Raw genomic sequence first — 125982 nt, 5'->3', positions numbered from 1 at the left:
GCTGCTCTAGCATCCGCACATAAACTTAAGCTTTGCTAGATTACTATGAGAGTCTCATTTGAAGAAATGGTTAATGGCAGGATACCGAGTTAGCAGGCCAAATTCCAAAAAACACAGCACATGCTCTGTATGGACACTTTGACCAGGAGGACACTAGAGGCAACAGGGTGTTTTGTTTTTTTACACATTTACTAGCTTTAAAACTATATTACACTTATATAAATTACTGAATATCACCCAGAGGCAAACCATATGGATCTCTGTCGTAATAGTGCATGATGGTGATATAAATAGCTAGGAAACTACTTTGAGTAGAAGGAAAGACGTACGAGGTGATAGTTGGAAGCTAAAGGATGAATTTGAGAACTCTGCAACTGATATAGTTGGGACGGTGACGAAGGAGGTGTGAATTCAGTAATAGGGGATAAACCAATGACGGCCCTCTCTGATCATCCCTCCATGCTCCTCCTAAGGATTCTAGAACCAATGTACTTTTATCAAGGAGGGGGGATGTAAACCCATAGCATGCTACATGTAATTAATAATGATGGCACGTGCTGGCTGGCTGACAATTCAGATGGCGAAGGAAGAAATTATTCTAGGCAGCCTTATGGCCTTATTGACATCTTTAAGATTATTTTGTTTACACACAACACACTAAATTCTAAAAATGTTTTATAGATCAGACTCTTAAATCAGTGTTTACCTATAATTATACAAGACACACCATGTGTTGAATGCTGTAAACCGCTGATACACTCGTACACACCACCTACTTCCTACCATGTGTTTAAGGACCAAACTTCTGGAATAAAAGGGAATCATGACCTGTCACACATGTCATGTGTCCTTAAGGGGTTAAAGCAATGGAACGCTTCTAGTTACAAAGAGGTGCCAAAATATGAGGAACAAAAAAAAAAAAAAAAATTATGTCCTAAAGAGGTACAGCTGGAGGGTGTATATATTGAGTCTAATAAGTAACATTTGTCATTTTGTGATTTGCCGATTCCATGTAGAGATTAATCAGCAGACTCCATTCCAGAGTTTGAGTACTTTATGAAATGTAGGATTTGGGAAGGTCACAGGTCCCCTGTTAGAGGTAAACCAGGTCGCTTTAGGGGAGGAATTTGCTGGAAGGATTTCAAGCTGCACTTTCCATTAAGCGGATTACATAGTTACATATCTGAAAAGAGACTTGCGTCCATCAAGTTCAGCCTTCCTCACATTTGTTTTTGCTGTTGATCCAAAAGAAGGCAAAAAACCCAGTCTGAAGCGCTTCCAATTTTGCAACAAACTTGGAAAAAATTCCTTCTTTCCCCAAAATAGCAGTCAGATGTCTTCTTGGATCAAGCAGCTATTACCCCACTAATTAGAAATTATATCCCTGTATGTTATGTTTTAGCAAGTATTTATCCAATTGCAGTTTAAACATCTGTAATGACTCTGACAGAATCACCTCTTCAGGCAGAGAATTCCATATCCTTATTGCTCTTACTGTAAAAAACAAAACAAAAACCTTTTCTTTGCCTTAGATGGAATCCTTTCTTCCAGCCTAAATGTGTGACCTCGTGTCCTATGTATAGCCCTGTTTATGAATAGATTTCAAGATAAAGGTTTGTACTGGTCCCAAATTTATTTGTATAATGTTATCATATCCCCTCTGAGGTGCTGTTTTTCCATACTAAAGATTTTTAAACTTTATTCGTAACTAAAATGCTCCATTCCTTTTATCACTTTTGTAGCTCGTCTCTGCACTGTTTCTAGGGCCATGATATCCTTCTTTAGAACAGGTGCCCAAAATTGCACAGCATATTCAAGGTGTGGTCTTACCAGCGATTTATAAAGAATTTATGCCCCTAATTATACATGACAAAACCTTACTGGCCTTAGCTACTGCAGATGGACATTGCATATTGCTACCTAATTTGTTGTCTATAACCATTCCCAAATCCTTCTCGTGTGTGGTTATCCCTAATTCACTACCATTTAGGGTGTAAGTTGCTTGTGCATTCTTGACCCCGTAGTGCATAACTTTGCCTTTCTCTACATTAAATTTCATCTGCCATTTTAGTGCCCAGTCCCCCAATCTATCCAAATCCCTCTGCAGCAAGGCAATATCCTGCTCACATTTTATTACTTTACAAAGTTGTGCGTCATCTGCAAACACTGAAACATGTCTTTCAATGCCTATTCAAGATAATTTATAAATATGTTAAATAGAAGCGGTCCCAAAACAGAACCAAGAGGGACACCACTTACCACTTTTGTCCAGCCTGAAAATTTACCATTGAGAACAACTTGTTGTACTCTATCCTTAAGCCAATGTTCTACCCAAGAACAAGAATATTCATCTCTAGACCAATTTCTTTTAGTTTGAAGACTAACCTATTATGAGGAACCATATCAAATCCCTTGGCAAAATCCAAGTAGATCACATCCACTGAAACACCCTGATCTCTACTTCTTCATAGAATGCAATTAGGTTAGTTTGACATGACCTATGTTTCATAAAACCATGCTGATTATTGCTAATAACGTTCTTGCCAATGAATTCCTGAATATATCCCTTAATAGCCCTTCAAATATTTTCCCAGTCAGAGAAGTTAAAGGGAAACTCCAGTGCCAGGAAAACAATCTGTTTTCCTGGCACTGCAGGTCCCCTATCCCTCCCACCTCCCATCCCCCCCAGTAGCTGAAGGGGTCAAAACCCTTTCAGGTCACTTACCTGAGACCTGGCCGATTTCCCTCGGCGTGGTTTCTAGTCGCCGCCGCTCCTCCCAGTGATGCTGTCAGCCGGTGGGCGAGACTGATCCCGTCCGCCAGCTGAGGAAACCTAATGCGCATGCGTAGAGCTCTCCATAGGAAAGCATTTAAAATGCTTTCCTATGGGGAATTGAGCGACGCTGGAGGTCCTCACACAGCGTGAGAACGTCCAGCGACGCTCTAGCACAGGTTTCCTGTGCTAGGGACACGGAAGTGCCCTCTAGTGGCTGTCTAGTAGACAGCCACTAGAGGTGGAGTTAACCCTGCAAGGTAATTATTGCAGTTTATAAAAAAAACTGCAATAATCACACTTGCTAGGTTAAGAGTAGTGGGAGTTGGCACCCAGACCACTCCAATGGGTCTGGGTGACTACAGTGTCCCTTTATGCTCACAGGTCTATATTTTCCAGGCAAGGATTTTGAACCCTTCTTACATAGAGGAACGACATCTGCCTTCCTTCAATCCTTCGGTACAATACCTGAAACAAAAGAATCTTAAAGAAATTAAATACAGAGGTTCACTTATTTCCCCACTTAGCTCCTTAAGTACTCGTGGGTGAATACCGTCAGACCACGGAGCTTTATTTACATAAATTTTTTTTAACTGCTGTAGCATCTTGTCTTGAGTCATCCAATCACAAGTTATCTGCAAGTTTTTTACAGCAATCATTTGCATATCTCTTGTCATAGGACCCTATAATTTATACTGAAGAAAAAGTTATTTAAAATTTCAGCCTTTTTCTGGTCTTCATTAGTTAATAGACTCATCTCTGCTTCCAGTGTACCTACACTTTCATTTTTTGTTTTTTTAGAATTGATGTACTTGAAATTTTTTTTTTGGGGGGGGGGGGGGGGGGGGGGCATTATTGGCTTCCATAGATCTTATCTAGGATCCCTCTGATTTGTCCGATTTAAATGCTGTGTTCTCATTTTTAATCTCTTGTTTTACTTCCCTACTAAGACACATTGGTTTCATTGTGTTTCTTTTATATATTTTACTCAATGGTACATACTGAGAAATGTACCTTTCTAATATTTGTTTGAATAGTTTCCATCAATTCTCTGTTTTTTTTTTTTTTTTTTTACTAAGGAGTTAATGCCAGTTGATATGTTGTAGAGCTGCCCTAATCTTATTGAAACTGGCTTTTAAAAAATTATACGTTTTAGTATACCCCATGTGCTTTTGCTTTTTTGAGTTTATTTCAAACATTACCATATTGTGATCACTATTTCCCAAATGCTCCCCTATTTGAATGTTCTTTTTTTTTTTTTTTTGTAATAAATTTTTATTGAGACATTTTCCTTTTTCACAATAAAAGACAATTATGTTGGGTCTTAAGAGATTCAATTCATGTACAGTGTTACAAACAAATAAGTATTTGAATAAATTATTACACATTATTTGACATTGTACAGAAAGATAGTGTCACAATGATCCCATAGGAACCAGCATAAATAACAAAAATAAAATAAACAAACAAAAAAAAAAAAAAAAAAACCATCACCAAATTTTGGAGCAGATAATTTAGAGCATATAGTCATTTATTTAGATCCATATCTATTTTATATTCTATTTGATTTATCCCTTAGTAAGGCCAACAAATACTTCACAATAAAATACAAATATAATAAACTATTTAGCTAGAAGAGTGTCCAAATAAGCCCTTGTATTTTTTTAACCAATCTTTGTACCATTGTTGCTTCTTCGACATAAAAGTCGAATTGTTGATCAGCTCATATTCCATTGACATTTGGAACATGATCTGATCAATCAATAGTTGCTTGTCAAACGGCTTTGATGATTTCCAATGTCGCGCAATAGTGATTTTAACAGCGACTAGGCAATGAATGGCAAAACAAACATCCTTCTGGGAATTGAAAGTCAGGTTTAAATGTAAGAGGGCCGCAGCGGCATTCTCCTCAATTCTATTTGTCGTCATGGCTGTAAAAATATTAAACGCCCATAACCATAAATATTTAACCGCAGGACAGGTCCACCATATATGTGTATAAGTACCTGGCTGACTTCCACATCTCCAACACGTTGGATCAGTAGAATCATATATTCTGGCCAGTCTGGCTGGAGTATAGTACCATCTATATAAAACTTTAAAATGGCACTCAGACAGGTTAAGGCAGTGTATATATTTATTTACCATAGTTAGAGAGGAGTTCCACTCCTCTACAGAAATCTGCAAATCTAATTCTAGTTCCCACCTTTTAATCAATCTGTGAGGGGATTCTTTAAGCAGCTCCAACATGGATGCTGCCACAGACGAAATCTTTCTAATGGCTTGGCTTCGAAAAATAAATTCCAATTTCTTTGCAAATATATTAGATGATTTAATAACATTTTTGTGGATGAAATTTTTTAAGCGAAGATAAGTAAAGATTTCTCCGCCTGGAATATGACGAGTATCTATAATGCTTTGGAAAGGTACGATCTTATCTCCCTGCATAATGTCTGCAATCCTCAGTTTGTCAACATTATTCCAGTGCTTTAACGAGAAATCTTCTATCAGTATTTCCAATATGTCAAGCGTACATGTTTTCGGTATGGAATTATTTATGCTTAGTTTTTTCTTAATGTTTAGCCATTCTCCCAGCATCTGGGATAATATCAACGAGCTAGTTAGAGGAGAGTTTTTAAGGGAAGTCTTTGTAGTTGTCCACAAAGAATGTTGTAATTTATCCAAATGAGCCACTTTGGATTCTATAATATACCAGGGCTCAGAAACCTGTTTAGGATCCTGGAGAAGATAAATATGCCTGATAATATTCGCTTGGTAACTATATACAATGCTAGGGAAATTTAGACCGCCATTGCTCAACTTTTTAGTTAGGATCTTTTGAGTAATTCTGGGTTTTTTATAGTTCCAGATAAAATTGTTAAAACTAGATTGAATCATTGCCAACCAGGATACAGGGACTTTAAGTGGTATCATGGAGAACAAATATAGCCATTTAGGCAAAATGTATGAGTTTATAATATTGATTTTACCCTGCCATGAAGTTTCTAAATTTCTCCATTTTTTAAGTTTAAGATTCATGTTGCGAATGAAAATCAAAATATTCCTCTCCATTATTACGGCTGGGTTAGCAGTTATAACTAATCCCAAATAGTTTATTTCTGAATCTGTCCATATAAATTTGTAAGTGTTGGCTAAGGTAGTGACTTGTTCACTGCTCATATTCATGTACATTACTGTGGATTTATTAATATTTAATTTGAAATTTGAAATAATGGAATATCTGTCAATTTCAGACATTAAGTATTTCAGAGACGACTCTGGAGCGGAGAGCGTAAGTAACGCATCATCCGCATAGAGAGATATTTTGACATCCAGAGTATCCATTTGAACACCTCTAATTCGTGGATTGTTCCTGATATTAATAGCCAAAGGCTCAATGGACAAAATATACAACAAGGGGGAGAGTGGGCACCCTTGTCGCGTACCATTTTTAAGAGCAAACCACCCTGCAGTAATGTTGGGGCCCACAGTGCGTGCAGAAGGAGCAGAATACAAAGCCATTATGGCATTATGTATCCAACCTGTAAGCCCGAAAGCAGTAAGAACTTCAGCTAAGTAACCCCACCTGACCCTGTCAAATGCTTTTTCAGCATCTAAAGACAGGGCCAGGAGGGGCAACTGATCTCTATTGGCCAAATCTACAATATCTATTATTCTCCTAGTATTACTGGATGCTAACCTACCCGGTACAAACCCAATCTGGTCCGGATGGATCAGGGTCGTAATTATAGACTTGATTCTCTCCGCGATTATAGCCGCGTATAGCTTCATGTCTACATTAATTAACGCTATAGGTCTGTAATTGCTGGGATCGGTACTACTTTTATTTTGTTTTAATATAGGAATGATATTGGCTTGTAGTAGTTCGGTTGGAAAAGACTCGTTTATGGCTATTTGATTGAACATATCCGTTAGAGGTTTAATCAATAGAAACTGCATATGTTTATAATATAAATTTGTAAAGCCATCCGGACCCGGAGTTTTATTTATGGGTAATCTATTTATTTGGAACTGAACTTCGTCCTCCGAAATGGTTTTATTTAAGTTTAATAAATCCTGATACGTAACTTTTGGTATTTGCGTGTCAAGTAAATACTTTTTAATATCATTAACCTTAGGGGACAGTTTTAAATTATACAAATCCTCATAAAATTGGTTAAATCTTTCCCCTATTGAGGAAGGGGTCGAATAAACCTTTTGACCGTCTGTCAGTTGTTCAACTCTATTTTTTGCGTTGAAATTTTGTAATCGTTTGGACAGATTTTTATTAGCTCTATTCCCCGTATAGTAATTATTTAGTTTTAATTTATGAATATTTGTTATGATTTTCTGTTCAACCTTTAGATTTATTTGTTTTTGTAACCCTTTTAACTTTGTGTTTATTTCTGCAGAGGGATTCTGTTTATTAAGTTTCGATAAATTATAAAACTCAATATACAAATCACTTAAGGTCTTTCCAGTATTGATCTTCATAATGTGGGCTAATTTAATTAAATATCCGCGCATAACTGATTTATGTGTACACCAATTGTTTGCTGGAGATGTATCGGAGGAGCTGTTCTCCTGCCAAAAATATTTTAATAATTGGGTTAGTTCCTCCTTGCTCTTTGGATCATTAATAAGAGCATCATTCAGTCTCCAAGTATTTCGGACTGGGGGAGATTTATTTCCGAGCTCCATTAATATAAAACTATGATCTGACCAAATACTGTCTTTAATTTCACTTGTGTTGCATAAAGAAATCGAATTTGCATCCAATAGACAAAAATCAATCCTAGAATATGATCCATGTACACAAGATTGATGAGAGTAATCTTTGTCGGTTGGATGCAATATTCTCCATATATCATGCAGGTTGTATTGTTTGCAGATAGTATGGAGTTTTTTAGCCTGCTTAATAGTTCTTTTATCAGTTAGAGTGCCAAATGTATACAACTTATCCATTTTAGGGTCACTGACACAGTTAAAGTCCCCAGCTATAATTAGATGGCCTGTGTGCACTTTATCAACTTGACTCATTATAGACAAAAATTTAGCCATAGGATCAACATTCGGCAGATACACATTGACTAAAGTATAAACCGTATTATCAATGGCACAGACAATAATTATAAATCTAGCTTCTGTATCCAATTCAATATACTTAATTTCAACATTGAGATTACTATTAAAGATAACTGCAACCCCTCTTTTTTTGTTATTCGTTAATGAAGCATGAACAATGGTGGGAAACTTGTCCCCTCCCCATTTCTGGGTACGATCCTTTAACCAATGAGTTTCTTGTATAAATGCCAGTTGTATATTATGTTCAGCTAACGAGGCATACAATCTTCTCCTCTTTCTATTTGTATTTAAGCCTTGTGCATTTAATGACATAAACTTAATCATATTTTTCATGTGGAGTTTTCAAAAGTATTTGATGTGCTTGGACCCCACGTCTAAAGTCAAAGAATTGGACAGCTACCATCATCAAGAGTTTCTCCAAAATATCATATGCTCCAAAATAAAAACAAAAAAAACAAATCAAATACAAAAATATACCACCCATAATAAAACAGAATTGGATCAAAATTGATCCAATAGCCACAGACAACATATAACGAATATAGAAGAACCTAGTTCCCTAGTTCTTCCCGTTTCCTCCTTGTCCCTCTTTTCTCTCTTGCACTGTGAATTTCAGATGGTACTAGAAATTGACAGAAACTATGTAGTATCACTACACCAAGAGGGGCAACCTCCCAGAGAAGACTGACAACAGCCTCTTAGAGTCTTACGTCCACTATTTCCATTTAAGTCGGGGAAAGCAGGATACCCTTAAACTGGTCCCACCTAACGTATTCTGTGTGTATTAGTGTCAATACAGTTAACCAGACAGGGTCATTATATAAATGCAAAGAGGGGAAAAATTTGATATACCTATCAATTATCTGTATACAAAGAAAGAACTGAGGGTATGATTGGGTCTGGTATGATTTCCAACAACAAGGGCATAGGCCATAGGAGATAAAGTTTACCCGTGCCATTTGTCGGATTCTACTGTGGGGCTAGTTAATTCAGATAAGCCCCCTATGACCAGCGCTTATACCTCCCAATATATATCACCATTAGGTAGTCGTGCCATGATTTCTCAACTGCATATTCTATTCGGTGCTTACCCATCTACCCCCACATCTTAATAGAGTAAAATAGCAATGGGTATAAATTACATGCTTCAAAAAAAAAGTCTTATTTTACCTTAATTCGTGGATCCCCACCAGCATTGACATTTTAAAGAATGGGATTATCATACACATATAGTATCATTGTGCCCGTACAGATTATTTGTGCACATTTATATGAGTGTGCATAGCAGATTTCTATCTAATCTATCCCCGCAAACATCCTTCCATATTTGTTTCCGAATAGTGATAAATTTAAACTTTGACAAATTAACATTCTTTTCCCTTTACCCATTTTCATATTTACACACAGTGTTGTCTTGTGGTAGTAAAACAAAATTCAATGACTATGACAATTGTTTATATTTTAGAATACCGTGTCTAAATATCTATAGGCCCTAGCAGTTTAATTTGCGAATGGCTTATAGAGTTGCTAATGTATATCAACTTGCCTATACCAATATACCGTGACATATTAAGTTTATCTGTGAGTTTACAGTTTCTAATGTGAATCTGCATTAGCAGAGTGATTATTAATCTGCACATACAGAGAAATAATGAAAAGTGAGTAGTGAATCTATATTAAATCAAACATTTAAATCGTACTTTTCTTCTCATCTAGTAAATTGTCTTAAACAAGTAAAATCCCAATCACCTTATCATCCCCCCTGTTTGTAGCTATTGAGTAACCATGGCTAATTGTGATAGCTTTGTAGTCTGATCCCCTATGGGGCCGTCAGCCTAGACGTTCTAATAATAGTGAGTATAGGTAAGTTAACGTATTATCCAATGGTAGTAAAACAGACTACCGTAAGTATATCACTTATAATATATATAGGCTGTTGTATTCGAGGAGTGGGACATTATCCGTATTGTAGTACCATTGAGCAATTGTTTAAGGGAGTTTTTTCTTTTTTTTTTTTTTTCTTTTTTTCTTTTTTTTTTCTCTTTCTTTCTGCTTTCTCCCTGAATAATAATCACTCTCCTAGTTTCTTTTTTTTTTTTTTTTCTTGTTGCCCTTATCCCCTCTCCCCCCCCTTCCCCAGCGTAACACTTCATTTCTCCCCATATGCGTTATATTCTTAACCACTTAATGGTGCTGCTGCATTAATTTCTTGCCCTTAAGCCATTCAACCAAGTCCATATTAGTGTCAAAAGTCTCTCTTTTGTCTTCATATGTCAGCGAAAGTTTCAAGGGGTGTAGCCACCTGTATCTTATATTGTGAGATCTAAGTATTTGGGTTGCAGAACTAAATGTTTTCCTTTTCTGTCTGGTATCATAGGAGAGATCCCGAAACACCTGTACATTTTGATAACAGCCAGAATTGATTTGATTTGTTCGAGCTGACCGCAGAATAGATTCCTTAAATTCATATGAAACAAAACAGGCAATGATGTCCCGTGGAAGATTTTTCTGAATTGATTGGGGTTTAGATAATCTATGGCAACTATCTATTAATTGGTCGTGTGGATCAAACACAATACCCAAAACTTCTACGAAATCCAGCAAGGTTTTTTTTAGATCTTCTTGTGAGTCTTTCTCAGGTATATTCCTGAAACGTAGGTTTTTACGCCGACTGCGATCTTCCAAGTCAGTTATTTTGAGTTCTAATGCCGAAATCTTGATTTGGGCATTCGTAGTTTCTTGCATAAGACTTTTAACTTGAAAATCCATTGCTTTGAATTGATCCTCTATTCTGTGCATATTAGCAGCAAGAGCATTTATTTCTTGTTTAATTTCTGTTTTAATTGCTGCTGCAGTTGTAGCTAATTCGATCTTTATTTCATCCAAGTTCGCTCTGAGGGTAGTTTGTAATATAGTAAGTGTAACTTGATCTGTTTCAACGGATTTTCTGCCTTCAGCCTCGGGAATATCAAGACTAGTGTCTGTATCATTCACTGTCAATTTAGGCTTTTTATTCTGTTGCGGCGAAAAATAAGTGCTCATTGATTTGTCTTGAGAAAGATCTTTTTTATCTTTTCTTGATGAGATCTTAGTGTCATTAGGTTTTCTTGAAGCCATATTGAAGAAAAATAAATCCGGGTTAAGGTTGCACACCAGTAAATATGGTTGCTCTTTAATTATGATTGTATAGACAAACTTAGCGTTGCACTTGAAATTACACAGTGGTATACAATTACCCCGTTTGTATATACGTTGGCACACAAAAATATGTATGTAAAAAATGTATAGAAAAATATGAATATGCCCCTCACACTCAGATATATGAAATAATTTGGCTGACTTTGGTGGGGTTTAGTTGTACACTAATACACTAATAGTGTGCATTCCCATTCAGGATGTATGAGTAGACAAATAGAGAAATAGAGAAAAATATAAATCCTTGGTCAGAGGAGCAGCGTTTGCCACGTGGGAAGCGGCCACCGCAACCTTGTGAGGGCATATAGGGAGAGTGTTTCCTCCGGTAGATTACCTTTATCTTTTAGTTAAAAAAGGGAGCGGATAGTTCTCTGTCAAGGCTGGAGACAGGGGGGAATCAGGCAGAGTTTATTCCCCGTCGGCAAACCGTAATGACTCCTCAAAGCTGCAGCGGGAGCACGGACGGCTCATCTCGGAACGGCCGCATCGGCACCCGCCATCCCTGGTGGCTGCCCCTCCTCCTCCGTCACAACGACGCCGCACGCAAAGCACGTCAGCACGTCATAACGCCCGTTTGAGCTCTGTGATCCCTATTTGAATGTTCTTAAATGTAAAAGTTTCACACCAGCAAAATGGCAAGAAGCGGCGGCCAAGGTGCTTTTAAGTCTTCACATTGTTCTACACATTGGGAGATGATCAGTAAGCTACTAATGTTGTGGTACTTGGCTCGAACCAGATTGTCACATATATATCCAGGCTCATCAGACACTTGATGGCGATGTGGCAAAGATGCGGGCTCCCTGTCTCTTGGTTTTTGGAAATGCCCAGTTCTCAACGGATTCTGGGCAGAGGTCCGAGCACTTATCCTATGTACCAGCTATTTTTCCATAATCGACTTCCCTGAGGAACTTTTACTGGACATCTTTTCTTAGACCTTAACCCCTTAAGGACCAAACTTCTGGAATAAAATGGAATCATGACGTGTCACACATGTCATGTGTCCTTAAGGGGTTAAAGGGACCCAAAAAAGTTATCTTGCGGCACATTCAACACTTTCATGGTTCGTGCATTAGAAATCTACAAACCCTCCCTCAAAGTTAATTCCTGAGTAGATGTAGGAAAGTAATATGATGAAGAATTGACTCTTCGATAAAATTTGGACATAATGAATGATAACCTTCACATGAACCACCCTCCTTCAACTCTTCTTCCTACGTCCAAACCGTTCTAAAGCTCTCCTACGTCTATCCCAGAGACAACTCTGAAGCACATGACTGACACCGTTATTATTGTAACAAACAGAGAGATCAGGGCAGTCGCCTCTTAATAACAACAACCATGCTCCAGCAAACCCTTCACATAACCTAGTATATCTGTTGAGAGGAGGATCACTGTACTTTTATTCGATTTTATTAGACTTTGTTAAGTAGTGTCAACTTCTGAAACATATTTTGTTAAACTGTTCAATATTGTTTGTAAACAATAGATAACGGTCATTGAAAACAAAACACAAAAAAAAATTCCATTAAAATACATTATTAAAGGGACTCTATATTCACCAAGGCAACTTTAGCTTAATGAAGCAGTTTTGGTGTTTAGATCATGCCCTTGCAGTTTCACGGCTCAATTCTCTGCCATTTAGGAGTAAAGCATTCTTTGTTTCTGTTTATGCAGCCCTAAACACACCTCCCGAGCTGTGACTGACACAGCCTGCATTAAAACAAAATGGTTTCATTTTCAATCAGATGTAACTTACTTTAAAAAGTTTGTATCTCCTGCTCTTCTAAATTGAACTTTAAATACATACAAGAGGTTCCTGTGGGGTCTAGCAAGCTATTAACAGAGCAGGAGATAAGACATTCTAAATTAACCCCCTAAGGACCAAACTTCTGGAATAAAAGGGAATCATGACATGTCACACATGTCATGTGTCCTTAAGGGGTTAAACAGAATTTCAAATAAAAAAAGTGCAAACATTAGATGACTTTACAGGAAATGTTTAGCAAGGCTTCTAAGTCACATGTAGGGAGGTGTTACAAGGCCTGCATAAATAGAGTAATTTATCTCCTTAATGGCAGAGAATTGAGCAGTGAGACTGCAAGGGCATGATCTATACACCTCAACTGACTCATTAAGCTAAAGTTGTTTTGGTGACTATAGTGTCCCTTTAAACAAAGCGTAAAAAAATATATATAACGGAGTGCATCATATGCTTAAAAAGAAAAACCTGACCATTTAAACTCTGATAGTCTATCAAATTTGAAATTAATAATTTGGGTAAAGAAGGACAAAGTATTTTGTATTTTTCCACTTTGTTTGATTTTATTATTATTTATTTGCCATTTAGTGATTATACACATTTTCATTATTATATAAAAATCTATTTATTCTCCGTCTACCTGACATCACGGAATAAAGTAATAATCTCATTCTTGGAACATTGTACCTATTATGTATTATGTGCCTATTATGCAGAGCCGCAGCCATCAAGTGAATTAAATAAAACACATACAGACACATTTTAAAGTTTTATTATAATTTCTCTATGAAAAGGTAAGCCTCAAACCCAAATAAAAAACAAACATAGCCCCCCACTTTAGCAATCAGTGCTACCCCCCCCCCCCAAGTCCAAGTATAATCAGATTTCAGATTTCCAAAGGGGATTGTGACCTCCCCTATATCTATAGCAATAAAAGTTAACCTATTTGAGCATTATGAGAAACATAGTCTACCAAGTGCAAATGGTAGCCGTGACTTCTCTATGGAGAGCTGCCCACGAGGTCTTTGCAACACTTGATGACTAATGAGGTGAATATCTATAAAGGTTTAGTGAATAGCAATCTTTGTGTTTGACAGGAGTAAATTCACTAAACCATGAATTGTGTTAAAAAAAACCCCAAAACTAATGAATATCACTGTTTTGTCCAAACTGGGGGGAAAAAGCAGATTTGAGGTTTTTATTAATTTGGTTATTTTGGGCCACAATGGGAAATTTACCTGCCAATGCCCAATAACGGCTGGTTTAGTGAAAAATAATTCTCAAAGATTGTGCAGCCATAAATAATTACACAACTATTAATGATAGAAAGCAATGAACATCCCTCAGTGACAGGATATAGATAAAACGATTGACATGAAATTGACAAAGAATTCTTACAAACCACACAGGCATTACATCACACCCCATCCAGCCAATCCAGGCCCAGTAGGATATATTACATTCTCTGAATTCTTAGCTGCTCCCTTGGATATCTTTATTTTATTGTAATATTGCCTTTTGTTATATTGTTTATTCTGTAATTTGCTTTATTGCTTTATTTGTCTTATTGTCTTCTCAAGGTGTCTTTTTATCGGTTATCCACCAGTGATGCAATGGGTCAAAGTTTCTGCCAATCACTATATTTATAGCTTTGCTGCCGAGGAAGGTAAAGAAGGAGAGATTTTGTAGTAAAATGATGTTACACTCTCATACACGAATGTGGGGAATTCATGGTGATTGAAGGTGTGAGGCACTGCTCCTTTTCAATATATTACATATATATATATTAATTGTTTGTTGATCCTGAGGAAAGCCCTGGACGTGGGCTGAAACACGGATTTTATGGAATAACTCCCAATAAAGATTTCTACTTTATCCTACAAGACCGTGAGTACTAGCCCACTTTTTTCTATTTTTGTATATTTTGGCTGTGGCTATTTTAGCACCCGGCATTGAAGGTTAATAGGGTCAGTCTGAGTGCAAGGACCTTTTTGTCTTTTTATATATATATATATATATATATATATATATATATATACACACATACATACACACATATATATATATTAGAGAATTCCAGTTTACGTGAACTCATTGACTCATGTTGATCGCCCTCCTTTATAGTGATTACAAATCACTAACATGGTGGAGAAGGACTGCTTCTAAATGACTGAGGTTTCTTTAAATCAGCTGATCAGTATAAAAGACCTGGTTCGCTGCCTTGTGTCTGCACATGCATTTAATATATAAATGTAACGTCTCACAGCGGACATGCTGCTGATAATATGTCTCAGTCAATGCTAGTAGTTGTGGTAGGCAGAGCGGTGTTCCAAGCGGTTTGCGGATCCAATAAAAATTCCCTGCGGAACTCTCAATCCCAAACGGCAACTGTAATGGAAGACACAGTTTAACCTTGCGGGCATCTTAGTAAGGCAATACAGGCACAGATGCCAGGCTGGAGGTAAAGTGTCACAAACATGGCAGTAATATAAACAGTATCGACCTTTTGTGTTTCATTGTTTTTAGTCCCCTGAAATATTTTCCAAGTGTACATGGCTCCACCGTGGAGACCTGGGCCAGTGGGAACCATAACACGTACACTTGGTTCTAATGTAACCTTTAGCAGTTTTTCTAGTTGAGCCCAATGTGATATTAAGCTATAGTGAAAGGACTGCAAGGGACGGTAAACACTTATTTCCACATGTTTGCATAAACCAAGACACAATTCGGATTTGAGGCACAACTCTATGAAACTATGAGGCTTCCTTCCTCTTATACGGAGAGCAGAATTACAGCATGCTGAGCAATAACATTTTATCTTAATATTAAACATTACAGGTACACCTTTAAACCAAAGGAGTGGCCAAAAAGTGTTGTAGAAATGTCCCATAATGCTTGGGCAGCCTAACGGCTGGTAACTGATAATAAGAGGCCACCCCCGGTCTAGCTTAATGGTCTAATTGCACAGCCTTGTTGTAAACATTCATATTGATAAGCCATTCACGGTTTAGACAGACCAAAGATCTCTCTCTCTCGCTCTATATATATTTATATAAAATATGCATATTTTAAAATTCTGTAGAAATGTCAGCAATTCATTGCACAGAGGTGCTGCTGCCTTTTGCAACAACAAGCGGTTGAATTATGTTGTATATTAACCCTTTCAGCTCTGCAGCCACCAACGTGTGGCACGGACAGGTATGTTAAACTTTTTAACCCATTTGGGCAGCAGATTAATTCCTTGAAATTATGTGAACAGTGAAAGTGATTAATGTCATATAAAATAGACTATATTTTCCCCAAAGGCACCCATATTCCTAAATAAAAGCCGCAGTATTTTGCACAGTCTGCAAAGCCGTTTTCTTGCTATCGGATGCATAGTCAGGATAAAGGTTTTATTTTTACAGTCACCGCAAATCACATGACAGTAAACGACAGCCACTGTGAAGACAAAAAAAAACATAAAAGCAAATCAGAAAACATCTGGGTTACAAAACCAACAATATATGTCCATTACAGATGAACAATGGATGTCAGAACACTGCGTGCACAATTATATAGTATTACAGTCCTGTTCGTTAATTTAAATGTGATGTGGCAATTACTGTTACATCATTACTCAGATGATATTGCGCATTGTATGCGAGTGCAAAATATGCTGCATACACAGTATTTAATGATAACCTGCTTCTCTCATTCTTGTCTGTTAATGAAATCACGTTGGCTTCCTCTCTGTAAAAATGAATAGCTTGACAGAACAGAACAAGTCAGCACTGAAAGGGTTAATCGTTAAAAACCAAACTTTGGGGAATTAAAGAAACAATCCGGTCACCATTACAACTTCATCTAAATTAAGTAGCTATGGTGCCAGGAGGCCCCTGGTGTACTCATACCCTAATTGGTTTAACCGTTCTCGGGGTATGTACCTTTTTATGAATGGGAAGCTACTGACTGGCTTAGAGCGGCAGCTGACTGATTCAGAAGTTGGATGCAGTTTGGGAGACCTGGATATCGGCTCATCTTTTGGGATCAAACCATTTAATAACAATATAACCCCTTAAGATAAGAGAGTGCCCATGGGCCTCCTGGCACCATAACAACTTTATTTTGATGAAGTTGTTATGGTGACCGGAGTGTCCCTTTAAGTCTGAATGGCCAAATGCAGGCTAAAAAAGCCCAGCGGTAATTAGCAAATTTGGAATTATTTTTGGTTTTTTCATGTTTAATTCAGTAAATTCCATGTTTGGTCAATAACCCAGTCAGTGGATCAAACAGGCCATTATTGGCCACGGCAAGGGCAGAGATTCTTTGTTTTATTGTACTTGCATGGAGGCCAATATTTTATATCCTACAGTTTCCTCTTACATACATACCGATTCCACGGTAAGAGGCACCACGCCATCATTATCTTTGTCCAGTTTTTTGAACAGTTCTGCAGAACAAACAGATGCACGTAAAGAGTTAACTGAATGCTTAAATGGTCATTCTAAGCACCATAACAACTACAGCTGATAGTAGCAGTTATAATGGGAGGAGTCTCTTTGTGGTGCAGTATATCAAGTATTTAGCAAACAATTCGGGAAGCTGGATAAAAGGCTTCTCCTGACACCCAAAGCTTGGCCCCTTCTGCTCCTTTCAAAGTAAAGAAAATTCGATTTTACACGTTAGCGCTCTGATAAAGAAGAAACATTCTACAAGCTCCGTTCGTCAGAGACCGGCTACTTACTGAACATGACTTCCAGGCGGATAAGGCATCTCACAAAGTTATCAAAATCAATGGACATCTCTTCATCAGCGTATCTGGCAACGAGCATCTGGTGAAGCTGAGAATTCAGCGTAAACCCTAAAATAAGGAGGAGAGTACACGATTCTATCAAACACAGAGAAACTGTGTTTTATATTTAAGGTACCCTAAAATTAATCTGAAACCAGTGTTCTTTAAATTCTCCAAAAAAGACAGTGTTTACATTAAAAAGCCTGCAGGGACATACCCTACACACCAGAACAACTACATTATACTGTAGTGGTTCTGGTCATTATAGTGTCTCTTTAAATTTGAAATTCCCTTTGAATTCTCACTTTAGTAAGTAACCCTGTAAGAGTCTTTGTTACATTTGAACGTTCCATCGAAATGCACATAAAGATACAATAACCAGATTTCCAGACGGAATCTGACAATGAATTCTAAAACCCTTCCCACCTGCAGATTCCAGAGCTTTCCTCATCTCATGCGAGCTCATTGTTCCCGATTTGTCCACATCGATGCTGCGGTAAATTCTCTACAACAGGTAAACGACAACGTTGGAAACAACTATATACATTACATGTAAAACAAACGTATTCCTAAAAACTATAGTTTTAAAAATACAGTTTAGGTCCCTGACCCCCCACCCTCCCCCGGTTCACTTTAAAAATAGTATTAATTTTCATTTCTATCTATCCATTTATCGATTCCGTACACGTTTATTATTTGTCTGTATTCATTCTATTGTACAGCATTGCAGAATGTTGGCGCTATATAAAATAATAATAAAAATAATAAAATAATAATAATACTGATACATATTGAAGTAATAAAACAGAAGTAAAGCTATAGTTACAGATTATAAAACAAATATAAAAGAAAAACATAAAAATTCAAATAAAAAAAATAAAACATACCTGATAATTCAGTATTTTTGTCCAGAGGATGTTAAATTCCTTCAGGCCGAGTTTTCCAGACCCATCAGACTGCAGGAAAAGTAATGAATGAAGGAGAAATAACAGCATGGCGGTACGTGATACAGACATCTTTCTAGATCAATATATATGTATCAGCTGACAAGTGCAATATAAAAAACCAACCACTGTCAGTTTCATTTGGTAATGTTTAGGGATTCATCTGTAACAGAGAGTTTACGTGAGTTTACCACCTGGTTAACCGACATATTGTAAAATATTTAAAAATATCTACAATTTGTGATTTTTTCCCCCAGTTTGGCAATTTCAGACTAAACATTGTAATTTTGTCAAGTGACCACAACTCAGTCTGTTGGTGTAATCAGCCATTTGGCGTGGATCTAATGACTTGTTTGTGGGATCTGTGTTTACTAGAGGTTTGGGCAATAATTTTATACAACTAGAGTCTGTAAGATTCCATGTTAATCCTGCAGGGCAGCGTGGTAGGCAACATTGGGAGTCAAGTCAGCTACTTCTTTGCTAACCATCCCAGTTTAATTGTTGAAATATACATTAAAGATTTAAAAAAATGTTTAAAAAAAAATCAAATATAGGGTTGGGGTCTGACTGCCATGCAGGACGGCCATATGGCTCATGAGCTCTTACAAGATTATCAGCTAATATCAAGTTATATTAATCTTCCTTCAACAATTAAAAAAAAAATATATATATATATATATATATAAATAATTGTTGCTCTCATAAATACTGGCAAAAGTGTAAATTTAAAAAAAGCAAAGTCTGTGACAGGGTAGAACAGGAGAAATTCCTATAGGCGGTTTTCCAGCTCAGCATCACAGCAACTACAGCAAGGCACTGCCATGGAGGCGACTACAACTTTAGCATGCAGGACTCACATTAGCCAGAGGAATATTGGAGCAGAATGAACGATTTTACTCTGTTCTAATATGAATGCGCTGAAATCAGTACGTTTATGGTGGATTATATATTAATTTCTTTAGGAGCTGTTATCTGTTAAGTTGAACCCGTTTTAACAGGATCCCTTTACCATCTGGAATAAGGAACATTTTTTTTAATCTGGTCTGGCTAAATGGGACCAGGCAGTAAGAGTGTAGAACTTCAAACTTCAAGACACAATGACGTTTTTCAAAGGATACATCCAGGAGATCAACAATATTCCTGCAGGTCTCAATGCTGAATCCGTCAGTTTTTATATCGCCTCCTGAAATGTAAATATTGCACTTTGACAAAATGCATTTTCTCACACACATTTACATGTTCCTACTGCGGCAAGCCGTGTGTAGCTGTTACTTTATCATTTTCTAAAGGGTAAATTCACCTGATTTTGGCTGCATGTTAAGATAATTAATTCTCCAGGTTTACATTTTATGGTGCACAGTGAATCTCTTGATGTGTCACTTAGGGGGGCAAATTGTGACTAAAATCTAATTGAACAGAGACCCTGCGTAGTCCACTTTATCACCAACTGGCGGGAGACCTGTGAGCCTCTGTTTCTCTCTACACATTGTCATTTATTATACACTATGTTCTTGAATGTCATGACTTACTTTTGAAAATTCAATAAAAATTCTGATATACAAAAAAAATGTGACTAAAATAGGGATCATGTAATCTTCGTGATTATTGTGACCTTAGTTTAACAAGTTCACTTTGCAGGTTATCACAATTCACCATTTCAAAAACTCTTAATTTCCTAGTAAAGTCAAATATAAACTCTGCAAACTCTGCCATGGTAATCCACTAATGTCTGAATGCCCCCAGACTGAATTAGCAAAATAATCTGGTGCCACCCAAACGCACTGGGACATGGATCACAGGTTTTTATCAGTGGTGAGATAGGTAACATTTTGTTCTGTTTTATAAATTGTCATTGAATATTGTCACTCATTCAGCCTTCCTTTAGGTGATGGCATTTAAATGTAGATCTAATGTGGGGTTATCTGCTCTTGTATATATGTTGTTACATTATTACATGACCCCTAATAAACATATTTAAGGTTAATATTTAGGAGAACGGACATACAGACAGGCTGTAATACTAGAATAGACTAGAACGTATACACGCATGCGCAAGTCCAGTGAAAGAAGAAAATTCTGATATTTCCAGCACTTCCTGGAGGTGACTTCTCAAACCTTTTCAATACCAGTAATCAAGACACAGATCTGAGTCCTCCATGCTGCACTGAGAGATTGTTAGTCGCACACAGGGCTGACTGTTACACTATCATTCAGGATGTGATGCTCCAGAGGACCTTGGTACCATTTACATTCTAGAAACCCAAAGTATAGCATAAAGCAGAGATACGCTGAGACTTACGATTTGCCATCACTGTGTTGAGGATTTTGCAAAGTTCGAACACTGAGATCTCTTTATCCTGGGAGAAAAAAAACCCCAATAAATAACATTGCGATATAATGTAATAGAGCGTAACAGAGTAACACAGAACCTTGTGATCTTCCTGGATACATTCTTGCTGGGGCTCGCAGTTCCCACACGGCTTGTGACATGACATTCGGGCTGTACAGGCTAGTAGGCATCACTGGAGGAACCTTTAATGGGTTTATCAGCTATTCACTAAAAGTGGAAACGTGGCGGCTGGGCTTTGTCAAAGCGACAGACATCAGTTACATTTTAACTCTTTATATGCCGCAATCTCTACTTTTGACCTAACCAACAAAAAATGTAAAGTGATGCAGGAATAATAAATGATACAGAGCGTGTGGACTATTGCAGCCAGAACAGGAAGCCGATGATTTAATGGAGCGATAGGAGTATTTTTGTAATTATTATTATTATTTTATTATTTATATAGCGCCATCAGATTCCGTAGCGCTGTACAATGGGCCACCAGCAACCACACCTCAGGGCAAATTCTAAATACGTATTAGTCTACTAATTTTGAACATTTTATAAAGACCTAAAGGACAGAGAAAAAAAAACCAATCAGCTTTAGAAAGCAGGGCGTGCTGCCTGACTGGGGGGCATTTTCCCTTTATATTTGGGGTGTTGTGTGAGGGGAGGCTCCATGTTGTGTGTCTGTGAGGTCGCTCTTTGTTGCTCTCTCATTGTTTTGCCCTCCTGTGTGAATTAGAGTAGTGGCTAGATACCCCAGCTAGGAGCACAGTATGAGGAGGCTATGTTGACAGTGAGGTGCAGCAACCAGAGATACAGACCCCAGGAAAAGGCTCTGGATCAGTCGGGGAAGTATTCTGTTCCATGTGGCTAGACGCATCCATTTTACTCGGTTCTCAGGCAAATGCCTAATTTACATTAAAGTACAATTAACCCTCTATTTTAACTGCATCTAAGGTTCCAGGTGCAGGGATAGGCAACCTTCGGCACTCCAGATGTTCTGGACTACATCTCCCATACATAATACTCTTACAGCCATAATGCTGGCAAAGCATCAAAGGAAGATGTAGTCCACAATATCTGGGATGGGGGCGAAGGTTGCCTATGCCTGTCTAGGGTATTCCTAAATCTAATTACCCCTCATCACAAACAATATTATTAACCCACCAACCCCCACTCTGTCACTAGCTCGGTTATTACCCAAACTCCACAAATTAATTTAAAAAAAATTCATACCAGCCATACTTGATCAAAAACTCTCCTGAATCCTCATCAATACTTTGACCAAATTCAACTCAGATTTTTATAACATGCATAATGTAGACTAAATTCAGGTTGTCATGTCACCGCAGGTACTGGTTTATCAAATAAACTGTTTTTGAAGAAGCGGACTCTTTAGCTGTGCCAGACATGCTCCCAGCATACTGCAGGAATGGACTCAGACGCCGAGCAACCGCTTAATGGCGCACAAGCAAATAATAAATAAATCTCTATATTGTCCATGATAGGGAGCCGTGGGCTATTGCTTTATAGTAAGGGGCCTTCAGATGTGCAAAATTAATGTAATAGAGAAAAGTGTGCTGCCTTTCACTAGCACGAAAAGCCAATCATGTAAAGCGTTTGCATATTTGTGTCGAATTCGGAACGGTCCGAGGCTGAGAGAGGAACAAAGCTGGTGGAGAGGGGAAGGTAGGGATTTGGAGGATAAAAGCCAAACATACAATATGCATGATTCAATTATGTGTGCTTTTATTCTAATGTGTGTAAGTAACAAGGATGCTGCTCTGGGTTTTGGCCTCTGTAGCGTTTGCTGCGCGTAAACGTGATTATAGTACGTATCTAATTACAGTGTGCATCAAAGATTACACGTAATTGAATCAACCCTTATATACAACACACCACATGTCACACATCATACCTCTGGTGACATCTATGAAGATTGAAAATAAATAAAACACAGAATTCAGTTAGTGGGGAATTCTTTGGAATAAAAATGTAACAAAGTCTGTAAATAGACTGCAAATAGAAACAGACATGCATAATAAAATAATCTAAATGAGTCAGCTGTCGTCACTACTGTATCAAAATACTTTGTAAGGGGGGGATGAATTTACTTTCACTGGAGAGAAAGAGAAAAAAATGTTATCTGGTACAAAAAACACACACATGCCAAGATGAGCGATCACACATTGAAAGGGGCACTAAAGTCATCAAAACAACTTTAACTTAATGAAGCAGTTTTGGTGTATAGATCATGCCCCTGCAGTCTCACTGCTCAATTCTCTGCCATTTATTTAGGCGTTAGACATTAGATCTCTCTGCACTGGAAGTGTATAGGGAGACTGTGTAAGTCATAGGTTCTCAACCTGCGTACCCCAGGGGGTACACGGACCACAAGCAGGATGTATGCTGAAAGCTGGCTGGTTACATTTACTCAGGCCTGGTCTCCAACATTGGATTAACTTAAACATCAGTGTCCACGTTTCTTTTAGAATTCAAATCCACAGAAACTGCTTTCTCAAGGCAGGGGTACTTAGGAATGTTTTTAGACCTGCAAGGGGTACTTCTCCATAAAAAAGGTTGGGAAACACTGGTGTAAGTCACATACCGGACAGGAGTTAAATCACTTTGTTTATGCAGCCCTAGCCACATCTAAGTTGTAGAGAATTAAGCAGTGAGACTGCAGGGGAATGATCTGTACACCACTCCATTAAAGGGACTCTATAGTCACCATATAAAAGCAAGAAAGACAGGTCCCCCAGCCTTCCTTCTTGCTTTTATATGAACTTTCATTCATTAAAAAAAAAAAAATCGGTGTTTTTATATTAAAAACTTACCTCCGTTCCAGCGCCGAGCTCCCCGCTAGGCCGCGCCCCCTTTTTCGTCAAAATGACGAAATCGCGGGGCCCAATGGGACGGCTTCGCGCTGGACCAATCGCGTTCTTCATAGAGCGGCATTGAATGCCGCCCTATGAAGAACCTGAGCGCTTTACCGCGCATGTGCGCGGAATGCGCGTTCGCGAGCTGAGCTGTCTGACTGACAGCTCAGCTCGCTTTCTAAAATTATCAATAATAATTTAGGGCCCCCACCCGCCCTGTGCGGCGGGTGGGGGCCCTAAAATTATAAATGGGGGGGGGACCTACTGTCCCCCCCCCGGCCCCCACCCCTGTGCGGCGGGTGGGGGCCCTAAAATTATCAATGAGGGGGGGACCTACTGTCCCCCCCCGGCCCCCACCCCTGTGCGGCGGGTGGGGGCCCTAAAATTATCAATGAGGGGGGGGACCTACTGTCCCCCCCCCGGCCCCCACCCCTGAGCGGCGGGTGGGGGCCCTACAATTATCAATAAGGGGGGGGACCTACTGCCCCCCCCCGGCCCCCACCCCTGAGCGGCGGGTGGGGGCCCTAAAATGATCAGTAAGGGGGGGGGACCTACTGTCCCCCCCCGGCCCCCACCCCTGTGCGGCGGGTGGGGGCCCTAAAATGATCAATAAGGGGGGGGACCTACTGTCCCCCCCCCGGCCCCCACCCCTGAGCGGCGGGTGGGGGCCCTAAAATGATCAATAGGGGGGGGACCTACTGTCCCCCCCCCCGGCCCCCACCCCTGAGCGGCGGGTGGGGGCCCTAAAATGATCAATAAGGGGGGGGACCTACTGTCCCCCCCCGGCCCCCACCCCTGAGCGGCGGGTGGGGGCCCTAAAATTATCAATAAGGGGGGGGGACCTATTGTCCCCCCCCGGCCCCCACCCCTGAGCGGTGGGTGGGGGCCCTAAATACAAAGGGGGGGGGGACCCTAGTTAACCCTCCCCCCCCCCAAAAAAAATATCTCCCTACCTACCCCCCTCACCCTAAAAATAATGAGGGGGGACCATTAACTAAAAACCTGTAAAAAAATGAGATAAAATCAACTTACCATTCGATGTTTTCTTTCTTCTAAAATCTTCTTTCTTCAGCCCCAAAAAAGGCCAAATAAAAATCCATAATAACCGACGCAATTAAAAAAAAAAAAAAAAAAACCCGAGCGCAAAAAAAAATAATCCATCTTCACCCATGGAGGGCTCCGCGCAGACTGAGCTCCGCAGGGCGGGGGAAGGCTTATAAAGCCTTGCCCCGCCCTGCAATTATGCTAAGAACACTCTGATTGGTGGGTTTAAGCCAATCAGAGTGCTCTTTGTCATTTTACAAGCGTGGGAAAGTTCTTTGGAATTTTCCCACGCTTGTAAAATGACACAGAGCACTGTGATTGGATGGATTTCAAGCCATCCAATCACAGTGCTCTGTGTCATTTTACAAGCGTGGGAAAGTTCTTTGGAATTTTCCCACGCTTGTAAAATGACACAGAGCAATGTGATTGGATGGCTTGAAATCCATCCAATCACAGTGCTCTGTGTCATTTTACAAGCGTGGGAAAATTCCAAAGAACTTTCCCACGCTTGTAAAATGACAAAGAGCACTGTGATTGGATGGATTTCAAGCCCCCCCCCCCCCCCCCCCCCTTCAACCACTATTGTGGCCAGACAGCATCCCTGTGGGTTCGGGCTTCAGCTGTCAGCTGAAGCCACGCCCACAGCAGTGCTGACAGGCTGTCAGCACACAAAGCGCGTTCACAGTGCTTTGTGTGCTGATAGCCCGTCTGATGCATTCACCCAGAATGCATCGGACGAGAGGCCTTTTTAGGGCCTCTGAACTCGGAAGTCCCTCTGGTGGCCGTCTGATTGACTGCAACAAGAGGTGTTCCACGCTTCCAATGTAAACACTGCATTTTCTCAGAAAATACAGTGCTTACAAGAAAAAGGCTCCGGGTAGCTGTAGCACTCACCTAAACAACCTCATTAAGCTGAAGTTGTTCAGGTGACTATAGTGTCCCTTTAAGCTAAAGTTGCTTTGGTGACTATAGTGTCCCCTTAACACATGTAATGAAATGAAATACCAGATACAATGGGGTGAATAGACAAGAAATGTACTGGGTTAATGAGATAGGAAGCTTTCATATCTGTTTGCTGAGCTTTGCCATATCTATGAAGGAGGGAAAATACATCATCGAATAACTTATCACTGACACAATAAAGGATAGTGATACTAATTAACATGGATTAATTACAGTGCAATATGATTACTGTTAAAGCACTGGCATAGGAAAATTATCATAAACACAATTACATTTGAGAGACTGTAAGTACTAGCTACAAAGTGTAAGGATAGTGACTGTAGTGACCAAGTGACTAAGTACGGCTTTGATGCAAGGATAGCGAACTTAATGCTGGACAAAGTGACGAGTGATTGGCTGTGATTGGCTACAGTGAACAGAGGGTGATAGAAGTGATAAATCATTGGCCAAAATGCACAACGAACATCCAATTTTTCTGTAAACGCGTTTCTAACTGCTTTTCGTCTTACATTTATATAGTTCTGATGTTTATGGTGATTACCTGATTCACCTGAACTTTGGGCTATTCTATTATTATTTATTTATTTATGCCTGCCATCTATAAAGTGCCAACATATTCGGCTTATTATATACTACTCTAGGTTGTATTATGGTTTTCTATAACTAACAGGACTAATAAATGGGATTTGGGTTTCTAATAAAGATTGTCTTGTTTGTTTTTGTTTTATCGGTTCAAAATTGGCAATTATTGGAGTCACAAATAGTACATATAAAGTTAGCCAAACAGATGATGCCTTATTACCGTACACAACACTTTTTGATAAAAAAAACAGACCATAAAAAACTATAACATCAGGATGTGTTATTATTTTTTATTATTTGGTGTGCCTTATATTATTTAATATGTTGTATTGTATAGAGTATAGACTATGCCCTGAGGGAAACAGGGTAATTACAGTGAGCTCCTTCTGATTCTAGCTTGTATATACCTTCATTGTGTGCCCTTCATTACTTTGATTGGTAATACTGTAGACCCCATGCAGCCCTATGTGCATGTCCTGGACAGTGGAAGGAATGAGTGAATGTGCAGTAAATATTGAATAGCTATTAAAGAAGGACCATTCAGGTATCTCCGCAGACTCACCTCTCCCGCCAGCTGCTGGAACAATCTCTTGAAACCGGGATCGATCTGGTCTTCAGTGATGTCATCCTGACAGGGAACATCATGGAAACGATGAGAATATAACAGAAAAAGGACGTCTGATGATGCAGAATCTGAAAGCTTAGCGGAGCCAGCTAGGTTGGTTTAGGTGTGGCAGTAAACTGGGATTCATTGAAAATTGCCTCAATGTAATGGAGCAACGTTTACGCATGTATACTGTATGCATGCAAGATATGTTAACAAAAAAAAAAGGAAGCTGGGGCACTGATGTTGACAGGGCAAGATTTGACTACAGAATTTAATTAAAAGGGTCACTCCGGGCACCATTACAACTTTAACGCATTTGATAGGTTTTGGCCGAATGAATATGCTATATTCTTTGAATGCTCAAATTTTTATAGTTTTGCATAAAATAAATTAATGTTTTGCAGAATGCTGCACCATAAGCCTGCCTCCTTAGCCACGCCCCCTCACTCCATCAAAAAGACTTCCTTATCCAATGTACGTACACAGCTCAGCCACTGACAGTACTGAATGATCTGAACAACAAAACAATCTGCGTTAGAAGGAGACGACACCCAGAGAGTTATATAGTGAGGATATCACTACCTGATTGTAGTTTATCTGTCTGTCTGCAGCCAGGTTGTGAATTAAAAACAGCACACTCAGTGTTGCTGAGACTGTGTGCGTAATTTTGACAAGGACGTGTTTCTGGTATAAAATATATCAGTTTGTTTTTATACTTATTATTTAATCCAAACATGAGAAATTTATTTTAAGCCATGGTGTATTGTCGTTAGCCATTTATGGTTATTTATCACACATAAATAATAATGTTGCAGTTGATTTTCTACATGGCGTACGTCCCTTTAAATACAGGTTTCACAAACAAACAGGTTTCACAAACAAATATACACATTATACAATGTGTATATGATTATATGAAGTCAAAAGTACGGTACCTCTGGGAGGTTTGCCTCAATTTTATCATCTGCCACACTAAAAAAAAAGAAAAAAAAAACAACAGTTAAAAACAATCTAAAGTTGTTATTTAATTTATATATCCATATATATATATATATATATAAAATATTTTACCAGGATGGATACATTGAGATATCTCTAGTTTTCAAGTACGGTATGTCCTGGGTCCACAAAACATTGCATTGTTACAATGGGATACAATATTAAAAAAATACAATATACAAAATATACAAAAATATATACATACACACATATATAAATGTAATACATAACAGGTAATAAATATATTCAACCATGACAGGTGCATTCTGTGCTGAGGTATATTGCCTCAGTTAAAAACAATCTAAAGTTGTTATTTAATTTATATATCCATATATATATATATATATCTATATATATATATATATATATATAGATATATATATATATATATATTTGCATATACCGGTAATTCTAGTTTTTATATTTGTTTTATAATTAAAACTTTTGGTAAGACAACTACCTTCTGGGAAGGTACAAACAAGGCATTTCATTCATGCAAATTGTCAGCCTGTCTGTTTACAAGGGTAGCGAATGTTAATCAATATCCAACCACCCTTAGTGAATCCGTGACATGGATATAATCATACAGTTTATAACTGGACAGGGAACCTCTGTTGTTGCAGCTAGGATTTCTGTATGAGCAAAATGGAAATCATAAATGGCAGCATCAGGATATAACACTGCCAAATCCATTTTCTATGTTTTCTGGACATTGAACATTTTTTGGGCAGTACAAGACAAGTGCTGCCCTGCAGTATGTAATATTGATGCTGCAAAAGGGAGATCCTTTGATACGGGAGGGAAAACAATGAATTAGCAGAGGATTTCTATATAGTGGATCTTAACAGAATGTACTGCTCAATAGCATGAGAAAGAGAAAAAAGGTCCAGGAATACATTGTGGATCAGATAACACGTATTCTAGGTGCTGGAAAGAGCAACACACATTATGCTTAGACAACAAAAAGGAGCTGCTGAGCAAAATGTTACTATTCCCCTGGTTTTAACCGATAAAACAGATAGTTTTGTTACATACATAGTTTCAGCATTCTTCTCTGCAAACACACGGAGGCAAAAGTCTCCCATTTTATGAGGTTCAAAGGTTGATGGGACTAGGACATATTCTCCTGGTGGGAGTTTAAATCGGTTAAGTACTTCACGAAGGTTGATGAAGGTGTCTGATCTTTCTCTGGCCTTATTTCTTAGGAAGAAATCTCTGCTCAGGTGGAGGTCCGTCTTCCCAACCATCTAAAAGGAAAGAAACCGACAGGGGTTCCTCGTGGGCAAGTGTCAGGAGGAACTGTGTGCTTTAACACTGAACAAACAACCACAAATACCCTCACTGAGCTCACTGTTCTATGTTACCCACTACATGCTGTTGTGACTGGAGCTTGTTTGAAGCTCCATATTATGTGAGTGTGAATTTGTACATGAATGTTGTGTGGCTTCACTTACAGAAAAAATACTGAACCATAGGGTCTTTTCTCTTCCCTCCCCCTCTTTTACATGTACTCACGGATAAAGAATTAGAACGCTGGAGGAAGCAATGTCATTTGGTGAATGCTTAAAACGTGGACTGTGTCCTGTGGACTCTTTTATACTTATTACAGTATTCCTTCTAATATTATGCACAACCTGTTTTGTTTGTTGTATTATGGGAGGTATGTGCAAATAGAGTGCCAAAACACAGAAAACCCCAAACCACAGATGTCATGAAGTAATTACTTTTTATCTGTGTTTTTGAAATAAAATTATTGATTAGTAAATTTCAGATATATTCACACACCATTTGTGCTGATCTCACTTTAAAAATATATGGTAAAAATATATGGTAAAGTGTTTTCACAACTTTCAAAAGGGAATCTGCGCACAATTGGTTACATTAATCATTCAAATTAATAATTTATGATTGCTATAGTGATTTTTTTTAAATTTGAATTAGTAATATGACGAATATTACACAGAAGCTCAAAGCTAAAAAAAAGCCTCAGTAAGACAACAAATACATACATGACACCTTTGTGTTGATGTTCCAATAAGATAATAGTCAGTACATAATATAGCAAATATATCACCCCAAAGAGAACTGCTTTTTTTGCAACATTAGTATAAAGATAGTAATAGTGTTCAATGTATGATGGAGTAAGACAATCACAAACAGTACAGCAATAATGTACAAGACTAAGTGATGGTTCCGCTTCAACATTCTATTCTTATATATAATACTTTGCACATTATTCTCTGTTAGATTTATTGATAGAGAATGTTTTTTGTTCTATACATTAAATTGCACAAAATCAACGTACCTGTTGAGGGACCTAAAGACAGGAATGGGAAACAAAGAAAACATTTATTTTAATTCAGGTACATGACCATTTGTTACCTATCATGTATGTCGAATTTACACGCATTAAAAAAATAGAGGGGTTTAAAACTGGCATTCAAGACAAAACACACACAAAAAAAATAAATAAAGTGAGCAAACCTTAAATATCAATTGTCTTAGAATCCCACCTGCAGCGAAGGTACCCAACAAAGAGTGTATATATCCAAAGATACAGACACACTACAAAAGTAACACTTACTTGAAAATTAAAGACATTTATTAACTTGAAGTTGTCTGCTCTATGTTTGTATTTTTGTTTTTAAAATGTTTCAAGGGAACTTCATGTTAATAACCATCTTTACTTTTCAAGTAAGTGTTATATTTGTAGTGTGTCTATATCCTTGATGCACAGTGTCCATACTTATGTTACATTTAAGGTCTAGGGAGAGATATACCGTCAACATTTACTGTTAATTTAAAATTTCACACACACATGATAACTCACCAAAACCACTTGAACAGGAGTATAATGTTTAAGTAAGAACAATATTTGCTGCTGCACAGGTGAGTCGTATTGGGTTAATTGCCAATTCGCAGTATGGCAAATATAAAAGACGTATAGCAATTAATATTCGGGTATACAAGTTATCAAACACTGCATGCAAGCTGATTCAAACAGATATTTAGTCAGTGCCCGAATAGCAGGTGCATTGTTCAAACATTTAAGCTGTCAGGGGAACAGACTGAAATATAAAGAAAGTTTGGATCTATTGCATCCACATGGAGGAAGAGAGGTCAAAATCAAAGACTGAGGGACACGTCATGGGATAGCCACCGACTACCAGAAAACAAGTCAGCATCACGAGGTAAAGTGGAAGATGAGAAGTTTAAAAACCAAAACACAAGGCATTAGAAGCTTGCGTAAGAACACCTGGACCATGTTTCTACATTATTATCATTATTACTGGCATTTATAAAGCGCCAACATTAACTCAGCTGAAAAATGTGATATAGTCATCACCTGCACTACAATCTACATCCAAATGAGTTACTGCCTGGAAAAAGTCAAAATATTGTCCTGTGATAATGTTTCCATATCCCAGGAAGATAATGTCACCATGTAAACCGCACCATCTATTCAAGAGTAGTTTCCTGAATGCAATCATTTTCCGTATTCTTCTCAATTACTGAATCTTTATTGGAAGTCCCGGAGTAACATAGAAGCATAGAATGTGACGGCAGATAAGAACCATTCGGCCCATCTAGTCTGCCCAATAAGTCTGAAGTACATTTCAACCTCATGGGATGACCCTTAGGATTTTTTTGAAGAACCTGCCAGTTATATAAACCTGTCTATAAAAATGTAGTGTGACTGAGGCTAAATATGATTTAATCTGATCGAGATTAACCAGGAAGCAGGTTATAATGTGGATAAAGCTTCCGTTAACTCCATCATTCCTGGAAATGACCTGAAGACTCTACACGTTTCTTGAGCTCACAAAGACAGAACAAAGCAAACAGGCCAATCTCAAAATCCAAAAAGTTTGTTCTGGTCCCAAGTCTGCTAAAAACACAATTACCGAACTGCAAACTCAGCTAAATGCTACCAGAAGTAATAATGTTTCAGCACCGACTGACGGATATTGCATGAAACTAGTATAACTGGAAGATGTGTTGCCAAGGACAATTGCTAAGAGTGCAGAACAAGAAGCAGAGACATGCCTGGGTCAAAGAAACCAGAAAAAGGATGAATGAGTTTCTGGACGTTAAAGGTGAGATGAGTCAAAAGTGGAAATTCATAATTCTATTCAGTATTTGTAAAACAGAGAGAAATTAAATGAATGTTAAAGGTTCTCAACAGCATGACCATGGTGGACCTCAAAGCATTTCATTCCTTTAAGATTCCTTCCCAAACCTGGAATTATGGAGAATAGACACTGGAGAGCAGATTTCAGGCCAAAATAGTGGACTTTGGTCTAGAATTTGCACTTTAGTAAAAAAAAAAAGAACCTTAAAGTTTTATTTGCACAGGATTATTTAAATTATATCAATTATTATCTATATAACGCCAACATATTCCGCAGCACTTTATAATTATTTGACAACAAGTTATTGAAATACAAAATAATATTTTACCAAATATGTTTCCAGTGGGGACTTCGCACATCCTATGAGGTAATTCATGCAAACAATATATTGGTGCTCCATGCTCTGGGGAAACTCCCATAGTACTCCCAAATACAGAGAGAGTCCAGGCACATAGATTCAACAGACTGTTCCCAGGCCGTCTATGTCAGGCAAAACGTTGTCAAGTTGTCCTTATACCAATCAACAGTCTGCAGTATGATGCTATGTGTGAGCCTGGACTCTCTCTGTATACAAAAGATATTGACAGAGACAAAAGGAAAATAAGACTCTGGTCAAACAAGTTTACAGTCTACAAGACGAGCTTACAGTCTACGAGACGAGCTTACAGTCTATGAGAAGAGTTTACAGTCTATGAGAAGAGTTTACAGTCTATGAGACGAGCTTACAGTCTATGAGACAAGTTTACAGTCTATGAGACGAGCTTACAGTCTACGAGAAGAGCTTACAGTCTATGAGAAGAGTTTACAGTCTATGAGACGAGCTTACAGTCTACGAGAAGAGCTTACAGTCTATGAGAAGAGTTTACAGTCTATGAGAAGAGTTTACAGTCTATGAGACGAGCTTACAGTCTAGGAGAAAGGAGTAAAGACACACATGAGAAATAATAGCATAGGGACTGATGGATAAGATGCTTGTGTTAAAATAAGGTAGTAAAAGTACAATATTATATTTTCATTTTTCATCATGTGAACGTACGTCGTAAATAGCGAAGCCGATCGTGTGCATGTCCTCGCCCATTTTTCTTGCCTTCCTGCGGTTCTTCTGGATCAGACCAACAATGAAAGTACAACCTTCTTCATCATCATCTGGATCATCATCTGCCTCTTCCAACTTGATGACATACTGGGGGTTGATCCAGAACGTGTCTGTAGGGAATCACATCACAAATGACACCTTTATGTCACAACTGGTACAAGCACCAACTAGAAAGGATGCTTGTCTGGATCTCGTTATAACAAACAATGTTACTCTTTTAACCAACATTCAAGTAGGGGAGCATTTGGGAAATAGTGATCACAATATGGTAACTGTTGAAATAAACTCAAAAAAGCAAAAGCACGTGGGGTATATTAAAATGTATAATTAAAAAAAAGCCAATTTTAATAAGATTAGGGCAGCTCTACAACATATCGACTTGCCAGTAAAAAAATCACTCCTTAGTGATAAAAACACTGAGGAAAAATGGAAACTATTCAAACAAATATTAGAAAGGTACATTTCACAGTATATACAAATTGGGTAATAAATATAAAAGAAACAAATTAAAACCAATGTGGTTTAGTAGAGAAGTAAAACAAGAGATTAAAAATAAGAAAAGGTCTTTTAAAGCATTTAAATCGGACAAATCAGAGGCATCCTATATAAGATATAAGGAAGCCAATAATACTTGCAAAAAGGCAATTAAAGTGGCTAAACTAGAACATTAGAAATTGATAGCCAAAGAATGCAAAACCAACCCCCAAATTTTTTTCAAGTACATTAATTCTAAAAAAACAAAAAATGAAAGTGTAGGTACACTGAAAACAGAGATGGGGTCTGTTAGTCAATGAAGACCAGGAAAAGGCAGACATTTGAAATAACTTTTTCTTCAGTATATATTAATGAGGATCCTATGGCAAGAGATATGCATATGATTGCTGCAACAAACTTGCAGATAACTTGTGATTGGATAACTCGAGACCAGGTGCAACAGCTATTAAGGAAAATTAATGTAAATAAAGCTCCGGGGCCTGTCGGTATCCACCCACGAGTACTTAAGGAGCTAAGTGGGGAAATAAGTGAACCTCTGTATTTAATTTTTCAAGATTCTTTTGTTTCAGGTATTGTACCGGAGGATTGGAGGAAGGCAGATGTTGTTCCTATATTTAAAAAAAGGGTTCAAAATCCTTGCCTGGAAATTATAGACCTGTGAGCTTAACTTCTGTGACTGGGAAATTATTTGAACGGCTATTAAGGGATAATATTCAAGAATTAATTGGGAAGAACTGTGTTATTAGCAATAATCAGCATGGTTTTATGAAACATACCGTATATACTCGAGTATAAGCCGACCCGAATATAAGCCGAGGCCCCTAATTTTACCCCCCAAAAATGGGAAAACTTATTGACTCGAGTATAAGACTAGGGTGGGAAATGCAGCAGCTACTGGTAATTTTCTAAATAAAATTAGATCCTAAAAAAATTATATTAATTGAAAATTTATTTACAGTGTGTGTATATAATGAATGCAGTGTGTGTATATGAGTGCAGTGTGTGTGTATGAGTGCAGTGTGTGTGTATGAGTGCAGTGTGTATGAATGCAGTGTGTATGAGTGCAGTGTGTATGAGTGCAGTGTGTGTGCATGAATGCAGTGTGTATGTATGAATGCAGTGTGTGTATGAATGCAGTGTGTGTATGAATGCAGTGTGTGTATGAGTGCAGTGTGTATGAGTGCAGTGTGTATGAGTGCAGTGTGTATGAGTGCAGTGTGTGTATGACTGCAGTGTGTGTATGAGTGCAGTGTGTATGAGTGCAGTGTGTGTGTATGAGTGCAGTGTGTGTATGAATGCAGTGTGTATGAATGCAGTGTGTGTATGAATGCAGTGTGTATGAATGCAGTGTGTGTGTATGACTGCAGTGTGTGTGTGTGTGAGTGCAGTGTGTGTATGAATGCAGTGTGTGTATGAGTGCAGTGTGTGTATGAATACAGTGTGTGTGTATGAGTGCAGTGTGTGTGTGTGTGAATGCAGTGTGTATGTGTATGAGTGCAGTGTGTATGTGTGTGATGCAGAGCCTTGGTGGGGGGTGGGAATTTGTAATATATTTTTTTTATTATTATTATTTTATTTTTGATATATTATTTTTTTTTTCATTATTATTATTTTTTTTAATATTATTATTTTATTATTAAAACTTTTTTTCGTCCCCCTCCCTGCTTGATACATGGCAGGGAGGGGGCTCTCCTTCCCTGGTGGTCCAGTGGCATTGGCAGTTCAGTGGGGGGGGGAAGAGGGGGGCTGGCAGGAAGCACTTACCTCTCCTGCAGCTCCTGTCAGCTCCCTTATCCTCCGCGCCAGTCCGTGCAGCTCCTCTGTCAGCTCACAGTGTAAGTCTTGCGAGAGCCGCACTATGACCCTGCGGCTCTCGCGAGACTTACACTGGGAGCTGACCGAGGTGCTGAACGGACCGGCGCGGAGGAGAAGGGAGCTGACAGGAGCGGCAGGAGAGGTAAGCGCTCACTGCTAGCCCCATTGTCTGTATTATGGCAATGTAAATTGCTATAATACAGACACTGACTCGAGTATAAGCCGAGTTGGGGTTTTTCAGCACAAAAAATGTGCTGAAAAACTCGGCTTATACTCGAGTATATACGGTAGGTCATGTCAAACTAACCTAATTGCATTCTACGAAGAAGTAAGTAGAAATATAGATCAGGGTGTTGCAGTGGATGTGATCTACTTGGATTTTGCCAAGGCATTTGATACGGCTCCTCACAATAGGTTAGTCTTCAAACTAAAAGAAATTGGTCTAGATGAATATTCTTGTTCTTGGGTAGAACATTGGCTTAAGGATAGAGTACAACGAGTTGTCATAAATGGTAAATTTTCAAGCTGGACAAAAGTGGTAAGTGGTGTCCCTCAGGGTTCTGTTTTGGGACCGCTTCTATTTAACATATTTATAAATGATCTTGAAATGGGCATTGAAAGCCATGTATCAGTGTTTGCAGATGACACAAAACTTTGTAAAGTAATAAAATGTGAGCAGGATATTGCCTTGCTGCAGAGGGATTTGGATAGATTGGGGGACTGGGCACTAAAATGGCAGATGAAATTTAACGTAGAAAAATGCAAAGTTATGCACTTCGGGGTTAAGAATGCACAAGCAATTTACACCCTAAATGGTAGTGAACTAGGGATAACCACACACAAGAAGGATTTGGGAATTGTTATGGACAACAAATTAGGTAGCAATATGCAATGTCAATCTGCCGTTGCTAAGGCCAGTAAGGTTTTGTCATGTATAAATAGGGGCATAAATTCGAGATGAAAATATAATTTTGGGGGGCGTGGTCTGAACCTGCACCGGAGCGGACGCCATTCCTGCCTGCTCCTAACAAGCCTGAAACGAATCCGCAGACATCCGCAAATAGAACCGACCAAGTGCCTGACCCATACTGAAACCGGCATAAGGGTGACAAACCGCACACATTGATGCCTTTTTTCCAACCCCAGCGATCGGGAAAGGTAAAGCAGAGGCTCAAGGCCTACACCTCGCCGACAGCCGCCGGGCTTGAGTATTTCCTCGACGGAGTATACAGCCGAGGTGAGCCCCCACCCCTTAACGACCCTCTGTCGAACTACAACAATACCCCAACGAACATGGGGAGAAGAACACAGAAGGTACTAACCGGCCACCAGGCGGAACAGACCGACATAGGGGCTCTGCTGCAGAAGCAAGCACAATCAAAGATGGCCGCGGAGGCCCCACAAACTCCGACAACGGCCCGGACAGAGTCCCACACACCTGCTCAAGCAGAGAACGAATGTGAGTACACCCTGACACCAACACAGGCACCACTTGACAATACACTGGCCACTAAACAAGACCTCCATAACTGGGTCCAAGACATTAAGGAGACACTGGCCGCGGACGTGGGCCTGCTTAAAGGGGAAGTACAGAAAGTAACTGAGAGAGTAAGGGTGACTGAGGTGAGCATTATGTCCTTCCACACAGATATGACAGCAGTAAAGGAAGCAATAAAACAATTGCAGTCCAACCAACAGGCTCTCTCCCTACAACTAGCAACACACGAAGACCGAGCTCGCCGCAACCATGTCAAAATCCGCGGAGTACCCTCTGATATAACACCTGAAGAACTATCTCACTATGTGAGACGGCTCCTGGCCACTATCTTGCCGCCACCGACAGCACAGAAGATGCTCCTCGACGGGCTGTACAGACTCCCACCCTCCGCCACAATGCCTAGCACAACCCCCAGGGATGTTATTCTGCGCTGTGCCACCACACAGGACAAAGCCACCATTATGGCGGCAATACGGGACAAAAACCTCTTGGCCTTTGAGAATGCACAGCTGCTTTTCTTTCAAGATCTGACCAGAGCCACACTTCAATGGCGCCGGACACTATCCCACTTTACGAGCTTACTACGCTCCGCGAAGTTGCCATACCGTTGGGGGACGCCTCGATGCCTGCTAATTACCCAAAACGGGACCACACACAGGGTCTCCGCGACCACAGAAATACCTGCAGTGCTCGCTAAATTGGGATTACAAGACAAAAATGACGCAACAGAGACCGCTGCTCAGAGATGGGACCCAAACAACACGGTGCCATTCATCCCGAGAAACAAGGGACCGACAAATCAGGACACTTGCAAAACAGGGACTGAAACAATTCCCACACGTCATACACAGTCCCTGGAATCACGGCGGACTTAAAACTTTCTTTTAAATCTTTCTTTTAGACTGACTGCTGCCCTTCTTCATAATTTTTTCTTTTGTTATCTTTCTTTTTAACATTACTATTGTTGATTCCTTGAATGCTGATACCCAGCTTGACACACGTCTAAATGCTACCTATACGTGACAGCACGCATAGACACACTAACTCACAGTAGACCGCAGACAAGTAGACCAGTAGAAACAGACAAAATAATATTAAATCAAAAAATGGTGATTCAGAGCATAATCAACATGCTCAACACCCAGAGTGTTTAGTCAGTGCCCATGTGAGAAACACAAAAAAAAATTAATGCTAAAAAAACGCCCAACGCGCGTTTCGGTGCCTATGTCATGCACCTTCGTCAGGGACCTCTCACGAGGTCGGAGCGTTGCCGCAGTTGTTCGCTTACCACTAGGACCACTAGAGATGGCTGCATGGTACCCCCTCCAAGTCAAAGGGTTAGAAGGGAGAAGAGATATATATTGTTTTTGCACCTTCGTCAGGGACGAAGGTGCATGACATAGGCACCGAAACGCGCGTTGGGCGTTTTTTTAGCATTTAATTTTTTTTTTTTGTGTTTCTCACATGGGCACTGACTAAACACTCTGGGTGTTGAGCATGTTGATTATGCTCTGAATCACCATTTTTTGATTTAATATTATTTTGTCTGTTTCTCTACTATGTCTATCTAGTTAGCTGAAAAGGGAGAGAGGCTTTATAAAGCTTTTGTCAGTACATTTAGTACTGACCTCTTATTCTATCTTACGCTTCTCCCTCCCTATTTTGCTTTATTTCCTGCTTGCATCACCTCTGTGATACAGTTTGATGACTTTCTGATTTTTTGTTCAACTGTATCTGTACCTGAGAGCGGAGGACCTATACCATTTCATTACGAATTGGGTCTAAAGCCCTATGTTTGAGCAGGCAATGGTTATGTACACATGGCTGGGTAAGCACTAGGGGCAGGGATACGGATATATTCATTGATTAAGCTATATTAAAGGATTTTTTATTTTTGTCCCTCTATCCCATAATAGGCCTGTCTTTTGACTATTTCCCAGATCCATTAGACAGTAGAGATTGTATTGGTTGTATATACCTTATTTCATTTGATTTAGTTATTTATTTATTATTTTTTTCGTAGCACTGTCCTCCCTGCTGGGGTGATCCAGCTTACAGTATCTGTGTATATTTTTTATTTTATTTTTCCAATTCTATACATATATCCAGGCATGCCTAGGGTCTCATTACTTTCTTAAGTTTGAGACCTTCAGCATTTGTTTCTGTTTGTTCTGTATAAAAAAAATGTGCAGCATACCTGGACTATGTCCGCCCCAACATTGTCAATATACCTTGTGTTAAGAAACCAAAATGTAAACTGTACTAATCACTGCACACCCAAAATAAAGAATTTAAAAAAAGAAAAAAAAAAAAAAAAAAGGAAAATATAATTTTGCCTCTTTATAAATCGCTAGTAAGACCACACCTTGAATATGCTGTGCAATTTTGGGCACCTGTTCTAAAGAAAGATATCATGGCACTAGAAAAAGTGCAGAGACGAGCTACAAAATTGATAAAAGGAATGGAGCATTTTAGTTATGAAGAAAGGTTAAAACATGTAAATCTCTTCAGTTTGGAAAAACGGCACCTGAGAGGGGATATGATAACATTATACAAATATATTCGGGGCCAGTACAAACCATTATCTGGAAATCTATTCATAAACAGGGCTATACATAGGACACAAGGTCACACATTTAGGCTTGAAGAAAGGAGATTTCATCTAAGGCAAAGAAAAGTTTTTTTTACAGTAAGAGCAATAAGGATATGGAATTCTTTGCCTGAAGAGGTGGTTTTGTCAGAGTCTATACAGATGTTTAAACTGCAATTGGATAAATACTTGCAAAAACATAACATACAGGGATATAATTTCTAATTAGTGGGGTAATAGCTGCTTGATCCAAGGAAACATCTGACTGTTATTTTGGGGTCAAGAAGGAATTTTTTCCTAGTTTGTTGCAAAATTGGAAGCGCTTCAGACTGGGTTTTTTTGCCTTCTTTTGGATCAAAGCTGTGAACGCTACAAGAGTAGACCGTTCAGGTGCAGGTACTTGGCATCAGATCCTCTTTGGGTGTGTAATTATGAAGGCACTAGATAATAATATCCTGTAGTGGGGCAACTGTAATGCAGTGTCTTTAGGGAGGTTCAGGATAAAGCTCTATTAAAATCTCAAAAAGGTCATGTGAGAAATTGGCCTCTGGAAGCCCCCATAGACAGTAGTTTAAGGCACATATAACATCTGCTTCTATTGATGATGTCACCAAAGTGCAGGGCAGGCAAAGTTTCATAGTGTCTTTGGTGCAAAACATGGGTAAAATTTCATGAAGACTAAGCTGTGTGACGAAGACATCTGACTATGTGTCCTGAGAGGCCAAAGCATCTGGATATTTAAAAATACAACACTTACTTCCCAATTTACTTAATAACTTACTATAGTAAATTAATTTGGGCTGATGTAGGATATTGAATATTTTATTATAATGAGTAAGATTAAGTACTGTGAGATTCGACTTTGCTGTACTTTAAAATATGTGCAATATTCTTTAAAAATATTGTATTCCTATGCTTTTTGTACATAAATTACTAGATTGTACAAAGCTATTAAAATCTATGTTTTATCTTCTAAACTTTTATTTTCTGGAAGCTGAACTGTTTAAAATGTGCAGGGCCAAGTAGATTGTATTTTTATAAGAAAATGACTCCCATACTGTTGCTTACCATATGCAATATGGAAAAGTGCACCAATCTTAATTTTTTGAGTTTGCATTTTGTATGGTGTTTTTTTTTCAGTGTTTGGATTGTTTTGCAAACTAGAATTATTACCTAAAAGTGTAATACACTTCTGTATCTGTTGATACAAAACCCAAAACAATATATACGTTTTGGATAGTAACTCACAGATATATGTACTGACATTGGAGTTTTCATGCAATGATTGTAAAAACTTAAACATGGATTTAACACGTGGGTGTGAAATGGCATAATGGTTAAGGGGTTGAACATATAAACCATGTCTAATATTGAAATTTTGCCACTTAGATCCTCCACTTTTTTTTTTAATATATGAGATGACTTTAAGGGTTAATGATTTCAATGACAAAAAAAAAAAAAAAAAAACTCCCTAATGAAGATGCCTTTCCATAGCCACCAGCCCACAAGAAATATATAAACCTAGTTTTGGGATCTCACCTGGGAAATTTCGGCATCCCCCCGCAGTGGAGCCTCTCCGCCAGGTGCCATCCATCTTTGTCAAACTCCATTTCTTGTATTTATCAGAAGACAGAGTGTCAGGCGTGAGGTTACAGATTTCCAACCGTGAATAGTGCCTTAAGAAGTCATTGAAAGACATCCTAAAGAAGACAGGATAATTGGTCAAAACAGTACCAGTGTATTTATCCAAATAATATACTGGTGCTGCAGGCTCAAGAGATGGCGAGCCCCCTTACTACTTCCGAATGCAGAGAGAGCTCAGGCACACAAAGTCCATCATAATAAAAACAAGCACAACATGAAAACGTTTCATTGAACTGCACACACGCATTTCTTAATTTTTTTCTTTTCAATGTGGGGTTGTGCTTTCAGGTGATTGCTTAACCAGCAAGACTATTTACTTACTGAATCAGGTGAAGGATGTTTTGCACTGATAGTGTGCGTAGCGGTGGTATGTATATGTGTGTGCAATTCAATGAAGTTATGACTTGAAAAAGACTGTCCATATTAACAGAAATGTTCCCATTCTTGCCAATAAAAATGCCTGGACTCACTCTGCATATACAACGCATCTCAGAGACACTATTACAATAACGTTAACCACAAATGGGTGAAGATTTTTACTAGGTTTTTAAGATGTTCCAGCGAATTTAAAAAGAAACTGCTGAAGACAGGACATCAGTGAGATATGATCCCAAAACTGTCTGGCTAAATTTTAATATCATATAAAGATTTATAGATATGTTTGGATGTTAGGGCCAAAGGGAATTATTCTGTGTGTGGGGGGCGAGGGGAAGGGGGAACCCAAATCAGTCTCACCCTCTCTTGCAAGCTGGAGCTGTTGTCAGAAAAGTAACATTAGATTAGGGGTAGGCAACCTTTAGCATTCCAGATGTTGTGGACTTCATCTCCCATAATCCTCAAAAAACATCAGGGAAGATGTAGTCCACAACATCTGGAGTGCCAAAGGTTGCCTACCCCTGTGATTAGATGTCTTAATGAAGCACTGACTGAGATAATGAATATATATGTATGTTCTGCAAGTTAAAGCCCTTGTCAGTGTTTTGGCAGACAATCCCAGCAACCTACATTCCAGTTACGCATGCCAAATCTAACATGTAGTGCTCATTTACATGACAGTCACTGTATTTTACTTTCTTTCATTAAAATATAGACAGACAGCCCTGTGATGTTATTCTTTCGGCATGCACATTAACATCAGGATCCAGGCCCTATGTTCCATTGTATTTAATATGCTTTCCTCACTGCTTCCAGACATTTGTATGTAATCATTGCCATCTGCCATTGTGCCGTCCAGCAGTAGCAACTCGCACTCTGGAGGCTATGGACTATATTTTGCATAATGACCAGCAAGCTCTCAGTCTGGCTGAGAATCATTGGAAATAGAGTCCGCTGTCTGAAGGATAGAATTATCTGGTCTTTTTTTATAGGACAGTTAAATATAATTTATCCGCATTCTGTGCTTCTTATAACCCATTTGGATAAGTTAAGACTTCTATTGTCTACTGAGAAACTGTAATAATTTCTAGACATAACACATTTATTCTACTTACCAAAACTCTCCATCGTCACATCTCTTAATTAGCTTGTCACGCACGTCCGGATCCACAGAGTTCCATTCATTAGAACTGTAAATACAACATGCAGGATTTAATCAAAGCAAACAATATATAACCATATATATAAAATAATATATAAAATATAAAAATAAATATCTTATAAGCACAGCAGCATTCAGGAGAATTTACCATAAAAGAAGAGGATAAGCCGATGGCTATTTTGAAGGCTCACATAGGGAACACAATATTCATAACTTTGCTCCAATTATGGCTTTTATTAAGGTTCTAACTGGTTTCTCTGGATTTACTGTTTATACCCCAAATCCACCCACACACAGGCCTGCTTACAGCATAGTGGTTATTGTTTATATTTATACTGTCTGCATGGAGGTATTCCACTCCCAGTCTTTAAATGTGTATTCTTATAAACCACGTACAAAGTATCAATGAAGTGACTGTCATCATCATGTCCCTCAGATCACTATAAACCACATGTAAACTACCTAAACCTCTGATTATCCATTTACCAGTGACAATAGCAAGAAACTAAATTGGTGAAAAGAGCAGCCCTAGGCCACCAAGTCTACATATGAATTGTAACATGTTGAAAACTTACTAAAAGTGAGGGGGCTGACGATGATGTTCTGGTTCTACCAAACTGATAAGCAACACCAGCACTTCTCAAAGTGGTTTATCGTGAATATATTTGCTGTTAAAAGGGACACTAAAGACACCCACATCACTTCATCTCTATGAAGTGGTTTGGGTGCGGTGACCCTGGCGTTTTAACTCTACAATGTAAAGCATTGCTGTTTGGTAGATATTTACTTACAGTGTCAAATACACTAGTGGCTGTCTTCCATGACAGATAGGACTGTCTTCCTGACAACCACTAGAGGGCGCTTCCACACTCATAACAAAGTTTGATTCAGTTATTTGAGGTTTGACGTCCTCATGCATTGCATCCCTATGAGAAGCATTTGATTGGATGAGCATGGCACATGCCGCACATCTGCTTCTCAGGTGCTGGAAACAAGGTAAATGAAAACCATGTTTAATTAAATTTACAGGGGCCCAATAATCTAAAATCGGGAGGGAAACAATATAGCGTTAGGAATACATGTTTTCACTCCTAACGCTATAGTATTCCTTTAACTGGCAACACTTTCACCAGCACAATCACAGTTCTTCACTATTGTGAGAATTGTCAGAATTCAAATAGTTTCCTTTTAGTACCATGGGACCTTTTTCTGGTGCAAGTGGAATTGCTGAGAACCAATGAGGCATTACAAGAATAACATCGTAGCATTTTATTTTTTACCGTTATTGTTTTTGTAATTAGGAAGCAGTTCCAATATGGCAACCTCCACACTAATAAAATGTCAGATCTTCAATTAGTAAATATAGCTAAATATGTTCACACAGAAATTCTAAATAGTTTAAAAATAAATTATAAAAATAACATTTCAGGTAATAAAGCCACTTTAATTACTTATACTGTGTACTTTTTTATTTCACTATATATGACAAAAGGTACCAGACACAGTTTATAGTGTAAGGGAGAAAGAGTAATTTACTAACTAAACATTGCCCCGTTTTGAACTGAAAATTGAATGTTCTTAAAAGAGGCCAAACCTACCGTTTTAAGAATATCTGGAAAAGCAGGAATTGCTTTTTAATTCACCCAAGATCATGGTTTAGTAATTAAACCGTATTGATTAAAAATGGATATTGCTAAATTTCCATTTCCTAGTCATTTGGTGTTCTTTGCCAATTCTGTGAAATATTCCCCAACTATAGCATTGAGTACTGACTTGTCACTCCAAGCTCCGGTCCATTCTACTTCACCCCAAGGATTTCGAATCCGAATCAGCTTTTCCTGCTGTCCTCTGTAGCTTACCTAGTGGGAAACAAACAAACACAAAATAAAAACAAACATACAGACAAACAAATTACTCCCCAAAGACAATGTAATATTCCAAAAACAGAAAGAAAGATTGTACGAATGTATTCACTAATTCGGGAATTTCTAATTAAAACTAATTATTTTATTTACAGATATGTAGATAAAAGAGAGATGTTTCAGCCTCACAGACGCAAGACACAGGTGGGACTTAAACCTGTACTATGCAAACAATGTACACAGAACATTTCTATCAGACTCATCTAGGGATTGAATCCATATGTATTGGCATCACAAAACCCTGCCAGTCAGACAAAAATATTTCTGGGTCCGAGTTTCATCTGTCGCATTTCCTGTCGCATTTTGTTATTTGCATCATTGTATTTACAGAGATCGCAGGACAGGTAGGTGTTATAAAAACAAAGACTCGCACACAATGAACTAGAAAAGGTGTCAGACAATGAAGAGACAGGTAGTTTAAACTCAGCACTGCTTAGGGCTGTGGAGAAACAGGAGATAATTTGCTTAGGGCGTGTGTTGGTCAAAACACACATTTTTTCATACTCAGTCAATGTAGAAAACTTAAAAGGCTGGATATCTTGCAGCTTCAGGAGCAGAAAAGAATCAGTTACTGTGTACAGATAACATGGATAGAGAATGGACCAAGTGCATTGATTGTACTGGGGCCTCTGCCTGACCCATAGGCAGCCACCTAAGGTCACCTTTATTCAGTATTATACGGAAGTAATGGTAGTTAGGATTTTTGTTGCAATTAGCTATACACTTATTAGACACTGCTGGTTTCAGAAAAAAATCTCTTATTACCTACAGCAGTGCCATACACATTCACAATATATTTCTACATTCCTGCTCTCCTACCCTCCATGAAGGTAATGGTTTTATGTAAACGGTCTATTGACAAAGTGTGTAGTAAAGTAACTGAAAATAAAGACATGATTTTTCGAAAGATGTGTTCTTAAACCCTTAACTCTCCAGGTGCTGGAAGGAGGCCTAGTGCTAAGCATTGTCAGGGGGATTAGAAACTTATAATTTCAGCTTTTAGGACATATCACACCCATGTGCTAACATCAAATTTAAAGGAACACTATAGTCACCTAAATTACTTTAGCTAAATAAAGCCGTTTTAGTGTATAGATCATTCCCCTGCAATTTCACTGCTCAGTTCACTGCCATTTAGGAGTTAAATCACTTTGTTTCTGTTTATGCAGCCCTAGCCACACCTCCCCTGGCTATGATTGACAGAGCCTGCATGAAAAAAAAACTGGTTTCACTTTCAAACAGATGTAATTTACCTTAAATAATTGTATCTCAATCTCTAAATTGAACTTTAATCACATACAGGAGGCTCTTGCAGGGTCTAGCAATCTATTACCATAGCAGGGGATGAGAAAATCTTAATTAAACAGAACTTACAATAAAGAAAGCCTAAATAGGGCTCTCTTTACAGGAAGTGTTTATGGAAGGCTGTGCAAGTCACATGCAGGGAGGTGTGACTAGGGTTCATAAACAAAGGGATTTAACTCCTAAATGGCAGAGGATTGAGCAGTGAGGCTGCAGGGGCATGTTCTATACACTAAAACTGCTTCATTAAGCTAAAGTTGTTCAGGTGACTATAGTGTCCCTTTAAGCTTAGGGGTCACTGCATTTATATATCGAAAGGTTTTTTTTGAGAGTTGCACTCTCAGAATTAAATTTTAATTTTTACAGAACATGCGCATTTAGAAAATAACTTGTGTTTACACAATAATCCAAACAGTAAAAAAACCACAAAAAACACCATGAATAATACAGAGAAAAACATTATTTTGGGTCAATATACCACAGTGTACATGGTGAATAACAGCACGAGAGTCATTATTTTATGAATAATTGACACATTTTACCTTTACACGTAATATAATTTCTGCTTCATCCCCCGAAATAAAACAACAATAGTGCTCTATACTCATGGCTTTCAATAAAAATGAGCAAATGATTATTATTTATTGTATTGTGTTTGTTCCATCTTTTAATTTACACAGAAAATACATAGTAAAAAATATCTAAAAATAATTCACACATTTTAAACCACACCAAATTATGATTTCATAGTGAGTGACATAAATCATAATAAAAAATATTATGATCCTATTCCCTTAGAGCAGTAGAAATTATAATAATAATAGAACATTAAAGGGACACTAAAGTCACCAAAACAACTTTAGCTTAATTAAGCAGTTTTTTTTTTTTAATTCTTTATTTTTCTTGTGCATAGATTGACATTAAACGTGAAGAGTCACAATAGCATCAACAAGCTTGACCATAACATTACAGATTGTGACAGATTAGCTGGTACTTTTTTTTTTTTAACATGAAAATATCAAACGAGTAGGCATCAAATAAACACACATTGTTTAAAAGTAATAAACAAGCAGAGTCAAGTTATGTCAGATAGTGGGATGATAGTTAACACATTTTAGACATATTGAGTAGGCTGACAATAACGCTGTCAAGGAAGAGGTCTCGTAACATGCTACACTATGATTATTAATACTGTAGCTTAATATGAGCACAATTTTATAGATTTTGCAATAGCTTGACTTTCCAGATTAGACTAATAGCAAAACTAAACTAGTGCGACATATATGCGTAAAACAGTCGTACGTTAAACTAAGGAGAGCATATGTTGGTGAACTCTCGTGTGACATGTTCACTATTGTAGTATGTAAAAACTTGGTATAGCATTGCTAGCAGGTGCTATCTCCACAAGTGTTGCGTTAATTTAGCATTTAACCAGGATAAGTAACATTAGTATAATCACATGGTCCACCACTACAGTTTAGTGTGTTGCTAGGTTAGTTGGCTGGGTCATGGTAGCTTACATCAAAATAACAGCATAGATAGACATATTCCATAGGTCTTAACAAGGCTTAGTTATAGCAGGTTATAAGAGGAAGTTAAATAAAAATGCCCCAGCCTTCTAGGAAGGGGAGGGGTGTAATAGAAAAAGGGCCTACGTGAGGTCCCCTGTAAAGCTCCAGTGGGAGTGTCCCCTGTGCGCCAAAGGGCCTTGTGCCAAGCACGCACAGCCGGGTGTTGCGAGACACCCTAATTTAAAATAATAAAATGAACAGAAAAATAATTTTTTAGTAGGAGGCTAAGACTAAAAATACAAGTAGTAGTCCATCCGATCTTGACAGGTAGGAAAGTGAGTCACTTCACTATAGGTGGCCATATGCCGCCCGGTGCAAGGAAACTGTTTCGTTGTGAGCGCTAGTCCCCTGGAAGGTGTACACACCAGACCCCTCTCGGGAGTCATATATGCGCGGTGTTGCACAGGGCCCATAGGCATGTGAAGGGGAGAGCCTTTTACATCTGGGCACCGCGGTCATCCCCGTGACGGTTAACCCCCTTCCGTCCCCCCTTAGGGCGGACTCCAGTCTGTCGGTGGATAGTTCCATAGTGCTGTGGGCACTTGGGGACATGGGCAGTTCAGCAGACCCCCCACCCCCAAAGCAGAATCCGCAGGCCGTCCATCCCCTGCACCTCCCCAGCTTCACCAGAACCACCTTGGAGCTCCGGCCAGATCATGCCTCACCTGGTTCCGGTCACATACTTGGCACCAGCGCGCGCCCCCCTTGCCACCGGTCCGCCGGAGGGTCCGCGCATCCCGGCCCCACAGGGCTCACAGAATCAGGGGCAAAGTCCTCTGGACCACCACCAAATCCAAAGGGTCATGCCGGCTCCGTCTCAACACACCGGTTGCCTGAGAGAGGGCATCCGCAGGTCCGCCTCCGCAAGAGGCCCTGGGTATCCTGACGCAGTCGGCCCCAGGAGAGAGTAGGACTCTGTGCGTCGTTTTGAGGGCACATGTTGTTCCCCTGGATTCTGAGGGATGGGGTAGCGCACCGGGCAGGATCGCTTCTGGTGCTGGGACTCTTGGCCGGGATAACCCCCACCGGTCGGGGGGGAGGTGGGGCCGGGCCTCCCGTCGTCTTGGCTGTCACGAGGCAGGTCTGTATGCCGAGGAGTTTGTTGTTTTGGGCGCGAGTCTGCGCTTCCATGCTTGCAAGGCCGCAAGGGCCAGCCGTGCTTGGGGTGTGCTGTGAGCAGGTCGCAAGCCGGATCTATGCGTTCCTGGGGATTACCCCCTCCTTGCAGTTTATTTTCCAGTGGGGCTGGTGGGCTCTAATTGTGGCAGGTATTTGTTTTAAGGGGCTGCATGCCGGAGCTGGCGAAGATGGCTGCTGCTCAGCTCGGCGGCCCGGCCCCGCCCCCAATTAAGCAGTTTTGGTGTACAAATCATGTCCTTGCAATCTCACTGCTCAATTCTCTGTCATTTAGGAGTTAACCCACTTTGTTTATGAACCCTAGTTAAACCTCCCTGCATGTGACTTGCACAGCCTTCCTAAACACTTCCAGTAAAGAGTCCTCTAAAGTTTATTCTTCCTTTATTGCAAGTTCTGTTTAATTTACATTTTCTTATCCTCTGTTATGTTAATAGCTTGCTAGACCCTGCAAGAACCTCTTGTATGTGATTAAAGTTACATTTACAGAGAAAGAGATACAATTGTTTAAGGCAAATTACATCCAATTGAAAGTGAAAGGGGAGGTGTGGCTAGGGCTGCATAAACAGAAACAAAGTGATTTAACTCCTAAATGGCATTGAATGAGCAGTAAAACCTGAGAAGCATGATCTATACACTAACACTGCTTCATTAAGCTAAAGTTGTTTAGGTGACTATAGTGTTCCTTTAAATATTTACACCAAAAATATTTTTAGCAGAATAATATCATGTATTCCCTTTTGAAAAACGGGCTGTCTTCTGGGTATTTAAAAGAACTAAAAAAACACCCAGACCACTTCATCTCAAAGAAGATGTCTAAGTGGAGTGGTCCTGTGTGCTTAACTCTTCAAGGTAAAACACTCTCATTTTGTAGAAAGGGCAATGTTTACCTTGAAGGGTAAACACACCCCTAGTGGCTGTCATACAGGTCCCCAAAGCTCCTCTATCTCTATGAGGATCACTGGACCATTGCCAATGGAGGCCAAACCTCATTCATGACATCACGGGAGGCAGAGAGGTGTGCAGTGCCGAGGGAGTCTTGTGAGTAAAAAGCTTTATTTTTTAAATTAATTTTATGGCACACAGGGACAGGGATGCTAGAACGTTCCTTTAATTAGAAGGCCACGGACAGGATAGGACTGAGCTGAGATTTGTTTCCCTTTTAGCAGATAAAAATAATAGTTCGTTGTATAGAGACTTGTATAGTGACTAGTCTATTTATAAGGTAAGTATACAATACAGTACTATATAAAAGTTGTTTATGGATGACATCTCCATTAAAGATTATAAAGGGAAGACAGATTGTGGAACCCACATTAAAACATTCAAGTTATACACAGAACGTACACAGCACGTTTTAACAAACTCTTAATGAATGTTAACAAAATAAGCCTGACACCAACCTCTTCAGCTGCAGTCACAGAGTAAGCGTGGCCCTTCACCAGCTTCTGGGACGTGATAGCTTCTGTCTCAGATGCATTTGTGATCTTTAAAATAAGAAGGAATAACTGTTACAGACACTTTCCTGTTTGTCATCTTTCCTATTGAGATTGAAAACAGTGTGATTTGTTATGTTCTGGTGGATTGAAAACATTTAGTTTTATTTATTTTTTATATCTCTATTCTCACACTCCACATGATTTGATAGCTAGTATGCAATATTTGGGGGTCACCAGGTAATAGCAGGGTGCGGGTGGGTTAAAGGGAAACGCTAGATTTCAAAATGTATATGTATTTTAATGTATATAATTAATCATTAAAAACCAAAACTAAACTAAATATGGAGAAATATTTAACCCCTGTAAACTTTTATTACCAACAGTACTGGCCTCTGTCGCTAATGAAGATCCAAGCCCCTAGATCTTGCGCAAAAAAGGCATTGTCCAACCAAATGTTTTTAGGTTGATTATGTTGATAGGTGGTTTTATTGAGATTTAAAAGGATCACTATCCGCACCCAGACCACATAATCTCAATAAAATGGTCTGGGTGTTGTGGTATTGTCAATTTAACCCTGCAATATAAAACACTACAGTTTTGGAGACACAGCAATTGTTTCAGGTGTTAAAAACACCTCTCTAATGGCGGTCTTCCTGACAGTCACTAGAGGCGCTTACACTAAATAACACAGTCAGACTTGGTTATTCAATAAAAGGCTGCGCAAAGAGCATTTGATTGGCGCTGCGTGGCATTCTGCCGCACATGAGCGCTAGCCTTCCAATGCTTTCCAAGGAGACATGGTAGCAACAGTGAGATCAGCGTGCTGTGAGACATAAAGAAAGCAAATCTCTTGCAAGTGTTAGGAGGGGGGCACGAACATCAAAATAGCCAAGAAAATGCTTCGCCCAGGGTGAATATTATAGATGGCCTTGAGCGTATGAATAGAAGGGACTCTGTGTTCTGATTAATAACTTGTCATGGAGACTCCTCTATTTCCCTCAGACTGCTGCTGCACAGGGGGGCATGCAGGCACAGTTCCTATTTACCTACTATGGGGTCAATGGCCCCCCGTCGTGTTTTTGCTTTTTATTTTTTCCACTGGCAGCTTATGGACTAGGTGGGGCAAGTTGTTTATATTATTTCAGTGAACCAAGATGTCAGAAATCTCTACTTGTGCACTTCAGAGGCACGTTGGATAAATGCCCAAATTCCTATTCTTTTTTAAATTTTATAGAAGATACAGAATTACTCTGAATTGATTTAACCCCTTAAGGACACATGGCATGTGTGACATGTCATGTTTCCATTTTATTCCAGAAGTTTGGTCCTTAAGGGGTTAAGGTTCAGTCTCTGTATGAACGCAAATTGAGTTTAATTACTAGTTACCTTTGGATATTATTTATAAGTAGAAACTTAGAATGTGATGGCAGATAAGAACCATTCGGTCCATCTAGTCTGCCCAATTTTCTAAATACTTTCATTAGTCCCTGGCCTTATCTTATAGTTAGGATAGCCTTATGACTATCCCACACATGCTTAAACTCCTTTACCGTCTTAAGCTCTCAGTACCCTCTTAATATTATTTTTAAACTGTTGCCCTTCTAATTTAAAACTATATCCCATTATTGTGGTTGTTAAATATAGTCTCCTGTTAAATATAGTCTCCTATAGTCTCCTCCTTTACTGTGTTGATTCCCTTTATGTATTTAAATGTTTCTATTATATCCCCCCTGTCTCGCCTTTCCTCCAAGCTATACATGTTAAGATCTTTCAACCTTTCCTGGTAAGTTTTATCCTGCAATCCATGAACCAGTTTAGTAGCCCTTCTCTGAACTGTCCAAAAAGATCAATATCCTTCTGGAGATACGGTCTCCAGTACTGTGTACAGTACTCCAAGTGAGGTCTCACTAGTATTCTGTACAATGGCATGAGCACTTCCCTCTTTCTACTGCTAATACCTCTCCCTATACAACCAAGCATTTCCTTACATTGTCTGCCTACCTTTAAGTCATCAGAAATAATCACTCCTAAATCCCTTTCCTCAGGTTGAGGTTAGGACAATATTAAATATTTTATACTCTGCCCTTGGGTTTTTTACGTCCAAGTAGGGAGTAGGGAGGGCAGTATGGATGTTCATTCTAAGCTAATTTAATAATCCTTGTGATTTGGGCAAAACATGTGAATTCTGGCACTCATGTACAAATAATAAACTCTGGTGAATTGATGATGGAATGGCAACATTTAAGAGTCCCAAAGTAAAATTTTATTTGAATTAGCTATTTTCTGAACTTGGGTATTTTTCATTTAAAGGGACACTAGTCACCCACTCCACTTCAGCTCAATGAAGTGGTCTGGGTGCCAGGTCCCTCAGGTTTTAACCCTTCACATGTAAACATAGCAGTTTCAGAGAAACTTCACATGTTTACATAGCAGGATTAATCCAACCTCTAGTGGCTGTCTAACTGACAGCCGTGAGGGGCTTCTGCGACGTTGGATGCAAAATTTGCATCCAACGTGCAGAACGTCCGTAGGAAGGCATTTAGAAAAATGCTTTCTTATGGACTGTTTGAATGCGCGCGCGGCTCTTGCCACGCATGCGCGTTCCACTCCACTCGGGAGCTGACGTCGGTGAGGGAGGAGAGGTAACCAGTGCGGAGGGAGCCCGGCACTGGATTAAGGTAAACTGCTGAAGTGGTTTTAATCCCTTCAGTGCCACGGGAGGGGGACCCTGAGGGTGAGGGTTTCCCAGAGATCCTATAGTAGTGATCCTTTAATTAACTTTTCTGGTTTTGTGTAACCTCACCACAATTCTCTGTTTATGTAGCAAACCTCCTGATATTGCAATATTGTCATAGAACTTGTGCCAAATCCTACAACAGAATTCTACCAATAATGCAGGAAATTACTCACGTCTATAGAGCAGCCCAACAGAGATCCGGTCTTCAAGGCTTTTTGGATGATCTTAAAGAGGTTTGCTGGAGCTTTCTTCAGGTCATACCACTCTGCGAGTCCCCCAGTAAAATCTTCAAAGCCCTCTGTGGTTGCACCTCCTGACAAAGCTTCATACGATCCGTTCAGCCTGAATCATAGATTGACAGTTATTGAATAACTTAAATTTTCTTGTTATATTGTTAGTTTGTTTCATGGAGGTTCAGGAAGAGAAAAACTGCACAAGTTGCAGGTAGGAATTAAACTCTTTTTCAGATATTAGATTATTTTTATGCCTAATGTCCCTGCAAACATTTAAGAGTAACCAAGGAATATAAATATTAAAGGGAATCCATCATAAATGTGACCAATCAACCCTCTGCCCCTTCAAGTCTAAATCACAGGACTATAGGAAATAGACATTATTCTAAATCAGTAAACTTTATTTAGTTCATAAATATCTCTATAATCAAATGTGTAGCAGATTCACTAGCAGGTCTTTGCAGTGAAAATGCTTATTTAATTTGCTTCTTTTATGTGAATCAAAACATTACACAATCAATATTTTGGACCCATCTGGACATTTCTTCAATCACGTAACATTGTTCTGAACCACATTAAAGAAGCTGTATTTTCACAGGAAAGACTTGTGAGTGCATCCATTACTTCTTAAAATGGTTTCTAAGGAGGCAATTAGATTTATTCCAAATGGAAATAATTGGTCTGCTTTGAAATAAGAGTGAGAAAATAGATTGTTAAATTCCCTTTCAGTTTTACTTACTTGGCATAGGCTTTTTCCATAAGTGCACTCCAGAACTCAGTCCCTTCTGCTGAATGAACAAAGACCAGTTCCCCATTTTTGGTCGGCAGTCTGTCATCAATGACCACATCCACCCATTCACCGAACTGCCAGAACTGCAAGACACACAGTGTTCTGGGAATAGATCTTTAAGAAACCTTTACCACGCCAGTTGTTAGGTTGGCTGATCTTAGACTGCAAGAGTTGCCAATGGTAAACAATCATGGTCCTACAGTTTCTATCTATGTACCGGAAACCATTTTTGGACACATTCTGCAATGTAATTCCAAGGGAGTGGGAGTGGAACAGGACAACAGGACTTCTCAACAAATTCTAGAGTAATATCTAATCATCTTCTGCTATTATGTACCACTTTTTTGTGTTTAAAATTCTTATTCCCATGGCTCATCCAAGAAGATTTGGGGTGTACTCACCAAGCCCCAGGCTTTAACTGTTCTGTAAGGCGGCAAAATCGCAGTTACCTTACTAAGCAGGTAGGCCTTACCATTATAATTTTAATCAGTGTCTGATATTGTACTCTAATTACTCAACTACTTCAGTTAAGAAAATCTTACTCTACTGATGTTTCCCAGACAGGTTGCACAAAGTATATAAATGTGGGACTGGAGCACTTTATTCTTTGCTGCATTTGCTTTTATATACTTTCACTTTTAATAGCCTTCCAGCTGAAGTGGTAGAGGTTAACACAGTGAGGGAGTTTAAGCATGCGTGGGATAGGCATAAGGCTATCCTAACTATAAGATAAGGCCAAAAAGTATTTTGAAATATTGGGCAGACTAGATGGGCTGAATGGTTCTTATTTGCCGTCACATTCTATGTTTCTATGTTTATAATAAAGTTAATTGTTATTTATATAGTCCCTATTTTTTTTTCCTGGTCCTGTTCTGCCACATTGTATCCTGCATATCCCAGGTGGGGATTGTATCACCACAGCCGCAACCTCCAGAGCAAGATATTGCTCTGGAAATAGTAAGTAGCATACTCTGCTTTTATATATTCTATATTATATACTATATACTGTGCTATTGGTTCTCCTCCTCTTCCCTACATGGTTGGTGAAAATTGGAAGCCTATCATAACGAATATAAGCATATCCTAAGACGGGGATTGTACTGTCAACGCGCTATACAGCAGAGCTCTTAGCAGCTCTAAAGATTGTGAATTAGTATTTTATTAAGGTTTTAAAACCTTTTAAAAATTGCTTTAACATATTGCACTATTATTGTTTCCTTTTTTTTAGGCTATTACACGACAGAACATTATTGACCTCCGTATATGTATGTATATAGTCTACTAAACCCCTCTTTTTTCATTAATTCTATCTTCTTGGGGCGGTGTACATTCTTTTTTGGCACGTTTTGAAAGTTAAGGAACACTATAGTCACGTAAATTACTTTAGCTAAATAAATCAGTTTTAGTGTATAGATCATTCCCCTGGGAATTTCACTGCTCAATTCACTGTCATTTAGGAGTTAAATCACTTTGTTTCTGTTTATGCAGCCCTAGCCACACCTCCCCTGGCTATGATTGACAGAGCCTGCATGAAAAAAAACTAGTTTCACTTTCAGACAGATGTAATTTACCTTAAATAATTGTATCTCAATCTCTAAATTGAACTTTAATCACATACAGGAGGCTCTTGCAGGGTCTAGCAAGCTATTAACATAGCATGGGATAAGAAAATCTTAATTAAACAGAACTTGCAATAAAGAAAACCTAAATAGGGCTCTCTTTACAGGAAGTGTTTATGGAAGGCTGTGCAAGTCACATGCAGGGAGGTGTGACTAGGGTTCATAAACAAAGGGATTTAACTCCTAAATGGCAGAGGATTGAGCAGTGAGACTGCAGGGGCATGATCTACACACCAAAACTGCTTCATTAAGCTAAAGTTGTTCAGGTGACTATAGTGTCCCTTTAGCAAGGTTTGGGAATACCTGCTGGTTCACTGCTGCCTTTCACTCTGGTTTTAATTCTTTATTTTTGTTGTGCAGGAGAGTACAAAGCGCAATTATACGCCACAACAGCGTACATACAAATTAAAACATAGATAGATTAAACAGTGGCTTGGAAGATTTTGCACAATTTTTTTTAAATATAACTAGCTTGAGGCGTCATGTAAAATCAAAAGGTTTTTAACGTATGATAAAAAACAGTGAGAATTCGCTTGCCGTGTTTTTACACCACATATACATAGTAGATTAAACAAGCTATTTACGACATTTCACAGGTTGGTTTGGTATAACCTACGTGTATAGTCATGAGGCATGCGTCTCTGAACAACTACGCTTGTTCTAAGTGGTGTGCGTTTCCTTATACGTAGATTTAAAACATAGAAAAATCAATCGTGTGTCAGATCGCTTATCATTAAATAATAGCATTCTTGTAAGTGTGCGACATGGCAGATCCAATAAATTTCTAGTAGTATTCGTGGAAACAAGATTAAGTACATTGCAAGGAGCGTAGTTGCTAACCAGCCCTTCTAGGAGTCTGCACAGTTAAATTAAACAGAATAAACACAGTTTCTAACTTGCTTAAATGCGAGCTGGTCTGGGCATAGGCATTCTGAGCATGTCTACGGCTGACTATGATCCCCTGCGCTAGCACACAAGAAAAACTGAGCATAGGTAAAAACTGCCAGCAGTCAGATATGGAGTTCGGTTGAGAAGGTATAGAAAGATAAAACAGGTAATATTGGGCACTTAGCCTTGCAAGAAACCACAGTCCCGGTAGATTCAGCCGATGCCTTGTTGGGGCTGGTTGTGTTCGCTCTGCATCTTTTGTATCAGCTCGTGGTGTCTCCCCTGTGCGAGGGGGCGCTGAGTTCCTGGTGCCTGTGGAGGAGCGTTTGCTGGTGGGGTATATGGTAAGCGGTCAGCATGGGTGAGCTTGCAAAAGGTCAGCACAAAGTCCCGCTGTGAAGGTCTCACTGGTGGCACTTCTCTCCCAATTGTCCATGCTTTCTCTTCTTTGGGCTGTGTGGGGGACCTCCGTCTGTGTGTCCAGCTGGTGTGGTGCTGTGCCATCTCCCGGTCAGTGTTGTGGCCGTCACTGTGGATTCTCGCATGTGGAGCAACGCTCTGCTTGCTGAGAGTTGGTGGAGCCGCTGAAGTGTGAGCAGATCGTGCTCGTCGGTGTGTCACCTTCCGGGGCATGAGGGTGTGAGTGCTGGCCCTCCGTGCAGGCTTGTGGGTTCTGCTTTGTCGAGGGATTGCTGTGGAGGTACGGGGGGGATTCCCACCTATTTGGCGTCGTGTCGCCGGGCGGATCCATGCCGTTACTATTGTTATCGCCCTCTTGAAGGCCTGTCTCCGGGTGTGAAGCTTGGTCCACAGATTGGCACATAGCCGGTAATAGAACTCTCTTGTGCACTTGGGGGGTTTGCTGAGTGTGCGGTCCTTTATAGGCTGTGTTTGTGCCGCCATCTTGTTTGTGCCTGGGCTGCTTCGGCTCGCTTGAGATCTTGTCTCCTGTGCTGGTCGTGGCTTGGGGTTGCTGGTGTGGACCGGGATAACCCCCACCGGTCCAAAGGGGGGGGGGGGAGGCCCAATACTTCGGGTGCTGCAGTGTTAGGTGAGCGGGGAGAGCGGCCGTCTCTTTCCCGCTCTGCATGAGGTAGGCCTCAAGCCTCCGGTCCGGTTTTCCAGTAGGCATTTGAACAGGCGATGTGTCCCCCGGTACCCCTGCCTCCATATATCAAGGTGAGGGTCGGTGGGATTCTGAAATAGGCGATTTTCCCACTGTTTTCTGCCAAAAATTGGGTTCAGGCTCGGGAGCTCACAGAAAGCATGTCTGTTCAGCTTCCCGGTCAGGCCCCGCCCCCCCACTCTGGTTTTATAGTGAGCGCCTATTCTGTGTTTTTTATATAAATGTTCGTACATGTAAAATTCATTCGGATTTAGAGGAAGCAGAAATCTCAGATCTTTGTCAAAGATATATTGACCTGAAAATCCTGAAACGTGGACTCAGTAATGGTACGTTCTCATGCTTTCTGTATATATATGTTGAAAAAATTACCTGGAAATGAAAAATTCCTGCATATTTGTCCTGGAAGCTCTGATCTTTGGGGACCACACGGGATAAAACTTGCTCATTTAAGGTAAGAGATGCGATGGCAGCCAGCAGCCAGCAGTCACCTAGAATCACATGAATGGGGGGGTTCAATCAGTAAGAACCGATATGTCTACGTTCTGAATGAGAATATATTATAACATCCACAAATTAATTCTCCAGTACACATAGCTTTCATTTAAACATATTAACATTCTTTAATTATGTACATCTAATATACAGAATGAGTGTTAAAGAACATAATACGTCATATTTTCTTTTTTCCTATCAGTCCGGCAGGTACAGGAAACGGATGTTCCTGTACGGAGGACCAGAGAGGAGCTCGGCCACGCTACAGGGAAGGGGAGGTGAGGAGAGAGGCAGTGCGGCAGCCGCCTGAGCGCTCTTTATAGAGCACTCAAGCGGCTGCAGCGTTTATAGGGCCGGCTTATAGGAAGCGCCGGCCTGTTTCCAGTCTTCTGGGCCTACTCTCGTTAACAATGATTGTTTAAATAAATCCGCTAATGGTTTTGTCAGTACACCATTAAGTTTGCTTAATAAGCTTGGGTGTATTCCATCAGGCCCCGTCGATTTACTTGTCTTTACTTTTGAATGTTGAAATTGAACCTGTTCCTCTGTAAACTCACATGTAACATATAATGTATTTGTCCTCTTTGCTAACTGAGGTCCCTTTCCTTCATTTTCATCTGGAAATACTGAACAAAAATATTCATTGAGGCAGACAGCTAGATCTTTTTTTTTTTATCCTTATTTTTGATTTTGTCATTTGAGCAAAAGTAAACAGGTAGCAATACGGTACACAACAGTAGTTTAAAGTCAACATCCGTAAGAGGAACAATGATAATAAAGATCACCTATCTGACTTATCGTTCTAACAGTGGTACAAGTGTATGTTCCAACAAGTAGCGATAGTTATTGGCCTGACATGAACACTAGTAAAGTAAAACTGAATCACAGTTTAAACATTTCAGTAGGTAAAGGTGCTTGCAAACATTAATAATAATAGTAACAGATTTTTTTTTATTTTTTTTAAACCATAACATGGGTTCTAATCCATTATGATTAGTGCTTAGTCAGGTGGATTGCACAGTCGTCGGTGTCATTCTAAGTCCCGTCCACCGTCAATGTGCGGAGTGTAGTATGGTAACGTTCCGTGGTCTATACTAGGATGTGGTCAAGGGTCGGGGGGTAGAGAGATAATGTACTGGGTGGGTTAGGAAGGGTTTGACCCTCCCCCTCGGCCCCTCTTTTCACGTGTCCAGTCTGTGAGTGGGTGCCTTACCTCTCCATTTCTGGATTGTCTGCCTAGGGGAGTCAGCAGGTTGGGCTCACGCCGGACCACCAATTTTCCTGGAGATATATGTCATCCATGGGTACCAGGTTAGGGCAAATTGTTCTGAGCGCCCCTGCAGGTCTGCTGTTAGAGACTCCATGGAGTAAATCTCCTCTACTCTAGTCACCCATTGCTGGAGGGTCAGCGCCCCCGGTCGCTTCCAAAGAGTGGGTATTAGGGATTTAGCTGCGTTGAGCAGAGGGAGTGTCAGGGATTTTTTGTATGTTTGTATGTTTTTAGTGTCAGCTAGATCTTTATCCGCTTTTACATACATTCCTTTTTTTTTTGGTTTTAATTAACTAATCCTTGTTTTATGTTTTTCTTCTCATTTATGTATCTAAATAAAAGTTTTGCCCCCCTTTTTTACTGACTGGGTTATTTTCTCTTCTGTGAGTGATTTGGAAGCTCTTACAACATTTAATAAAATGTTGGCATGGAGAGAAGCTTGAATGACTATGGTTTGTAGGAGGGATAATGGGTGAGAGTGATCTAGAGGCAGAAGGGCAAAGTTTAAAAGGACACTATAGGCACCCAAACTTCAGTGCTGAGGGACATCGGCACTAAACTCAGGTAAGTGACAGAAGGGATTTTTAACCCCTTCAGCACCCCGGGGAGGGGGGCACTATACAGAGCTATAGTGTCAGGAAAACAACTTCCTAGCACTATAGACTCATTTTAAAAGAAGGAATCTTCGAAGAATAAATAAGAGAGGGCTTTGACCTAGTCAGAGTTTGAAAATAAGGAGTTTTGTAGAACAAGTGAAGGTAGGAGGATCATGGAGGTGTATTCGAATGAGGAATTGAAGAGTTCCTAAAATGTGCACAAACTCTAATACTATTAATCAATAAAGTTCCATTTTAACTCTTGGTAGCATTCCAATTAAAGTAAACACTGTTAGCCATAAAATGCTGAGAGGAGATTATAATGCCCGGCTATAAAGAAAACTTTACAATACGCAACACTAACAGTAGATCGTTTCCTAAATTCCTGGGATTCAGACAGAATAAAACATGACAGTATGAAAGGAGGTTTGTGCTGGAGGGTGTGGAATAACTGGATGCGTTCCAAGCAACTGGAAAATGCCAAATATTCTGCTGCTACGTATAACCCTCTGTAAAAACATAGTGAAATGCAATATCTAACAGCCTGGGAACAAATGGAAATCAGTCTGTAGAAGTAAAACTGTATCAGTGATTTATAACCCAAATCGGTCGGATGATTGACAGCTAATGTGTGATGTAATTCCAGTAAAATACAAGTTTAGCAGGCTAAGATTGCCACAAGGCATATGTATGTATATGTGTTTGTAGTATCAGTTAGTTAATTACACGTAGCTAAGATACTGTCATCACTGTACTGACCAGGTGCAGGAATGTAAGAACTGGAATTACGCGTCCCTCTCCTTTGTATCAGATGAGCCACGTGGTTAGACCGGATGGATGAGTTTAGACTCTATTTATTAAATAGGTTAAGGGTATGTGTGGGTGTAGTTAATTGTGGGAGGAGCTACAGTGCTATATAAGGAATGTACTCTATGTATTCAGTACTCAGACTTTGCTGTATTTTGGTGACGCTAGTCCCTCTGAGTCCCGATCGGTGATCCAATAAAGAATCTCTTCCTTCCTGAAGAAACCTGTGTCCATCTCTCTGTGCTTGGCTTCCGTCAGTTTCTCCGGTATCATTTGGTGCATTGGCCGGGAAGCTCATCGTTCAACGGTAGCTGAGAGGCAGAGGCGTGAGACGGTCTATCTTTGCCCACGTTCTCTACGGCTGCACCCCTGAACTTCTGCGTGGACCTCCCTTCGTCTCGGCGCCACTGGTCTGTTGTCCAGGAGATCATCGGCCTCTACGTGAGAAGTGCTGGGGTGTCCCCGTCGATGAGTGTGAACTCAGGTTCAGGAACGAGGAGGTAAGACAACTGCTGTTTTAGACGGCAGGACCCACTAGGGGTATACCGATTGTGCGGTAGGCCCAAAGGGGTTTTGAATCTGTGTATCTGCCCCCTCTGTCGGAGGGAAGGAGCGAAGGCGCACCGCTCGATCGAACGCTCTTTAGTCAGACCGTTTGATTTGGTTAGTCAGGCGGGGTCCTGGTGTAAATAGCCCTAGCCGGACACCGGTGTCTTGTCTAGACTAGCGTTCTAGGGTGTATATTACGTTCGCTAGGTCGGAGGGACCGGGAGACTAAGCGGCGCCTGTGTAAATTCGGTTCGCTAGTTCTCATCCTATCTGGGCTAAGTGGGAAGGCGTGTAAATTTGGAACCCACTAGACTTTTGATAGTGCGACTAAGAGGCGCCTGTGTAAATTCGGTTCTCTAGCTCGCTATATATGTGGTGATTGGGCAGTGTGGCTAACCAAAACGGGTGTATATAGTTTTAGGTAGTCCATTCAAGGTACTGGCCAATAGTTTAGTTGGGAATTGTAAATGTGTTAACGATTGTTTTAGTAAAGTGTATATCTTGTTAGATAGCGCGAGCTCAGCCGTCTAGCGAGAGTGTTAATAGTGTGTTGCTGTATTATAGTGCACGGTACCATAACCCTGTATATTTACTGACATTATATAATAAGTACTAATCATTGTCGTCCATTGCATGTTTAACACCATAACCACTAATAATTGTATTGTGACCTTAACTTGTGCTTTGACCTATGCTAACCGTACTGTAACCGCTATTTGTAAAAGACGATGTTACTGGGGTGTGTTATAGACGGGTAATTCGTATATAGAGAATTATAGCGTGGGTGACTGTATAGTTACGCCAAAGGGCATAATATTGATTATATAGTGACTGGTGTAACAGCTGTGTGTGTACGGGAATTCCCTGAGTGTTTATTGTTATTGTGTACGTTTCACTTGGTAACCGTACCACGTGGTGCTGTTGCCAGAGGAAACGGGTGTGACTGTTGAATAGTACGCGTGTATAGTATTCGTTGTCAACGACGTTCCATTGTTAAGTATGGGTGCGTCGCAGTCAACGATTCCGGATCCCTTAGGATGTATGGTTAAGAATTTTAAAAAGGGATTCAAAGTTTGTGATTTTGGGGTAAAGATGTCTCCTGTACGTTTGGTCACTTTGTGTACTAGGGAGTGGCCTACTTTGGTTGCGGCATGGCCGCCACGTGGCAGTTTGGATCTAACTCTGGTACAGCGCTTACACGTGGCTGTATCAGGTAGGCCTGAACTTTACGGCCAGTTTCCTTATATTGACTGTTGGAGACAGGCCGTAAATGACTCGCCAAAATGGCTCCAGACATGCCACGAGGAGCAGTGTCGCCTCATGGTAGCTAGGACTTGTTCGTCCACTAGGACTGGTGTTAGGCCCATTTTGGACACGCCCCCTGAGTCCGAGATCCCTTTGCCGCCCCCTTACTTTCCGTTAAGAAGAAGTGACGCAAACGCAGGAAGTCCTGCACCCCTCCCCTCATTACCCTCATCCACTTCCGCTTCCTCCTCCAGTACAGGATCCACCCCCCCTCGTACTAAATCTCCCCTTCCGGAACCAGAATCCACCCCCATTAGAAACGAATATCCTGATTTGGCGCCACTTCAGACTTCCGGTCAAGCTTCATCTAGCTCGGCTCGAAGTGTTTTATTTACGACCTTTTCCCAAAACCGACCTCCCACATCCCCATACCCTATCTCTCCCCGACCGGAACCCATGACTGACGCCTCTCTACGTAGCCCCATCCAAACCCGACAGTTGACTGGTGCCCAACAATTAAAGCACTATCAGATGCCTCTTCGTCTGAATCCCGGGTCAGCTTATATCGATGCCGCAGGTCAAATGGCACACGCTGACCCAGTCTTCGTATATGTCCCATTTACCACAACCGATCTTTTAAACTGGAAGACCCATAATTCCTCGTATACTGAGAAACCACAAGCTATGACTGATCTGTTCACCTCAATAGTACAGACGCATAATCCGACATGGGCTGATTGCCAGCAGTTACTAATGACTTTATTTAACAATGAGGAAAGGACAAGAATAAATCAAGCAGCCATTAAAGCATTAGAGGATAGAGCCCGTGCTTTGAACCAAGCCAATCCAGCAGCATGGGCCGCGACACACTATCCCAACACCGATCCCGATTGGAACGTAAATGGTGCTGATATGGTTCAACTCAGAGCCTATAGAGACGCTATAATTGCTGGCATGAAAGCCGGAGGAAAGAAAGCCATTAACATGTCGAAGACAGTTGAGGTGATCCAGAAAAGCGATGAAGCGCCCAGTGTCTTTTATGACCGATTATTGGAGGCGTACCGCTTGTACACCCCCTTTAATCCGGAAGACGCAGACAATTCCCGAATGGTGAACTCCGCCTTTGTCAGCCAAGCTTACGGAGATATTAAGCGCAAGCTACAAAAGCTAGAAGGGTTTGCAGGTATGTCAATCACCCAACTAATGGAGGTAGCAAATAAGGTGTATATGAATAGGGAAACAGAAAGCAAGAAAGAGGAGGAGCGCAAGATGCGTAGAAAGGCTGATATGCTAGCGGTAGCAATCGCAGGCGTAGATAAACGGGGCCCAGATAGAGGCAATAATAGATGGAGTAGGGAGCCTTTGAGTAGGGATCAATGCGCGTATTGCAAGGAAGAAGGGCATTGGAGGAACGAATGTCCGCAAAGAGAGCAGTACGAGAGAGACCAACCCAGGGCAGGCTACGGAAACTTTAGAGGTAGAGCGAGAGGTAGAGGAGGCCCCGGAGGGAGTAATGGTTATAGAGGGAGTAATGGGAACAGAGGAAGTGTTAGGGAAGACAGGTATATTCCAGCAGCGCAAAGGTCCCGCGATAGAGAAGGTAGGGACTTTGTAGGATTGGCTGACACTGTCATGGAGGACTATTGATACCGACCGGGCTCCATCCCCCTTGGTCGAGCGGAGCCTATGGTCGATGTATCAATAGGGGGGAAAAGGAGTGCGTTCATGATCGACACTGGTGCTGAACATTCAGTGGTGACTAATCTAGTTGCTCCTCCATCTGGAAGGACTATTACTGTGATAGGAGCAACTGGAAGAAGTGCTGAAAAACCGGTTCTTAAAAGTCGACTCTGTACATTGGGAGGCCACGTAGTAAAACACCAATTCCTTTATATGCCTGAATGTCCAGTCCAATTGCTGGGACGTGATATGCTATCAAAATTACAAGCGCAGATTACGTTCCTACCAAATGGAACAACATCCTTAAAGTTTAATGGACCTTCAGGTATTATGACTTTATCCGTACCAAAGGAAGAAGAGTGGCGACTTTATACAGTGTTGACTAGCCAAAACCCTAGGAGTGATGAGACATTGTTTAACATACCAGGAGTTTGGGCAGAGAACAACCCACCAGGACTGGCCCGCAATATTCCACCAATAAAAATTGAACTGAAACATGGGGTTTATCCAGTGAGCCTAAGACAATATCACATTCCGCAGAAGGCTAAGAAGAACATCCAATCCTATCTGGATAAGTTCATACGGTATGGTATCCTAAAATTCTGTACTTCCCCCTGGAACACCCCATTGCTGCCTGTTCAAAAGCCCGGTACAGATGAGTATCGACCTGTACAGGACTTAAGAGCAGTCAATGATGCGGTTGTTAGCATACATCCAGTTGTACCCAATCCATATAACCTGCTTGCTTTAATTCCGGGCGGGGCTACTTACTTCACAGTCTTAGATCTCAAAGATGCCTTCTTTTGCCTCCGAATTGCCGCAGAAAGCCAATGTATTTTCGCTTTCCAATGGGAGAACGCTGTAACGGGCTCAAAACGCCAAATGACTTGGACAAGACTGCCCCAAGGGTTTAAAAATTCACCTACCCTATTTGGTTCAGCTCTAAGTCAAGATCTACTGGATTTCGAGTCTATCCCAGGAGAATGTGTATTGTTACAATATGTAGATGACTTGTTGATAGCAGCAGTTACAAAAGAAAAATGTCAGCAAGCAACGCACGATCTACTACATATTCTCTGGAAGGCAGGATACAAGGTGTCCAGGAAGAAGGCTCAGTTGTGTTTGCCAACTGTCAAGTATCTGGGATTCCATATCTCTGAAGGTCAAAGGATTATGGGGCCAGAGAGAAAAGAAGCTGTCTGCCAAATACCAATACCCAAGAATAGAAGACAAGTGCGAGAATTCTTGGGGGCAGCAGGCTTCTGTAGGATATGGATTCCCAGCTATGCGATACTGGCAAAACCTCTGTACGCAGCCATCAAAGGTACAGAGCACGACCCCTTCTTATGGACCCAAGAACAGCAAACGGCATTTGAAGATGTGAAGAAGGCTTTGATGAGTGCCCCAGCATTAGGTCTACCTGATCACACACGACCATTCTACTTATACGTACATGAGCAAAGAAGAATGGCTGTGGGAGTATTGACACAGTACTTGGGATCATGGCAAAGACCTGTTGCCTACATGTCTAAGCAACTGGATGCAGTGGCCAGCGGACTTCCACCTTGTCTAAGAGCAGTAGCTGCAGCCGCCCTGCTAGTAGCTGAAGCCGATAAACTCACTCTGGGTCAAGAACTTTATGTACGAGTCCCACATGCAGTACAGACGTTGTTGGATTACAAAGGAAATCATTGGTTTAGTAACAGCCGTATGACCAAGTATCAAGCAATGTTGTGTGAAAACCCAAGAGTGCATTTAGAGACTGTAAACACCTTAAATCCAGCTACCCTTTTGCCGCAACCTACTGAAAGTCAACATGATTGTTTGGAAGTAATGGATGAAGTATTTTCAAGTAGACCAGATCTTCGTGATTTTCCCATCCAGAACCCCGATGTTCAATATTATACCGACGGCAGTAGTTATGTGAAAGAAGGGATCCGCTATGCAGGATATGCAGTGACAACAATAGACAAGGTGATAGAAGCTCGGCCACTGGCGAAAGGAACATCAGCACAAAAGGCAGAATTAATAGCACTAACACGAGCGTTACAATTGGCTGAAGGTTTAAGAGTAAATATCTATACGGACTCTAAGTATGCGTTTTTAACCACTCATGCCCACGGAGCTTTGTATAAAGAAAGAGGACTACTGAATTCAGAAGGCAAAGAAATCAAGTACGCAGCTGAAATCCTACAACTATTGGAAGCAGTGTGGGAGCCGAAAGAAGTCGGTATCATACATTGTCGAGCGCATCTGAGAGGAGATGGTGATGTAACCAAGGGAAATCGGATGGCAGATAGTGCAGCTAAGCGTGCTGCTGAATCAGGAAGACAGGAGTATGTGGGGCATATAGCTGCTCTTATACCAACTCCACTGTCCCAATGGACTCCAGTTTATACAGCTCAAGAAGAGGAGTGGTTAAAGACTGAACCGGGAAAGTATTTGGAGAACAAGTGGTATCAGCTAGAAGATGGAAGAATAGTCATACCAGCATCACTAGCGGTAGAAATTGTCCAAAATTATCACAACGGGACACATTCTGGGAGAGACAGTACTGAAGAATCTCTCAGGAAACATTTCTACATACCAAGATTGTCCAACTTGACTCAGGCCATTGTACGCAGATGTGTAACGTGTGCTAAGAATAATGCAAGACAAGGACCAGTAAAGCCACCAGGAGTCCAGTTTATGGGGGGACTCCCCATGTCCGATCTACAAATAGACTTTACAGTAATGCCTAAATCGGGTGGACATCGTTACCTGTTGGTAATTGTGTGCACCTATTCAGGCTGGGTAGAAGCATGTCCTACTCGTACAGAGAAAGCAGGAGAAGTTGTAAGATTCCTGCTACGAGAAATAATACCCCGATATGGACTACCCTGTTCTATAGGATCGGACAATGGTCCAGCTTTTGTTCATCAGTGCCTACAACAACTGACTCATATGCTTGGTATAAAGTGGAGGCTTCATACTGCATATAGACCCCAGAGTTCTGGTAAGGTAGAGAGAATGAATAGAACTATAAAGAACCAGTTGGCTAAAATGTGTCAGGAAACCCAACTTAAGTGGAACGTTCTCTTACCCATAGCTTTATTGCGAATCCGCAGTACCCCTACCAGAAGGATGGGCCTCTCTCCTTTTGAAATCATGTATGGGCGACCACCTCCCGTACTTGGTAACTTAAGGGGGGACTTGAGTCAGTTGGGAGAAGGAATTACCCGGCAGCAGGTTGTAGAGTTGGGTAAGACTATGGAGGAGGTACAGAAATGGGTACAAGATAGATTACCTGTGAATATTTATCCCCCTGTTCATAGTTATCATCCAGGAGACCAAGTGTGGATTAAAGAGTGGAATAATGTACCGTTAGGGCCCAAGTGGAGAGGTCCTTATGTTGTTCTTTTGTCTACCCCTACAGCGATAAAAGTAGCCGAAGTAACTCCGTGGATACATCACTCCAGGGTTAAACCAGCAGCAGTCGATTCTTGGCAAATTACAGCAGATCCAGAGAATCCCTGCAAGATCCGGTTGAAACGCACTACTCAGTCGGAGTAACGAGGAATTATTGTGGATTACAAATTTTATTGTTACAGGTGTGAGTGAGAAGGCCATAATAAAGCCTGTCCGCTTACCAACACATAGTGTATAAGCCAGGAAAGTCTCGAAGGGACACCTGTGAAGACGAGCAGAACTCCATTCCCTGCAGCCCTCACATCCTGGAAGCTGAGGTTCCATCGCACGGACGAAGACTGAGGATGACGGCGAAAGATGTGCTTTTGATTGTGTTTATTTATATGTGTTTTTATATTCAGGAAGGTAGAGGTACCGACACTCCTAGCTGTGAGGTATGCATTAAGACTACGAGAACAGGTAACCATATTTCCCAAACCCTAATTTGGCATTCACAATACGAATGTAAAGGAGAGGTATCAAGATGTAGATACCTAAATATAGACTATAGTGTGTGCCATTTAGGAGTAGGAGAACCTAAGTGCTTCAGTCCAGAGTATCAACCTCGTACAATTTGGTTGACTCTCAGGAATGGAGATCCTCAGGGGACCCTAATTAATAAGACGGTGTTAGAATCCGTACATTCTTCGGGTGTTCTGCTATTTGATGCATGTAAGGCGATATCAAGTGGTAGAAAGCCGTGGAATGTATGTGGGGATCTTAGATGGGAGAGGACGTATGGGTCTAATGATAAATATATTTGTCCCAGTAGTAAAAATAAATATGTAAGTCCTAGATGCCCAAATAAAGACTATAACTTTTGCCCATATTGGTCTTGTGTGGGGTGGGCGACTTGGGGACAGACAGTAGATAAAGACATGATAGTGACTAAGTTGCCGACTAGCCCTTATTGTAAGTCTATGGAATGCAACCCAGTCCATATACTTATTAATAACCCCGACAAGTTCCTAGATAAGTATGGAAATTTATTTGGGTTTCAGATATACGGGACGGGTTTAGATCCTGGGACATTATTGTTTATAGGAATAGAGACTGATACGGTATCCTCCCAGACTCATCAAGTATACCATTCCTTTTATGAAGAGATGAGTATAGATAATAAGATCCCCCATAACGCTAAAAACCTGTTCATTGACCTAGCTGAGAGTATTGCCGGTAGTCTTAATGTTACCAACTGCTATGTGTGTGGAGGTACTAACATGGGAGACCAATGGCCTTGGGAAGCAAAGGAGGTAATGTCCGGTTCTGAGGCAGTTGACCAACTAATATCTACACAAGCCGATTATCATTTGAGTGTTAGAGGTAAATCTGAGTGGAGATTAAAGACCTCCATCATAGGTTATGTTTGCATAGCAAGGAAAGGAATAATGTATAATACTTCTGTAGGAGAATTAACTTGTCTAGGGCAAAAAGCTTATGATGATGATACTAAAAATACAACTTGGTGGTCGGCTTCAAATGTCTCAGAACCATCTAACCCGTTTGCTAGATATGCCAGTTTAAAGGATGTGTGGTTTGATTTATCCATCACATCTACCTGGAGAGCCCCAGCAAATTTGTACTGGATCTGTGGTAAGAAAGCCTATTCGGAGTTGCCACAGGACTGGGAAGGGGCATGTGTGTTGGGTATGCTCAAACCATCCTTCTTCTTGTTACCGATTGAAACAGGTGAGACTTTAGGTGTTAAAGTGTATGATGTGAATCATAGGAAGAAAAGGGGACCCTTAGAGATAGGCACCTGGGAAGATAATGAATGGCCTCCCCAGCGTATCATAGATTATTATGGGCCAGCCACGTGGGCAGAAGATGGTACCTTTGGTTATAGAACCCCAATTTATATGCTCAACCGTATTATAAGATTACAGGCGGTGGTTGAGATTATTACTAATGAGACCTCACAAGCACTCAATCTTCTAGCGAAGCATAATACCAGGATGAGGACAGCAGTGTACCAAAATAGATTAGCCTTGGATTACCTTTTGGCAGTAGAGGGAGGTGTATGTGGGAAGTTTAACCTGAGCAATTGCTGTCTTCAAATAGATGACGAAGGGCAAGCAATAGCTGAGCTTACTAGCCATATGGTTAAACTAGTGCATGTGCCTACTCAGGTATGGAAAGGGTACAATCCAAGTAGTTGGTTTGGTAGCTGGTATGAGTGGTTTGGAGGGCTTAAGGCAGTGGTAGGTGGAGTCCTACTGATTTTACTGTTGTGTCTACTCCTACCGTGTCTTATACCCTTAGTAGTTAGGTCTGTGCAAAGCCTGATAGGAAGTATAGCAGAGAGGAAGGCTGCTGCACAGATAATGGCGATATATAAGTATAAGGCTCTAGATCAAGGAGAACCAATGCAGGAAGATGAGTGTTAAAAGATTCACATCATAAGATAAGTCTGGTCTGGTTCATGGTAACCTGAGGTATATGCAAACCAAGGTTAAGTGATGCCTCAAGTAATTGTGAAATATCAGAGGCATCAAAGGGGGGAATGTGATGTAATTCCAGTAAAATACAAGTTTAGCAGGCTAAGATTGCCACAAGGCATATGTATGTATATGTGTTTGTAGTATCAGTTAGTTAATTACACGTAGCTAAGATACTGTCATCACTGTACTGACCAGGTGCAGGAATGTAAGAACTGGAATTACGCGTCCCTCTCCTTTGTATCAGATGAGCCACGTGGTTAGACCGGATGGATGAGTTTAGACTCTATTTATTAAATAGGTTAAGGGTATGTGTGGGTGTAGTTAATTGTGGGAGGAGCTACAGTGCTATATAAGGAATGTACTCTATGTATTCAGTACTCAGACTTTGCTGTATTTTGGTGACGCTAGTCCCTCTGAGTCCCGATCGGTGATCCAATAAAGAATCTCTTCCTTCCTGAAGAAACCTGTGTCCATCTCTCTGTGCTTGGCTTCCGTCAGTTTCTCCGGTATCAAATGCTTGAGGTTCTGCTTATTATACGTTATTATATAATGCTTTATGGTGTAAGAACGCAGAGTTGATTTATAATGAAAGCAGAGCAAGCAGTATATACTGGATGATTTTGTTCACTGATAAAGTTATAGCATGTTTTATTTCAGCAAAACATCTTTAAATCATCATTATATACTGGGAAAGTCTGTATGACAGCAACTGTACGGACTACTCTGAGATTTGTACTGCTCAACAATGATTTGCAGATCTCATCTCACTATAACTAGATACGTGGGTTCCCAATACATTATCCACTGTAACCGCACTCTACAACACATTTTGTATATTGAAATTAATGGCTATATATTTCAGCAGTCAGGCACGAGGAGTACACTGAAGATATTCTTTGCAGGCTGCAAAGGCAACTCGAAATACCCGAATCATACAAGTGCTCAGTGTGACAGCACTTATTATGCTATAAAATATATTTTTGTTCTAGATTCTGGTGGGATTTTTTTTAAGCTACATTCCCAAAAATGTCACAAAGTTTATTATAAATAACCATACGCAAGGTCTTATACCTAGTGTATGTGACAAATTGGCATTTCTGGTTTTATGGTTATATTGCAGACTATTTCAGATTGTAGTCCTTACCTAAAACAATAAGGATACCATATAATGTTTACATCTACATTTACATAATGTACGTTTTTTAAGGTATCCCTAACCAACAAACTGGTAGCTGTGATTCCCATCAAATAAAAGTTATAGACTTTTTTTTGTACTTTGGAATAAAGTGGTTAAACAGGATGTTTTCACACAAAACATGTTCCCTTTCAATAGAATATTACAATAGACCCAGGTTGAGGAAATACGTTGACTAAGGATAAAAGTCTATTCTTGAAACTGAGCTGCTTCAGTTTCAGGTAGTAGAACATACCATTGAGGAGGGGAAGGCTGAGTCATACAATATAGTCATATAATATTCTAATATTGGGCGTGGAGGCCCTCATCCCCAGCCCGCAGCCATATTGTGTAATGATTTAGGTCAGGAACATAAAACTGCCCCATTGTATGAACCTGGAGTAGGATTTGCCGGCCAGCTGGAGAAGGGACTCTAACCAAATAGGGGACAAGGGAGTTTTTATTTGTGAACTCACTCATTCAATAAGAGTGTCAATCTTTTGTTTGTAACACATTAACCTCTTTACTTCTCATAATACGTATTCTGGAGCACAATGCATTTAAACCCCAACCCTACATATACATACTTCTCACCGTTTTAACACAATTTAAAAAAAGTTAATTATTATTGTATTGTCTTCAAACGTACACTTTACGTACCATAACTATTTTTAACTGACTGAAGTTTAATGGTGCCAGGAGTTTGTGGGCACCGGGTACCGCATTGCTGATAAGCGGTTTAATCATCCTCGGTCCATGGCAGCCTGGCATCCAATGACATTGGATGGCGGGACTATGCTCCACCTTGGGCTATACCAATTCATACCAGGTAATAGGGTAATAATTGCCTGACAGCAGTCAGGTGACACTCTCAGCCTATTGCTGCCTGCTACCCCAGCTATGGCGTGAAGCAGAGCTATGCTTGGACCATTTTGTCATTGAGTGCGCAGGCTGCCAAGGACCCAGAATCTCTGCTAAACAGTGAATAAACTATTTATGGCCCATGGACTCCAAGCACCATTACCACTTCAATCAGTGGCCCTTTAAGGCTTTCACTGTATTTAACCCCTTAAGGACCAAACTTCTGGAATAAAAGGGAATCATGACATGTCACAAATGTCATGTGTCCTTAAGGGGTTAATAACTCATTCTGTGATTCATTCGACATTTGAAGTTTTTTTCACTGTACATTAAACAAGGATCAACAAAGATAGTTTTGCCGTCATTATTTATGCATACAGAGATAGAGAAGGTGACACTGGGTGTTTTCTGGTGACAACATCTTTAAAAACATGAATTTTGAATTCAAAGTAAATGCCAACTGGTGTGCAGTCTGAGGGATCGAGAGGTGTAGCATGCGGGGTTAAAGAGTTGCGTTGGGGAATATTTGGATGTGCAATATTTTACTTTGGGATTAAGCTCAAATAATATTTATACAATTATTGCTAGCGTTTGAGGCTAGCAATGATTATATAAATAAATAGTTTAAAATCTGTCAATATTAGTATCTGTGTCAACATATAAAAAATACTCAGCACCTCATCTAAAGATTCACATTATCGGCTGCACAGAAACACATGGTAATGGCGGTAATGGTTAAATTAAAAATGCTGACTTAAACATAACATGTTTCATGAATTTATATCGTTAAAATGTTGCCTTTCCATACATTTTGGAAAGATATAAGGATTTGTGAATGTTATAATAACTACAAGCAGCTGCAGGAAGCTCTGCCAATGAGCGTTGATTACCATAAAAAGGATAAATTACTTTCCATAGCGTCCACACTCTCCCTGGCTGCAATCCTTGGATTGAGTAATAGGTATTGCAGTATTGAACAGTGTACACGCATTGCAGGGCTAGCAAGAATGCACAAACCAGGAAGTGATTCAGGAAGATCCTGGATAATACAGGTACTGTACAGCTTGTCAATTTTAACAAAACAAAATACTGCAAAGTAAGAGATGGCCAATACTACCCCCCATCTGCTATAACCTACAATTCTCAATATAATGTGTCAGTCTATAGATTGGCAAAGCATCATGGGAGGTGTAGTGTGCCAACACCCAGCTGTGGGCTACCTTTTGGCCACTTCTGCATTCAGCAGTTTCACAATCAGTCCACAAGCTCTTTGTAGGCAGCAGAGAAGCAGAGGCCAGTTTTCGTTTCTCTAATTTACCCAGATCAGGCAGATTCAATAATATAACTAAAGTTACAGGATTTATTACCAAGGGCAAGCATAAATGGGGAGGGAGGGAGTCTATGCTGCCTGCAGCAATTCTTGCAAATCACATAAGAAGCAGCGAAGAAATGAGACAGCGAAAGGGGACCTGAAGTAAGCAAGTAGCATTGGTTGTTATGGTGCTTGGAGTGTAATATTAATAACTTCAAATATTTCTTCAAACATGATCTCACTATAGAGGCCTACACTTTCATCGCCCTAGCCACCTAAGTAGCCATATTCCCATAATAGGAACACACTGTAAGTAAATGTCTCCTGTTTTTACCTATACAAATAACCACACACCCCTGTCTGCAAATTGGATTTCACTCATACAGAAAGGGTGCACTAAAACCTACTAAACCGGTTTCTTCCTGTCTGTCATATAAAGCTGTATGTATTGCATCAAGCAGAATTTGTTGGGTTTATATAAATAGATATCAAAGAAACTCGCTGTACAGTTTGTTAGGTGCGTACAGAATTTTAGGAAATCCTTCGGCTGAGTAGTGTTTACAGTGTACAAGTAAAACGTAAAAACAGGAAAGCTATTTATTAATTCTAGCTGCAATCAGTTGTCCAGATCTGCAGAACACGTCGGAACCTTGTAAATTAAAGGAATACTTCATTAAATAAATATATAGATTTTTCTCGACAGTTTAGTAGACATACCCCAAAATATGCAGTGATTTGCTTTGCATGTTTTCATTCGGGATTTATGAAACCCTGGCTTGTAATAGCTGAAGATCTAGTATGTTCATCTCCTGTAAACCCGCCCCTTCTTCCCCAGAACAGACTTTCTGTTGCTGTCCAATCACAGCCTTCTTAATCCGCTTTGTCACAGCCCATCGAGAAGTCTGCAATCATTAGGAATCGTGAAACAGACTGCAGGGCAGCACTTTTTCTGTGTTGGCCAAGATACTCAAATTGATGGGCCGATCCTGCAGTCTGCTACCCTTTAGTATATAGAATTCATGTACTGCTGTCAGGAAATCAAGTAATTAATCAGAAATCTTGCAGCATATGAATTCTGCATACTGCAGGGCAACACTTTTCGTGTGTTGTCTATGAATAGGATAAAATATTGTGTATGAGTCCTACATTACAAGATGCTGGGTTTCCTGGCCCCATGCAGACTGTAATGTTCTTTAAGTTTTGTAGCCTTGGGCAAAAGCAAGGTACAAGTCACTTTGTTCTTTTCATATTTGAAGAGTTAATTACAAACAGTGACTTGCAGGGAAATAAATCACCAGGGACTTGCACATATAAAGGAACTCTCAATGTAATTACATTTCTCACTATTTATTAGATATAACCCCATAAAAAGGGTTACATAAAAAAACACGCAGACCTGCTCTGTGTCGCGTAATCGACTGATGCTTATCATTGAGCAACGAGCGCATGTGTTTTGTGACTTTCCAATGCTTCTCAATGAGCTGTAGTACAATTCTTTGAGAAAGGAGGGAGGTGGACACGCTCTAGTCCAGCGGGCCTGATACTTCTGTTAGCTCCATGAAGGAGGAAGAAAACCTACCAGGCTGTCTGAATAGATCGCTGGGGAGGAGTTTCAGTGCTCAATTGTAAGAGAGACAATTTTTTTATTAAAATCTAAACTTTTATAACGCGTTTAAAAAAAATGTGTTTTCCCTTTTTATTTTTAATTTGGGGACTTTGGCCTACAGTTCCATGAATAACCTCGCTCCGGTTATAGTTAGGTTTATTTACTAAACAGAGAACAATGGGAAGGATCGAGTAGGGAACTGCAAATTTGAAATTCACTTTGATTTACTGGAAATTCTGGTTTTAGTGAATAACCAAGTATCAGATTGAAATGGGTCTACAGAACATGTGTTTTAAAAGAAAAGTAAATAGTTCGGGTGTGCGGACAGTGGAATAACAGAATATATGTCTGTCTGTGGTGAAATTGGAAAAAAATGCACAGTTAAAAATCAATATATCCGAGCCGAAAAAAAAAATAGAAACTACCCCTTTAATTCAAATCTGGGAATTTCTTCCTAATTTGCATGTCACCGCATTTCACCGTTTACTGAATAAGCCATTTATGGTGAGTTCTTGCCACATCCCCAGTTTATGTTCTCACAGCCATCCTGATGCTGCCAATGTTTATAGAAAACTATAATTTGCACTTGGGGAAGGGCCTTGTGTACTGGAGATCACACAGTCACTAACGATGCCTAACATTGGCACTGCGAATTTTGTGAAAATTTCCCATGATGCTTTGCAAGCCTCGATTAATAATATAGTTTACAAACATCGACAGTGCCAAGTTCAGCCACAGTGGCCTTGCAGTAAGCAAGAATTCCTGTGGATTGTAGAAGAATGCTCCTCTTGTAAAAAACGTCCGAACAGACGTAACTCAGTCACACGCTCAGAGAATGACTTGGCAAGTAGGTCTGAATAGAATGTTTTCTTATTAAGACATTTTGAGTCAATATTGAACAACAAAATATACAACAAGATTTAATGAAGAACGAACCAGGACATCTCTATGATCTCTATGTTTTTAATTTAAATATTATTGCAGCCGTTGTTAATGCCACATGTTATATCCTGGAATTACACATCTCTTTTATGGCTGGGTATGCCCTTCCTGGCATGCCCTGACCTAGACCACACCCCAACCTGTCCGGGAATGCCGTGACACAGACCCTAACCCCTACCTGTCCTGGCATGCCCTGACACAGACCCCACCCCAACCTGTCCGGGCATGCCGCGACACAGACCCTAACCCCTACCTGTCCTGGCATGCCCTGACAGACCCCACCCCAACCGGTCCATCATGCCCTAACACAGACCTGTCCTGGCAGGTGCTGTCACAGGCCACACCCCCATCCTGTCCTAGCATACCCTGACACAGGCCCCACCCCCATCCTGTCCTGGCATACTCTGACACAGGTCCCACCCCCATCCTGTCCTGGCATACTCTGACACAGGCCCCATCCTGTCCTGGCATACCATGACACAGGCCCCACCCCCATCCTGTCCTGGCATACCCTGACACAGGCCCCACCCCCCATCCTGTCCTGGCATACCCTGACACAGGCCCCACCCCCATCCTGGCATACCCTGACACAGGCCCCACCCCCATCCTGGCATACCCTGACACAGGCCCCACCCCCATCCTGTCCTAGCATACCCTGACACAGGCCCCACCCCCATCCTGTCCTAGCATACCCTGACACAGACCCCACCCCCATCCTGTCCTGGCATACCCTGATACAGACCCTACCCCCACCCTGTCCTGGCATACCCTGACACAGGCCCCACATCCATCCTGTCCTGGCATACCCTGATACAGACCCCACCCCACCCTGTCCTGGCATACCCTGACACAGGCCCCACACCAATCCTGTCCTGGCATACCCTGACACAGGCCCCACCCCCATCCTGTCCTGGCATACCCTGATACAGACCCTACCCCCACCCTGTCCTGGCATACCCTGACACAGGCCCCACATCCATCCTGTCCTGGCATACCCTGACACAGGCCCCACACCCATCCTGTCCTGGCATACTCTGATACAGGCCCCACCCCCATCCTGTCCTGGCATACTCTGATACAGGCCCCACCCCCATCCTGTCCTGGCATACTCTGATACAGACCCCACCCCCACCCTGTCCTGGCACGAGCTTGCTAGTGGTGGCACACATACTCCTCTGATGATCCTAAGTTTAAGGACGTCTGACTGGGTTATTTACTAAACTGAAAGCATCGCTGCCTTAGACATTTTTTCCAGTTCATCTGTTTTGACTTTAATTCAAAATTCACTTTGAATTCACCTTGAAATCTCTCTTTAGTAAATAACCCTATAAATGCTTGTTGTGCTGCATATTGCAGAATTATAGATCATTACAATTTACAGAAAAAATGGGGGGTGGGAGGGTGGTGAGATAGAGCTCCACAACAGAACGCAGCAATGTGGAGCATGCATGAATATATAATAGAACCATGTGTGAATGAATATATAATAGAACAATGTGTGAATGAATATATAATAGAACAATGTGTGAATGAATATATAATAGAACCATGTGTGAATGAATATATAATAGAACCATGTGTGAATGAATATATAATAGAACAATGTGGAGCATGAATGAATATGTAATGGAACAATGTGTGAATGAATATATAATAGAACAATGTGTGAATGAATATATAATGTAACCATGTGTGAATGAATATATAATAGAACAATGTGGAGTATGAATGAATAGATAATAGAACAATGTGGAGTGTGAATGAGTATCACAGAGCTCCACAGCAATAAAACTCACAGTAATCTGCAAAATACAGAGTGTATCAGAAAGCAAGGTAACTCGGTAACAGTAATGGTTTATGGAATAAGAAGACTGACTTGAATGATAGCGTCTGATTGGTGGAGTCACTTCCTGGTTGGGGAACACTCTCTTAGCTGCATCACTTGCGTGCAATCAACTTTAACTGTAATTGTTTTCCTTTTATATTTTGGTTTCATGTTTCAATGCATTATGTATATAACTGCGTCACTTTATACATAATCAGGGCTATTCACTAAAGTAAGAACTGTTGGGAATTCAGAGCGGATTTTAAATTATAGACCAGACCAGCTGTACTGGAAGCAAAGCTGACTTTTTACTTTTTGACTGTTCAGTTTCTCCAATTCAGCCGACGTTTTGTTTTAAAATGTATAACTTCTGTAATGAATGGCACATTGGGCAGAGCGTTATGTGGGAGGTGTGACCCTGCTACTCTGGCAACAATACATAACAGGAAATCACAAAACGAGCTTTCACGTTTCTGGTTGTACTGGCATTTTATTTTATTTTTAGCATCAAATGAGTGATCTGGGCAGAAAGCCATTGACATGTGATTCATAAGGAAATGCTGTGCAGATTTGTCACAAAATTCTACAAACTGAGCAGAGAGTTAGGGGTACACTCCTTGTCACCTCTCCTTCCCAAATTAATACATTCACTTATCTCAGTTTATGCGAAGATGCATACCTGCCTAGTGTCCCTATTTAGGAAGGACAGTCCCTATTTTGGGCCCAAATCCCTCTCTCCCAATGTTCCTCTTTTCTAGGTGCATTCATTTGTTTAGTGAAGTTTTACTGAAATGATTCAATATTTTTGGGGGGAGAAGTAATGTTAATTCATTATTTAACTTCCATATTTCTCTGCCAGGACCTGGCTGAGGGTGATGAGAAGTGCAGTCCCCAAAATCTTCAGTGTTCCTGAGGGAATACACCACGGTAGCAACATGCATTGTTGTACCCCAGTCTATAATGATTCATGCCATTATAAAAACGCTGCTAAATCTAGCTCCATTCCAATGTTAAATATTGTGTCGCTATAATGACGCAATACATTTTAAAGGGAACTGATTTTTTATTATAATAATAAAGTTTAATGTACTATGTAAGAAGCCCTTGGGTCCTTTAATAGGTGCTGTTGAAAAAAGTGGTTGGATTGGCATGACTACAGTATTGTTTACCATATATTGTATAATTGTCAAGTGCTTTACTCAAAAATAAAGTTTTTTTTTAAAAAAAAGGAGATTACTGGGAGTATTACTGCTGTGGAACTCTGTTATACACTCAGACACATTACCGGGAGTATTACTGCTGTGGAACTCTGTTATACACTCAGACACATTACTGGGAGTATTACTGCTGTGGAACTCTGTTATACACTCACACACATTACTGGGAGTATTATTGCTGTGGAACTCTGTTATACACTCACACACATTACCGGGAGTATTATTGCTGTGGAGCTCTGTTATACACTCACACACATTACTGGAATATTATTGCTGTGGAACTCTGTTATACACTCACACACATTACTGGAATATTATTGCTGTGGAACTCTGTTATACACTCACACACATTACTGGAATATTATTGCTGTGGAACTCTGTTATACACTCACACACATTACTGGAATATTATTGCTGTGGAGCTCTGTTATACACTCACACACATTACTGGAATATTATTGCTGTGGAACTCTGTTATACACTCACACACATTACTGGAATATTATTGCTGTGGAACTCTGTTATACACTCACACACATTACTGGAATATTATTGCTGTGGAACTCTGTTATACACTCACACACATTACTGGAATATTATTGCTGTGGAACTCTGTTATACACTCACACACATTACTGGGAGTATTATTGCTGTGGAGCTCTGTTATACACTCACACACATTACTGGGAGTATTATTGCTGTGGAGCTCTGTTACACACTCAGACACATTACTGGGGGTATTATTGCTGTGGAGCTCTGTTATACGCTCAGACACATTACTGGGAGTATTATTGCTGTGGAACTCTGTTATACACTCAAACACACCAACAATATGGAGCTCCTAGAAAAGAGGGACATTAGGATAGAAAAGAGGGACAGAGGGATTTTGTCCCAAACTAGGTACTGACTGTCCATCCTAAGTAGGAACACTTGGGAGGCATATTGAATACAAAGTACATTCAGCGCTAACAGCAGATAATATGTCCTCCTTTACACAAATAAGATGGTTCAATATTAATAAAAAAATTATAGCAAACTTACTGTAATTTGCAAAATTAAAAATAAATATTAGCAAGGGGCGCTGGTTCTGTTGTAATTATGATTAGTGATAAAGAGAAAATTATATTGTTAAACCTTTACAAGCTGTGTAAAGGTGGCTTTGGTCTTCTCTATGAGAATGCGTACGTTATTTAGCAGTTGAAGCAATACATGCATTTTACTTCTATGAACACAGACAGGGTTAAGTAAGAATTCAACGTGAATATCAAATTTAAGACCAGAGTAGTTGATGTGAAAACTTAGCTGACCTAGAGATTTTTTCCACCTCGGCTATTCTAACCTTAAATGTGAAATTCACTTTAAATTCTCAATCTATACTGTTGTGAATTAAAAGTGATTTCAAACATTTAGTTCAAAATTGCCAAAATGAAAACTGGGCTCAATTTATGACATTCTTTGGCTAGCTGGGTGTAGATTTTTGAGAAGTTTGGCAATTTGGGAATACAATTTGAAATTCACTTTGAATTCCCGATAATTCACACCTTAGTAAATAACAGTGACAGAGTTTGCTGCAGGCTTCTCCTTACCCAGGGCTCCTTGGCAGATGTCCGTCCGAGTGGCTCCACCACTGATAAACTGAGGGTTAGAACACAGATCCTGAAAGACAGAAAACTCTATCAGATCTCTGCCATTAAATATGGGAAAAGGGTGAAATCAGGGGAAGTAAAAAGACAGGCCCCCAGCTATTGGAAAACTACAACTCCTACAATGCTTTGCTGCTGTAAGGGTGGCAAAGCATCATGGAAATTGGAGTTTTATGACAGCTGGATTCTAGCTTTTGTGGTCCCCAGTCTACATTGTAGCCAGTGACAGACAATGAGTAACATCCTCAGGAATTCAAATCATGACACACAAAATACGATTTCCTTCTGCTAAGCAACACTGACCACAAGGGTACCCACAACAATGAGAAGACAAACATTCCTGTGACTCATAAAAAAAAAAGAATATATATATATATATATATATATAAGTGTTTTCTAACTGTAGAAGAGGCATCTCTGATAAGCATGTGCTTATGTAAGCTTCCATACTGAGCTACTGTACATTGAAACGACTAAAAGAATTGATTAAATAAAGTGATTAATCAATAACTGTCAATCTTTAATTCTGCCAATTGGGCTGTATTATTTTGGCAAACAATGCATTTGAGTATTTTGGGATTGAAAGAACACGCCAAGCACCATAACTACTACAGCCTGCGGTATTGGTAATTGTGCCAGGAGGACCCTCCTGGGGTAAGTATAAAAAGTTTCCCTTAGTCCCACTGAGCTGAGCGATACCATGCAGAGTCGGCTCATTGGCTGAGAGTGTTGGCTAAGCACTCATTGCCAACAAGTTAAGCCCTGCACCAACTCACACAGCTCCAGCCGCACCAGAGATGGATATTGTCAACTGGTATAGCTGTCAAACTCTTGACGCCAAGAGTCACGCCTGACACCATAACCACTGCAGCAGAAATATGTTAAAGACATATTTATAATTTTGACTGTCATGTCAAATAACAAAACATGATTAGGTTTTAAAGAAATAATCTGTAATACTAAATTTTAATTAACAGAAAACTTTTCAATTATTCAAATATCCACACCCAATTAGCGCTTTACCTTCTAATGACAACTAGGGCACTACAACATAAATATGAAGAGATTTATTTTGCAACAAAGTAGCACATGGGAGATTATTATGAATGCAACAGTTTTCTTATATGTATTCCTGGTTCCCGTCATTTATAGTGTTAGCACCGCCCACTTTGGTTGGTCTCTTCCTGTTCGATGACATAATGTAGCAATTAATAGCAATTAAAGTCAAAGTAATAATAATTCTCTCTTTAATGTAAATCTCTCTAGCTCCAAAGATAACAGCAAAACACGTGACGTGGAGCATGGCTGTAGAATTAAGTAAAACATAAATTCACAACTATATCTACTTGGCATTTATTGACAAAGCATTGTTTATAAAGAAGTAAGCGGGAAACATGTTGTTTTTTGGTTTTGTTTAATGGATAGGTACACCGGGTAGCCCACACACACAGAGACACAATGAATTACTCAGCGTTTATCAGTCCCAGGGGAGAAATCTGCTCTAATCTGAGATAAAATTTCATTTACTTCATTCAATGAGACGCTTGCTTCATTTAATTAATTACAGCAAATACAAATTATCAGATATATATAAAAATAACAACTAGAATGTGTGTTTAAACCAACATACTAACAGGAAAATGTGTATCATAGAGTCTGCATGTATGTGTTCCTATTGACACGTCTGGGTCAGTATGTCGTATGAAGGGACAGATCCTCCATTTCAGACTTTTACCTGACCCCGAAGCTTTCTGCACAACCCAATAGCTTTCATTAGGCTATGTACACAACACTTGCCAAAACTATCCTGGCACAGCCAAGGCATACAATGCTAATTTCTTAAATTTCCATGGTGCTATCCACACAGGTGTTGTAAGGGTGCATGTGTGCCTATGACACAATGGTAGAAATAGTGATTAAATTAACACTCCCACAGAGCTCTGCAGTGGTTATGGTAACAGTAGTGTCCTCAAAATGAAAGCATTCAAATAATTTTAGAATGAATTGACTTCTTACTTGGGGTCTGTTATTTGCCAGGGGGCGAGGGAGTGGGTAGGCAGAAGGCGCTAAAGTGCCAGGAATCCAGCGTTGTATTCCTGGCACTAAAGTATCACTTTAAGACATGCGAGTTACGAAGATTAATCTTCAGAGCTTTTCTAGAAACCTGCCTTGAGGATGGACCTTTTTATAACCAATAAAAACGAGAGAAATCAAGTCATGCTCTCCTATAAATTAAATGCAGAGTGACTGGGTGATTACAATAAAAGCCTTTTTTACAGTTTAATTTACAGTTTTGGTGATCAGAGACCTGATGAACATCCCAAGTCTGTCTCCTACAAAAACGTTGCGTTCAATCAGCTGCATCCTACTAAATACAGATATTTATAGATTTAATAGACTTTATATCTCTGATTAGCTTATTATTAGATAAGTATACGTTGACCAAGTGGACGCAACACCGGGAAAGCCAGACTGGGTTATTCCATAAAGACTACACTGTCAGAAATTCAAAGTGAAAAGAAACCAAAATTTAGGCTGTCGTAGCAGAACTGTAAATGTAACTGACTTGGAGAATTTCCCAAAGTTACTATTGTGGCCTAAAATTCCTAGATTTTACTAGTAACATGACGTAAAGTCATGATTTTATTAAAGACACGGAGGCGAGTATTATGCATATCTCTTTCTTTATTTCCTCAGCAGCAAAGATAGAGGAATATAAATATTATCAAAATGAAAGAAAAAACTGTACAGGCATAACGAGTAGCCAATCACATAACAGAGGAAGTAGCTATATAAGTCCTGTGTCTCCCACAATCCCCCTCTTTCTTGCGCAACCGAAGACCAGGTAAGATAAACGATGTCCCACTTGATCCAAACAGGAAACGGGAAACAAAACGAGAACTTCAAGCTAAAAAAGATAGAAAAATATGGTAATTTCCAAACTCAAACTGTAGACTTACCAGACATAAACGTGAGGGATCTACATGAAACACGATTCTGAAATAGAATATATACATGATTAGAAATCAATACAAAACTGTCAAATCATCTAAGCATGATAAAAACTGCACAGTACAAAAAACATGAACTCAATACAGACCTAATTGCCCACGTACTTGTATTGCATCGAAGCATCTCCAATCCCAAATCCACACCGGGAGGGTGGGAGGGAATAATACTCGCCTCCGTGTCTTTAATAAAATCATGACTTTACGTCATGTTACTAGTAAAATCTAGGAATTTTATTAAAGACACGGAGGCTCCTATTATGCAAGTTTAAAGCTGTGCTATCACCTGAGATGCGACGTGTTCAATTGGTCTGAAATAGAAGTCTCTGAAGGTCGACTCTCGGGACCAGTCCGCTGCGCGCATGATGTCCTCTAGGCGGCAACCGACTGTGGACGCCTTCGAGGCCATAGCACCCCTTACAGAATGAGGCGTAAAGACAGATGTGTCTATACCCGCTAGGGATAAAAGCCAACGAATCCAACGCGCCAGCGTCGGAGTCGATACTGGGCGATGAGGAGCCTTAAACGAAATGAATAGGGGATGGCGTTCAGAGGAGCGCACCGCACGTGTAGCCTCTAGATAGGCCTTCAAACAATCCACCGGGCAGAGCGCCGGACACAACGGGAATCTAGGATATACGAAGGATTTGGACGCCGACTTAGTTCTCCTAGATATGGTGAAAGTAACGCCATCCGGCGTAAACACAAAGGCACCCCAGTCAAGAGCCCTAACATCGGAGACTCTCTTACAAGAGACCAGGCAAAACAGCATAACCATCTTGGAGGATAGTTGTTTAAGAGTCAAGTCCTGGTTAGGGTACCAATCCGACAGAAAACGCAACACAATGTTGACGTCCCAAAATGTCGAAAACCGCAACCTAGGCGGACGGACGAAGCGAATACCCTTGAGAAGACGGCATACAAAAGGATGTTTGCCGATGGGTACACCTTCCAAACCACCATGACCGGCCGATATGGCCGATCGAAAAACATTGATAGTCCTGTACGCCTTGCCTGAGTCGAACAGGGCTGTAAGAAAGAGGGGGATTGTGGGAGACACAGGACTTATATAGCTACTTCCTCTGTTATGTGATTGGCTACTCGTTATGCCTGTACAGTTTTTTCTTTCATTTTGATAATATTTATATTCCTCTATCTTTGCTGCTGAGGAAATAAAGAAAGAGATATGCATAATAGGAGCCTCCGTGTCTTTAATAAAATTTGAAATTCACTAAAATATTGTGAGTGAATAAACCAGATGGTTTGCAGAAGATCATTAAAAAAATCGAATAACATATTTTACGATGCATGAGGCAAGCAATGTCCTTCAGAAGATAACATTTTTAACGCTAGCCAGCTAATGACTTTGTGCAAATCATTTAAGGATTTAAAAAAATAAATCTATACAGCTAATGTATTTCTCCCAGTGCACGTCTGCTGTCTCAGCATTTTCTGAAAAGCTTTTAGATGGATTTTGTTGGGTATTTATATGCTGTGGTTCCAGGCCAGGCGTTTTGCCTTCCGGATGACATCAAACTGATAGTTACCGAAGCCAGTGAGCCAAGGGGTCATGCCGGGCTTCTTTTTCTTTCAAAGGCAGATTTATGACATTCGGCAGAAGCCTGGATGCCGATCCTGCTGCACAATGATTGGCTGAGAGTTTCTGCTGACTGCGCTCAGTCAATCGACGAGCGTCTGTGCATCAAAAGTTACACAAAATTGACATTAGCCAGTCCAGGACTCTAGTTATCTGAGTCTAATGTTATCTGAGCACATTTATAAAACTGTAAACAATACAAAGCAGGGTGACCTATTCACTGACTTGAAGTGGTCATGGTGCCTGTAATCGGTATGTGTAGCATTTCTGCACATCAGAGTTTAACTCCTCTGTGAACCTCCACCTCTGGTAGTGTCATTAGTCGTCATTAGACAAAAGTTCTGAGCTGGCCAGTATGAATTCTATGCAAATTTGGCATCTGACACCAGCACGGGGAGCATGCTGGTACCACACAGTCAATGGCGGCACGTCTTCCCCCTCCCTGCTGCTTATGTCCTCCCTGATATTCTTCCCCCATCAGCGAGGGAGAGAGTGGAGTCAGGCAAGGTAGGTCAGGCTGCAGGGAGAACCTGGCTTTGGAACTGGAACAGAGGTAGGAGGCAGCTTTAGTCTTTATTTATTTACCTCGTTAAGATGGGGGTGGTGACTAAATACAGTATTTTATTTTACTCTGACCAAATACAGTGTTTTCTTAAGAGAAGGAAAAAAAAAACAGTTCAGAAGAAAAATATTCTAAAAGAATGTGCCGTCTGGTGACAAACATGGCCACCAGATGGAACATGTGGACATTGTATACACAAGGGTCCATTTTTAAATGCAGTTATGGGTGGAAAATCCCTATAGCCATGGCCTCTCTTTACAGATAGGTGTCCTTCCCTGGTGGCTTAGTAAAGAGCAAAGCAACGATTTTCTGTAAGGTCTTTCGTCACTTATCTGTCACGGAAAAAAATAACCATGTACCACTTTATAGGAAATTAGATTTTATCTTTACATCATGCTAACCATAAAACAAACATACACAATGTTTATAATGCAAAACATGTAGTGTGTATTTACTTATCTGGCTTTCACTTCTTTGGCAAAGGCATAGCATTAAAAAAAACAAAAACAAATATTAAGCATGAAACCACCCTTCTTAAATTACATGAGTCCCGTAAACCACTGCCCAGTTTGGGTCCAATTATTCACGAAGGTTTACCAGACATATATCACCAACATAGAATAGTGAATACTGGAAAATTGTTGTCTGGTAGTATCTGGCATTCATACACTTGAAGAGATAAATAGTTTATTTATCACAGAGAAATTACAAAGGAACTACCAAAAATCCTTGCATTGGCCCTGGGAATATTACAGTTATTATATAGGCACACAACAGGCCTCTATAGACAAAATGTTTACCTAATCCATACCCACATACCTCGTCTCACCGCGCTTAGCATCACAACCTTCCGACACAATGAAGGATTAAAAGGTAGTATTACTGTTAGGCTTCGCTACTGACATCAGTGAAAGGGATTATTGGAGTATTTGTCTCTTTGTGAGTAATTACATTTAATACTCTAGTATTATATGGAGTTTCGTACAAAAGCACCATACATTCCCCTTTATTGACATCAATAGTTGAGTTGTTGGACAGCACAGTTTCTAGAAGGACTTGTGCGTGCAAGAAGGCTGGGAGGCAACTAATTACGCTACCATAACAACTGCACTTAGCTCCCCTCCCCCAGCACTATATAAAGCACTCTATACGCCTCTGGGAATTATGCCCACACTCCTGGTTCCCAAGACAGACGGCGATTTCTAGCAATAGAATGCTAGAACATATAAGTAGCTATTCGGTAAACGTACAGCTTATAGGCTTATTCACTAAAGTGCGAATTATTGGAATTTTAAAGATTTTAAAGGTTAAAAAGGAGTTGAAATTCTAGACAAAACCTAGTTGAAGTGATATAATAGCTAATTTGGAGGAGGTTTCCAAATTTGGAACTCAATTCAAAGCTTTAAAAAAATTCCACTTTAGGGGATAACCTGAAAATAACTCCAGTACAGCCTGAGATAAACAAATTCACAGCTCACCTGAGGGTTAGTATTAGTTTACTGAACAGCTGTCTTATTCAATTAAACCTACGCCAATATCCTGAACCACTCTGGAAGTTCTCAAGTCATGAAAAAGTGAATATAATTCTGGCTATGCATTCTGCAACTAAATTATTTTTTTTCCCCTTTTCTTTTTTCTATCAGTTGTGACCTTACTAGGGAATAAAAGTATATAATTAAAGTGATGTTTGTATACATGTCCTGTATACAATGTCATTTTTAATGTCATTTGATCCACTTAGTAATTTATTTTGTTAAACCTGAATTGGTGAACAGCCCTTGTGACAAGATTTCATCACATTTTAGAACTTTAAAATCTGCGTGCATGCCCGGTATGAACAGTAATCATGGCACTCCATGAAGACAAACTGCATTTTGACAAATGTCTGGTGCCATATTTTAGGGTTACTCCAACCATCACGACCACTTCTGCCTTTCGAAGTGGTCATTGTGTTGGATTCTGGATGTGCAATGTTTCATTTTGTAACACAGCACATTCAGAGTAATTTGCACTTGTAGCTAGTTGCACTCCCGGCACACGTGACATTGACAGCCCAGAACTCCATTCTAGACTGAATAACGTCAAGTCTGTGCATATTTTACGTCTGTCGTCAGTGCGCACTGCATGCTGGCAACATACATAATGTGATTATCCCCTGCAAGGGGAGTCCTGTGGGTCCCCTCCAGAACCCGTCAATGGCAATGTATTTCCATACTATACATTCCAAGTTCATGTTTTATATGGGGACTTTTAACATGTTTCGGTCCCACCATCTCCAATTATTTCTCTTTTTTTCTCCAAAGATATCCTTCATATGTGTGCTGACAGCTCAATATTGAATGCACTCTTGGCTAGCCAATAGCATTTGCAGCATTCACAGAGGGTTCACAGTGAGCTGTGCATGCACAGGCCCAGTTAGTGGATAAAGTGCTTGTCAGCTTAGAAGCCCCACAAACTCCTTGTAACCAAAACTACAACCTTCGCCGCCAGTTACTAACCAGGACTGTTATTGACCTGCAGTAACCTTTATTTTTCTACCCATTAACTCTACCTGTAATTCAGAGGATTGTAAATACAATCATTTTCTGGCAGGTCCTGTTATTGCAATATGGGGATTCACTAAACACTATTTTGTGGTAGCCAGGAAGAGTCAAGCGGTCCATAAATGGTTTGACAGCTTACTGTAGGACGATGCCAGGGGACTGCTGCCACCATAACCACTACATATCCCGTTTAAAACAGTCTTTACATTTATACAATAACTTTAATAAGGGAAATGACATAATAAAACGTCCAGCATATGGGCAGTGCATGTGTGACACTAAGCTATAATGATTAATAATAATTTCCTTTCAGTTACTACTCACTATCAATCACTTCCTGACAAACCTACACTAAATGATACTGTATGATTTTAAAGGTACTGGGGATTACAAGGTTATAAAATCACCCCTTGCTTTAGTTTTCATTGCACTGGGACCCAGTATAAACTAGTAGCGCTGAGTCTGGCTGCAAAACAAGTTATTTATTTGATAATTAGAGCTACATTCAATCCCAGGACTTTGAGCTGTGGACTATGATTTAATAAACTCCTCGCAGTGTCTGGGCACCCTCCTCAATGTGACTCAGAACCTGCAGGATTGGGTCAGTCTGCACACCGAACTGATCTATTATTATATGAATTATAGAACTATTAGAGCATGGGGAGTTCTCAGCTCGGTCCCTTTAAGGGAATTCCTGTTCCCACTGCTGTTGGCAGTGTCTGAGCACCCTCCTCAATGTGACTCAGAACCTGCAGGATTGGGTCAGTCTGGACACAGTACTGATCTATTATTATTATTATTATTATTATTATATGAATTATAGAACTATTAGAGCATGCATGGCATGGGGAGTTCTCAGCTCGCTCCCTTTAAGGGAAACCCTGTTCCCACTGCTGATGGCAGTGTCAGAGCACCCTCCCCACTCTGACTCACACTTACCGTGGGCCTCTTCCACACCACACCTTGTGCTTTGCTCGAATTTGGTCCCAGTTCGTTAAATCCCAGAGTAGAACCGATAGCAGGGAAGGAGGGATCCTTAAAGAGAGTCCCAGACTGCAAGCATTCATCCCTTAGGGCTTCATAGTCCTGGTTGAGGTATTTCAGAGCCATATCATTGGTGCCATAGCCATCAGCCAGAGCCCGGTCCTTGGCTACCTTAGCCGCTAGTCCAATCATCCCTGCAGACAGTCCGAGCAAGGAGATGGGGGAATAGCTGGATATAATGTATCAGAGGGGACAAGGGGGACCCACAGACTGGATACACTGTATCAGAGGGGACAAGGGGGACCCACAGACTGGATACACTGTATTAGGGGGGAGGGGGGATCCACAAACTGGATACACTGTATCAGAGGGGACCCACAGACTGGATACACTGTATCAGAGGGGACAAGGGGGACCAACAGACTGGATACACTGTATTAGGGGGGACGGGGGATCCACAAACTGGATACACTGTATCAGAGGGGACCCACAGACTGGATACACTGTATCAGAGGGGACAAGGGGGACCCACAGACTAGATACACTGTATTAGGGGGGACGGGGGGATCCACAAACTGGATACACTGTATCAGAGGGGACCCACAGACTGGATACACTGTATCAGAGGGGACAAGGGGGACCCACAGACTGGATACACTGTATTAGGGGTGAGGGGGGATCCACAAACTGGATACACTGTATCAGAGGGGAGGGGGGGATCCACAGGCTGGGTCAGAGGAGGCAGCTTACAAACTGTCCCTGTGCAGACACAAAGCTCACGGTATCCTCAGCTTTCTTGGAGGTAGATATCAGTGAAAAAGGGATGCCCAGGCTCCCTCCTCAGCAGGATCAGGACTGCTACCCAGACTCCAGGTCCGCTGGCAGCTGTGGAGAAAGATAGAATAATATCTGTGCCTGGGTACCTCCTCTGCTAGTACTCAGTAATAGCACTGAGGAAGGAGCTGACTGACACTCACCCTGACTCCTCCTCAAGGCAGACTCATCAGCTGCATAGAGAGACTGCAGGGTGGGTCCTGAGTCCTCCAGCAGTCAGTCCTTCACACCCATCAGAAATAACAAAATATTCTAATGAGACAGCCACAGCCCTCACTGTGTAAGTCTCCTGGCCCTGGGTCTGCTTGATTTCTTGGTATAGCATTGTTGTATAGTTATGTTTTTTTCTTCACACAGATTTATCCATATTAACTCCTTAGGTACCAAGGCTATTATTTTATTCTCATTATATTATTAATGCAGGACAATGACATGTTTGGCATTATTTGCCATGTGTGAGCCCAGCCATAATTGCAATTTTTTTCATAAAGGGTCACCTTAAGCACCCCCACAGCTTTGTATATTTGCGTAGAGCACCCTTAGCCCACTCTCTGAGAGTGACTGAGCCCTGCAGTGACTTGTAAAACTCTCACAGCTATTAGACAGCCTTAGACACTTTTTAACTTGAGCATGCTGTATGCAGACCTCTTTCTTTAGAGAAAAGGAGAACAATCAGGATTAACCATAAGGTGACCCAAGGCAGCCGTCAAGGGCCCAGGTGTTAGATGAGAGCCCCAAAACCATGAATCTGTTTGGCCCCATTAACCATCCCTATGTGTAGAATGATATGAGACCCTAACTGTACCCATTGCAAGGCACTGTGGGATCTTAATCCTTCTCTACCGCTGTCAGTTTGCCAAGCAGTTCCACTTATTCTATAAAATGCTTTTGGTAGGTAAAGTACAACAAGAACAGACCTTAAAGAGCAGAATTAGTCTTTTTAATTAGGTAACTGCAGGCAGATTCATAGTGAATCTGCAATGAGCGTTAAATTTAATTATCCAGTGCAGTCACTCACACGCTAAAGAGCAACTTCAAACTCCGATCTGGATCTTCAATGTTGTATAAAAAAAAAAAAAAAATGGACCTTGCAGCACCCTTATAATGTATGCACGTTCAGGCGAGTGCAGCTATCTTAGTTACATATATATATTTGGGAGTCTAAGCCAACTCCCTAGTTTTGCGCCCCTCTATGTCACAGGTGTCTCATTTCAGGGCCCTATTTAACCTTGACCTGCAGAGAGTCCCAGGTCGAAGCATTTCCCAAGTAAGTGGATTCATCTCATAAGAGCAGGCATTAGCCTTTTAGAGTAGGACCTGCCAAGAATGGGGTACAATGACGTTGTGGCAGGTTCAGTGGTGTATTTAAGATTTGTTCTGCCCTAGGCAGGACGGTGCTCGGGCACCCCGCTCCTTAATTTAAATTTCCCCCAACCCTTCCAGTCAAAGCCGCAGTTTGACAAACGCACACACTCACTGATAGAGGCATACACTCATTGACAGACACACACACACGGATAGACAGACACACACAATTACTCGGACACACACTGACAGACGCACACTCTCATTGACAGACGCACAAACTCACTGACCGACACACACACACTCACTCACAGTCACACACTCACTCACACATTAACTTAGACACACACTTACAGACACACACACACTCATTCACTCACATTTACTCACAGACACACACACACAGACATTTCCACCAACACTCACAAATTATTATTTTCATTTAAATCCACCCAGCCTCCCGGAGTAGGGCTGCTGGTCGGGCAGTCAGGGGGCAGACAGGCCGAGTAAGCGCGAGGGAGCTCTGATTTTCCTGCTCAGCTCCCTCGCGCACCGCTCAGTGATGCTTCATTAAGCGGTGCGGAGGGAGCTGAGCAGGAAGACCTCAGGGGAGTATGCTCCCTCACTGCCCGCCTCGGAGGGGCTCAAAAGTGGCCAGCCGGCCAGCTCTTGAGCCTCCCAGGACACGAGGCAAGCAAGGGATCTGCCTGGGCGTTTTGGGGTTGCTTTTTTTTTGCCGCCCTCTGCAAAGTGCCGCCCAAGGCAGATGCCTTGTTTGCCTCGTGTAAGATGCGTCCCTGGGCAGGTTTATGCAATGTAACTAAACCCCCAGTATTGTTGCCTAGGTGTTTTTTAAATAAAACTATTACATTCTGTGAGCTTTGAAGTTCCTGTTTATTGTGTGAGTGCACTGGATCTTGTATGGAGTGTGTGTGTGTAACTAGCTCCTAGCACAAAAGTGCAAATATCTCTGGATGTTCAGTGTTTCAATCAGAATCACTACACATACACATTCCTTCCTTCATGACCACTTCAAAAAGCAGAAGTGGTCATTAACGTTGAAGTAACCCTTTCAGATGATCAACGAATGTGCCAAATGTCATTGTGAATAGGAGATTTCAACCAGAAATAAAGAGTACACATCTTAGATTTAATGTCAGAGGTTGAGAATTCCAAGTTATGATCCCCCGCCGGCAATCAGTGTTGCTCCTGGTCTGGGGCAGGGCCAGATTAAGAGCCCAGTGGGCCTCGTGCTGACAATTATGAGGGGCCTAATTACAGAATCTTGTCAACCAAAAACACTAAAACAGTCATACCTATCAAGCGTTATGTATCTGGTGGAGATGGTGCCAGAGGGAAACTCATAGGATGCAGCTATAAGAAAACGCAGATTCTCTTAAAATATGCTAATCTCTCTCTAATTAATGCTTTCATCTTTCAGCTCTTTGAAGAGCTGTTCCTGTTAAACTCTCCTTGGAGGAGAGGTCTTCCCCACACAGTCCTGGATGCTGAAGGTTCATACAGGGTGGAAGGAAGAGGTCTTTCCCACATGGTCCTGGAGGACAGAAGCTGATCCAGGTTGGAAGGAAGACGGTGAGATTCCAGTCAAGCTACGGCGGTTGCCAAGTCTGCAGTGGTTGTGGTGCCCATGTCACCCAGTCCACTAGTCTCCCAGTGTCTGTGTCCTCATTGCTCCCAGTGTCCCCATGTCTCAGTGTGTCCTGTGTCACTAGGATACTAGGGGACACTGAGAGACATGGGGACACTGGGAGACATCGAGACACAGGCAATAGGGACACAGCGACATGGGGTTACAGACATTTGGGGACACTAAGGACACTGAGAAACATGGGAACACAAATGTGGCGGAACCAGCCTCGCCACTGGTCATTGGAGAAGACCGATTGCCAGCCTCCTGCCATGTGACTATGGCCCATGGGATGTATTGCCTGCTCTCCTGTACTGCTGAGGTTTGCTACCAACTAGGTGGATTTGGCTATGGAGCTTGTCTAGTGCCCTCTGTTGGTAGCAACAGCAATATGCCCTACCTGAATAGCAAGACTGGTTCATTTGCATATTCGGGTAGATTTGCATATTGCTAATTCTGCAGGCATGTGAGATATTTTCTGTTAATTATTGTCTCCCCCACCTCTTTAAAAATATGCCATTGTGTTATAATAAGTCACTGTATGTTGCCTGCTATTATTTGACTGTTTGTAATTTTATTGAGTTTTCACAGCAATGTTAATGTAATGACCATATGGGCTAGTCCCAAGTAAAATAAAGTTTTAGACAGTCCTTCTTGACCCTCAACACGTAGTCTTGTCTCGGAATTGGAGGGGACAGCTATACTCACTCTGGGGATTGCTATGCTCTGCATACTCCCTTGAGCCTTAATCACTTAGCTCTTTTAAGAGCTGTTCCTGTTAAACTCTCCTTGGAGGAGAGGTCTTCCCCACACAGTCCTGGATGCTGAAGGTTCATACAGGGTGGAAGGAAGAGGTCTTTCCCACATGGTCCTGGAGGACAGAAGCTGTTTCAGGGTGGAAGGAAGATGGTGAGATTCCAGTCAAGCTACCGCGGTTGCGGAGTCTGCAGTGGTTGTGGTGTCTGGTGCGGTGCTCGTGGTCCTCGGCGCAAGCTAGGAAGCGTCCATCAACGGAAGGTACTCGGTCGGAGTACGGGAAGGATCCATTACAACAAACACTGGGAGACTAGAGGACACTGTGAACCAGTGCACTGGGGCTGATAACAACAGCAGTGTCCAGTGAAGCAGGAAATAAATGGGTGGTGTAAAAGGGTGGGCCATTGACACGAATCACGTGACTAGAACTGCCAAAAGGAGCGAAAATGCCCAAAAAGGGGGCATGTCTGCCCAAAGAATTGGAAGGCCAGCCTGGCATCAGTGTCCCTATGTATCACAGTGTCAGTGTCCCCATGTCACCCAGTCCACTAGTCTCCCAGTGTCTGTGTCCTCATTGCTCCCAGTGTCCCCATGTCTCAGTGTGTCCTGTGTCACTAGGATACTAGGGGACACTGGGAGACATGGAGACACAGGCAATAGAGACACAGCGACATGGGGTTACAGACATTTGGGGACACTGAGAAACATGGGAACACAAATGGCCCATGGGATGTATTGCCTGCTCTCCTGTACTGCTGAGGTTTGCTACCAACTAGGTGGATTTGGCTATGGAACTTGTCTAGTGCTCTCTGTTGGTAGCAAAGAAGTGGTCAGGGACGGAACTGAGGTCAGGACAGGCAGCAGACAGGCAGAAACGAAGGTCAAGCAAAAGTTCAAAATCAGGAGTCAGAGGAATAACAGGATACCCAAACAGGAACAACGATCTGACAAAGATCACTAGCCAAGGTGGGGTTTAGTGAGTCAGTCCAAGAGTGCAGGTTCAGGTTACTGGATACCTGGAACAAGCAGATAATACACAGACACATGGAGCCAAGGATAAGGCCACTGGCTGGGATGCAGGAGACTCAGGCTCGAACCCAGTCAGGACCAAACCCACAATAAATGTGGAAGGCACGATGACAGTCGTGACAGTACCCCCTCCTCAAAGCCGCCGTAAGGCGAAAAAGAGGCAAGACTTGCTCACTTTTTCTTAGACTTTCTGGTCTTAGAGTTACCAGCTGGAGCAGGTTCCATAGCAAGCAGTGCCAATTCAAACACCGGCAAAATCTTCTGTACGGACTAGAATCCCATTGGAAGCGTATGTACAGCCAGGAGGTGGATCTCTACCAACAGGGCCATCAGATGTTGCGGTAACTGTCATTTTAGAAGTCGATTGGGAGACATGGGGGCACTGAGAAACTAGGGACACTGGCTGGGAGACATGTGTCCCAATGTGTCTCTCAATGTCCCTATGTCTCACAGTGTCCCATAGTGTTTCAGTGTCCCATAGTGTCTGTGTCCCCATGTTTCCCAGTGTCTCCAAGTGTCTGTGTCCCCAGGTCTCCCAGTGTCCCTTAGTGTCTCAGTGTCCCTTAGTGTCTCCCTGCAGCCTTTCCCCTCACCCCCCACTTCCCTAAGCTGTAGGCTGTCTCTGCAGGCTGGGAGCTGCTGTCTGAACTCTCTGTGCTGTGTAGCTGCTCCCCTGTGGATCAGTGAATAGAGAGAGGCAGGGGGGATATGCTGTAACTTCCTATCCCTGCCTCTCTCCACACACAGTGGCCCCTACCGGCCGGCGCTGGTATTGCAGAGTAATCTCTGTTTATACTGAGAAAAATATCTGCATTTGTATTGCAATATTACTGCAATACTGGCACGGCCAGGCAGCCTCAAATACCATCTGTGCCTGACAGCCTAGACCGTCCCCACTCAGCAAATTAAGCACCGTGGGCCATGTGATTGCTCTGAAAGAGCGGTCACATGGCGCAATAGGTGTCTGTGTGTTTGTCTGCAGGGGGACTGTTTGAACTGACAGACAGTCTCCCTGCTTCTGTTAAATAAAAAAAAAATGTTAGTAAAAATAATAATATATGTGTGTATGTGTGTGTGTATATATATATATATAATATCAATATTATATATATATAATATCAATATTATATATATATAATATCAATATTATATATATATAATATTGTGTATATATATAATATCGACCGTATGGTAGCCCAGGAATGAGAATTACCCCCATGATAGCATACCATTTGCAAAAGAAGATAACCCAAGGTATTGCAAATGGGGTATGTTCAGTCTTTTTTTAGTAGTCAAAGTTAGCGTTCATAATAGCTTTTTGCATTTTTAACACACAAACAAATATAAATGCAAAATTTGGCCAGTGTTTGTACTAAAAAGACTCGACATACCCCATATTAAATACCCTGGATTGTCTACTTTTAAAAAAAATATGTACTTGTGAGGTGTGATTCAGATTTATGACAGATAACAGTGTTACAATGTCAGTATTGATACATTTTTTTTAAAATATATTTTGAAACAGGAATGTCCTACTTGTACTTGTAGCCCTATAACTTGCAAAAAAAAAAAGCTAAGAACATGTTAACATTGGGAATTTCTAAACTTAGGAAAAAATTTAGAAACTATTTAGCATGGGTGTTTTTTGCGGTTCACATTTAAAATGTGATGTCATAACAGTCCCTGTTGGTGTAATGGCCAGGTATCCCAATACTTTTGTCCTTATACTATAGCTACCTATCAATATCTCCCTCCATCCTATTCTTCTTAGCTGAAAGGATCTGCAAACATTACAATGAATTTTGGACAATTCCCACTTTCGTGAATATCCCTGTGTGTAATGCTATTGCATAATCTCATTGTATCTAACACAATTAGCTTCACATGTGTATCGCAACAGTGCACAGAGAGCAGGTAAGGCTACCTATCCTCTGTACGAGGCTGTGACAATAGTCATGTATACAGAGAGGGGGGTATCGATATCGGTTTCCAAGGGAACACATTGATCCTCCGTACGAGGCTGTGACAATAGTCATGTATACAGAGACCGGGCTATCGATATCGGTTCTCAGGGAAAACATTGATCCTCCGTACAAGGGTGTGACAATAGTCATGTATACAGAGACCGGACTACCGATATCTGTTTCCCAGGGAACACATTGATCCTCCGTACAAGGGTGTGACAATAGTAATGTATACAGAGACCGGGCTATCCATATCGGTTCCCCAGGGAACACATTGATCCTCCGTACAAGGGTGTGACAATAGTCATGTATACAGAGACCGGACTACCGATATCTGTTCCCCAGGGAACACATTGATCCTCCGTACGAGGCTGTGACAATAGTCATGTATACAGAGACCAGGCTATCGATATCGGTTCTCAGGAAACACAGTGATTCTCCGTACAAGGGTGTCACAATAGTCATGTATACAGAGACCGGACTACCGATATCTGTTTCCCAGGGAACACATTGATCCTCTGTACAAGGCTGTGACAATAGTCATGTATACAGAGACCGGGCTATACATATCGGTTCCCCAGGGAACACATTGATCCTCCGTACGAGGCTGTGACAATAGTCATGTATACAGAGACCAGGCTATCGATATCGGTTCTCAGGAAACACAGTGATTCTCCGTACAAGGGTGTCACAATAGTCATGTATACAGAGACCGGACTACCGATATCTGTTTCCCAGGAAACACATTGATCCTCCGTACGAGGCTGTGACAATAGTCATGTATACAGAAATCGAACTATCCATATCGGTTCCCCAGGGAACACATTGATCCTCCGTACGAGGACTGTGGCAATTAATGTCTGTCTGATTAATGACAGGGATTTGCAGCACGCTGAGAGCTATTGCTTGTGTGGAAATGTTTTCACAAATGTAAAATTTTGATCTTGTTTCCTGGTCAAATCCTGAGGGTGATGCAAGTTCACCTACCTACCCAATAGAATGCTACCCTTACTCTTAAGACCCCCTAACCCCAACTACTAGACTTGTGATCAAATCCCTCTCAGCTGTGTTGAACACATTGAATGTCTGAGGAGAGCTTACACTTCAATTGCCATTACTGGTATTTAACAAACTCTGTAATTTAAAGGACCACTATAGTGCCAGGAAAACGCACAATAGTGCCCTGAGGGTGCCCCCACCCTCAGGGTCCCACTCCCGTGGCGCTGAAGGGGGAGGAAGGGGTTAATCCCTTACCTTTTTTCCAGCGCCGGGCTCCCTCGGCGCTGGGGACTCTCCTCCCTCTTCTGACATCACCGGCTGAATGCGCATGCGCGGGAAGAGCCGCGCGCGCATTCAGCTAGTCTCATAGGAAAGCATTCTCAATGCTTTCCTATGGACGCTGGCGTCTTCTCACTGTGAAAATCACAGTGAGAAGCGCAGAAGCGCCTCTAGCGGCTGTCAATGAGACAGCCACTAGAGGCTGAATTAACCCATTTGTAAACATAGCAGTTTCTCTGAAACTGCTATGTTTACAGCAAAAAGGGTTAAACCTAGCTGGACCTGGCACCCAGACCACTTCATTGAGCTGAAGTGGTCTGGGTGCCTATGGTGGTCCTTTAAGTTTCGGTTTGTAATAAAGCTCAGATAACCTTTCTTTCTAAGGCTTTCATTGTAAACGTTTGTGATGCCGTATGTCTACATTTGCAGCTCCTCATTTCCTGCAATGTTCTCTAATCTTTGTCTGTATTGTGAAAACATTCTTAAATAAAGATTGTCAAAATACTATTTATCAGCATGAAATATTTTCCAGATGATTCTTCTAGCCAAATCTTGTTGTTCTGGAGTAGATATCAAGTGAAATAAAGGACAGATACTTTCCATTATGTTAGCTCCACCTCCTTCATTTCAAGGTTTATTTAAATACCATCTGGAAGAGAAGCTAAATATTTCATTTTCCTGTTATGAAACTTGGACTGTACCTATTCACAACCTCTTCCTTCCATGTCAAATTAAATCACGCTGTCGCTACCCTGGGAATACTATACCTGTGTCTATTCATCTAAGGACCAGCTATTTCAGGGCTCTATAAAAAGAATACATTTACTGCCTAAAATTTACAATAATCTGTGAATCTCAGACAATTGATAACTTTACATTTGGGAATTTTTTAAACTAAACAGCGCAATTTTTCATGTTGTCAAGGCAAATTGTAGGTCAAAATAGCCATCTTGGCAAAATGTAGTTCAGCTGGTTGGAGACATACAAAAATATTTCAGATGAGAGAATGAGTTCATGTCAGGAATAACGTGAAAATAAATCTCCATAAGGGATCACTCCAGATCCCTAAAGCACTTTAGCTTACTGAACACTTTCTGTGTGAGGAGTGTTTCTTTTTTCATTTTACAAAAAGTGCAGGGGTCAATAGAAATGAGCACTTTTATAAATTAACCTTGTTACACCCCACCCTCACCCCTGGCTGTCAATCAGACAATTGGTCTTGTTAGCTCAGTGGCAGCAATTGCTCAGAGCGCCTTTCATGCAAAGACTTCTCATTGGGAAGTCTGTGATTGGACAGCCACAGAAAGTCTGGGTGGGAGGGGTGGGGGAATGGGGGGGGGGGGGGGGAGGGGAGAGGTCTTGTAAAGGCTGCAGACAAGACATCTGCAGCTTTTGCAAGCTGTTTTTAGATTTACCCCCAATGAAAAAGAAAACAAAAATAAATGCATGCATGTTTTCATTGGAGGCAAATCTACTAAATGGTTATTTGATTTTTTTTATTTATACACTGTCCCTGTTAGGATGTATTATTCAGCAAGAAATAAATATAACCATGCAATGTTGAAACATTTAACTCATTTATAAAAGCAGAATCAAGTAAACAAACATATCATTTAAACATACACCATGTGAATGGGATGTGCCCGATATTAAATAATAATGGTCAAACAAGCTTATATTATGTGAGCTGGGCTCATACGTGAGAGCAAAGTTTGAGATCAATGATTGGAAAAGTCAATATTTATATATGAACAATGAAAGAATTATACTGACAGAGCAAAATGTTGAGATTATATCCCAATATTGAGCTGCACCCTCATGTTTACTCTTATAACCTATTCCCTATAATCCACCATGGTCTTATTACTTTTTCATTTGACCTCTGCATAGAAATTAAGCAACAAAAGGACCTTTATCTTGCTCAAATAAATTCCTACGTGTAAGGTAGATTTTGAGAACATTGTTCCCCGAGGTTGTTAATTTCTTTCTTAGATGTTAAAAAAAAAAAAAAAAAACAAGCAGAATTCTTAAATATTCACATAAAGTAAAGAGAGAAACTGGTTTTACCAGCACTTGCTTGTCAGACTAGGAAATCCCAAACTATTTATAATATGAGGCTTGTACACACACACAGCAAGCAGATTACATTTCCCTTCAGGCAATTCAGAGCTGTTGCAGAGAACCTTTTAGTCATCTGTTGTCTCAGCAAGAAGGTATTTTTTATGACTTTTGTTGTTTTCCCACACCTGAAATTATCTAGCACTTTCCCATCTCAGTACACGCAGTCGTCTCCTCATTTTGTCCAGCGATGTTTGATTTACAATGAGCCCAGAATGCAATAGCTTTTCTGTACAATTTGCAATATTTCGCACCCCATGTGCTACTAGGTTTCTAATGGAATCCAGTGTGTAGGATATTGAATAAGTGAACAAGGTTCAAGGTGACAAATCAACACCTAATGGAGAGCCCTCTGTTAAGTGGTGGAATGATCCACGTGCAAAGAAGTTACAGTTTCTAGGAATAAATTAAATGAAATTCATGTTAAATCTGATTAGGAACCACGTCACCAATGCAGGGTTACAAGAGACCAGACTTTGGACAAGATCTCGGATATGAAAAAAGAAATCTACAGGAACCCAAAAACATCAAGATCTGATGGAAAAACTCCATCATTGGGAAATAATATAATCTGCTATCAAGGAATTTATAGTGAGTTCATCGTGGAAAAAAAACAAGGAGACAGAGTTACCAGCTCAGAGACAAGGCTCAATCAATCACATTGGAAAGAGGGATACGTAACCACATTAATGAAACATAAGCAATGACCCATAGGGAATACTAGGCAGAGTGCAAGAAGAGACAAAAAATACTTAAAACAAATAGACCAAGGATGTCTTGTATTCTGGAAAGAGGTAAGTGGCAATGGTAAAAGGAACAGAGTGAAATTAAAGAATAATCTAAAAATCAAGAAGAAAAACAATAGACAGATTCAAGTTGAGCTCACTACAAAACAGTGAGCAGGAATTAATTAATTTAAATTAGAAGTACAACCATGGGGATAAAGCCATGGCATTCTTCCTAACCAAAACTATCCCCAGTGCTATAGTTCCCAGTGCTATCACATGAACTGTGCAATCAAAACCACAGGGAAACCGATAACGGAGGCTATTCAGCCCAAAAACGCACCGAGGTGCGCTACCCACACTGGGGGTGCACCGCAGACTCGACGGACACCTTCCCAGAGCCTGTCGGAGCCCTGAATCCGAAAAGAGACCTGCGGCCTACGGGAGTAGGGGCCGGGGAGAGGCGGCTGCTCTCTCTGGCATCGGATCCCCTCAGCGGCGCTCCTGATCTCCCAACCCCCTCCCTTGGACCGGTGGGGGTTATCCCGGTATCCACAAACCAAGCGGACCGAAACGACGACAAAAGACTGCAGCCTCGCAGCCAGCAGTGACCCCAGCCTGCCAGGGCACACCCAAGATGGCCGCCCAGCACGGGCCTAAAGGCGGGAACACTAGCAGTTATACACGCGCTCGCCAACTGGAAGCTCTAGACCTCCTCTGCTCAGGCTTCCACAAACTCATATGCGATAAGAGACTGTCCCACCGTCAAGCGGCGCGAATGGTGGCCTCTTGGCTCCGTCCGGAGACCCGCCGCCGCCACTACGGACTTCCACAACAAGCCCTCAGGGCAGCCACCCGACCAACCGCACAACGACGACCGCAAGGGCGGGAAATCCCGGGCGCAGGCACCCAAGCTTCCACAACCCATAGAGGGACCTGCCGACCCACACAACTTGCTCCACACTCAACGTACCCGACAACCTCGGGCCAGCAGGGCTCAGACCCAAATGGGAGGAATTGGATCCAGACACTGCAAACCCGGGGCGAATTGACGTTGCCGACCAGGGAGGCCGTGAACAAACGAGAAGACGGGCGCAACACACAAGCACTGCCACAAAACTGCAACCAGGCAATCAGGAGAAATTCCAGGGACGACATGGCTCTACCAAGCCGAGGTATCGGCTGATCGTGCCACATACTCTTGAGTAAGGTACCCATGTCCCCTAAAGGACTTACAGCCAAAACCCAGCCTGTCGGTACCACACTAGTGACTCAAAAGCTGCCGTAATATTTCGACACTTTACCTTATTATTTTAGCTTAAATGACCTAGTTATGCTCTATATTAGTTACACATGTTTGAACATAAGTCTATTCTTCACATAATGCTATATTGTCCACCAGCAAAGTTACCCTAACCTAATATTGCTTCATAGCGACTTACTAATCTTAATAGAATAATAGTAATGCTGTTGTCCTAGCTTGACAAATGAATGATCACCCGCTAAATAAATTACTAAACCCAGAAATGCTTCGGATTGTCTTATGCATGCCTAATCTGTAACAAAACTCGATGTTTTCATGTTTTCATGTTTAAAAAAAAAAAAAAAAAATATGTGCTGTATCAAAATGCCACTCATTGAAATACCATGAATATGCCTGCAGTAGCGGTCATGGCCCTGCACGCTTGTTTGTAACCTATATGCACATGCAAAAATAAAGAATTAAAAAAAAAAACCCACAGGGAAACCACATGTGTCTCCTCTCCAAAAAGTCCAAATCCATGGTAATGGTCAAAATGGGCAATACAATAGTGGAGTCAGACAGTTGGAGACCTGCGCCCTATGGAGACTAGTGTAGCCTGACACAGGAAGAGTCCTGGTCCCAGCGCTTCAAGGTAGGGGATACGTTTATTGGTCTAGGTGCCTCAATAAAATTGGGGGGGGAAGTTTGGCCTGCCATTGGTCTGGTGTCAGAATGTCTCCATATGGTTAATTGTTCCAGCATACACATTGATTATTGAATCTCATCCTGGAATGTTTCACTTGTGTAACTTGTTGCCTTTCAGCCTTGCTTCCTGCTCATTCCAATTGACCAACATTATTATTTGTTCAGCTCTGACTTCCTATACTGTATGCTTAGCTCTCCATTATAGTGCTGTATGCTCTTGGATGGACTTCCTGGTTCAAGACACTTCTCAAGGTAACCTGTCCACGCTACCTCCAATGGCCTGTAGTATTCCTACCTGCATACTGGACTGACCTTTCAGCACGGTACACGACAACGTTCTCCTCGTAATCCTTCTCATTCACAGATAAGTCGCCACTTTACTCACGAACTGGCAACATATTGTACCGACCTATTGAACCAACCACTGTTCTCCATTCACTCCGAACTACCCAAACTATCACAGAGGTACTTATTTCATGGTTCAACCTTGTGACCTCAATATGTTACAGTGTATCTGTTTATCCCTTTGTACTTTAGAATCTCCCACATTACTCAGTAAGGAAGAACGCTGAATACATGTATATGCGTTTTCTCACGTGCACTGCCTACCTCGGAGCTGTCTTAACGCATATGGATGCTGGGCAGTTGCCGGGCCCTATTAGCATAGGGGCCCCAGAGACTTGCCAACTTTTCAGTATATTATTCCAGGAGATTTATTCACAACCTTCAAACCCACTTTATCAAAACATTTAGGAGGACTAATCACCTCACTACAAGCTGTTATCTATACATGAGATCTTATTTTGCAAATACATATTGTGACAGACTGCCTGGCACCCGAACTAAGTACTGCTGAGGACTATTCGTAGGTTTGGTTCATGCGAACGGCCACCAAAGAGCAAGCGTTCGGTTCCATTCGCATGAAGGGAAAGTGCCGAACCAGGGGCATCCAGGGCAAGCCACTAATAACAGCTGGGGTGGCTTAACTCCCGAACAGGTCCTTTGTAAATGGCCCATAGCCCTTGGGCAGGAGGCTAGCTAGCAGGCTCCTCCAGGAGCTCGTGGCATAGGTATGTTTGCCACATATATCTTGACAAAAACAACTTACACATACTAATGGTACATAAGCAAGACATAAGCAACACACAAAATGTTTTAAAGCCGTAAAACTATAATAAAGTTCTTCTAATATTTTATATTGAATTTCTCGTTTTTCAACTTGAAGGCTTAGGTTACACTGTCCACAAGTTTATGTGAATTAATCTCTGCTGTACACAGCATGATTTTTTTTAATGTTTAAACACTGATTTTGTTGAAGGTACCAATAAATATAAGCATAATTGTATTGATAATTTATATATTTATTTCTGTGAGAGCTTGTGTAGGCTGGGCCTGTAGTACACTGCTTTGTCTGGGGGCTTGTAATGCTGTTAAGATGGCTCTGGCCTGCCTTATATCAGTGTAAGTGATATTTATGCACTATTAAATTTATTTAAAGTTTTGTTTTTTTCTCTGAGTTTGATTCACTCCATTGTGCTCATGTGTCACTATCTATTCAAATTACTCAAATGAAGCCCATGGAACAGCGCAGTCAGGGGAGTGGGCCTTGACAGAGCCAGGAGTAGGCAGGGGAGTAACCAGTTAAAGGGGCGTGGTTATTTGTATATGGGGGTTGGATAATAGGAGTATATTAAGCAGCCATTTTATGAGTAAGGGACATTTTAACTAAACTGACACTTACCTGGTAATTGTTTTGGCAGGTCTGTGTTGGTTTTTCTTTTGTCTTTCAGATCATGGCATCAATGGAAGAAATCCTGGAGGGAGTGAGAGCTGCTGTGCGGGATAGAGGACTGGCCTGGCTTCATGAGCAACTGGGGGCTCAGGGTCCCCCCCCCTACAACCCCTGCGGCGGCTGCACGGCGTTCCATGAGGAGGGCGAGACCGCCCCAGCGGCTGAGCCCAGGCATGGAGCCCGAAGTCGGCAGACGGAGGAGCCCGTCAGCGGAGTCTGTTGGGGCCCTGGATGAGGTAGCGGGCCCCAGCGGAGTGGAGGTACCGCGGCCGGCACCGTCTGTTCGACGCGGTGCTGGCCGGGCGCGGGCAGCAGCTAGGCCGAGGCCTACCACGCGGTGTGCGCCCCGCCGGGAGGCGGCAGGCGGGACGGTTGCGGCTGGAGCCAGGACACAGAGCGGATCGGATGGAGGAAGCAGAGAGCAGATGCGGCCCGGTGAGTCAGGGAATGGCGCTGGGGCCGGGCAGCGGGCGGGGGGCAGAGCGGAGGCCTCTAGTGATCAGGCGGTCCCCCTGATGGCAGGGGGAACCCCTGTGCAAGGGGACACAACGGGGGCGGCCTCTAGTGGGGCCAGGTGCAGCACAAGGGACACAGACGGCGGGTCCGCTCAGCCAGGTACCTTGGGGCCGGCAGGGCCCGCGGCTTTAGCGGACCGGAGGCGCCAGGACAGACAGGTGGAATCCCCAGTTCACAAGGCGGCCCAAAAGGGGCCAGGTTCAGCAGTCGGGATAGCTTCCAGGAATCAGCCCAGGGCATGGAGACAGGACGGGCTGGGAGAGAGCGGGAGGGCCACAGGGGCGGCTCCCGGGGACGGCGGGGTCTCTCGCGTAGCCCTAGGCCGCATCGCAGCAGGGAGCAGCGCGGCGTCAGTGCCAGGCATGACAGGAGGCAGGCTGACGGGTGGAGGGGTAGAGAGAGGAGCAGGTCGACAAGCAGGCTTAGCAGGAGGAGATCGGTTTCAGGGGAACGGAGGTGGAGGCAGCGGCGCAGTGCATCTGGGTCATCAGGCAGGAGCTCGCCAGGTCAGCGGCGCAGCGCTTACGGCCGGGAGGGCCAGGCAGGGAGACGGGACATGGTGCGGAACTACAGGCAGGAGCATAAGGAGGTTGGGCGGGTATGTGATCATGTGGACACACTACCCAGGTGTCGTTCTCCTTGCAGGTCTCGCAGCACTACACCCGCGGTCCTGAGGCAGGGCCAGGCTGACAGGAGTCGGCGCCAATTGGATGCTCCGGAGCCAAGCATGGCGGACGGAAGGGGAACGAACCCACGGCCTTCTGCGGCTTCGGGCTCAGGCGGTGAGTCAAATGTTACACCACACGCAGGAACACTATTGACTTGTTTAAAATCTTTCTTAGATTCATGGGCGGGTGGGGAAATGGCTTCACCTCAGTTTGGGAGAGTGTGGACGTGTGAGAAGGGCCAAGGGTTACCGGGTGGGGCCGTGGGTCCAGCACAGGATAGCGAGGTGGGGTTATCTGTGTCCGAAACTATTAAGGAGTCGGGGGAGAAGGTTGGTATTGGGGGCGAAATTACCGACGCTGCGCGGCAAAACGTGCACGTGTCTTTCTCGGGCCCATTAGGTTGTCATCTAAAAATGGACATCAAGGAGAAAATTTGGAAGGGTGAGTTTGTGGAGGTTTTTTCCTTACTCCCGCTGGAGGAGTTCTTAGACATGAAAGAGGAGGACAAGAAGGACGCGAAGAAGGAGGAGGAGGAGAAAAAGCGTAGGTATCGGAAGATTCCTAAAACATTTGGGAACTGGCTAAGGGCTTTTTGTATCCTGGCCAGCGTGATAGGGGAAAGGTCGCCGGATAAATGCTCCCAACTGTTTTGCTACCTAGACGGGATTGGGGAAGCGTACCGGACTTATGGCGGGGTCGCCTGGTGGCGGTACGACGAACAATTTCGCCAGAGGTTAGCGGCGAATCCCAGCATGCGGTGGGATCAAATGGACCTTCCCCTCTGGATGCGGCTCATGATGGCGCAAAAGGCTGCGCCCTTTCACGGGACAGCCGGTGCGGCCCCTGGGGGACCTGCATCGGCCGGGCAAAAGAAAGGCTTCTGTTGGCTCTTTAACGAGGGCCAATGCAAGTGGGGAACGTCGTGCCGGTTTAAGCACGAGTGCTCCGGTTGTGGGGGGGCCCATGGAGCCAGTCGGTGTTTTAAGCGAGGTAAGTCTGCACCAGGAGTGGGAGCCAATGGAGCGTCGGCCCCCTCCGCTGCCGCGGGGGGCAACCCCGGTGAAAGTAGGCGAGATGCTGCCGTGGCTAAAACAGTACGGTAACCATCAGGACGCCGAATTCTTATGGCAAGGCTTTACGGAGGGTTTCTCAATACCGTTTCAGAGTAGGGATGTGGGGAGGTTATGCAGTAACCTCAAGTCGGTGGGGGAACACCCGGGAGTTGTGCGGGACAAGTTGCTGAAGGAGGTGCAACTGGGTAGGATGGCAGGGCCGTTCGAGGCTCCGCTGTTGCCTGACTTGAGGGTATCCCCGCTAGGGGTAGTCCCCAAGAAGGAGGCGGGTAAGTTTAGGTTGATTCATCATTTATCATTCCCGAAAGGGGCGTCAGTGAATGATGACATCGATGAGGCCCTGTGCTCCGTATCGTATGCATCATTCGACCATGCTGTCGAGTTGGTTCGGAGAGCAGGGCGAGGGGCCTTGATGGCGAAGGTGGATGTGGAGGCAGCATTCCGGCTCCTTCCTATCCACCCAGACTGTCACCATTTGTTGGGGTGCCTTTTTGAGGGTAAGTTTTTCGTGGACCTGTGCCTACCCATGGGTTGCTCCATTTCATGTGCGTATTTCGAAAAGTTTAGCACGTTCTTGGAGTGGGTAGTGCGTAAGGAAACGGGCGGGGGTACGGTGGTCCATTACCTGGACGACTTTCTGTGTGTGGGCCCGGCTGGGTCCGACAGATGTGCCCAAATACTGCGAGTGTTTCAGAGGATAGCTCAACAGTTTGGGATTCCTCTGGCGGAGGACAAGACAGTGGGCCCGACCGAGTGCCTGAGTTTTCTAGGGCTGGAAATCGACTCGGTCGTGGGGGAATGTAGGCTGCCGGAGGAGAAGTTGAGGGTGCTCCGCCAGCAGGTGAACGCGATAAAGGGCGCTAGGAAAGTTACGCTTCGGGGACTGCAGTCCTTGCTCGGCAGCCTTAACTTCGCTTGTAAGGTGATCCCTATGGGTAGGGTTTTTTGTAGATTGCGGGCTAGGGCTACCTGTGGTGTTCGACTGCCAAGTCATTACATCAGGGTGTCGGTAGGCATGAGAGAGGACTTGGACATATGGGACCGCTTCCTCACTACATTTAATGGGCGGGTGTTTTTCAGGGATGCGATGAAGGCATCTGGCGACGCCGGGCTGTTTACGGACGCCTCGGGGAGCGTTGGCTTTGGGGCTTACCTTGGGGGCAAGTGGTGTGCCGAGGTTTGGCCTACGGCTTGGTCCGAGAGCCCCTTGATTCGGAACCTCGCCTTTTTGGAGCTTTTTCCAGTTGTGGTGGCGGTATCACTATGGGGCAAGGAGCTCAAGGACAAGAAAGTTATCTTCCACTCTGATAATATGGCAGTGGTACAGATAATTAATAGTCTATCGGCTTCGTCCCTTCCAGTGGTTAGGTTGTTGCGGCAGCTAGTGCTCTTGTGTATGTCTTGGAACATTGTCTTCAGGGCACGGCACGTGCCGGGTCTGCTGAATGTGGTCGCTGACGCTCTGTCTCGTTCGCAGTGGGTGCGGTTCCGGGAAGCAGCACCGGACGCGCAAGCGACAGGGCAGGCGTGCCCGGAGGAGATGTGGCGGCTCGGGACGTTGTGCTTGGGCGATACATAAGGAGCTCGCTGGCACCGGGGACTTGGACCGCATATACAAAGGTTTGGAGTGAATGGGAGGAAATGATGTCCCAGGCGGGAGCAGGCGATTCCGCAGCCGGGAGGTTGGATACGCTGTTGTGGCTTCTTTGCAGGTTGGTGGCAGGTGGGTCGTCCCCTTCTAGGGTGGAGCGCTACATGTCTGCGTTAGCTTTCCTGTTCAAGTTTAACGGGTGGGAAGACTTGACAAAACATTTTTTGGTGAAGCAAACTTTGAAGGGTTTCAAGAAGGGCAGGAGGTCCGTGGATACGAGGAGGCCGGTGTCCTTTGCCACCCTTCAAGGGTTGGTGGGGTTGTTGAACGAAGTGTGCAGTTCGGCATTTGAGGTAACTTTGTTCTCTGTGGCTTTCGTATGGGCTTTCTTTGGGGCCTTTCGTATTGGCGAATTGGTGAGCGCCAATAGGTCGGGGGCATCGGGCCTCCGGTATGAGGATGTGGTTATCGACAGGACAAGGTCGTGATTTGGCTCCGGCGCTCGAAGACGGACGTCTTCGGGAAGGGTAAGAAAATCGTCCTGTCCTCGCTACCAGGGACCCGGTGTGCCCGGTAGTGTGTGGGGACGTGTTTTTACAGATTCGCCCGAAGGTTGGTGGTTGCTTCCTGATTCACGAGGATGGGAAAGCGCTGTCGGGGTTTCAGTTCTTGCGAGTCTTCCACATGGGGTTGACGGGATTGGGCTTGCAGCCCGGACAATTTGGTACGCACTCCTTCCGTATCGGGGCTGCGACTGAGGCGGCGCGTCTCGGACTAGGGGAGGAGCGGATAAAGCAGATTGGGAGATGGGAATCCATCAGGTTCCGTGCATATGTAAGGCCGGAAAGGTTGGTGTGAATGGAATGTTGTGGACGTGGGTAAAGGGTGCTCTGCCGGTTAACTGAATTTGTTTCCTTTCAGGCTTGGTCGCTTGGCTGGTGGGTCACTCGTTTGTCTACTGGGCGGAGAAGAGGGCCGCAGTTCGGAGACAAGGCACACAACTGGGTTTTCTTCTGGACACAGTGGACCTTCGGTGGTTTGGTTTTCGAGGTTTCAGCTGGCAGAGCATAAGTGGGGAGATTTTTGGGATGTTGTCAAGGGGGTTTGCCCCAGATATACTTTTGATTCACGGTGGGGGCAATGACTTAGGTTTGGTCCCCCAGAAGGTGTTGGTCAGGAGAATGAAGAGGGACCTGGATAGGGTGAGGGCACTGGTCCCTGGAGTTACAATAGTGTGGTCTGAGATGGTGCCGCGGTTGAACTGGAGGCATGCCAGGGACCCGGCGGCTGTGGCGCGTTGCCGAGGTAAAGTAAACAAGGCCATGTCTGTCTTTATTAGGAGGATAGGGGGGGTCCCAGTGAGGCACTTTGAATTGGAGGGCGGGTTGCCCGGTTATTTTAGGCGGGATGGTGTGCACCTGTCTGAGGTAGGGTGTGATCTATTAAATTTAGGTTTCCAGGAAGGTATTTCCAAAGCCCTATTTATGTGTGGTGGGGGTCGCTCGAGACATTAAGGGTTCAAGTCTCTTGCTATGGCGGGATAGGGCTTGGGTAATTGGAAGGTAGGAGGAGTATAAATTGGTTAGGCTGGATTAGAATGGAGTGTGAAATGGTTTGTGGGTTCGAGCTCATCGGTGGCTCCGAACCAGGTGGTGTAGGGGGGTCTCGGTACACCCCTACAGTTAAAAAAGTTATGGATATGGGGCCTCTTTGGTAGGCCATGTGTTATGTGTTATTTGTTATTTATAATGTTATTTATTGTTATTGGGCGGGGTCATTGCCGGGGGTAATTTATGTACGGTGGGGGGTGGAGGTAAATTTACATTTGTGGCAATGACCCCAATTTGTTACCTTGTTTATAATAATAAATAAAGCTGTGGACTTTTATATTCCAACAGAAATACGGTGTCTGTAAGTTATTGGGGGGTTGGGGTAAACAGCGCACCTGCCGAATAATCGACTGTGCGCATGTCATGAAGCCCATGGAACAGCGCAGTCAGGGGAGTGGGCCTTGACAGAGCCAGGAGTAGGCAGGGGAGTAACCAGTTAAAGGGGCGTGGTTATTTGTATATGGGGGTTGGATAATAGGAGTATATTAAGCAGCCATTTTATGAGTAAGGGACATTTTAACTAAACTGACACTTACCTGGTAATTGTCCCTCCCACCCTCCCTGTTGTTTTGGAGTTCCCGTTTGGTCACAGCGGCGGGATAGGGCTTGGGTAATTGGAAGGTAGGAGGAGTATAAATTGGTTAGGCTGGATTAGAATGGAGTGTGAAATGGTTTGTGGGTTCGAGCTCATCGGTGGCTCCGAACCAGGTGGTGTAGGGGGGTCTCGGTACACCCCTACAGTTAAAAAAGTTATGGATATGGGGCCTCTTTGGTAGGCCATGTGTTATGTGTTATTTGTTATTTATAATGTTATTTATTGTAATTGGGCGGGGTCATTGCCGGGGGTAATTTATGTACGGTGGGGGGTGGAGGTAAATTTACATTTGTGGCAATGACCCCAATTTGTTACCTTGTTTATAATAATAAATAAAGCTGTGGACTTTTATATTCCAACAGAAATACGGTGTCTGTAAGTTATTGGGGGGTTGGGGTAAACAGCGCACCTGCCGAATAATCGACTGTGCGCATGTCAAGTAAATTTCTATAATTTATTGCTTAAGTGGTGTCCTTCCATCATTGCAATTTATAACATCATAACCATCCAAAAACATGACTCTTGGTATGATTTTAGAGACAGCAATGAGCTAATGTGCCAACTACCTAATTTATTCAAATTCAAATGTTGCAGGAAAAATCATCTAAAAAATGTTACACTTCAAAGGTTAGTAAGACATTTGCTGGCCAGATGAGTAACGATAAATTCTCATTATCAGCTGCTGATTTGATTAAAGGGACACTATAGTCACCTGAACAGCTTCAGTTCAATTAAGCAGTTTTGGTGTATAGAACATGCCCCTGCAGCCTCACTGCTCAATCCTCTGCCATTTAGGAGTTAAATCCCTTTGTTTATGAACCCTAGTCCACCTCCCTGCATGTGACTTGCACAGCCTTCCATAAACACTTCCTGTAAAGAGAGCCCTATTTATGCTTTCTTTATTGCAAGTTCTGTTTAATTAAGATTTTCTTATCCCCTGCTATGTTAATAGCTTGCTAGACCCTGCAAGAGCCTCCTGTATGTCATTAAAGTTCAATTTAGAGATTGAGATACAATTATTTAAGGTAAATTACATCTGCTTGAAAGTGAAACTGTGGTGGAATCTCGGTAGAAATAAATTTAGTAGGCCGAGATTACCACGTGGCATGTGTACGTGCATATGCTGACGTATCGGTCGGTTGGTTGCACGTGGCAAGATACGATCAGTAGTGTACGGAGCATGTGCGAGAATACAGGATGTAGTATTCCCCTCCTCCATTGTGCTGGACAAGCCATGCGGTCAAGCAGGAAGTTAATTCTTATTTGTATTGATTGGTCAAGAGAATGTGCGGGTGGAGCTTAATATGGGAGGAGTTATGTGCCTATATAAGGAGCCTGCACTATTGTCCGGGGCTCAGAACTTGTTGTATTTTGGTGACATTAGTCCCTCTGAGTCCCGATCGGTGAACCGAATAAAGAATCTCTTCCTTCCTGAAGAAACCTGTGTCCATCTCTCTGTGCTTGGCTTCCGTCAGTTTCTCCGGTATCATTTGGTGCATTGGCCGGGAAGCTCATCGTTCAACGGTAGCTGAGAAGCAGAGGCGTGAGACGGTCTATCTTTGCCCACGTTCTCTACGGCTGCACCCCTGAACTTCTGCGTGGACCTCCCTTCGTCTCGGCGCCACTGGTCTTTTGTCCAGGAGATCATCGGCCTCTACGTAGTAAGTGCTGGGGTGTCCCCGTCGATGAGTGTGAACTCAGGTTCAGGAACGAGTAGGTAAGACGACCGCTGTTTTAGACGGCGGACCCACTAGGGGTATACCGATTGTGCAGTAGGCCCATAAGGGGTTAATCTGTGTATGGAATCTGCCCCCTCTGTCGGAGGGAAGGAGCGAAGGCGCACCGCTCAATCGAACGCTCTTTAGTAAGACCGTTTGATTTGGTTTGGAGTCAGGCGGGGTTCTGTGTAAATAGCCCTAGCCGGACACAGGTGTCTTGTCTAGACTAGCGTTCTAGGGTGTACAATTTGTTCGCTAGGTCGGAGGGACCGGGAGACTAAGCGGCGTCTGTGTAAATTCGGTCCGCTAGCTCTCAACCTATCTTGGCTAAGTGGGAAGGCGTGTAAATTTGGAACCCACTAGACAATTGATAGAGTAGAAAGACTAAAAGGGTTCTGTTGTAAATTTCGCCCTCTAGTTCGCTATATGTGGTGCTTGGGCAATGTGGCTAACCAAAACGGATGTAGATAGTTTTAGGTAGTCCATCAAGGTACTGGCCAATAGATTAGTTGGGATTGTATATGTGATAAAGATTGTTTAGTAACGTGTATATCTTGTTAGATAGCGTGAGCTCTGCCGTCTAGCAAGAGTGTTAATAGTGTGTTGCTGTATTATAGTGCACGGTACCATAACCCTGTATATTTACTGATACTGTATATAAGTACTAATAATTGTCGTCTATTGCATGTCTAACACCATAACCACTAATAATTGTATTGTGACCTTAAATTGTACTTTGACCTATGCTAACCGTACTGTAACTGCTGTTTGTAAAAGACGATGTTACTGGGGTGTGTTATAGACGGGTAATTCATATATAGAGAATTATAGCGTGGGTGACGGTATAGTTTCGCCAAAGGGCATAATATCGATTACTTAGTGACTGGTGTAACAGCTGTGTGTGTACGGGAATTCCCTGAGTGTTTTTATTGTGTTACTGTGTACGTTTCACTTGGTAACTGTACCACGTGGTGCTGTTGCCGAAGGAACGGGTGTGACTGTTGAATAGAGTGTGTGTATAGCATTCGTTGTCAACGACGCTCCATTGATAAGTATGGGCGCGTCGGAGTCGACGATTTTGGATCCCTTAGGATGTATGGTAAAGAATTTTAAAAAGGGATTCACATTATGTGATTTTGGGGTTAAAATGTCTCCTGCACGTTTGATCACTTTGTGCACTAGGGAATGGCCTACTTTGGTTGCGGCATGGCCGCCACGTGGCAGTTTAGATCCAAATCTGGTACAGCGTGTACACGTGGCTGTATCAGGTAGGCCTGAACTTTACGGACAGTTTCCATACATTGATTGTTGGAGGCAGGCCGTAAACGACTTGCCAAGATGGGTCCGAATATGCCACGAGGAGCAATGTCGCCTCATGGTGGCCAGGACTTGTTTGTCCACTAGGACCACGGTTAAGCCCATTTTGGACACGCCCCCTGAGTCCGAGATCCCTATGCCGCCCCCTTATTTCTCTGCAAGGGGAAGTGATACAAGTACAGGAAGTTCTACACCCCCTCCCCCGTTGTCCCCATCTACTTCCTCCTCCAGCTCAGAATCCACCCCACTTCATAATAAACCTCCCCTTCCGACACCAGCCCCTGTTAAGTCCATCTATTCCGATTTGGCGCCATTTCAAGCTTCCGGTCAGGCTTCCTCTAGCCCGGCTCGGAATATTTTATTTACCGGCCTTCCCCATGATAAAGCTTCTCTATCCGCACGTCTTATTACCCCCCGACCGGAACCTCTAACCGACGCCCCTCCATGAAGCCCTATACTAACCCGACAACTGACTGGAACCCAAAAACCTAAACATTACCAGATGCCTCTTCGTTTGAATCCTGGGTCAGCCTACCTTAATGAATTAGGTCAAATGGTGTATGCTGACCCAGTCTTCGTATATGTCCCGTTCACGACTACCGATCTCTTGAATTGGAAGACCCACAATTCCTCGTATACTGAAAAGCCACAAGCCATGACCGACCTGTTCACCTCGATAGTCCAGACGCATAATCCAACTTGGGCTGATTGCCAGCAATTATAAATGACATTGTTTAACAACGAGGAGAGGACTAGGATAAATCAAGCGGCTATTAAAGCACTGGAGGAAGAAGCCCGTACTTTAAACCAAGCAAATCCAGGAGCATGGGCCGCAACTCATTATCCTAATGCTGATCCTCAATGGGATGTTAATGGCGCAGATATGGTTCAACTAAAAGCCTATAGAGACGCTATAATTGCTGGCATGAAAGCCAGAGGGAAGAAAGCCATAAATATGGCGAAGACGGTTGAGGTGATTCAGAAAAGTAATGAAGCGCCTAGTGTCTTTTATGACCGATTATTGGAGGCATACCGTTTGTATACCCCCTTTAATCCGGAAGACACTGAGAATTCCCGAATGGTAAACTCTGCCTTTGTCAGCCAAGCTTACGGAGATATTAAGCGCAAGCTACAGAAGTTAGAAGGGTTCGCAGGAATGTCCATCACCCAACTAATGGAGGTAGCAAATAAGGTGTATATGAATAGGGAATCAGAAAGTAAGAAAGAGGAAGAGCGCAAGATGCGTAAAAAGGCGGATATGCTAGCGGTAGCGATCGCAGGCGTAGATAGACGGGGCCCAGATAGAGGCGATAGTAGGTGGAATAGGGAACCCCTGAGTAGGAATCAGTGCGCGTATTGTAGAGAAGAAGGGCATTGGAGAAGCGAGTGTCCAAAAAGAGAGCAATACGAGAGAGACCCACCCAGGGCAGGTTATGGAAACTTTAGAGGCAGAGCGAGAGGTAGAGGAGGTCCCGGAGGGAGTAATAGTGGTAACAGAGGAAGTGTAAGAGAAGATAGATACTATCCCGCAGCGCAAAGGTCCCGCGATAGAGAAGATAGGGACTTTGTAGGATTGGCTGACACGGTCATGGAGAGCTATTGATACCGACCGGGCTCCATCCCCCTTGGTCGAGCGGAGCCTATGGTCAATGTATCAATAGGGGGAAAAAGGAGTGCATTCATGATCGACACTGGTGCTGAACATTCTGTGGTGACTGACCTAGTTGCTCCTCCATCCGGAAGAACTATTACCGTAATAGGAGCAACTGGAAGGAGTGCTGCAAAACCGGTTCTTAAAAGTCGACTCTGTACATTGGGAGGCCACGTAGTAAAACATCAATTCCTTTACATGCCTGAATGTCCAGTCCAATTGTTGGGACGTGATTTGCTATCCAAATTACAAGCGCAGATTACGTTCCTACCAAACGGAACAACATCCTTAAAGTTTAATGGTCCTTCAGGTATTATGACATTATCCGTACCAAAGGAAGAAGAGTGGCGACTTTATACAGCGTTGACTAGCCAAAACCCTAAGAGTGATGAATCCTTATTCAACATACCAGGAGTTTGGGCAGAGAACAACCCACCAGGACTGGCCCGCAATATTCCACCCATTCGAATTGAACTAAAGCTTGGGGTTTATCCAGTGAGCCTACGGCAATATCACATCCCGCAGAAGGCTAAGAAAAATATTCAATCTTATCTGGATAAGTTCATACGGTATGGTATCCTAAAATTCTGTACTTCCCCCTGGAACACCCCCATTGCTGCCTGTTCAAAAGCCCAGTACAGATGAGTATCGTCCTGTGCAGGACTTGAGAGCAGTCAATGATGCGGTTGTTAGTATACACCCAGTTGTGCCCAATCCGTATAACCTGCTTGCTTTAATTCTGGGCGGGGCTACCTATTTTACAGTCTTAGACCTCAAAGATGCCTTCTTTTGCCTTCGAATTGCCGCAGAAAGCCAATGTATCTTCGCTTTCCAATGGGAAAATGCTGTAACGGGCTCGAAACGCCAGATGACTTGGACAAGACTGCCCCAAGGGTTTAAAAACTCACCGACCCTATTTGGTTCAGCTCTGAGTCAAGATCTACTGGATTTCAAGTCCATCCCAGGAGAGTGTGTATTATTACAATATGTAGACGACTTGTTGATAGCAGCAGTTACAAGAGAAGTATGTCAGCAAGCAACACACGATCTACTACACATTCTCTGGGAGGCAGGATACAAGGTGTCTAGGAAGAAGGCTCAGTTGTGTCTGCCAACTGTCAAATATCTGGGATTCCATATCTCCGAAGGTCAAAGAATAATGGGGCCAGAGAGAAAAGAAGCTGTGTGCCAAATACCAACACCCAAGAATAGAAGACAAGTGCGAGAGTTCTTGGGGGCAGCAGGCTTCTGTAGGATATGGATTCCCAGTTATGCGATATTGGCGAAACCTCTGTATGCAGCTATCAAGGGTACAGAACACGACCCCTTCCTATGGACTCAAGAACAGCAAACGGCATTTGAAGATGTGAAGAGGGCTTTGATGAGTGCCCCAGCATTAGGTCTACCTGATCACACACGACCATTCTACCTGTATGTACACGAGCAAAGAAGAATGGCTGTGGGAGTATTGACACAGTACTTGGGATCATGGCAAAGACCTGTTGCCTACATGTCTAAGCAACTGGACGCAGTGGCCAGCGGTCTTCCACCTTGTCTAAGAGCCGTAGCTGCAGCCGCCCTGCTGGTAGCTGAAGCCGATAAACTCACTCTGGGTCAAGAACTTTATGTACGAGTTCCACATGCAGTACAGACGTTGTTGGATTACAAAGGAAATCATTGGTTTAGTAACAGCCGTATGACCAAGTATCAAGCAATGTTGTGTGAAAACCCAAGAGTGCATTTAGAGACTGTAAATACCTTAAATCCAGCTACCCTTCTGCCGCAACCTACTGGAAGTCAACACGATTGTTTGGAAGTGATGGATGAAGTATTTTCAAGTAGACCAGATCTTCGTGATTTTCCTATCCAGAACCCCGATGTCCAATATTATACAGACGGCAGTAGTTATGTGAAAGAAGGGTTTCGCTACGCAGGATATGCAGTAACGACGATAGATAAGGTGATAGAAGCTCGGCCACTGTCAAAAGGAACATCAGCACAAAAGGCAGAATTGATAGCACTGACACGAGCGTTACAATTGGCTGAAGGTTTAAGAGTGAACATCTACACGGACTCCAAGTATGCGTTTTTAACCACTCATGCCCACGGAGCTTTGTATAAAGAAAGAGGACTATTGAATTCAGAGGGCAAAGAAATCAAGTACGCAGCTGAAATACTACAACTATTGGAAGCAGTATGGGAACCGAAAGAAGTCGGTATTATACATTGTCGAGCGCATCTGAGAGGAGATGGTGATGTAACCAAAGGAAATCGGATGGCAGATAGTGCAGCTAAGCGTGCCGCTGAATCAGGAAGACAGGAATATGTGGAACATATAGCTGCTCTTATTCCAACTCCACTGTCTCAATGGACCCCGGTTTATACAGCTCAAGAAGAGGAGTGGTTAAAGACTAAACCTGGAAAGTATTTGGAGAACAAATGGTATCATTTAGAAGATGGGAGAATAGTTATTCCAGCATCACTAGCGGTAGAAATCGTCCAAAACTATCATAACGGGACGCATTCTGGAAGAGAGAGTACAGAAGAATCTCTCAGAAAACATTTCTACATACCAAGATTGTCCAACTTAACTCAAGCCATTGTACGAAGATGTGTAACGTGTGCTAAAAATAATGCAAGGCAAGGACCAGTAAAGCCACCAGGAGTTCAGTATATGGGGGGACTCCCTATGTCTGATCTACAAATTGACTATACAGTAATGCCTAAATCTGGTGGACATCGCTACCTACTAGTAGTTGTGTGCACCTATTCAGGCTGGGTAGAAGCATGTCCTACTCGTACTGAGAAAGCAGGAGAAGTCGTGAGATTCCTGCTACGAGAAATAATACCCCGATATGGACTACCCTGCTCTATAGGGTCGGACAATGGTCCAGCTTTTGTTCATCAGTGCCTACAACAACTGACTCATATGCTTGGTATAAAGTGGAGACTTCATACGGCATATAGACCTCAGAGTTCTGGTAAAGTAGAGAGAATGAATAGAACTATTAAGAACCAGTTGGCAAAAATGTGTCAGGAAACCCAACTTAAGTGGAACGTTCTTTTGCCTATAGCTCTGTTGCGAATTCGCAGTACACCTACCAGAAGGATGGGTCTCTCTCCTTTTGAAATCATGTATGGGCGTCCACCTCCCGTACTTGGTAACTTAAGGGGGGATTTGAGTCAGTTGGGAGAAGGAATTACCCGGCAGCAGGTTGTAGAGTTGGGTAAGACTATGGAGGAGGTACAGAAATGGGTACAAGATAGATTACCTGTGAATATTTATCCCCCTGTTCATAGTTACCACCCAGGAGACCAAGTGTGGATTAAAGAATGGAATAATGTACCGTTAGGGCCCAAGTGGAGAAGTCCTTATGTTGTTCTTTTGTCTACCCCTACAGCGATAAAAGTGGCTGAAGTGACTCCGTGGATTCATCACTCCAGGGTTAAACCAGCAGCGGTAGATTCTTGGCAAGCTACATCAGATCCAGAGAATCCCTGCAAGATCCGGTTAAAACGCACGACTCAGTCGGAGTGACGAGGAAACTTGTGGATTACAAAATGTTATTGTTTCAGAGATTGGTAAGTGAGTGTTTAGACGGCCATAATAAAGCCTGTCCGCTCACCAACGTGTAATTAAAAAGCCAGGAAAGTCTCGAAGGGACCCCTGTGAAGACGAGCAGAACTCCATTCCCTGCAGCCCTTACAACCTGGAAGCTGAGGTGCCATCGCACGGACGAAGACTGAGGATGCAGCCGACGAAAGATGTATTTGTGATAATGTTTATTTATATGTATTTTTATATTCAGGAAGGTAGAGGTACCGACACTCCTAGCTGTGAGATATGCATTAAGACTACAAGAACAGGTAACCATATTTCCCAGACCCTAATTTGGCATTCGCAATATGAGTGTAAAGGTGATGTGTCTAGGTGTAGATACTTAAATGTAGAGTATAGTGTATGCCATTTAGGGATAGGAGAACCTAAGTGCTTCAATCCAGAGTATCAACCCCGTACAATTTGGTTGACTCTCAGGAATGGAGATCCTCAGGGGACCCTAATAAATAAAACAGTGTTAGAATCCGTACATTCTTCGGGTGTTCTGCTATTTGATGCATGTAAAGCAATATCAAGTGGTAGAAAGCCATGGAATGTATGTGGGGATCTTAGATGGGAGAGAACGTATGGGTCTAATGATAAATATATATGTCCCAGTAGTAAAAATAAGTATGTGAGTCCTAGATGCCCAAATAGGGATTATAATTTTTGCCCATATTGGTCTTGTGTAGGGTGGGCAACTTGGGGACAGACAGCAGACAAGGACATGATTGTGACTAAGTTGCCTACCAATCCATACTGTAAGTCTATGGAATGCAATCCAGTCCATATTCTTATATATAATCCTGACCAATTCTTAGATAGATATGGTAACTTATTTGGGTTTCAAATATACGGGACGGGTTTAGACCCTGGGACAGTATTGTTTATAGGGATAGAGACCGATACGGTAACCTCCCAAACTCATCAGGTATTCCATTCGTTTTATGAAGAGATGAGTATAGATAATAAGATCCCCCATAACGCTAAAAACCTGTTCATAGATTTAGCTGAAAGTATTGCCGGTAGTCTTAATGTAACCAACTGCTATGTGTGTGGAGGTACTAACATGGGAGACCAATGGCCTTGGGAAGCAAAGGAGGTAATGTCCGGTTCTGATGCAGTTGAACAATTAATATCCTCACAAGCCGATTATCAGATGAGTGTTAGAGGTAAATCTGAGTGGAGATTAAAGACCTCCATCGTAGGTTATGTTTGCATAGCAAGGAAAGGAATGATGTTTAATACTTCTGTAGGAGAGTTAACTTGTCTAGGGCAAAAAGCTTATGATGATGATACAAAGAATACAACTTGGTGGTCGGCTTCAAATGTCTCAGAACCATCTAACCCGTTTGCAAGATATGCCAATTTAAAGGACGTATGGTTTGATTTATCTATCACATCTAGTTGGAAAGCCCCAGCAAATTTGTACTGGATCTGTGGTAAGAAGGCCTATTCGGAGTTGCCACAGGACTGGGAAGGGGCATGTGTGTTGGGTATGCTCAAACCATCCTTCTTCTTGTTACCTATTGAAACAGGTGAGACTTTGGGTGTTAAAGTGTATGATGTGAATCATAGGAAGAAAAGGGGACCCATAGAGATAGGCGCCTGGGAAGATGATGAATGGCCTCCCCAGCGTATTATAGATTATTATGGGCCAGCCACATGGGCAGAGGATGGTACTTTTGGATATAGAACCCCAATTTATATGCTCAACCGCATTATAAGGTTACAGGCGGTGGTTGAGATAATTACTAATGAGACCTCACAAGCGCTCAATCTTCTAGCGAAGCATAATACCAGGATGAGGACAGCAGTGTACCAAAATAGATTAGCCTTGGATTACCTATTGGCAGTAGAGGGAGGTGTAGACGAAGGGCAAGCAATAGCTGAGCTTACTAGCCATATGGTTAAACTAGCGCATGTGCCTACTCAGGTATGGAAAGGGTACAATCCAAGTAGTTGGTTTGGTAACTGGTATGAGCAGTTTGGAGGGCTTAAGGCATTGGTAGGCGGAGTCATACTGATTTTAATGTTGTGTCTGCTCCTGCCTTGTCTTATTCCCTTAGTAGTTAGGTCTGTGCAAAGCCTGATAGAAAATATAGCAGAAAGGAAGGCTGCAGCACAGATAATGGCTATATATAAATATGAGGCTCTAAATCAGGGAGAACCAATGCAGGAAGAGGAGTGTTGAGGGATTCACATCATAAGAAAAGTCTGGTCTGGTTCATGGTAACCTGAGGTGTATGCAAACCAAGGTTAAGTGATGCCTCAAGTAATTGTGAAATATCAAGAGGCATCAAAGGGGGGAATGTGGTGGAATCTCGGTAGAAATAAATTTAGTAGGCCGAGATTACCACGTGGCATGTGTACGTGCATATGCTGACGTATCGGTCGGTTGGTTGCACGTGGCAAGATACGATCAGTAGTGTACGGAGCATGTGCGAGAATACAGGATGTAGTATTCCCCTCCTCCATTGTGCTGGACAAGCCATGCGGTCAAGCAGGAAGTTAATTCTTAGTTGTATTGATTGGTCAAGAGAATGTGCGGGTGGAGCTTAATATGGGAGGAGTTATGTGCCTATATAAGGAGCCTGCACTATTGTCCGGGGCTCAGAACTTGTTGTATTTTGGTGACATTAGTCCCTCTGAGTCCCGATCGGTGAACCGAATAAAGAATCTCTTCCTTCCTGAAGAAACCTGTGTCCATCTCTCTGTGCTTGGCTTCCGTCAGTTTCTCCGGTATCAAAACCAGTTTTTTTTTCATGCAGGCTGTGTCACTCATAGCCAGGGGAGGTGTGGCTAGGGCTGCATAAACAGAAACAAAGCGATTTAACTCCTAAATGACAGTGAATTGAGCAGTGAAATTGCAGGGGAATGATCTATACACTAAAACTGCTTTATTTAGCTAAAGTCATTTAGGTGACTATAGTGTTCCTTTAAGTTTGAGAGTGTGTGCTTAATGCATTGAATGTCCATCGAGATACAGCACAATAAGCTATTATAACTAATTGGTGTAGCTAATTCCCCAGGCTAAATTTAGACCTTGGTTCCATTTTTTACTATTTGACTGAAACTTGCAGCATATCAATTACAATCTAAGATTAGAGCACGGTCAGTTAATGTGGGATGTATTACACATTATTATAGATAGCATTTTTTTAGGGCTTTAGAAACCCCCTTTTATGCCCCCCTCCCATTTTCAGAGGATCTGAAAGAAAGTTGTATGTAAATGGAAACATTTACTTCCTCAAAATCACATTCAGACAGGTAGAAATATAATCTATGTACTGTGATAAAACACCAGCAAATGCACAGCTTAAAAGATATACATCAAACAAAATGTTTAATTATGTGGTTCTCAGAAATTCTATAATTTGCATATGAAGTAGCAACAAATCTTGAGTTAAAGGGACACTGTTGTAGACACTGTATCTGCTTCACATCATTGAACTGGTTTTAATTCATAAAAGCGTATCAATTAAACTGTTAATAGCTCCCAACTGATTCCTCTTCTGCAACTGTCACTAGTCTAATACTATCCTTACCTTTTTGTGTCATTTTACCCCACTCCCTCTAGCATGTAAGCTCATTGAGCAGGGCCCTCAACCCCTCTGTTCCTGTATATCCAACTTGTCTGGTTACAACTACATGTCTGTTCGTCAATCCATTGTAAAGCGCTGCAGAATTTGACTGCGCTCTATAAATATGATGATAATAATAATAATAATAATGTTTGGAGTTCCCTGCTGCCGTCCTTTCATTCAGGATTACAACGTTTTTAATGTTTCTATGTTTTGATGCTAAACAAGAGCCCTCAGCAGCCCATCCCTTCTGTGCTGCTTGGGCTAATGATGAAGTATTAGCCTGAGTGCTTCGGACTTCTGAAAAGTGGCAAAATGGGTAGGTGTAGGATTGGGGTTGGGGTAGGGGTAGGAAAAGGGGTTGGGTAGGGTTAGGGGTAGAGTTAGATTAGGAGTAGGGTTAGGGTAGGAGTAGTACTCCTAACTTCACCCTAACCCTACCCCTAACCCAACCCTACTCCTAACCCAACCCTACTCTTAACCCTAACCTTACTCCTAACCCAACCCTACTCTTAACCCTAACCTTACTCCTAACCCAACCCTAAACCTACTCATAATTCTAACCCAACCCTACTCCTAATTCTAACCCTAACCTTACTCCTAACCCTAACCCTAACCCTACTCTTAACCCTAACCCTATCCTAACTCGACCCAACCCTAACCCTACTCCTAACCCTAACCATTACCCTTCTCCTAACCCAACCCTAACACTACTCCTAACCCAACCCTAAATATACCCCAACTCCTAACCCTGAACATAACCCTACTCCTATCCCAACCCTAACCCTACTCCTAACCCAACCCTAACCCTAACCATACTCCTAACCCAACCCTAAATCCCGAATTGCCGAATTCCCGAAGTCCCGAATTTCGGAAGTGCCGAACTGAACCAATAGTCCGAAATGTCGAATTGTCGAAGTCCCAAATTTCGGAAGTGACGAACCGAACCAAAGTCGCGAAGTGTTGAAGTGTCGAATTGCCGAAGTTCCAAATTCCGGAAGTGCCGAACTGAAACTGACACATACACTCATACACACAGATACACACTGACACACTGACTCATACACACAGATACACACTGACACATACACACACATATACGCATATATACGCATATATACACACTGACTCATACACACACAGATACACACACCGGTACACACTGACACTTACACAAACAGATGCACACATGTACACATATTAACACAGATACACACAGATAACACATATACACACATAGTTAACACTTGTACATACATAAATAACACACACACACACACAGATAACATATACATACACAGATTATTATTATTATTAATATTTATAAAGTTTGGCAATCAACTAGACATTAGAGAGTAAAGAAGACGTTGGAGTCAAAGAGAACACCTAGGCAGCGAGCCTATGAGGTAGAGCTGATGGTAGTTCCATTGACTTGGAGGGAGACAGATATGGGAGTAAAACACTTGAGGGAAGAAAGACCAGAAGTTATTTTTAGATAAATTAGTCAGCCATCCAGTTAGACATGAATCAAGAGACATGAATCAAGAAGGACAGTGAGAGATCAGGAGAGGACATATAGATTTGTGTGTCAACCGTGAAACTGAAATCCAAAGGAGAAGATGAGTTTATCAAGGAAGGCAGTATAGAATGAGAACAGTAGGGGCCAAGGACAGAACCTTGGGGAACACCAACAGAGAGGGGTTGTGGAGAAAAGACAGAGCAAGAAACTTTGAAAGAGTGCAAGGAGAGGTAGTAGGAGAACCAGGAAAGAGCAGTGTCTTGCAGACCGAGATTAAGGAGGATAAGAATAAATTGTTGATGATCAACAGGGTCAAAAGTAGCAGAAAGGTCAAGTAGAGTTAGGATAGAGTAGTGACAACTAGAGTTTGAAGCAATTAAATCATTGGAAACTTTGCTCAGAGCTATTGCGACAGAGTGACGACCGCGGAATCCAGAAGCTGGTTAAGCAGAGAGTTGGATTTAAGAAAATCAGTCAATCAATGCATACACAACTCTCTCAAAGAGCTTGGAGTCCAACAGTAGTATTGAGATAGGTTACCTTATCTAAAGTATGTACAGAGTCCCAGTCCCTATAGCACAGAGTGAGCGAGTTTTAACAGTCAGAAAAACATAGTAGTGTTGGTGCCCGGGGTGTCCCTGTAAGTGATATTAGGATACAAATGCCACCCTGCATCCCTAAAGTTGAAAACAGTAATGTTTCGGAGAAATGGCACTGTTTACTTTTTGCAGTCCCCGCCAATTAGATCAACTTCATGTAATACCCAAAACTCAATATTAATCTTTCTCACATTAATCTCATATCGGCAAGAACTGTCAGCTGAGATGGATCAACATTTATCGTCACTCTAAAGCAAACACGGAAAGTGCTGCTTTTGGTAACTAGGAAACCCCAGGCCAACACATTGTTTAGAATATTGTACATTAATGGAAAGAAAATCATTGAATAACATTGTTTCCAAAAGTATTCATTTCAGATAAACTTGTACATGATTTCCTACTGAGTCATCATCTCAGAGAGGAGGGATCTTTGTTACATGACTCATTATCAATGAAGTTCAAGAACTCTCAGGAAATCCAGTGTTGACCTTTTTAATAATGTTTATATATATATATATATATATATTTTTTTTTTAAAGATATACTATTATTTTGAATGGAGTGTGAAGAGTATGTATTATTTCTCATTTTGAGAAAAGTGCAGATATCAACAGAAATTATTTTTTTATAAATTAACCTTTTTACACCCACCTGGCTGTCAATTAGACAACCGATCCTCTTACTTCATGGTTGTTTAACTCAGTTACATGACACCTTCATGTCACACTTGGTACAAGATACACGATCCAGCGCACTCGATTATTAACTGAACAGCAATTCCTAGTCTCACAGAATGCAATAGTTTTTATTAAAAACACCTCAACTAAGCAAAAACTAATGGAGGTTTAGTTACAGTATATGATCATATATTGCATAAGCCTGCAACAACGTCAATGTACCCCATTCTTGGCAGGTCCTACAATAGTATCCTAATGTCTTCTCTTATGAGATTAATCCACTAACTTGGAAAATCCTTCCTGCTGGGACTCTCTGCAGGTCAAGGTTAAATAGGGCCCTGGAATTGGGCATCTGTGACAGAGAGGGGAGCAAAACCAGGGAGTTGGCCGGGACTCCCAAATATAAATATATGAAACCAAGAGGGCTGCACTCACCTGAACATGCATACATTATAGAGTGCTGCTGGGGCCAATTCACACAACATACAAGTTCCAGTGCACTCACTAAACAGCAATTTCAATTCTCACATAATGCAATAGTTTTATTTAAAAACCTCACC

General features: G+C 41.9%; 1 protein-coding gene across 1 annotated transcript; it reads right to left on the bottom strand.

Moving 5' to 3' along the window:
• Positions 1–14925: 14925 nt before the first annotated feature.
• Positions 14926–90304, bottom strand: LOC134587567 (calpain-2 catalytic subunit-like). Its single transcript, XM_063444044.1, has 21 exons — positions 89265–90304; positions 80559–80628; positions 57878–57996; positions 53825–53958; positions 53026–53194; positions 50080–50163; positions 44521–44606; positions 42701–42775; positions 41106–41266; positions 33109–33278; positions 30245–30256; positions 28975–29186; positions 27876–27912; positions 26896–26961; positions 20830–20887; positions 19649–19713; positions 18474–18542; positions 18013–18091; positions 17539–17655; positions 17186–17244; positions 14926–16253 (listed from the first exon to the last, which is right to left on the bottom strand). The coding sequence occupies exons 1-21, from the start codon at positions 89499–89501 to the stop codon at positions 16230–16232; spliced, it is 2103 nt and encodes a 700-aa protein (XP_063300114.1). The 5' UTR covers positions 89502–90304; the 3' UTR covers positions 14926–16229.
• Between the last annotated feature and the right edge of the window lie 35678 nt (positions 90305–125982).

The sequence above is a fragment of the Pelobates fuscus genome, chromosome 2 (genome assembly GCF_036172605.1).
Source record: "Pelobates fuscus isolate aPelFus1 chromosome 2, aPelFus1.pri, whole genome shotgun sequence".
NCBI lineage: Eukaryota > Metazoa > Chordata > Amphibia > Anura > Pelobatidae > Pelobates > Pelobates fuscus.
The sequence above is the reverse complement of the archived record's forward strand: the minus strand, read 5'-3'. Positions and strand labels throughout refer to the sequence as shown.

Excerpts from the sequence above, each read along its gene's own strand:
- LOC134587567 (XM_063444044.1), bottom strand. The coding sequence starts at position 89,501 with ATGATTGGACTAGCGGCTAAGGTAGCCAAGGACCGGGCTCTGGCTGAT. Across the intron at positions 53,959-57,877 it reads CAGGAATTTTTCATTTCCAG|TTCTGGCAGTTCGGTGAATG; the intron begins GTAATTTTTTCA and ends TGTGTCTTGCAG. Across the intron at positions 17,656-18,012 it reads GAAAGCTCTGGAATCTGCAG|GGTTTACGCTGAATTCTCAG; the intron begins GTGGGAAGGGTT and ends TCCTTATTTTAG.